General features: G+C 48.0%; 29 protein-coding genes across 29 annotated transcripts; 16 read left to right on the top strand and 13 right to left on the bottom strand.

The window, feature by feature from the left end:
- Positions 1-9,121: 9,121 nt before the first annotated feature.
- Positions 9,122-9,835, bottom strand: N7509_000029 (uncharacterized protein; the record flags this gene model as incomplete). Its single annotated transcript, XM_056624676.1, has 1 exon — positions 9,122-9,835. One exon carries the CDS (start codon positions 9,833-9,835, stop codon positions 9,122-9,124), a length of 714 nt encoding a protein of 237 aa, XP_056494777.1.
- An 807-nt stretch (positions 9,836-10,642) lies between these two features.
- On the bottom strand, positions 10,643-11,134 carry N7509_000028 (uncharacterized protein; the record flags this gene model as incomplete). The annotated part of the gene is made up of 2 exons (XM_056624675.1): positions 10,643-10,877; positions 10,926-11,134. 2 exons carry the CDS (start codon positions 11,132-11,134, stop codon positions 10,643-10,645), a joined length of 444 nt encoding a protein of 147 aa, XP_056494776.1.
- An 8,044-nt stretch (positions 11,135-19,178) lies between these two features.
- On the top strand, positions 19,179-20,540 carry N7509_000027 (uncharacterized protein; the record flags this gene model as incomplete). Its single annotated transcript, XM_056624674.1, has 1 exon — positions 19,179-20,540. The coding sequence occupies one exon, from the start codon at positions 19,179-19,181 to the stop codon at positions 20,538-20,540; it is 1,362 nt and encodes a 453-aa protein (XP_056494775.1).
- A 1,547-nt stretch (positions 20,541-22,087) lies between these two features.
- N7509_000026 (uncharacterized protein) lies at positions 22,088-23,012 on the bottom strand (the record flags this gene model as incomplete). Its single annotated transcript, XM_056624673.1, has 2 exons — positions 22,088-22,745; positions 22,795-23,012. 2 exons carry the CDS (start codon positions 23,010-23,012, stop codon positions 22,088-22,090), a joined length of 876 nt encoding a protein of 291 aa, XP_056494774.1.
- Positions 23,013-44,422: 21,410 nt separating this feature from the next.
- N7509_000025 (uncharacterized protein) lies at positions 44,423-45,478 on the bottom strand (the record flags this gene model as incomplete). The annotated part of the gene is made up of 1 exon (XM_056624672.1): positions 44,423-45,478. One exon carries the CDS (start codon positions 45,476-45,478, stop codon positions 44,423-44,425), a length of 1,056 nt encoding a protein of 351 aa, XP_056494773.1.
- A 1,199-nt stretch (positions 45,479-46,677) lies between these two features.
- Positions 46,678-47,183, bottom strand: N7509_000024 (putative L-PSP endoribonuclease family protein Brt1; the record flags this gene model as incomplete). Its single annotated transcript, XM_056624671.1, has 3 exons — positions 46,678-46,744; positions 46,798-46,958; positions 47,019-47,183. The coding sequence occupies 3 exons, from the start codon at positions 47,181-47,183 to the stop codon at positions 46,678-46,680; spliced, it is 393 nt and encodes a 130-aa protein (XP_056494772.1).
- Positions 47,184-47,759: 576 nt separating this feature from the next.
- N7509_000023 (PhzF family phenazine biosynthesis protein) lies at positions 47,760-48,739 on the top strand (the record flags this gene model as incomplete). The annotated part of the gene is made up of 2 exons (XM_056624670.1): positions 47,760-48,096; positions 48,174-48,739. The coding sequence occupies 2 exons, from the start codon at positions 47,760-47,762 to the stop codon at positions 48,737-48,739; spliced, it is 903 nt and encodes a 300-aa protein (XP_056494771.1).
- A 550-nt stretch (positions 48,740-49,289) lies between these two features.
- On the bottom strand, positions 49,290-50,501 carry N7509_000022 (DUF2841 domain-containing protein; the record flags this gene model as incomplete). The annotated part of the gene is made up of 3 exons (XM_056624669.1): positions 49,290-49,630; positions 49,678-49,863; positions 49,916-50,501. The coding sequence occupies 3 exons, from the start codon at positions 50,499-50,501 to the stop codon at positions 49,290-49,292; spliced, it is 1,113 nt and encodes a 370-aa protein (XP_056494770.1).
- Positions 50,502-54,998: 4,497 nt separating this feature from the next.
- On the top strand, positions 54,999-57,389 carry N7509_000021 (exonuclease/endonuclease/phosphatase family protein; the record flags this gene model as incomplete). Its single annotated transcript, XM_056624668.1, is given in 3 exon segments — positions 54,999-55,268; positions 55,280-57,342; positions 57,383-57,389. 3 exon segments carry the CDS (start codon positions 54,999-55,001, stop codon positions 57,387-57,389), a joined length of 2,340 nt encoding a protein of 779 aa, XP_056494769.1.
- Positions 57,390-60,451: 3,062 nt separating this feature from the next.
- On the top strand, positions 60,452-60,679 carry N7509_000020 (uncharacterized protein; the record flags this gene model as incomplete). The annotated part of the gene is made up of 1 exon (XM_056624667.1): positions 60,452-60,679. One exon carries the CDS (start codon positions 60,452-60,454, stop codon positions 60,677-60,679), a length of 228 nt encoding a protein of 75 aa, XP_056494768.1.
- A 1,834-nt stretch (positions 60,680-62,513) lies between these two features.
- On the top strand, positions 62,514-62,882 carry N7509_000019 (response regulator; the record flags this gene model as incomplete). The annotated part of the gene is made up of 1 exon (XM_056624666.1): positions 62,514-62,882. One exon carries the CDS (start codon positions 62,514-62,516, stop codon positions 62,880-62,882), a length of 369 nt encoding a protein of 122 aa, XP_056494767.1.
- A 2,080-nt stretch (positions 62,883-64,962) lies between these two features.
- N7509_000018 (uncharacterized protein) lies at positions 64,963-65,301 on the top strand (the record flags this gene model as incomplete). Its single annotated transcript, XM_056624665.1, has 3 exons — positions 64,963-65,072; positions 65,130-65,132; positions 65,205-65,301. 3 exons carry the CDS (start codon positions 64,963-64,965, stop codon positions 65,299-65,301), a joined length of 210 nt encoding a protein of 69 aa, XP_056494766.1.
- Positions 65,302-66,321: 1,020 nt separating this feature from the next.
- N7509_000017 (uncharacterized protein) lies at positions 66,322-66,669 on the top strand (the record flags this gene model as incomplete). Its single annotated transcript, XM_056624664.1, has 1 exon — positions 66,322-66,669. The coding sequence occupies one exon, from the start codon at positions 66,322-66,324 to the stop codon at positions 66,667-66,669; it is 348 nt and encodes a 115-aa protein (XP_056494765.1).
- A 38-nt stretch (positions 66,670-66,707) lies between these two features.
- On the top strand, positions 66,708-67,266 carry N7509_000016 (uncharacterized protein; the record flags this gene model as incomplete). The annotated part of the gene is made up of 2 exons (XM_056624663.1): positions 66,708-67,101; positions 67,220-67,266. 2 exons carry the CDS (start codon positions 66,708-66,710, stop codon positions 67,264-67,266), a joined length of 441 nt encoding a protein of 146 aa, XP_056494764.1.
- Positions 67,267-78,299: 11,033 nt separating this feature from the next.
- Positions 78,300-79,177, top strand: N7509_000015 (kinetochore Spc25 family protein; the record flags this gene model as incomplete). Its single annotated transcript, XM_056624662.1, has 2 exons — positions 78,300-78,534; positions 78,612-79,177. 2 exons carry the CDS (start codon positions 78,300-78,302, stop codon positions 79,175-79,177), a joined length of 801 nt encoding a protein of 266 aa, XP_056494763.1.
- A 472-nt stretch (positions 79,178-79,649) lies between these two features.
- Positions 79,650-80,130, bottom strand: N7509_000014 (uncharacterized protein; the record flags this gene model as incomplete). Its single annotated transcript, XM_056624661.1, is given in 2 exon segments — positions 79,650-79,971; positions 79,985-80,130. The coding sequence occupies 2 exon segments, from the start codon at positions 80,128-80,130 to the stop codon at positions 79,650-79,652; spliced, it is 468 nt and encodes a 155-aa protein (XP_056494762.1).
- Positions 80,131-80,175: 45 nt separating this feature from the next.
- On the bottom strand, positions 80,176-80,868 carry N7509_000013 (uncharacterized protein; the record flags this gene model as incomplete). The annotated part of the gene is given in 3 exon segments (XM_056624660.1): positions 80,176-80,211; positions 80,231-80,424; positions 80,469-80,868. 3 exon segments carry the CDS (start codon positions 80,866-80,868, stop codon positions 80,176-80,178), a joined length of 630 nt encoding a protein of 209 aa, XP_056494761.1.
- A 4,803-nt stretch (positions 80,869-85,671) lies between these two features.
- Positions 85,672-87,258, top strand: N7509_000012 (uncharacterized protein; the record flags this gene model as incomplete). The annotated part of the gene is made up of 4 exons (XM_056624659.1): positions 85,672-85,711; positions 85,779-86,293; positions 86,350-86,880; positions 86,932-87,258. The coding sequence occupies 4 exons, from the start codon at positions 85,672-85,674 to the stop codon at positions 87,256-87,258; spliced, it is 1,413 nt and encodes a 470-aa protein (XP_056494760.1).
- Positions 87,259-87,338: 80 nt separating this feature from the next.
- Positions 87,339-87,971, bottom strand: N7509_000011 (uncharacterized protein; the record flags this gene model as incomplete). Its single annotated transcript, XM_056624658.1, has 2 exons — positions 87,339-87,387; positions 87,442-87,971. 2 exons carry the CDS (start codon positions 87,969-87,971, stop codon positions 87,339-87,341), a joined length of 579 nt encoding a protein of 192 aa, XP_056494759.1.
- Positions 87,972-91,578: 3,607 nt separating this feature from the next.
- On the bottom strand, positions 91,579-93,363 carry N7509_000010 (NUDIX hydrolase; the record flags this gene model as incomplete). The annotated part of the gene is made up of 2 exons (XM_056624657.1): positions 91,579-92,234; positions 92,703-93,363. 2 exons carry the CDS (start codon positions 93,361-93,363, stop codon positions 91,579-91,581), a joined length of 1,317 nt encoding a protein of 438 aa, XP_056494758.1.
- Positions 93,364-93,997: 634 nt separating this feature from the next.
- N7509_000009 (uncharacterized protein) lies at positions 93,998-95,056 on the bottom strand (the record flags this gene model as incomplete). The annotated part of the gene is made up of 1 exon (XM_056624656.1): positions 93,998-95,056. One exon carries the CDS (start codon positions 95,054-95,056, stop codon positions 93,998-94,000), a length of 1,059 nt encoding a protein of 352 aa, XP_056494757.1.
- A 3,127-nt stretch (positions 95,057-98,183) lies between these two features.
- Positions 98,184-100,789, top strand: N7509_000008 (uncharacterized protein; the record flags this gene model as incomplete). The annotated part of the gene is made up of 3 exons (XM_056624655.1): positions 98,184-98,955; positions 99,009-99,174; positions 99,433-100,789. 3 exons carry the CDS (start codon positions 98,184-98,186, stop codon positions 100,787-100,789), a joined length of 2,295 nt encoding a protein of 764 aa, XP_056494756.1.
- A 64-nt stretch (positions 100,790-100,853) lies between these two features.
- N7509_000007 (uncharacterized protein) lies at positions 100,854-101,278 on the bottom strand (the record flags this gene model as incomplete). The annotated part of the gene is made up of 2 exons (XM_056624654.1): positions 100,854-101,045; positions 101,129-101,278. Coding segments are annotated over 2 exons (342 nt in total), but the record flags the coding sequence as incomplete, so codon positions are not given.
- A 12,814-nt stretch (positions 101,279-114,092) lies between these two features.
- Positions 114,093-114,537, top strand: N7509_000006 (uncharacterized protein; the record flags this gene model as incomplete). The annotated part of the gene is made up of 2 exons (XM_056624653.1): positions 114,093-114,110; positions 114,214-114,537. The coding sequence occupies 2 exons, from the start codon at positions 114,093-114,095 to the stop codon at positions 114,535-114,537; spliced, it is 342 nt and encodes a 113-aa protein (XP_056494754.1).
- Positions 114,538-116,606: 2,069 nt separating this feature from the next.
- N7509_000005 (ankyrin repeat domain-containing protein) lies at positions 116,607-117,414 on the top strand (the record flags this gene model as incomplete). Its single annotated transcript, XM_056624652.1, has 2 exons — positions 116,607-117,034; positions 117,063-117,414. The coding sequence occupies 2 exons, from the start codon at positions 116,607-116,609 to the stop codon at positions 117,412-117,414; spliced, it is 780 nt and encodes a 259-aa protein (XP_056494753.1).
- Positions 117,415-119,807: 2,393 nt separating this feature from the next.
- N7509_000004 (uncharacterized protein) lies at positions 119,808-120,209 on the top strand (the record flags this gene model as incomplete). Its single annotated transcript, XM_056624651.1, has 1 exon — positions 119,808-120,209. The coding sequence occupies one exon, from the start codon at positions 119,808-119,810 to the stop codon at positions 120,207-120,209; it is 402 nt and encodes a 133-aa protein (XP_056494752.1).
- Positions 120,210-120,260: 51 nt separating this feature from the next.
- On the top strand, positions 120,261-120,715 carry N7509_000003 (uncharacterized protein; the record flags this gene model as incomplete). The annotated part of the gene is made up of 2 exons (XM_056624650.1): positions 120,261-120,484; positions 120,625-120,715. The coding sequence occupies 2 exons, from the start codon at positions 120,261-120,263 to the stop codon at positions 120,713-120,715; spliced, it is 315 nt and encodes a 104-aa protein (XP_056494751.1).
- A 1,173-nt stretch (positions 120,716-121,888) lies between these two features.
- Positions 121,889-122,953, top strand: N7509_000002 (uncharacterized protein; the record flags this gene model as incomplete). The annotated part of the gene is made up of 1 exon (XM_056624649.1): positions 121,889-122,953. One exon carries the CDS (start codon positions 121,889-121,891, stop codon positions 122,951-122,953), a length of 1,065 nt encoding a protein of 354 aa, XP_056494750.1.
- A 13,377-nt stretch (positions 122,954-136,330) lies between these two features.
- N7509_000001 (uncharacterized protein) lies at positions 136,331-136,627 on the bottom strand (the record flags this gene model as incomplete). The annotated part of the gene is made up of 1 exon (XM_056624648.1): positions 136,331-136,627. One exon carries the CDS (start codon positions 136,625-136,627, stop codon positions 136,331-136,333), a length of 297 nt encoding a protein of 98 aa, XP_056494749.1.
- Between the last annotated feature and the right edge of the window lie 636 nt (positions 136,628-137,263).

Below are 137,263 nucleotides of genomic sequence, written 5' to 3'. Positions count from 1 at the left end.
TCTTCATTCTTTATCTATACATATCACGATTTTCTAATTAGGCCTCAGGAAAACGTTCTGAGTCAACCGGTGAAATGGATCTCGAATCCGCTGTAGCCATGCTACATCTCCTCTATAGCCACGCCGGCATGCCGGAAACGGCCCTTTGCGCTTTTCTCCCTCGCGCCGACGACATCAACACACCAGTCGAGGAAGGTATCAAATCCTTGGTCAGGATTACCTTCATAGGACTGCCAATTTCGCCGAATGAAGGCTTTCAACTCAGCAAAGAACTCCTCAATAGGATTCAAGTCCGGTGAATATGGAGGCAAGTACACCAACTTTACCCCGGCTTCCGAGCACATCCCTTCTATTCGGTCTGAGTGATGAAATGATGCATTGTCCATGACTAACACAGACTTCGGCTCTGGCCACTTCCCACAGTGCTGCAGAAGCTGCTCAATAAAGTCCTCAAAGACGACGGCATCGGTTGAGCCCTGGAACACTCGAGACATAACAATACCATCTTGGGCATAGGCGGGTAGTATCTGATATCTCTGATCACGATGGAATTTGGACACTTGAATTGGCGCTATACCCAGTGGGGACCAACCTGTTCGCCTGAAGCCTATCCTCTTATCACATCCAGACTCATCCACATAGACAAGGTGGTAAGACTGAAAGTCTGAGATATAGTGAAAGTATTCGTCACGGAGCTCTAGGTTGCGCTCTCGGGCCATGACGCGGGCAGTCTTTTTTGACCAGCCTTTGGACCTAAGGGCACGACTGATGCTTGCTTTCGTCGCGAGAAGAGCGAATTCGTCCCACAGGAAAACCGCCATCTCGTCGAGGTACAAGGTAGGTTTCTCGAGCAGGTGCTCGCATAACGCGTCGAGCATGACTGGAGTGATGTTACGGGGTCGTCCGCCCTTATTAGGCGGTGCTTTCACGCTGCCAAATACGTATATTAGAAGAGATTCTTCGAATACTACTCTTGTTGCATCCAGCAGCCTCTGCCATCTCCGAAACAGATAGTTCCCCACTGTGGATCATGTCATAAATAAGCTCATGCTTGGAAGCAGCTAGGTTTGGAGCCATCTTTGGTTCGACCACTTGTGATTGATTGTTAAGATGAGGCGTCCCGAGGAAGTCTATGTTGGAGGAGGGGTAATGAGGTACCGGATGTATTGAATTTACAAGCGAATACGTTCCCGTAATTAATGTGTAAATTACGTAAGAAGCAATACAACGTTGAATTGACAGGGGTACTTCGGAGAACTCTTAAAATAGACTAGTGGATCTTGGTGGTGGGTCTAGAGAATCTCTCGAAGTGTGTAGGAAGGTGCACCGGTTTCGAGACGCACTGTACCCAAGAGCGCCCCCAGTGAGCTCGCACTGGGCGACAGTCCTCGCCAGGCTGTTGGGACAATGGATTCATACCTTCTCGTGGTGTCCGGTGTTAATCCCCGTTGGGGAGACCAAAGTGAATCCGACGTGGTTGTGCGGTCCGGCCCGGCGCGGTGGGCGCGGGGCACGACCGCACAACCACACCAAAAATCAGGGGAAAACGGCATATGAAAACCATCCGACTTCTTCTTACCCGACTCGCACTCGGGCCCAGACGCTGGTCTTGCATTACCAGTTGAAGTGGTGTCGCCCTCAGGAAGAAGACAGGACACCCCTGAGCTTGCATACGGTCTGGGATCGCATCGTGCGAGATGCGGCGAGGCGGTAGTGAACCAGCGACGCAGGCAGTCAAGCTAACATCGGACAGACCTCGTTCAAGGCCCAGAGGCCTCGTTAAGACTCGAACTCGTTAAGGCTCGGAGACGTCGATTACTGGAGACCTCGTTAAGGCGAAGCCACGGGCAAGCTCTGGTGCGGCTGTCCTTCAAGACACGGGCACCGCCGAGACACGGGCAACCCTCTTGGGAGACACACGGGCAATCTGGAAGATATTGGTGGTTGACTGATGGCAACTGATGAAGCTCGTTAAGGCTGTGCCACGGGTAAATCATCGGCCCTGTCCAGTCACTGGGGACCAAGCTTGGTTAGTAGAGAGCAACCGACATACACTGCCGGCTGGAGCGTATACGAGGGCTCTCTGCAAGACACGGTCGGCCTAGTGGAGGGAGACCTCCCTAGGTAACGCGAAACGAGAGCAACAGCTCTCGCGGGCGTGGTGTACAATGGCAGCCACTGTGGCAGGGCTGGGTCCTGCCAAGAGACTGTTTGTATAGCCCGAGAGGACGGATGCGCGTGTCGGTGTACAAAGAGACGGGAGTCAACTACCTCACTCGCACTGGGGGCCTGAGACTGACCTAGGTCGGTTGAAGCGGTGTCGTCCTAGTTGGCCTGCCCATGATGTATGCTTAAGGAGCAAACTAAGAGACACCCAGGGTGAGAGGCCTGGTGAACCTCAAGAGTCCAGAAACCTCAATTATCGGGTGAAAAACTGGGGTAGTGGTCTATGCAAGTAGGCCTGTCAAAGCTACTTAATGTCTTTTGGACCACCGCTCACCATTATACCAAGTAGCGGACGCGCTGAAAAACATCGATATGGAATCGCTGGAAACCATCAACCCTTTTACACTGGCACCATGGGAAGCACGCGTGCAGACTGATGAGCCCATCTCAGAGGGGTCAACTGTACCAGGCGGGTCAATACAGATTGCGTTCAGCAGCTCAGCGCGGAACGAGCTGGTCGGATTTGGTGTGGCGATCGAGAAACAACCACCACGCTATCGGAAAGTAAGACTGAAGACCTTGTCCGTCGCGTTGAGTACGAGAACAGAGCAAAATCTATTTTCCGCGGAGTTGGCGGCAATGGCGCATACACTGAAGACACTCGTGGGATTGAACGACTTTAGGATCACGTTGATCACGAGCAACAAAGCGACAGCTCTCACGCTGAAGAATCCGCGACAACAGTCGGGTCAGGAATTTGTCTGTCAAATCTACAAGCTGATGAGAAGACTGCAGAAGCATGGAAATCAGATCAGCGTCCGGTGGATCCCCACTAGCGAAGACAACAAACTACTAGGGCTGGCGAAAGAGCAGGCGAGAGCCGCGACGCAAGAAGATGCCATCCTGCAAGGACAGGTCCCCAAAATGAGATCGACCACTCTAAAGATTGCGCGTGCCCAAGCAGTCCCCAATAGCGAGTTGCCCGAGAATGTAGGGAGACACTCCCGACGAGTGGACACAGCACTCCCAGGAAAACACACGCGACAGCTGTATGACCGATTATCGTGGAAAGAGGCGAGCGTGCTAGCCCAGCTCCGCACGGGCATGGCAAGACTCAATGGATATCTCTTCCGGATCAATGCCGCCGAGACAGATCAATGCACATGTGGACAAGCAAGAGAAACTGTGGACCACTTCCTCTTTCGATGTCGGAAGTGGACTGCACACCGGACAGAAATGCTGCAATGTACCCACACTCACCGAAGTAACATGTCCTTCTACTTGGGAGGGAAGTCATCCTCCGATGATCAAAAGTGGAAGCCAAATTTGGAAGCAGTACGAGCCTCAATACGGTTCGCGATCGCTACGGGCCGGCTTGAAGCCACTTAACCTTGCCGACGAACGCAGATAGAACACCTTCTCCTACTAACCCCAACACCTTGTGACAGACAGTGGACGCGCTTCAACTGCCGAGGATAGGATGTTGAACACTTGAAGAAGCGCCTTCAAGCTAGTCTACTAACCAATACTTACCCACAGGGACCAGCTATGAGATTGGAAGTTAAGATGTCAAATACGGAAGGAAATGATGTATGGGCTCCAAGGAGACACAGCGTATACCCAAACATGCATGTACTGGTAGATTAGTGATAGTTGCCCTTTCGGCTCGGCCGCCGGGCGTTAATGAATTGTGTGTGTGTGTGTATGATGAAATAAAAGAATGAGAAATCAAGGAGTTTTCGATAATGATAAACGGAAAGGCGATATCAGGCTTATAAGAGAAAACATAACAGAGTTATCGTTCATTCAAGCTTCAGATACGGATCTCTCGAGACAATTTTTCTTTAGAATAGAGCACAGAGCACATGAATTAATTACCGGGGCTTTCTTTTTTAGCACAGTTTGGTCTTACCTTGAGTCTTAAAATCAAAATGAAATTCATTTGAAAGGATGAGTAGCCCAGATTACCATCTGTGCTCGTGTACACTCGTTGTATTTCTGATTTATGTATGTATTGTCAGTTCAACTACCATTTCTATCTGAAATTTCCGCAGAGGTTATGGACGAAGAACCCCGGATCAAGGCATGGCAACGTAGGCAGGGTGGAGTACGGCGACATCATGAAGTGCTGGGTGAAAAGAAGGGGTTCCAAGCGGGGCCACATAGACAGTCGGAAGCGGGCTGTCTGCGTCGCAGAGCATACTTGGGAGATGATGCCGAGAATCTGCTTGCGCACCCGAGAAAGATTTCCCATCGCGGTCTCGAATCGTGGCAAGAAAAAAAGGTGCTCACCCATCAACTCCTCACTGAGAGAGTCAAATCTTGAAAGACGAAATTCCACCCAGTAGAGCTTTCTCCGGTAGCAAGAAGGCGGAAAAGTGCACAAAAATATCCTCCGCCTTGGTAGACGGAGACAGAGGATCCGGACCTGTCCACAGAAAGCTTTGTTGGGTTTCATGATTCGGATAAAAAACACAGTCGACCAAAGATAGCCCGTAAATCTCAGAGCTGGAGACCCCTGATAGGTCAAAAGGATTTTGCTTCAATCCGCGGCGGTCGGTAGCAAGGCAGGGGGGTACAGCGGGTACGTTAGAGGACTCCTGCCAGGCTGCGTGGATGTCATCATCGGAAACAAAGTCTGCTTGATGGTAAGTATACGTTTGGGGAGATGTGAAATGGACTTTACCAACCCATTTGGGCCAAATGATTCATTTCCTCGGACGTCGGTAGTTCAAGGAGCTGGAGAGAACAGAACTGGATCATTGGTATTAGATCGACGAACTTGCGAGTTAGAAAGGGAGCGAGCAATAGGCCAATTTAACCTTCTTATCAGAGCCAGACATCGTATTTATCAAAGGTCCATCGATAATTCTATTTGAGCAAGGTATAGATAGTCACAAGCTCAACGGGAATTAGCTCTCGACTGCATCGACGTCTCAACGGTCATCCCCGTTCATCGTAAGAGAAGACTATCCAGCGTCCTCGCTTTCATACATATTCACCAATGTTTGTTGATCACTCAGAGATAATTTTACTAGTCAAAATTCCGGTCGCACGTCCGTAATATCGACACGATTCCATTTTGAACAGCGTGGGTTGCACGCCCACGGTCCCAGAGTACCAGGGCCTGCTCATTACAACGCTGCTGTAGAAGACCATTTTCGGCTTTTAGTTCGTCATTGGACAGCGAAAGTTGGCGTCGTTCGCTCTCGAGTCGGATTTTCTCAGCAGATTTGACAACATAACATTGCCAGAGACATAAAAATAGGTCGAGTAGGTCGAGAGCTGGCCTCGATATGGAAGAGCCCATCCGGAAAATCTGCTTGGCCTCAGTTGGCAAAAGGCTGGCAGCGCCAGTGGTGTTCTATTACATGTCAACTAGGCTCCCATTTTGCTACTGGGAAGATCCTGACCTTGAACTCGCTACTTTCACGGCCCGAAGATTCTCGGAATAAGCTATGCAGGTCGGCGGTAGTGTCATCCACACAGTGTTTGGAGAGCTGCCGCTGTCTTTTAATTGGTCGCTCGGTCGATGAAGAGCGATCTGGTGCGTCCATTTCTTCATGTACGAGCTGCATGGGCTGAGTGAAGAGAATCTTCAGAGGTTTCTTATATGCTATCATGGAAGGAGACACGCGAAGCCCAACATGTTCTCCACGCCCGCAATTATCAGCTTCTTACCCGTAATGGAGCTCTATAACGACGCATGTTTCAATCTAAGCTCGTTTGCCATATCGCATAGATGAGGATCAACAACAGGGTCGCTCATGAATTGAGGCGGAGAAAAAAAGTTCCGTGACAGTATTTCTCCCCGATTACTGTCGAGCTATCAATGCCGCGCCCTATGAAGGTTGGCATTATTCTCAATCCATCAAGTTCCTGGCCTTCCACCATCCCATTCCATACCTCTACCGGCCTTTCAATGCAGTTTGTATCGCCCTGCTGTACAAGTCTTTTGCTGATTTTTGAGAAATCCACCGATTCTCCATTTTAATGATGAGGCTGTACTTGCACCGCGACAGCTGTGGAGATCATTGACCCGCTTCTGGATTGCCTCCCGAATTGGACCCTCCTCGGCAAAATAAAGCGATGCCCCCAAACTGTTACGATCCATTCTCCGGTCCTGCAGCAGCATTTCAACGACCACCAAATGTCCGCCTTTTACTGCAAGCAACAAAGGATCCTCGAACCAGCGATTCTGGTGGTTGAGATCAACTTTGGGATGGCGCAGTAAAATTCGCACCATCTCCGAGTCGCCCGCCCGGGCGGCGATGCACAGGGCGGTGTCTTGGACGGTAACAGTGCTCTGGTTAATTGCCAGAGCCTCGCCCTGCCGGACCAAGAGCTTTACCGCTTCCAAGCGGCGGTTTTCCACCGCTCGACAGAGGGGGGGGATCTGCCAACTCGGTCGCATTGATCTCTACGCCTCCCTTGTTCAAGAGCATCGCCATCGCATGGGTGTTGCCTTTCGCGGCCGCTTCGGAAAAAGGAGAGACGCCTGCCACACAGAAGTTGGGGTCGATGCCAGGTATCTCGAGAAGCCACCGCAGAGCGACTGTGTCACTCCTTGCGACCGCGTGGTGCAGCGAAGTGGAAGGCGTTTGGGTCTGACCACGACCACCCACGAAGTTGATATCAATGCCACCCGCCTTTAACAGCCTCTCGGTCGTGTCATCGCGCGATAAGAACGTCGACAACCAGAGCGGAGTGTTGCCGTCTTTGTCTCGACAATTTACGTCGGCGCACGTGTGGCTCAACAGCAATTCCACCACTGCCAGACGCCGACATCGAACAGCGAGGTGGAGTGGAGTATCTCCGTTGTGATCCTGAGCATCCAGGGCCAGCTCCTTCTGCGTCAGAAGTAGCTTGACAGCGTCTGCGGATCCATGGGCTACTGCTTGGTGGAGCGGCTGCTCGCTGTTATCAGTGGTCTGATACCCGGCGGATGGCCTGTAGAAAGAGAGCAAGTGCCCAGCTTCCTGTGGGCCTACAAAGATCCACTTCATGGATGGCCGGCCGATGCGCCATGCCCATGCGCGGGGTGACTTGCCAAAGTCATCTGTAGTGAAAGGATCGCTGCCGCTGGAGAGGAGCAGATGCGCCAGGCCCGTTTTGCCCCACCAGACCGCGAGATGGAGGGCCGTTCGTCCTCGCCTGTGCGGGAGGTCAACTTGTGCACTTGGGACCTCCAGCAAACTCTGTACCACAGAACAAGTTCCGTATGTGACAGCATACCATAGCGCGCTTTCTTGCGCCTGGTTTTGGAGGTTGATATCCAGCGTGGGGCTTTCCAGCAGGAGCTGCAATACGTCATGGGATGAGTACTTGAGAGCCCTCATCACCGGGGTCTTCCCTCGAAAGAACGCGTTGACATCTGCCTTGCGATATAGAAGTCTTTCGGCGAGGTCAATATCGTTGTTCATGGCAGCGAGGCCGAGCAAATTGCTGTTTTGACATTCGACGTTGATTGCAAGTATGGCCGGCTGTAGCCTGGCTCTGAGATTTCGACATGATCTCGCAAGAGCAAATCTCTCGCTGCTCTCGAGATATGCTGCAACTCTGTATAAGACTGGGTTGGGTAGACCTCGCAGATGGGGCTGCTTCGAGTTTAGTATGTAGTTGCGAACGTCAAGCATGTCCGTTACGAACCATAATGAATGTTGGGATGGCGAGCAAGGATAGGGCAATAAAATCGCGCGTAGAATTATGGCCTCGTGAAAAGAGCGGCCGAGCCAGTTTATATTGTGCGTCGTGCCACTACACGGCAATCATCGTACCTGAACCCACCAGGGTATCTTGTAGTACAAGAATGCGTCGCGAAGAATGAGGTTCCTTAAAGCGTATTGTAAGAGCAGCACTGCTCATGCCCCCAGGATTGCATTCATAGTTCCTAGGAGAGCCAGGTTCCGGGGAGCCCCCCCACGTATTTCCAGGCACTACCTTGAACCCACAATGGGACTGGTGCTTGAAGCAATGCACTCTGGATGCAATGAGACTACAGTGGAGCGTTCAATGTGAATCTTGGTCCTGATTTCTACCCGCAGTCTTATTTGAGTGGGTGTGACAGTTCATCATCATGCCGTTTCGAAGGCAACTATTCGAGGTTCGATCCAGATGGGCTTAGACGACTATACATCCCATTCGTCCGCTATACGAAACACCCTCACCCATATGGGCCCTATCATTTTATCTAACAGCATTTTGTTCCGTTTGACTTTTCTATCCTTCTCTAAGGCCAAGAATCCTTGCATGTGTGACTTCTGTTAGGTGGGCGAAATTCAGTCAATCAGTGTTTTGACTCGTCTGAACGACCGATTCTCTTTGAGCTTGCTAATTTCGTCAAAAGCGCCAGGAGATACCGACAACTTACGTCGGTGAACTTTGTCGCGTTGGCGCGAGGCTGATAAGAGAGAATAGTGGTCAGGATACGGGCCAAATGGGCAATATACGGCCTGTCGTAGACCATACTCCGTGTCAAAGGAAGCCATAGCTCTCATTAATCGTCATGTTGTTCTAGGACAGCGGATGTTACGAGGACAGCGAAACGCGATAGCAATGTGAGGGTGATTTGAGACACGACTTGCTCAGTCCATATACTTCCGTCTTTTGCTTCTCGGCTCTTGGGCAGATGAAGCTGTTTTTCTCTCGATCCGCGGCGGACCCGAATGATCGATTGGCCCGTGCCTGTGTTGGACATCAACGAGAGGCTGATCGCCGACGACAACGGAGGGTCCAATCTCCGCCACTGCTAGGGGATACATAGGCTCCGGTATTAGACCGTACAATGCAGACCTTTCGTTGAGTGAAACCATCGCGTAGTACCTTTTGAATTCATCCAAGTCTGCAAACAGGCATTGTTTGGTCCGCTGCGGAACGAACTGCTGACGGCACCCGCAGACTGCAAGGTCCGACGAGTCCAGAACTATATGGCAAGTATCAGAATTAATTGTCAACCCTAAGCGATGATCGATCGAGGCTTACCTGGGTTCGGATGCAGAAGCTCCTGCTTCATGCTGATACAGCTTTCCTCGTGTAGTATCACATGATACGCCGCCCTATCGAGACCATGCTTCCGAAACAGCTCTGTCTCGTTATCTTCCCAAGCAACCGTCAAGCCGCCCTTCGAGGGCGTCAAAGTGATCTGGTGTGGCATGTACCGGAGTAGACGTCGGATATGGCGCATGTACCTCATCTCAGTGGTCCGAGGGGTCTGAGAGTCTCCAAACACCGACGAGATGGAAAGTGATAGGAGCTCCTCAATGATGTGGCCGCAAAAGAAAGGTTCGCGCTTTCCGCTTTCCCTCTTCGCACTACGAAGAATCCAGTTCCGGCACGATGTTCGCTGATGTGTATCGTCAAAGTCCAGCCATCGGCGGTGGACCTTGAGTGTCCTTTGCTGAGGATTATACACAACATCCGCCCTACTATCGAATCCTTCGACATAAGCCACTTGAATCCCCTGCATCGAATCCAATAAGGCAAAGCATGCTCTCAGTGCCTTCGGCACAGTTCTCGAGAAGGTGGTACTCGGGGGGCTACAGATCTCGGCATTTTGGAAAAGCATTGAAAGTTCTTCCGCAGCACTGCGGATAGGCGTAGTCGACCGCAGTAGGCGCCACAATTCTCGCGACAGCTTCATGGGCCTTTTTCCAATGGTCTCTCGTATCATCTTGACATCCTAGATTTGCGTTAGCCTGTGACAAGGGACACGGATATTGGACTTCCGACAAACCTGGGCTCCGGATGTTTCGCAATAGAAAAAGTCCTTGCCCTTGGACTCCTGTAGCAAATACGTCCAGATGCGAGATATCGTCGAGGGTAAGAGCAAATCAGCAGCCAGACTAACGTCCATCAGCGCTGGTGTCTTTCGGAGGAGGCTCACGTATATCGGAAGAAGGACGTCCTCGTGCGTTTGGAGGGCGGACTCCCAAATCCGGCACACTCGCTCTGCCAGTCCATGCCGGTCCATGAGCCATCGCCGATCGCGATTGAATTTCCCCTCTGTAAAGTTATAACCAAGTTTGAACGGGTAAATCGAGTTTGTTCCAGAGATTAGCACACCGTGGGCATAAATCCTACCAAGGAGATTTTGGTCAAAAAGCAGGTCCCCGTGGCTTGTCTCGACAACCGAGGACGGGTAAGCGAGGCCACGAATATCCAACGATATTTGCAGCCACTCAGGAAATTCTTCAGGTGCCACCGGCCGACCCTGGGTGGTGCGTCCAGGGCCGATGAGCACGGCCACATCTCGTTCGGGGTGGAAGCGCAATCCGGCAATATCTTCGGCCCAGTCCGTCCGGGTGGACCCAGATTGGCGCGATGGGGTGATGGTGCAATGGAGGCGAGACTTGCATGGCTCCCGCAAATAAAAATTCCAGGAACACCGACTGGCCGCCACTTGCAACCTATACCCATCCCGAGACAGAGCCACGGCTGCCAGCTTGAGTCCGTCGCCGTGGGAGCCCGCCAGTTGGTTCTAGTCGCCCTTGGTCGTGAAGCCCAACTCGAGAGCCTCAAAGGGCAATTGCAGGCAGGCGTTCGCCAAAGTGACCCGACTGGACTTTTTGTCATACTTGATGAATCCCAGGGATCGGCGGCCCTCGGGGTCCGCGGGGTCTGGTACCAAGACGGCGTAATGATCGCAGGCGTCGACGAAGTATGGCCGGAAGGCGATTCGATCGATCTGGAACCGTTCCAATATGGCGTCCTTCCTGTTTTATGATTTAGTCTCATGATCCGACAAGACGACAGACACATACCAATTCTGATATAGTTCCCGAAAGGCATCGGCAGAGGTCCAGTGACTCACGTAATGAGGAGAAACGCCGAGCGAGACAATTCGCCGCGAATGCACAGCAGTTGGGGATGATCCTTTCTGGCACTGAAGAAGTTCGCGTTCAAGTTGCTGATTCGCGTCAGTCATCTCGCGACTATCGTCACCGGAGTCAATCTCCATGCGGTCGGCCATCCTTTTGCAGGGGGGTAGGTGTCCCTGAGAAACTAGGCTCTTTGTCGGCTATTTATATTCCGTCCGTCTGTAAGCCTAGCGCATAGCTCTAGTACGGTAATGCATGGCCAACTAGATAACGGTAACCAACGTCATGATATCAAGATAGAGCCAAGCAAAGGATCTTAATGGGAGAACGATGGTCAACCACCACCAATCCTGCGGCTGTTTGCCCCATCCCTTCCACCTAGACATTTGTATCATTCTGGGCCTTGCCATAGATCTGTCTATCGCCGCCTGGCTTCAAGGATGGTATGAGGCTTTTGATCATATATGGAAGTCTTCAGTCATGGCCTTGCGATGATTCTGCATCGTCGACAGTCGGTGCTCAACATTACGCAACAGTTGCACCCAAGTTGTCAACAAGAATCAAGATCTTTACGGAATTCGGGAGTGCCTCAATCAAGTTCAAATCATCTTGTTGAGATGAGTTCACGACACGCTGTTTCTGGCCGACTCTGCAGACTGACTGCGGTGTACTCGTTTCACCCGCGTCACCAACGTTGACGAGCCAAATGATTTGTCACAGGTCATCTGGGCCAACCAGGGGCCTCTGGTGGGTCAGCGCTTTCCGTGATTCAACCATCTTAATGCCCAGTGATGATCCCTGCCAACATATCCCAGAATTACTTTTGCTTATTCTTAGAACTCAAGCATTATGTTCCTCACCCGTCATCACATTTCTTCAACCTTAAGCTACCCAGTACTACCGCACGCCCATAATTCTATAAATTGAGATGATCTCTGCCTTGCTTGAAATATCCAAGTCAATTGTGGCACTTCATATTAAAAATGCCAGAGAAAAGAGAGGAAAGTGACAATGAGATCCTCGAGGTCCTATCCAGTTACGGAGACCTGAATATTGAAGAGACGGATAACGATTCTACCTACAGAAGGTGACATGTCGGAAACCAGCGAGGATCGCAGATTTGTGGCATCAGAGAGCGATGATGCCACATATTCCGACGAAGAGTCGCTAGGATCCAGTCTTCCCTGCATACACCACCTCATGGATGGTCAGGAGACATCGAGCAATGTAAGTGTGCCCATGGGATTTCTTTGGGCTGCCGAGCTAACGGGAGCAACCAGGTCGGCAAAAAGATACCGATTAGCGCCATTGCCTCTCGCTTGATCTCCGAAGATGGAATTTCAGTGGTACAGTATTTGGTCTTGAGGCAATCGTGGGAGCGCGAGATGCCGCATGAGTATGTTGTGAGCGAGGATCTGTCTTCTTCGCCAAGGTCATGTATCTAATACGAGAAAGTTTTGGATGCCGTCTCATTATTCAATATCGAATGCTCACCACCAGCCTTCTATGCAATACCGAGACGAATACTCAGATTGAAGTCAGTTTCATCTCACTGGATGGCAAGTCGGTCTGTCTCGCGTTTTCTTCGGAGCAGGTTACCGATGGATAAAGTGCCTCGCCAAGGGTTCAAAGATCAGGTGTACTTGCTTCGGAGCTCAACTTCTTTTCTTCGAAATTCTATCATCCCTAGCACTGCAGTACTGTAACAACCAGAATAACACTGTAGTTCTGTCCAGAGACTTTAAAACCCATCGAACACATTTGAAATTTTGCGTATGCGGAATTCATACGTGCACGAGTGTTGTGAGTCCCGGAAAAGACATACTAGGGAGAATTCTTTACGTTCGGTCCATGATTATGAACTTGGAAATACGCCTGTCTGGCTCTGTCACACAATTAAGAAATTTTTGAATTAAGGACGTCTGTATCGAAAGTTTTCTAAAATCTTTTCTTTCGGCATCCTTACACAGAAAAAAGTGAATTCTGTTGGACAGGAAATGGCCCTCACTAGACACAGTAGCGTATTGTGTCTTCCTGATCATCTGAGTATCTATATGTGACACAATTCCTTCTGTATAAGATAGAGTGATCATCATTTATACAAGATGACTGATATGAAAGGGTACTGGTACCAACAAGAGAAAACGAGCTACAGGTGCCATTTCTTTCAAGCGAGCCTGAGCAGTTAATTACCAGACTTTGGTCACTATAAGGATTGAAATTGCCAGCCCAGCAATGAAAAAAGCAAGATGTACCCCAGAGTTCCAGCCATAATCGAACCCATTATGGCGTATAAGCCCCATGGGGTCTTGAACCTGAATGTTCCTTGGCTCTCAGCCGCCGGTGTAGCAGCCGTTTCTATGCCTGATGGCAGCTTTATAGGAGACGTGGCCAGAACTTTCTGGGCGGAGATTGAGGAGTTTAGTGTGCCTGGTAAATTTGATATTGTGGTCATAACTGGTATTGCCATCCAGTTGAGGTCTTTTGGGGCTAGTGTGGCGTGAACCGAACTCTTGTTGGTAGCATAGCAGAATGCATACGTTGTTCCAGTAATATGAACACGAGAGGGACGCTGTGCTGCAATGATTCATTAATATCAAAAATTCTTTGAGTGCATACGGGGTACCAACCTATTCTTTTTGTTGACATCCACCAGCTCTACGGAGTCCTTAAGGATAGCCGTCATTCCTGCTTCGGAAACGCCCCAGTCAGATGCAGCGACGATTTGAAGGCAAGTCACAAGGAATGTTGTCGCTTCATCATCCTAGAATTTAGATGAGAAGTCAATTCAGATTCTTGAAGTCTTATATCTCGGAATTTCCTCACATACGGTAGATATGCTCGCTTCCAATTCACGCCCTTGAAATCCGGGCAATAGGAGGCTGACTATTTGTCCGAGAATTATTGTAGCTGCACCTAAAAAGAAAATGCAGTAAGTGAGCAACATGTTCACTCAGAGTTTCCGTCTCAAGCTTCGGAGGATGACTGTTTCAAGTTCGGACACTCAATCTGTCAAATCAAAGGCTTGATATACTGCAAATAGCTTGGAGGACGGATTATTGTATTATGACTGAAAAAATCTTGACTTGTTCAGCAGGAGCCACGCGAAATCCTAAAGTCTTCTCTTGATAGACGAGAAAGCAAGAATTTATCAGTACGGCATTGTGGGAAGCGTTTGTGATGATCTTGAAGATCCTGTTGAGTGACCTCAAACGACTGGTAATCAAAAGCTGTTATAACTGGAACAACCGCTTTTGGGGTCGGAGAGTCCTTTTTTCTTTTAGAGGCTCTTTGATAGGTTTCTAAGGATTCTCGGGGTTCCATCTGGTCACTTGGGCACCCCTTGAGCGGCCACGAAATTGCAAATGGAGCCGTACGACAGTAGTCAAAGGGCGCATACAAATTCTACCGATGATTGTCCCTTTAAGTTGATAGCCAATATTATTGTATCAATTTTATGGGAGCAACAAAAGCTTGCGGCCTGTTAGCGATTGGAAAGTTAATAGATTCCCATTTAATTCCACAACAACTCATCACAAAAAGGCTTTACAGATACGTTCGGTATGAGTTCTTTGGCCAAGTCAAGATTTTGCTGACCATGTTAAACATATTGAGAATGGAGTGTGTCCAAAAATTCCTGTAGCTTAGTTAGAAACGGAATTATAAGTAGCTTCACGCGCGTCGCCAAATGCCTGGTTTAAAGAGCAAGACAGATCCTGTTTTTGACGAAAACCCCCATCTTCAGCTCCGACAGAGACATGCATCGCTTGTTTATTTATTCTACACTCATCTCGGCGGTCTTTGGCGGAACGCTTCAGATCATTGACCATAATAACCAATGTTTTGTGTATTCCACGGGGAACTTCGACTGCACCGGGATCTCGGAGCCGTTTGCGCCTCTTGACGGCATATCATGTTCCCGTAAGTAATACAATCTATTGACGAGAAGAATTTTTTCTGATATCTTTGAGACCTAAACCCAGAGATCAAAGGCACACACTCCAATTCGTCGTCGTTCAAGGCCATGCTATGTGGCTCCGGTCAGAATACCGCATGGGTTGAGGTTCATCGAAGCGGCTTGATCAACTTCCACAATGAAAAAGGGGATGCGACAAGTTGCAAGGTCGCGGAGGCCCTGCTTAAGGGAAGCTTGTGCACTGCCACCGATAAATCAAGGTCTTCGACGAATGGTATTGAATCCCAACTGACTTCGTCGTCTACCACAACCATTCATGTGTCAGTGACAGCACCATCGGCGGCCCCGACTACTTCCTCGGGCCCGAACAGCTCTTCGAATATGACAGGTTGCTAAACAAAAGAATTTGCTTGATTTTTTAAGCTTGTGCTAGGCTATGCTGCTTCTGTTCTATCAATTAAGTCTACCATTTGACTATGGAGCCCCAAGCCCGGCATGGGATGTTCTTCTTTTCTTGCACCTCGCTGCCCAGGTTTCCAATTTACAATTTACAACCAGTCCACCTTTTTAGCACGAAAATAAAATAAGAAAAAAAAATTCTTTGTATGCCTGAAGATTATATGAGAGTCCTGCATCTATTGAAATAACATGAATAATCATCCCAATGGATCTGACAAAAGGGAGCCAGAGTTTCAAAGCAAAAACTGGGTATTTGGTATCTAATCTCATGCTGTTGTCTACTTTTAGTATAATCGCCGGACCATAGATCGGTCGTTTAATCATTGCCGCTAAAATGGGCAACCTCTATTGGGGTTTCTGACTCTAGAAAGTGGTTCTAGAAACCGCTGAATTGATAGCAAAGCTAGTGTATCAATATTATCCGCATGCATCACACGCGAATTACATCAAAATCTGGCTATACATTATTTATTTGCAACCGGCGGCAGGCGAGGAAAATTTTTTTGGAGGCAAAAGCATTTTCATGTCACATCTTGGGGGAAATATTTCATACTTTAAGGCAGCCGAGATCTCAGACGCAAGCCATGAAATGGAAGGGGTGGTCATTGCGGAACATAAACATCATCTTCTAGGTTAAAGATTTGAATTTTCTCGATATTACAAAGCTGGCCAGCCCTCCAATGTCAATCGACCGCGAAATTTAGGGTTGCAGGCAGGACCCGTATTGTCCAGGGTTGCCACATAGCGGTTGCGACCGCCCATTTTCGTATGTGTCAGGTAGTGAGCCTTCAGATTATCCGAGCGTTTGAAGCTGCGATGACACTCTGGCACCCAGCATACGTACGGCCTTTCATCTGAGTGGCATATCAGATGTCTCTCGAGGGCTTTTCGGCGCCTGAATTGGCGGTCACAGCCCGGGTACGTGCATTCGAACTGCCGCTGGGGTATTTTGTGTGGCAATTTCTGGAATCTCCAATCCGGAGGTACCTGAGAGGAAGAAGGAGGCGCGGCGTTCGCAGGCTCTTGAGAAACTGGGCTCGTTGCAAGCGCTTCATTGCTGTCAAGTCGCATAAAATAGGAGTTGCAGGTAGGGGCCACCTTTGCCTCAAGGGCATGAGGCTTGGAGGATGACTCTAATGGGCTGAAAGGATACGAATTGGGCATATTTTTTAGCCAGCAAATGACAGGGATCGGCTCGCAATGGATGAAGCCAGGATCGGAAAAGTGTCCTGGTCGTTGAAAGCCGCAACCGACGACACCATTTCGATGAATCTGTCGCAACGCTTCTTCAGGCTTAAGCACCCCAAACGACTGTTGTGGAAAGGCCGTACAGATGGGACGTGTGATGAAGCAATTTTCAGAAATTAAGGGCCATTGATTGTTCGGCTCGTTCATGATTAATCTTTGACTCAGAGAATGCGAGGTCATTTGGAAACAATCGTTCGGAAATTGCACGCAAGGGATATGGCTCTGTGACAGTTGGCTGCTTTGTACAGAGTAGAAGAAAGCGAAATGCAACATTGGCGATCGCATAATCCAAACACCAATCTGCGACGGGAGAGGTTTGGGCGGCAAGATTCTGAGCGTGCGATAGACCGAGGCCGCCAGTAGCTTGATACAAACGGCGAGCAGATATGTATACAAAAGAAAATGGCGATATAAAAATCGGTGGAAATATGGAAAATTTCCTCAATACTTTCATGGAATACTTTTGACAGCTCCCAGTTGGCGCATTTTACAATTGTAGGAAAAATGCGTTTGAGCGATATCTCATTTATCACTGTTTCAACGGCTGAAGTGACGGTGATGATTCCACGCTGAGACAACCAAAGCTTACTCCGACTGTGCCACTTTTAAACTTTTCTCTTGCACGAATTTCTTCATCTTTTGTCAGCAATTAGCAAGTTAACGTTGCTCCACTTGTTTCAAACTGAGTTATTTGTCGACCACATATTCCTTGCTAATACACGATTGGTTATAACAACATCATCAAGCGTTGAGCATTATGAAGAGCCGAATTTACTGGCTTTATCGGTCTTCGTTGCTATAAATCAAATGAGATAGAGCATAATCTAAGTCTACTACATATACCCAGAGTCTCGAATATATTACTTTCAGAAGAAAAATAGACCCTTTAACTGTGTGCCACGACACACAAGGGGACTGTTGGTATCACCAGCTAGGTCCTGTGTACACAGTTAAGTGAACAGTTTATGCTTCTAAAGCAAAGGTTGATTGATTCGTGTATATATCGTTCTGTCTCCGGTCAAGGCCAAATACCCCTGAATCCATGCGGCGGGAGCCGCAGCTTAGCAAGATTACGTACAACATGTCTTTGCTTATTCTGACGGGAGGATATATCCCGACAGGGACGAAAAGACCGATTTCGATCCAAATTTAGCCCCAAATGAGCGGCTGAGATCGGTATTGACAGCCGAAGAAGCTCATACGCAGGTAGGGATCATTTTAACCTCTAGTTTCGCGCACGATGCTAATCAATGCAACCGGTCTCCCAGCCGCATGCGGACGAAGCGCCCGTAGTGGGCCAAACCCTCGTAATTCCAGTCGGCCCCCGCTGCACTTCCCCCCCCCATATGTCGGATTTTTTACCTGGTACTTGATCCAGGATTTGTGCATGACCAGTGGTCTACGTGTGGAACTATGTCTGACCTGTTTATACACTAACGGTCCGCGTGTGTGGAACTGAATCCGCCCTGTGTAAGAATCTCAATATAAGCAAGGATTCCGTAGGTCCTATTCATCGAGGAAGTGGTGTCCAAGAAAATGACTACTTATTCGAGTCAGTTCATTTCAATCCCTTCCACTTCTGCTCTTGGTCGAGAAGATCATCGTATATTTTGACCTCGGTCCCGCCCAGCTAAGATTCTGACTAGGCCGTCCCTATTCCTATGTTAGATGCGGCGGGAGTCCAAGGGTATACCATATTTCAACTGCCGTCATTCTTGGACTTTGTCACATTCTTATACTGTTATGTTCGGGGTCTTGCCTTTACAATATTCTCACACTAACAATATTGTAATATCTATCCCATGCTACATGCAGCGGGAGTCCAAGGGTATACCATATTTCAACTGCCGTCATTCTTGGACTTTGTCACATTCTTATACTGTTATGTTCGGGGTCTTGCCTTTACAATATTCTCACACTAACAATATTGTAATATCTATCCCATGCTACATGCAGCGGGAGTCCAAGGGTATACCATATTTCAACTGCCGTCATTCTTGGACTTTGTCACATTCTTATACTGTTATGTTCGGGGTCTTGCCTTTACAATATTCTCACACTAACAATATTGTAATCACATCAAGTCACTAGTACCTATCTTCTAGCTGCTAGATTCGCTAGATTCCTCTAGAGCATTCTACAGCTAAACGAGAATTACACAAGAATAAGGGGCAAATGGCAGTAGGGAAGCTATACTTTAGGAGATTCAGTTTGTATGTTGTAAATATACTGCATTATTCTCTCCAATGCAGGCATACTAACAGGAGATGTGGGAGCACGTCCCTTGCGTACTGGAATAGTTTTACTCTATAGCATTCTTGTTGATTGAAAAAGAGGAAAAATGGGGGTGCGTTCGCATAGTCTATGCACTACGGGGGGCCAGGGCCGTCTCAACTATTTTAAATTGGTAGGTGTTGAAAATCGAGGTTGCATTGAAGAAGGTCTTTGGAAATCGTGGCTTGAAGTATTTAAGTAGCAAACGTCTCTGATATACAACACCGCCAACATCCAACACCGTTAACATACAACACTGGTCCGACTTACGGCATTGATTTCGTGGACAACTGAAAATCATGTTCCTCAGCCTCCTCACCTCTGCTCTCCTCTTCTCTAGCATCAGCAATGCGCAGATTAACCTCGGGACTGCTGCGTCCTTTGCTGTTCTTGGTGGCTCAACAGTGACGAACACAGGCCCAACATTTATTACTGGTGATCTTGGCGTCTGGCCTGGGACGTCTATCACGGGTGGGGGTTCAATTACGCTAGTTGGAGCTGTACACCAAACTGATGGGGTCGCTCATGGAGCACAGAATGATCTGACGACTGCATATACTACCGCAATGAATCTGGCATCTTCGACCTTGGCATCAGCGCAACTTTCTGGTCAAGCACCTCCTCCTGGTGTATATGATTCACCTACCTTGGATCTTAGTGTTGGAGGAACTCTCACGCTTAACGGAGGTGCGAATTCAGTTTGGATCTTCAAAGTCGGTTCCACCCTGGTCACTGGATCAGGCTCGGTAATTGCCCTGACTGGAGGTGCCCAAGCTTGCAACGTCTTCTGGCAAGTGGGTAGCTCAGCGACCCTGGGAACAAATAGCGTTTTCGTTGGGACCATCATGGCGTTAACTTCCATCACAGCGCAAACTGGCGCGACCATCAACGGACGCCTTCTTGCACGTAACGGAGCTGTGACTCTGGACACCAATAGAATCATCAATCAAGGTTGTGGAATTACTCCGCCTACGACGACAACAGTAGTTGTGCCCACACCCACGACAACTACTGCCGGATCACCAATCATCAATGTGCCTATTTTAGGGCCCATCGGGCCCATCGGGCCCATTTCGGTGCCCATTGACGCTGGCAGCGGCAACATCGGCGACAACGGCAACGGCAACGGCAACGACAACAACAGCGGCAACGGTAGCGGCAACGGCGGCAACGGCAGCGGCAGCGGCACCAGTGGTAACGGTAGCGGCAACGGCGGCAACAGCAACGGCAACGGCAATAGCGGTGGCGGAAATGGAAACGGCAATGGCAACAACGGCAGCGGTAACGGAAATGGCAATGGCAACAATGGCAGCGGTAACGGCAACGGCAATGGCAACGGCAATGGCAATAGTAATATCGTCACATTGTCCACGTCACACACAACCACGTCACCCACAACCACGTCGTGGAAACCATACTCAACTATCACGTACAATCACCCCGACCACAACCAAGACTACAACCAAGAGCACGATCAAGACTACAACCAAAAGCACAACCAAGACTACAACCAAGACTACAACCAAGACTACAACCAAGACTACAACCAAGACTACAACCAAGACTACAACCAAGACTACAACCAAGACTACAACCAAGAGCACGATCAAGACTACGACCAAGACTACGACCAAGACGACAACCTAGGATGGGACTTTTAATGGAATATTGGGAGGGATTCCCCTTCCCATCAGATTTGGGATGAATTTCTGGAAATTTCATATGGGAATTGTCCACTTGGTGTAACAATCGAGATCAGCCTCTATTTCCTGTTTGGGACTAGCGTGGCTCGCAGCCTATCTGCCAAGCCTCACCTCCCTCTTTGTTTCTTCTTCTTCTTCTCCAGACCTAAGTTAGTATCGCGTATTCAATGCACTTGTTTTTCGACGATCTGGCCATCTTTACACTTGGTGCTAAGCTCGAAATGTGACTATATTCGGGAAATGATATACGAAGTGGGCATTCTCTAAGTTTTTAGGATTACCATAGCAATGGAACCCGGCCCCGGAATAGGAGAGTAATTTCTTAAAACTTTGGGATCGAAATATTGCTGGAACTTGAGTTAGAAACAGTTTTACTACTATAGTTTATTAATTCTACGTGGTTGTCATTTTTTATAGTTAGATTGTCGACATTTCTGTATAAAAATTAACTATTATGTTGATTATTACATTGAATCCTTTCATGTCCCAAAAAACCACATTCAGAACACTTTGGTGGCGCCCGTACGCGTGGCTGAACTACAGATGATGCTAATTCAGTCTGTATAGCTTCCCGGGCCTCCTCTTGTCTTTTATTCTGACTTTGTATAAGATTATGATCATCTCCAATCGATAAGCCCTCTGGATGATTGATTTTCCGCTTAGATCGCTTTCGTTTTGTAGTTGTTTCTCATTTGCAGCCCGTAGATCATGGTTTTCTTTGGTAAGAATAGCAGCACTATTCATAGTCTGGAGGAACCCATGTAAAGCTGACTGACCAATGGAGCCTGAGGTCACCGTCGACAGCCCACATTCCAGACCCCATGGACTTAGGTGTCTGCCCCTTAAATACTTCGAGATTCTATTGTAACGGAGGTCCTTGAATCAAGCATGATTTTCCATATCTACCAATGTAAATAATTGCCGACATTCAAACTCGGCCGAGGTATGGTGCCTTATTTCGACCAAGGAGAATACCACAGGGTAAAATGTGCCCCTTTGCAAGACGCAGGCTTCCTCATTCTCTCATAAAACATCTCATTGAAATACCATTGAATTGATGACCTTCGAAGGTTGTTAACATGAGAATATAGGAAATGGAATGCAAGCCACCAGAATTTGAGAGCACGAGAATATGTCAAAGCCCAAGAATGAAAGCAATAGGAGGCTAATATACAGTAAAATTCGAAAAAAGTATAGCCCTTGGGCACACACACTTTGTTTCTCGGCTCGTAATCAAAACGGGTTTAAGCCTAGTTTGGCTAAATCGTAATAAAATCCGTTTGTGAGTGGCCATTAACTTACTGGAAGACGCGCGCGTCGCACGCATCGGCCCTGAAACGAAAGTCAGGGGAGCTATTAAGATGGTAGAAAAGGATAAGTAATGTTGAATTGTTATATGAAACATAAACGTGGGTGCAGTGCAACCCAACCAATCAAGAAGAACATTCCCGATGACTAATACCCGCAACACGAACTGACATAAGCTTCGGTGTTCTCAGCCGTATTTATTTTGACAGTGCAAGTATATCGGTGTATGAAGTTTTTCTTGGTCTCTGCGAACGCCTCTCGGGAGTCGGTGTACTTGTCTGTCGAGCACTTTCAGTTCCATCCAGATTGTCAGCCCATGTAACCTGAGTGCTTTCCTCATCTTCATCCTCGTCGGCAGTACTGGTGGCCCTAACGTTCTCTGCAAGTTGGGGGTCATAAAACTGAGACGTGGATTTGGACGGTGTAGTCGGACCAGCCCTTTGGGACCAGCGATCAACGCGTTTCCTCTTCCCAATTGTAGAAGAAGGGGTTGGTGGAAGGCTGCTTGTTGATGTTGGGAGAAAATGTATGTCGTCTGTTACGACAGCTAACTGGCGGTCCTCTTTTGTGAGGCCGAAGATACGACCGGTCAAAAACACATGAGTATCCAAATTGAGCGGTGGAAAGTTTGCCCAACGTTGCCCGTTCTTAAAGAAAGCCGTTATTGGAAAGGTATGAGGGGTACGGGTCGATGGATTGTAAACAGTTGTTTGAAGTCGATAGTGAAGTAAGTTCTGTCCGTCATTCAATTGTCCTCTTCGTTCAAGAACGATGCCGAGAAACGTCACGATAGGCTGGGCAGCGCCGGGGCAGTGCATGAAGTATGAATCTGGATCCTCTTGATTACCCGGATGGCTGCACAAATATAAGTAAAAACTCTCAATGATAGGGGATATATACTGACCGGTCTAAGTTATGAGCGTGCAGAATAATGTGGAAATCATCATCTTCAGACGATGTAGTCAAAAAGGCACCGGATGAATACACAAAAGCATTGGGCTGGCAAATCTCAGATCGATTACCCTCGTTAAAAAACCTAATCAGAGTAGGGATTTCACTCGACTCAACATCATCTGACTCGATATCTTTGAATGGAATGTTCAGGGCAACACGTAGTTGCATCGAAAGTGCTTTACCTGGACGCGTTGGGTCTGGTTCAACGTGTTCAACAAAATCACGTACATGGAGAATAGCAGGAAAAGATTTACTGGATGGAATATCGTGAACAGACAACCAAGTTGATGAAAATTAAAGACTGCTATGGAATACGACCGGAAATCCATGCAGAAAGAGAGAGCGGGGCAATAACTTATTTGCATGCTCTAAAAAATCGCTTTAGTCGAGGCACGTGCCTGGTACCACCTACAGTCTGCAGATACGAGCAAAAATGTGACGAATCTGAAAGTATGGGTAGTCTTGTAGAGAAGCGGTCCACGAAGGATGCGAGACTACTGGGTATGGATGTAAGTGGGGTGTGTCCAAGGATGATTGGATGGATTTGCTGTTTATCCAGCATGATTCGCCCGCCACACACGAAGAGTCTCTTCTTGTAGCAAATCTAGCCTTAGCATTTCTTCCCGTAAATTAGGATCAGGCTTCTGCTCGATGTCTGCCATGCCGATGGGCTGCAAGAGATGAAGACCACCAAGTGATCGTAGACGTGATAGCTGTACGTATGTTGAACAGTATTTTCGATGGGAGTCTTGCCGCCGATTCTTGCGGTCGTTTTTCAAATCTAGAATGGCTGAATCGAGGGTAGCACCCTGAATTTTGTAGTCGGTGAGACAAAATGCCGGACAGACGGGGATTTGTTTCCGTCGGACTGAATAGCCTTTCACGTTGATAGACATCTCGAGTGGAAAGACAGGTAAAGATCCGTCTTCAAACGAGGAATACGTCGCTTGCGCTCGATCGGGTTTGAAAAAGAGACAAAATGGTGGCTTAGTGCAGAAAACGTATTGATCGTCCAAAGCTACGAATTCCGCTGATCGCACGTGGCTCGCTTTAGGACGGTTGGATGATATATTTTTGGCAGTGACTTACCTTCGGGATCAACCGCCACACCTGTCGCCCGGCCAGTGGCACCATTCACCAAACCCATTGGCGTGGAAATATTCGTCAGAACCATCGTTGGCATTGAAAGAGTGTACAGAATGAGCCCAGGAAAAGGGATCTTGGCGCCTTGTTCAGGCAGACCAAGTAGGTCATCAGCTCGCAGGCGAAGGGCAGTTGGGCCAGAGGATTTTGTTCGAGTATGAAGGGCTGGAAAGACGAAGATTTTTTGACCTCTGGCTCGAGCAAAACGTTCAATTTGAAGCCGATTTATGACGTGCCGTAGCGAGTTCAATTTGACAATAGCCGGTGATGCTTGCAACTGGGGATCGGCAAGCGAAGAAATGGCTTTTGAATTGAGCGTCGCCAAGTCATCGAAGGTCAGTGTACCGGACCTTGCACGACCTAGCAAGTCTCTATATGATACGTCCTCAGCCTGGCGCATTTGCTCATCGAGGATAATTATCTGTTTAAATTGATTCCATATCAATTTGCCGTCCTGTTCCGTGTCATTCCTTGGAAGTTTCCATAAGGGTTGGCCCTGGACTGGAAGAAATTGATGAAAATCACCCATTAGGATCACCACAGGCAATCCTCCAAAAAGATCGGGTGACGATCTATCCAGGGACCGAGCAACCTTGCAGTGTGTATTGATGATGCTCAATGCGGCCAGATCGATCATGCTGATCTCATCTATGATCATGACGGTTTTTCGAGACCACAACCTCCGAACCCTAGGGCTAACCCCACCCCGTCTATACCGATTCAGTGAGATTCCAAGAGACGTGTGGTACGTGCTACCCCCGATAGAGTCAGCAGCTGCCCCGGTAGGTGCCATGAGAATGACTTCCTCCCTGCGATGTATCAGGCCCATGGCTGCGACAATCGCTTTAATGACCTGGCTTTTCCCTACCCCTCCCTCACCTCCTACGTAAAGCAAGGTTTGGCACCGGGAGGTAGAATCATAGGGGTTGCTACCACAGATCAGAAGATCAGTCATAACTTTCTCCACGACAAGGCTTTGTTTCTCGTTCAGTGGCACGGTGTTACAAACGATCGACGTTAGTGATGCGCCTGTTGGGTCCTGACCTATATCAGATTGACGGTTTTGCAAGTCATCGGAAGAGCCTGCGTGGGTTAGCATAGGGACTAAAACTTCATCGGTCAGCTCAACATTGAAGTCATCAAGATCAGAGGTAAGTGCAATGGTATTGTCGGGTTGATCTGAATCTATGGGTTTGGTGAGATTATCAAGTCTCTCTTTCCATTCCTGTAATGTCAAGGAAGAGATCAGTTGGAGACCAGTCGATTCGTATAGGACGTCATCTGAAATTTGAATTGAGGCAAATGTGCCAAACTGGAGATTGGAGGATGGAAAAACTGTGGAGCAAAGATTGGGGATCCGTTGTTGTGCATTATATGCATCATTCGACCAGGCTCGGCTTATAGTTAAAAAGGCGGCCAAAAGCGTTTCCTTGCAGATAGAGTCACTGGCTTGCAAACCCGAAATTGACTCGTCCTCGGAATCTGATACAGGATACGGTGGAATGGTGAGTTCCTGATCTAGTGGGGATGTATATTGACTAGACAGATTGCGCAAGGTCATGTCAGCTTGGCAATCATCTTTTGACTTCCGTAAAAGCTCGATGTTTTGCGCGAAAGTTCGAATATAGGAAGGAAGTGTTGGTTCAACCGACTTCCAGATACAGTGAAGATCTTCAGAGGAGCTGCCAGCTGTAGTAGGTGTTTCACGACACAGCGAGTGTAGCTTCTGCCAAGGAATGAACAGACCAAGGAGGATCTCGGCTAGGTCATTCTGAATCGCTGCGGTTAGAGGGTGACCACCTGAGACAGCATCTTCCGAGGCCTGATACTCTGTTAGGTCACCCTGCAAGGTGACAGTCGAAATTTGAGAAGTAGACCGGGCCAGCCTTTGGACCTGCGTCCGGTGTCGCGGATGCGTTTCGTGAAATGGTATATCTTCCGTCGTCGCATCCTGAAGTCTCTTCGTGCGAACTAACATGGAATACTCGAAGATACACAAGGACGACAGCAGATCACCTCGAAACTTGAAGTTATCGAATATGTTTGCAGGAGTGGTGGTCCATCGATCATAGTTGCACGGTTCCTCCCCTATGGAATCTGATGGTGTCTGACTTTGAAGCCGCTCAGGGTGAATTATCGACCGAACATATCGTCTCAGCCACCACAGGTTGATCCGGGCAAAGTTGTAATTCGACGTATAGTACGAGGGAAGTTGAAGTATAGTGCTTGCTACCTGCACACCACTCACCTCGCGGTCTTGCGAGAGACTGTTGAAACAGCGGAGCGCGAATTTGTCCATGTCTTTCTCGCGTAGCCGTAAATCCACTTGGCGCGGAGCAGAAGCAGAGTTTGCGCGGTCAATTGCTTGTTTGAGAAGGGCCGCTTTGGTCACTATCTGCGCTGGTGAGACATCATCCTTTGTCGCATAATTCGTGATGTAATAAAGAAGCGACAGTGATTTTGACATAGTTGGAATCCAGGAAATATCGTGGTTTGAGCGGATACAGCTTGCTATCGCAGGGTTCCAGGGATTGACCCAAGCATGATTCCTCGCAAGATGCACAATGCCGTATTCATCTACTCTAGACCTTTCCAAAATATCCCTCGGCATGCCAAAGCGACAGGAACCAGAGGCCGACCCTCGTCGGTGGTATTTAAAACAAGTTGCTGTGTGATGTTGAGAGTGAAGCTGTCTGGATTGGGCAACAGAATTGCTATCCAGAAAAAGCTTATCTGCAAATTCACCGTCCAAATCTGGTGCGCTTGGCGAGGGCGGTATTGCCGAAGCGGTTTCCTGGTCAGTGCTAACAGGCACGTGGAGACTGTGCACGATGATAGACTCCAAGAACCTGATCATCCGACCGGCGAAATCATGGTCTGTAAGAATACGGTCTCGTAGATGGCTGAAACCGAGATTTCCTCGTAGCCAAACCAAAGTGTGCAGATGCAGCATTCCCCGTCCATTACTCTCAACGACACCAAAGTAGTTGGACACGTCCCCAAAGATGCCTGATTCGGCAGATCTACCCCCCCCAGGAGGTCGTCGAGAACTGCTTTGCATGTGTGGTGGAAAAATCGTGCGACAGCTACCGGGTCAGAGGTGGCAGTGGCAGATCTGATTGCCTTGTTCACATCAGAAGGGGACTCCGCCGGAAATTGCAGACCAGCAAGGACGAGTACAAGAGGATTCTGAAGGTCAGCTGGGTTGATTGTCATCCATAGAGCAGGCATTCCCTCCCGCACTATAAGACCCCGGAGCTCGGCGCGCATCTGCAATTTTTGGAAAAAAGACCCCGGAACTTGTACCCCTATGGCGGTGATATTCCTGAGCAGCCCTCGGACAAGTGGGTCCGAAGGAACATTATGGCCAACGATTTCCTCAGCGGCTCTCCTCAGGCGATCATAATTTAAGAAATCTAGATCCCGTGTCACTGAAGCCCATTGGGATCTTTTTATCAATAGCGAGTTGCCGCGACACGAATTGCGCAGCTGGAGGACATCATATAATAAGTACATAAATGTCCTGTGCCGAGCAAATCTGATCCTGTCAGTCTGAAAATTACACAATCACAGAGACGACATACCTCCGACTGTGATGACGCAGTGCCCAGTTAGCAAAAGCTGCAAGTGAGACCACAGTTTCTCTACTCTCTAGATGACCCCCTTCGCCGGTGGGGAAAAGCGTAGGAAATGCAGATGTGAAGTAATGATGATCTTCCCATTGGTTAAGTAGTAAAGCCTGGCCCCGAATACAGTATTCAATCACAGGGCGGTGGTGTGGGTTGTCTGAGGAAGAAAGCTGGCCCATCTGATCCGCAGAAAGAACTTCTGACCGCATATCACTGGATGTGCGATTATTAAGAGCATGTACAGTATTGAGCAGACGCAGGTCATGATTCTGACGATCGCCATTCAAATCAATCGTAACAGAACCAGTAACGGGAATGGAATCTTCGACGAAGTGGCTTGAGCTATCCTCCGCGGCCTGCCAGTCGTTCTCACAATTGTCCTCCTGCAAGTTGACACTATAGCCTGTTCGCTCATCATGGTCGGTCTCGTCCAAGCATATTAGATCCTGGTGTATAGCCGACGGGATGAATTCGTCAGGCCACCCTGCCATGGTCGAATGAGAAATCTGGACATCCTGGTACAGCGGATTGTTCTGAATGAGAAATTGCAAAGCAGCGAGGACCTTCGTTTTGCGGACGACCAAGAAAGGCCTTAGGTCGGTTTCATTTGGGCGATGCTTGCCCATCCAGAAAACCTTGATGAGCTCCGTGAATTGAAGCTCAGGGCTGGGCAATATTTGAAGAAGCGGTTTCGGATTCTGCGGTATGATGATAAAATGGCCGCGCAACGCAAAGTAGCTCGCCGGAGATGATCGACCACCAGGGCGAAGTTTCAATACCACTCCTACAGGATGAGACTTGGCAATCAGATATTCTTCAGTCAGTGTGAGATCTGTCAGAGCTTCGGGGTAATTTTGGCACAGGGTCACGTTGATGTTATTCAGGGCTGAGAATTTCGGAACAGAACCGCGTAGAAGTGCCGCATGGCATCCTGGGCACAGATTCCAGAAGCCATCAGTATAGCCGCACTGATCCAGAAATCCTTCCAATGGCCGTATTATAGGATCCTCTTCAAGAACCTGACGGGCACCGGTAGGAGGAGTTAACAAGCCACATGAACAGCAAGCAATGTCTCGGCTGGCAACTTCCATTTCCAGCTCAAATCGAGCCATAGAGCGTCGTACTAGTGAGACTGATACGTCTGGTGGGAACAAACCCGAGGCACACACGCGAGACTCATGTTCTTGGAGGAGGAATGCAACGGCTTGGTTGAGAACCGAGGGCTGTCTTTCCAATGTGGGAGCTGCAGGTAAAGACCTCCGACGTTTGGATAGAGGGATTTGCATGGGAGCACTTATTGGTCGATATAAATTTAAAGTATTCAAAGTAGGATCAAAGGAAGCACTAGCGGTCTGGCGAAAATCCGAGGGACGTTGCACTACACTTAATCTCCTCATCCTACAGCTACTGCAGCGCATAACACCCGGTCGAACGATAAATGGAGCTCGACAGTCATAACATGGAGTATAGCGAGGTTCGGGATGACGTACAGCTTCACATCGCATGCAGCGAATATTTGGTGATTCCGCGGGTATTGGAACGTGGCAACGCAAGCAAGGGCGCGTTTCCGGTATAGGGGGGGAGTAGAGAAAATCGACAAGCAGGGCATTTTGGTGATTGAATTGCCGTAGAAAGACGTATTTGACGACCACAGCCAGAACAAATCCGATTAGATATTCGATTAGATAACATGCTGAGGGTACGGACACAAAAGTAAGGGGAGGGGCAAATCGGCAGAATGAACGCTCCAAACGCACAAAGAGAGCCCATAGTGGCGATATAAAACACCACGTTGCAATAAAATGGATGGCGACAAGCAGATGATGAAGCAATCAAGGCAGCACAACCTGCATGAATATGCACAAATAACCCTACAACCCTAAGCCAAGACCATCTAATCCAAAAACAGCAAAATAAGGCAGGTACCCGGAGCTGCGAAAGCGAATGAGAATCGTGCGTGGCAGAACAAACCATATATAGTTAAGTTACTTCTTTTTGCAACGTCTCGCACACAAGTACTGGGGACGCGCGCTGTGGCACGCTGTATGCCCTGAAACGACGTGGCAATAGTGGCGTTTGATGTAAAGGACGTGGCAAATATAAACATTAGCGATGTGAATTAAGAGATGTCTAGTCAGTCTATAAAGCCCAAGCTGCCAGTGTTTTGGCTTCTAACCCACGTAACCTTTCCATTTCCACAATGAGATCAGGATCGGGAGAGAAGCGGAGGTCATCGAGCGTAATCTTTTGGAGTAAATGGAGACCTTGAAAAGTTCGCAATCTGGAAAGCTGCACGTAGAGTGAGCAGTATTTTCGATGGGAGTCTTGTCCTCGTCGAGCCGTGTCGTTCCTTAGGTCTAGGATCGCGGCAGAGAGGGTCGAACCTTGCACTTTGTAATCGGTAAGACAAAAAGCGGGGCAGATTGGGATCTGCTTTCTTCTTACGGACAAACCCTTCACTATGATAGATCGTTCGATTGGGAAGATTGGCATGGTTGAAGGTGGGAGTTGGTCAAAATGTGTTGCTAAGGCTCTATCGGGTTTGAATATAACCGAAGCAGGTGGTCTTGTGCAAAAAGTGTAAAGGTCATCTAAATCAAGAAGTTCGGCTGTACAATTATATTAGTGAGGATTGAGGATCCCAAATGTTGAATTGAAACTTTCCAGCTGGGTCCAAAACAATCCCTACCACAGTACCCGTAGCACCGTTGACCTGACCGAGTGGGGTGCAGGCGTTAGTAAGCATTACTGAAGGCATATCTCTGGTATAAAGAAGAAGCCCGGGAAATGGGATCTGGGCACTGTGATCTGGTTGGAGTAGCAAGTCATGTGCCTGAAGGCGAAGGTTCGTAGGACCAGTTGATTTAGTCCGAGTGTGGATCGCGGCAAAAATATAGATTCTCTGAGATTTCCGACGAGCAAAATTCTCGATACGGATCCGGTTAATAGGGTGACGCATAGCGTTTAACTTGACAATGACAGATGCATCCTCCGCGATTGGATCTACAAGCGACGGGATAGATTTGGAATTCAGGCGGTTAACATCGTCCTCGGTCAATGTCGCTTGCCTCGTGCGTGTCAAAAAGTCGCGAAACCAAGGGTCTTCTGATTGTCTCATCTGCTCGTCGAGAATGATGACGTTTTCGAACCTACGCCAGATCAGCCTGCCAGCGGCATCGTCGTCAACTCCATATCTTGGTTTCTTCCAAAGTGGTGGGCCGCGAACAGGCGGGAACTGGAAAAGATCGCCCATAAGAATCACGATGGGAAGGCCGCCAAAGAGGTCGGGAGAGGATCTCGGCAGTGAGCGAGCGACTTTGCATTGATTGTTGATCACGCTTCACATTCTTAAATCCACCATGCTCATTTCGTCAATAACCAAGATAGTCTTTTTCGCCCATAGCCTTCTAACACGAGTGCTGATGGCTGCTTTATGGGAAAGGTTGATGCCAAGAGAAGTATGATAGGTGTTACCGCCCAAATTTTCCGCTGCAGCCCCTGTAGGGGCAGTCAGGATGATCTCGTGCTTTCGACCAAGAACTTCCAGAGCAGCCTCGATAGCCTTAGGTATCTGGGTCTTACCCGTGCCACCTTCCCCCATAATGCAGAGGAGGAGTTGCTTGCGCCTTGATGGATCATATGAATGATCAGGCCATGTCATAATTTCAGACAGTAACCTTCGCACCACAAGCGATTGCTTCACATTCAGGGGTATATGTCTGCCAACCAGCGCCAACAGAGAAGCTGGCGTTGGATCTTCAAGAAGGGCGGGCCGTGCTAGTGTATGATCAGAAATATTTGCGCTGGTCAATACGGGCTGCAGGACGCCGTCTCCATCTGTTAGATCAAAGTCTTGCAGTGACGCGGTCCCGGGTTCGGACGGGTCGCCGTCCCGAAAGGGGTTCGTATGGCTGGAAAGGTGGCTTTCCCAGTCTTGGAGGATTGTGGACGGAATGAATCTCAAATCCAAGGCGTGATCAGATCGGAGAGAATGAGTACTTGATGGAAGTGGGTTCATCGGTGTGGAACCATGTGCTCGGCAGGAAGTGGCCAGGATGGGTGCTTTCTTCGCAGCTATAAAGCAATCTCGACCCCAGGTCTTGCTTACAGTATTGTAGGCGGCAATCAAAGTCTCCGCCGTGAACCTCTCATCTTCAGGAGCTATGAAGCAGTCGTTATCCGGTGGATCCTCTGGATCAATGTCGGCCGGATCTATATGGTCGAAATGGTGATCGAACAGCCCGGCGTGGTGGCTTGTAGACTGTCGTAATTTAGCGTCAACTTGGCAGTCTTCCTTGGATTTCCGAAGAAGCTCAATATTAGCGGCGAACTCTTGGATATACGGCGCAAGTGTGGGTTTGACCATCGACCAAACGGACGAGAAGATATTATCTTCATGGGTTTCGCAAAGTAACCTATCGCGCAGTCTTTCCCATGGCAAGAAAAGGCCGAGAAGGATCTCGGCGATATCATTCGCAATGGCGTCGGTCATCGGGTGGCCTCCACGGACGCAGTCTTCCGCCATCTGATACTGTGTCAGTTGTCCATTGAATGTGACGGTGGCTATCTCAGACCTTGAGCGAGCTACATGTTGGATGCAGGTGCTACGTTTCGGGTGGCATGGGGCAAATTCAAAATGGTTGGAACGATTCCGCCGCTTGCTTCTTGTCTGGACGAGCATGCAATATTCAAAGAGCGAGAGAGCGGAAAGGTCGTCACCGCGCCATCTGTAGTTGTCAAACAGGCTCAGTGGAACTCTCTCTTCGGCTTGGAAGGTACAGGGCTCATCAGCAATCCCAGCAGAAATATTAGCGTCTGTACCCGTCTGATCTCGAAGGCCACGCACGTAATGTCTTAGCCACCAGAGGTTGACACGGATGAATTTTGTGTCTACAATATAGTGGCTTGGAAGATGGAGCAAGGTGCTGGCGACCTGAACACCGCTTACCTCTCGGTCGTGAGCCAAACTATTGAAGCAGCGCAGGGCGAAATTGTCCATGTCCTTCTCCTGAAGTCTCAGATCAGTAACGGTTGGTGGATCAGCCTTTTTGGCCTTCTCAATGGCTTGCTTCAAAAGTGCTCCCTTTGCTACCATCTGCCATGGAGACACGTCGTCTTTAGTGGCGTAGTTGGTGATATAATAGACTAGAGCCAATGATTTCGAGACAGTCGGGACCCAAGAGATATCGTGATTTGAACGGAGACAGCTGGCAATCGCGGGATTCCATGGGTTAATCCAGGGGTGATTCCGAGCCAAGTGAATCACGCCGAGATTATCTATTTTAGAGGAAGGCACGACGTCACGAGGCATGCCAAAACGACAAGCAGATTTCGACCGGTCGGGCGGGCGGTATTTGAAACATGTGGCGAAGTGACTTTTCGAGTGCAGCTGTTTAGCCCGAGCAACAAGGTTGCTATCATCGGCTAGTCTGAGGTGGAAATCATGATCCGATTCCGGGTCGGAAGCAGAGGGGGACGTTGGCGCAAGATTGACTTCCGGGTCAACGAGAGTACTCTCATCTAGGCTCTGGATGATCACACTTTCAAGGTAGTGGAGCACGCGCGTAGCAAAGTCGGCGTCGGCGAGAACGCGGCCCCGGAGATTAGCAAATGCAAGGTTGCCTCTGAGCCAGACCATTGCGTGTAAATGCAACATCCCTCTGCCATTGGTCTCGACCACACCGTAATGATTAGAAACATCTCCGAGGATTCCAGCATGATCGGATCCGCTTGCGAATAACCCATCCAAAACAGCGGTGCAGACGCCATGGAAAAATAAGGCAACGGCGACAGGATTGGATGTGGCGGTCGCAGCTCGGAGAGCCGAATTCGATGCAGATAAAATATCATCGGAATACTCAACACCGGCCAAGGTGATAACAAGTGGGCTTCGCAAATCCGATGGGTTGATGGTAATCCAAAAAGCGGGCATGCCTAATCGGACGATAAGCCCTCGGATCTCCGAGCGCATCCTCAATTTTTGAGCGAAAGAGCCGGGGACCCACATGGCAATGGTTTTCATGACATGAAGAAGACGGGAAATCGCCGGATCTTTGATTTCATGATGGATTTCCAGATCGTGCAGCGCATCACGAAGCCGATCTTCTGTAAGAGAAGAAATATCGTCCATGGCCGATGGCCAATGACGACGCTGAAGAACCACTTTATTCGCCAAAGAAGACCTGCGAATCTGTAGCACGTCGTACATCAGATACATGAAAGTTTTGTGGCGGGCAAACCTGGTTCAGTCAGAGATGGTCGTTCATCAAAAACACTATTGAGCAATCATACCTCCGGCTATGATGTTGTAGTGCCCACTCAGCAAAGGAAGACAAAGAGACATTCAATGAACGTTCCTCCAGATGGCCTCCAATGCCCAGTGGAAACAAAGATGGAAAAGCGGCAACGAAGTATGTTGGATCATCCCAATGATCCAGGAGCGTGGCCTGGCCATGAATTCTGTAGGAAAGTGTCGGAATCCGCTGTTTATCATGCTCAGGCGAACGCTGGGTAGTTGATGGTGAATCGCTCGAAACTACGTTCAAAAGTGCATTGAGAAGACGCCTATCTGGGTTTTGACGTTCACCATTGATATCGGTAGACACTGACCCGGTAATCAAAGGCGCATTGGAATCAGCGTCCAGGTTAGTATCTTGTGCGGCCTGGAAATCATTTTCATGATTACCCGTGTCCAAATGAAGTGAGTAACCCTCACGTTCCTGAACATCGGACAGACTAGTAGAAACCATATTTTCTTGAAGATCGGGTGGAATGAAGTCGTCGTCCCACGTGTCGAGCATAGTATGATTGATCGTCACATTTCGATAAACATGATTATGTCGGGTCAAATATTGAAGAGCTGTCAGCACACTCTGTCTCCGTACCAGTAGGAATGGAGATAGATCCATATGGGTGGGAGGCTGTTTCCCTAACCAGAAAACCCTCATTACATCATGTAGTGATAATGTCGGGCTCGGGAGAATCTCCAGAAGTGGCTCCGGGTCCTGCGGGATGACGATAAAGTGACCGCGCAGAGCACGGTAAGATGCCGGAGATGCATGACCACCGGGCCTTAGCTTCAATATAATCCCTAGAGGGTGACACCTAGCAATAAGGCACTCCTCGACTGGGGTAAGACCTTCGAGAACTGCCGGATAATTCTGACACATCGTCACGTTCATACGGTTCAAAGCAGAAAACTTCGGAAGAGCATTCTGAGACAGATACTTGAGGCAAGTTAGACACACATCCCACTCGTTCTCATGCCTACCGCAATCATCAAGATGGCCGGCCATTGGTTGAAGCAAAGGGTCAGCGTCCTCCATTTCTACCAGCTCCGGAACAGGCACAAATCTCCCACAAGATGAGCATACACCCTGCTGCGAAGCATCGTCTATAAGATGCTGAAATCGGGCAATGGAAGCTCGAATTTGAGTCTTAGATAATACAGGCGGAAAAACCGCCGAGGCACACTTTCTCAATTCAAGGTCATGACGTAACAATTCCAAAGCTCGATTGAGGATGTCAACGGGATCAACATCAGGATCTGTCCTGTGCCTTTTGGGATGTGGAAGGGTTTGAGAGGGTGCCGGCCTCTTCGCTGGGGTAGCGGATTGAACCGAGCCGGAGAATTCGTGACCTGACTGTTGGCCGTGAAGGTCAGCTTCGGATACTCCCGAAACCGTGGGGATACAGGATGTTGCAGCAGTAGTTGAATGCAAGCTGGGTCTTGGAGCAATGGGACGGAGGCACGACGAAACACTTTGCCTAGAGTAATCACTTTAGAGACCCAGGGAGATTTTAAATGGAGTCAAGGAACCGGCTGACGGTGGTTTGACAGAAGGGTTTCTAGATTGCATGACGATGGATTGTACCCTTGGCGGAGTGATGTAGGGAGGTGGAGGGAAATGATGACCCGAAGGGGCCATCCGTGGTGGTAAAGTCGGACTCGATGGAAAACGAGGGCGTTCAGGGGCATCTTCGCGATATCTTGGTGAATCGTACAAGGGTGGAGGGAAAGCACGAGGGCGCGGGGCGGGTGCGGAAGGTGGAAGACATGTATAGTGTAGAGAAGCAGGGTGCACAAGAGCGGGAGGGGTATTATTCGGAGATGATAAAGGTAAATGGAAAGAATTTCGAAAGTGGTCAAACGCCATGCGTGGATTTTCCCCCGAGGAGCCTTATAAAAAGATAAACGAATCACGTAGAGTAGAAATTGCATTATAGAACAGGTAGCCGTCCCATGCCCTGAAACGAACGAAGTGAGAGTAAGGGTTTACTACCGCGCGCAGGGGAGACCCTTGTAGTCAAAAACTTATTTTATGCTTGCTGTTAGGCAAATTCTAACTTCTCATTCGCTACTCTGATCCACTTCTCGCCTCTGATTCGCTCCTTTCTCATTTCTTCTCGTTCCACGCCCTTCTCTGATTGCTTTTCGAGATTTTATCGACTTGGTTTGGTGTTGGCGGTTTTTATTCTACTTAACTGGCTCTTGCCTCCCTAACCCTACCACCTGACTCCTCAACCCTAGTGTCTGTGCTTCAAAGCTGCTGTTTATTTGTTAAAACCTCACTTCCATTACTTGCATTCTTTTGCTACGCACTTCTCTGGGCTCTTCTTCTGATTGGGTATGCGCCTGCTACGTGTCCCAGCACACCGATCTTTCTGTTCAAGTACTTCCAGCCATCTTCATCCTCAAAAAGGCCTTTAGAATGTTCTGTAGCGCACTCCCTTCTCGATGAGACGGCTACCGTTCTATAATGCATTTTTCTCGTCTACGTGATTCGTTTATTTTTCTATAAGGCTCCTCGAGGGAGATTCCTAGCATGGCGTTTGATCACTTTCGAAACTCTTTCAATTTACCTTCATCATATCCTCCAAATAATACCCCTCCCGCTCCTGCGCACCCTACTTCTGTAGCCTATACATGTCTTCCACCATCCGCACCGGCCCCGCGCCCTTGTGCTTTCCCTCCACCCTTGTACGATTCACCAAGACATCAAGAGGATGCCCCTGAAGGCCCTTGTTTTCCATCTAATCTGACTTTATCACCACGGGTGGCCCCTTCGGGTCGTCATTTCCCTCCACCTCCCTACATCACTCCGCCAAGGGCGCAATCCATCGTCATGCAACCTAGCAACCCGTCTGTTAAAACACCGTCAGCCGGTTCCTTGAATCCGTCCAAATCTCCCCCCAGCCTCTAAAATGATTCCTCTAGGCAACGTGTTTCGTCACGCTTCCGTCCCATTGCCCCAAGACCCACCTTTCATTCACCTACCGCTGCAAGATCCTGCATCCCCACAGTCTCAGAAGTATCCGAAACTGACCCTCACGGCCAACAGTCGGCTCCCGAGTTACCTGGCTCGGTTCAATCCACTACCTCAGCGAAAAGGCCGGCACCCTCTCTAACTCTTCCACATTCCAAAAGGCATATGGCAGATACTGAGGTTGATTCCGTTCACATCACCAATCAAGCTTTGAAATTATTGCGTGATGATCTTGAATCGAGAGAGTCGGCCTCTGCGGATTTTCCACCTGTACTATCTAAGGCTCAAATACGAGCCTCCATTACCCGATTTCAGCTTCTTACAGACGATGCCTCGCAGCAGGGTGTGTGCTCATCTTGTGGGAGGTTGGTGCCCGTTCCGGAGCTAGTAGAAATGGAAGACGCTGACCCTTTACTTCAACCAATGACCGGTCATCTTGACTGCTGCGGTAGGCATGAGAACGAGTGGGACGTGTGTTTGACTTGTCTCAAGTCCCTGTCTCAGAATGCCCTTCCGAAGTTTTCTGCTTTGAACCGTGTGAACATGACGATGTGTCAGAATTACCCAGCAGTTCTTGAAAGTCTCACCCCAGTCGAGGAGTGTCTGATTGCTAGGTGTCACCCCCTCGGCATTATCTTAAAACTACGCCCCGGTGGCCATGCATCTCCGGCATCTTACCGTGCTCTGCGCGGCCACTTTATCGTCATCCCGCAGGACCCGGAGCCACTTCTCGAGATTCTCCCGAGCCCGACATTATCACTACATGATGTAATGAGGGTTTTCTGGTTCGGGAAACAGCCTCCCACCTATAAGGATCTATCTCCGTTCCTGCTGGTACGGAGACATATTGTGCTTGCAGCTCTTCAATATTTAACCCGACATAATCATGTTTATTGCAATGTGACCATTAATAATGCTATGCTCGACACGTGGGATGACGACTTCATTCCATCTGATCTTCAGGAAAATATAGTTTCTATTAGTCTGCCCGATGGTCAGGAGCGTGAGGGATACTCGGTTCATTTGGACACGGGTAATCATGAAAATGACTTCCAGGCCGCACAAGATACTGACCTACACGCGGATTCCAATGCGCCTTTGATGACTGGGTCCGTATCTACCGATATCAATGGTGAACGTCAAAACCCCGATAGGCGTCTTTTGAATGCCCTCCTCAACGTGGTTTCGAGCGATCCAGCATCGTGCGCCCAGCGTTCACCCGAGCATGATGAACAGCGGATCCCGACGCTAGCCTACAGAATTCACGGTCAGGCCACCCTCCTGGATCATTGGGATGATCCAACATACTTCACTGCCGCTTTTCCGACTTTGTTTCCGCTGGGTGTTGGAGGCCATCTGGAAGATCGTTCACTAAATATCTCTTTGTCTTCTTTTGCTGATTGGGCTCTGAATCATCATAGCCGGAGGTATTGTTGCTCAACAGTATTTTTGATGAACGACCATCTCTGACTGAACCAGGTTTGCCCGCCACAAAACCTTCATGTATCTGATGTACGATGTGCTACAGATCCGCAAGTCTTCTTTGGCCAATAGATTGGTCCTTCAGCGTCGTCACTGGCCATCGACCATGGACGATATTTCTTCTCTCACAGAAGATCGGCTTCGTGATGCGCTCCACGATCTAGAAATCCATCATGAAATCAAAGATCCAGCGATTTCCCGCCTGCTTAATGTAATGAAAACGATAGCCATGTGGGTTCCCGGCTCTTTCGCTCAAAAATTGAGAATGCGCTCAGAGATCCGAGGGCTTATCGTCCGATTTGGTATGCCCGCTTTTTGGATTACCATCAACCCGTCAGATTTGCGAAGCCCACTTGTTATCACCTTGGCCGGTGTTGAGTATTCAGATGATATTTTATCTGCTTCGAATTCGGCTCTTCGAGCTGCGACCGCCACATCCAATCCTGTCGCTGTTGCCTCATTTTTCCATGGGGTCTGCACTGCTGTTTTGGATGGGTTGTTCGCGAGCGGGTGCGATCGCGCAGGGATCCTCGGAGATGTTTCAAACCATTATGGTGTGGTCGAGACCAACGGTAGAGGGATGTTGCATTTACACGCAATGGTGTGGCTCAAAGGCAACCTCTCATTTGCTAACCTGCGAAGCCGCGTTCTCGCCGACGCCGACTTTGCTACTCGTCTGCTACACTACCTCGAAAGTGTCATTATCCAGAGCGTAGATGAGAGTACTCTCGTTGATCCGGAAGTCAATCTTACGCCAATGTGCCCCTCTGCTTCCGACGCAGAGTCCGATCATGTTTTCCACCTCAGACTAGCCGATGATAGCAATCTCGTTGCTCGGACTAAGCAAATGCACTCGAAAAGTCACTTCGCCACATGCTTCAAATACCGCCGGTCAGACCGGTCCAAATCCATTTGTCGTTTTGGCATGCCTCAGGACATCGTGACCTCGTCTAGAATTGACGATCTTGGTGTGATTCACTTGGCTCGGAATCATCCGTGGGTTAACCCCTGGAATCCCGCAATTGCCAGCTGTCTCCGTTCAAATCACGATATCTCTTGGGTCCCGACTGTCTCGAAATCATTGGCTCTAGTCTATTATATCACCAACTACGCCACTAAAGACGACGTGTCTCCATGGCAGATGGTAGCAAAGGGAGCTCTCTTGAAGCAAGCTATTGAAAAGGCCAAAAGGGCTGATCCACCAACCGCCACTGATCTGAGACTCCAGGAGAAAGACATGGATAATTTCGCCCTGCGTTGCTTCAATAGTTTGGCTCACGACCGAGAAGTGAGTGGTGTTCAGGTCGCCAGCACCTTGCTCCATCTTCCAAGCCACTATACTGTCGACACAAAATTCATCCGTGTCAACCTGTGGTGGCTAAGACATTACGTGCGCGGCCTTCAACATCAGACCGGCACAGACGCCGATAGTTCCGCTAGAATTGCTGATGAACCCTGTACCTTCCAAGCCGGGGAGGCAGTTCCGCTGAGCCTGTTTGACAACTACAAATGGCGCGGGGACGGCCTTGCCGCTTTCTCACTCTTTGAATACTGCATGCTTGTCCAGATACGAAGCAAGCGACGAAACCGATCCGACCACTTTGAATTTGCCCTATGCCACCCAAAACGTAGGACCTGTATCCAGCATATAGCCCGCTCAAGGTCTGAGATAGCCACCGTCACATTCAATGGGCAACTGACACAGTATCAGATGGCGGAAGACTGCGTCCGTGGAGGCCATCCGATGACTGAAGCCATTGCGAATGATCTCGCGGAGATCCTTCTCGGCCTCTTCTTGCCTTGGGAAAGACTGCGCGACAGGTTACTTTGTCAACCTCATGAAGAGAATATCTTCTTGTCCGTTTGGTCGTCGGTCAAACCCACACTTGCCCCGCATATTCAAGAGTTTGCCGCTAATATTGAACTTCTTCGGAAATCCAAAGAAGACTGCCAAATTGACGCCAGGTTACGACAGTCAACAAACCACTACGCCGAGCTGTTTGATCACCATGTTAACCACATAGATCCGGCCGACATTGATCCAGAAGATCCACAAGATAACAACTGTTTCATAACTCCTGAAGATGAGAGATTCACAGCGGAGACTTTGATTGCCGCTTATAATACTATAAATAAGGCCTGGGGCCGAGATTGCTTTATAGCTGCGAAGAAAGCACCTATCCTGGCCACTTCCTGCCGAGCACATGGTTCCACACAGATAAACCCGCTTCCATCAACTACTCATTCTCTCCGATCTGATCATACCTTGGATTTGAAATTCGTTCCATCCACAATCCTTCAAGAGTGGGAAAGCCGCCTTGCCAGTCATAAGAAGCCCTTTCAGGACGGTGACACGTCCGAGCCCGCTACCGTGCCACTGCACGACTTTGATCTAACAGATGGAGACGGCGTGCTGCAACCCGTATTGACCAACGCAGACACTTCTGACGATACACCAGCTCGGCCCGAGCTCCTTGAAGATCCCACGCCGGCTTCTCTGTTGACGCTGGTTGGCAGACAAATTCCCCTGAATGTGAAGCAATCGCTTGTAGTACGAAGGTTACTCTCTGAAATTATGACATGGCCTAACCATTCATGTGATCCATCAAGGCGCAAGCAACTCCTCCTCTGTATTACGGGCGAAGGTGGCACGGGTAAGACCCAGATACCTAAGGCTATCGAGGCCGCTCTGGTGGTTCTTGGTCGAAAACACGAGATCATCCTGACGGCTCCAACAGGGGCTGCAGCAGATAACTTAGGAGGTAACACCTATCATACATCTCTTGGCATCAATATTTCCCATAAAGCAGCCATAAGCACTCGCGTTAGAAGGCTATGGGCAAAAAAGACTATCTTGGTTATTGACGAAATGAGCATGGTCGATTTAAGAATGCTAAGTGTGATCAATGATCAATGCAAAGTCGCTCGCTCACTACCGAGATCCTCTCCCGACCTCTTTGGCGGTCTTCCTATCGTGATTCTTATGGGCGATTTTTTCCAGTTCCCTCCTGTTCGCGGCCCACCACTATGGAAGAAACCAAGATATGGAGTTGAGGACGATGCCGCCGGCAGGCTGATCTGGCGTAGATTCGAAAACGTCATCATTCTTGACGAGCAGATGAGACAATCCGAAGATCCTTGGTTTCGCGAGTTTTTGACACGCGCGAGGCAAGCGGCCTTGACCGAGGATGACGTTACCCGCCTGAATTCCAAATCTATCCCCTCGCTTATAGATCCAATCTCCGAAGATGCCTCTGTCATTGTCAAATTGAACGCCATACGTCACCCAATTAACCGAATCCGTATCGAGAATTTTGCTCGGCGGAAATCTCAGAGAATTTATGTTTTTGCCGCAGTCCACACTCGGACTAGGTCGACTGGTCCAACGAACCTTCGCCTTCAAGCTCATGACTTGCTACTCCAACCAGATCACAGTGCCCAGATCCCATTCCCAGGGCTTCTTTTTTATACCAGAGATATACCTTGCGTAATGCTTACTAACGCCTGCACCCCTCTCGGTCAGGTCAACGGTGCCACGGGTACCGTGGTAGGGATTGTTTTGGACCCAGCTGGGAAGTTTCCATTCGACATTGAGATTCTCGACCCTCACTAATATAATTGTACAGCCGAACTTTTTGATTTGGATGACCTTTACACTTTTTGCACAAGACCACCTGCTTCCGTGCTATTCAAACCTGATAGAGCCTTAGTAACGCGTTTTGACCATCTCCCACCTTCGACCATGCCAGTCTTCCCGATTGAACGTTCTATCACAGTGAAGGGCTTGTCCGTTAGGAGAAAACAGATCCCGATCTGCCCCGCCTTTTGTCTCACCGATTACAAAGTGCAAGGCTCGACCATCTCTGCCGCGATTTTAGACCTAAAGAACGATACGGCTCGACGAGGTCAAGACTCCCATCGAAAATACTGCTCACTCTACGTGCAGCTTTCCAGACTGCGATCTTTCCAAGGTCTCCATTTACTTCAAAAGATTACTCTTGCTGATCTCCGCTTTTCTCCCGATCCTGATCTCATTGTGGAAATGGAAAGGTTACGTGGGTTAGAAGCCAAAACTCTTGCAACTTGGGCTTCACCAGTCTGACTAGGCCTCTCTTAATTCACATCGCTAATATATATACTTGCCACGTCCTTAACATCAAACGCCACTATTGCTACGTCGTTTCAGGGCTTACAGCGTGCGACAGCGCGCGTCCCCAGTAGAGAAGGGAGTGCGCTACAGAACGTTTTAAAAAGCCTTGTTCAAGGAAGAAGACAGCGAGAAGTACTTGAACAGAAAACTCGGTGTCAGAACAAGAGCCCATAGAAGTGCGTAGCAAAAGAATGCAAGTAATGGAAGTGAGGTTTTAACAAATAAACAGCAGCTATGAAGCACAGACACTAGGGTTGAGTAAGTCAGGTGGTAGGGTTATAGAGGCAAGAGCCAGTTAAGTAGGAAAAAAACCGCCAACACTAAACCAAGTCGATAAATTCTCGAAAAGCAATCAGAAGAGGGCGTGGAATGAGAGGAAATGAGAAGGGAGCGAATCATAGGCGAGAAGTGGATCAGAGTAGCGAATGAGAAGGTAGAATCTGCGTAACAGCGAGCATAAATTAAAGTTTTTGACAACAAGGACCTTCCCTGCGCGCGGTAGTAAACCCTTTCTCTCACTTCGTTCGTTTCAGGGCAGTTACTTCTTTTTGCAACGTCTCGCACACAAGTACGTCCCGTGTTTAAGTCCCTTTCTCTCACTTCGTTCGTTTCAGGGCATTACATTGTATCTTGAATCATGTATTCACTTGTAAATGATACATCTGACACCTCCCTACCCCACCTTCAGATCAACCTCCCAAGGGACGGTGTCTCAAGCATCAATCACGAGTGGTCGAGCCGAGATGGCGCCAAACCTAGCCCCTTCTAAACATGAGCTTATCTATGACATGATCCACAGTGGGGAGCTATCTATATCGCAGATGGCACAGGCTGCTGGCTGCAATAGGAGTACCATCCTGAGAATCTCTTCCAATATACGGATGTTCGGCAGCGTTAAATCACCGCCTAACAAAGGCGGACGACCTCGTAGCATCACTCCAGTCATGCTCGAGGCTTTATGTGATTATTTACTCGAAAAACCCACCCTGTACCTTGACGAGATGGCGATTTTTCTGTGGGACGAATTCGCTATTCAAGCAACGAAATCGAGCATCAGCCGCGCACTTACGTCCAAAGGCTGGTCTAAAAAAACTGCCCGAGTCAAGGCCCGAGAGCGCAATTTAGACCTGCGTGACGAATACCTCCACTTTATCTCCGACTTCCAGTCTTACCACCTTGTCTATGTGGATGAGTCTGGATGTGATAAAAGGATAGGCTTTAGGAGAACGGGTTGGTCCCCGCTAGGTATAGCACCAGTCCAAGTATCTAAATTCCATCGTGATAAGCGATATCAGATACTGCCTGCGTATGCCCAAGATGGCATTGTTTTATCTCGAGTGTTCCAAGGCTCAACTGATGCGTCCATCTTTGAGGATTTTATTGCGCAGCTTCTCAAGCATTGTGGGAAATGGCCCGAGCCGAAGTCTGTGTTAGTCATGGACAACGCATCTTTTCATCACTCAGAGCGAATAGAACAGATGTGTTCAGAAGCCGAAGTAAAGCTGGTCTTTTTGCCTCCATATTCTCCAGACTTAAATCCTATTGAGGAGTTCTTTGCGGAGTTGAAAGCCTTCATTCGGCGAAATTGGCAGTCTTACGAAGAGAACCCGGATCAAGGATTCGATACCTTCCTTGAATGGTGCGTTGACATCGTCGGTGCAAGGGGGAAGAGCGCAGAGGGACATTTTCGGCACGCAGGCCTGACCATAGAGGAGACGTAAAGCGGCTACTTCTCATGATACACATTCCACGCGTGGTATGTCCCACACTCAGTCATTTTCACGGGACACCGGCCTCGCCGTCGACCTACGCTACATTAGCTACAGCCACGAATGCCCTGTGCAAATTTCTACACCATACCAAAGAATAGATAAAGTCCCGCTGCTATAACGCAGCATCTAGTCTATATTATTTTGCTTTCCAAATCTGGAAATTCTTATCCCTTCCGTCCTGGTGGCTCTTTGCAAGTACAAGTTGTGTTATAGACTCATTGGCCACGCAATCGATTCCCAACTCGCGGCCACGCCTGACGATCCAGCCGTTGATATACTCAATTTCTGTCTCTCGGCCTTTTCGAATATCTTCGCGCATACTACTCGAGTTTCGTGCTGTTTTATTAATCGTGTCCAATAAAACATTTTCAAGTAATTCAACTGAGAAATGGGCCAGATCGCGCGGCAAGTTCTGGAGCTCGGGAAGTTTCCCATAAACCATCGAAATTTCTTTGAGAAGGCGGCAATGCAGAGGCCAGAGGTCACGGTTATCCTTGATATCACCGTTTCGCACATCGAGTAATGCCGTTAAAGGGTTGAGCACGCAATTCGCAGCCAGCTTCAGCAGCTGCTCTCGAAGAAGATGTGGCCACTCCATCTTTTCACAACGAAGGACGGGAGATTTAAGCAAAACATCCAGTAGGAACTGAGGCTGAGATGGCCTTGAAGAAAATTCTTCATTCCTTACAATGCCCACAGCAGCACAACCATTCGAGCTCGCGAGAACAACCTCGGTCGAAGATCTCAGATAGACCCCATGACGCATGATGCCAAATATGTACGTTGGTCGTGTGGAAATATCCGGAAACATACGCTTGTTGAGATCTTCGACCTGACCTAGTCCATTCTGAAAGAGACAGATTGTCGAATGTGACCCGAGCCGATGTCGAATAGGCTCGAGGGCAGACACCGTAGCGGATGCCTTGACAGCAACTATCAAGTTATAAATCGGGTGAGAGTCGGAGGATTCTCCCAGCATCTCTGCGTCAAACTCCCCTTCTTCTTGTAGATCGCCATTTTCTCCTAGTCGTAGACCTAGCTTCCACCCCTTAGAAGCTAGTTCTTCATAGAGATTTGATCGATGGACAAGTAAAGTGACGGAAGGTGGGTTAGGAAGAGATCGAAGAGAGTGGGCAACAAAGGACCCAATGCTGCCCAGGCCTATAATATGGGTTGTCTGAGCTGAGGTCATGATGACTGTGAGGAAAGGAAAAATTGCTTTAATGATACGAAAGCAACACGGTAACTAATTAACTCTATTGCCGATGACTATAACTCTCGGAGTTCTCGGCGACGCCGCGGAAAGACGCGGTGTCGGAAGGTTCTCCGATGATAAGCCGATAAGCAGCTCGGTCATCTGGCCGAAGTCCGATAATCGCACTGCCCCAAGCGTCTCCACTCATTCTCGGACGGTATACCGGTCAAACTCATCATAGATCAGTTCAACTCGGTAAACAACACATAATCACTGTAATAATTGGATTATAGTCGCCTTGCTAAGAAGAAAAAATTTGATAAATACCCACACCGGCAATGGGTCGAATACCGGCCTATCCAAGCCACTAGTGTCGAAGATCTAGACCTAAGGATTTTCCAGGAGCCCAAATTCGCAGTCCGAGGACAGCCAATCTAAGACGACAATGAAAAATTCTGTGTAATGATTGCCAGGTTGAAGAAAACTTGTTAGGGGGTCTGCGATGCTCGAGTGATTAACATTGAACGAGTTCCAATTTTACTCCAATATCTTTTTATTTTGAGCTGAGCATGCACGAATCGAAATCCAAAGGCCTCGAGAGGTCCGCATCATCCTTGTATGTATATTTTCTGTCTTAATAGAATCAATATGATAATCTATTGCATCTGGAGGTCGTGACAGTGTTGCATAGCTTTTCTTACCCCCACAGGTAGCATCCGAATGTTTCTTCCAAGCTCCTGGGGTTCTTATAGTCCATTTCTGGCTTGGGTGGTCTGCAAGTCCATTTTGTAAGGCCAGCTATGTCAGTTGTTTTCTTCGTATTCGGATACCTGTCGATGAGCATCAGCTGGGTGACCTTACTGCTCCGTTTATATTTAACAGCTATGGCTATGGTCCCGTGAGTCTTCATCAGCAAGGGCGCTTGCTTACGTGCTAACAGCGAGTTAGCATGAAGGGCTCAAGTAATAAAATTCTAGAGGATGACAAAGACACGTAAGGGCAAATTAGATGAGATGATTGAGAAAATGCCGTCGAACTTTTACTAGACTGCACCTAAACCTAAGTACACCTGGGGCCAAATTTTGCTCGAAGTGAGGCACTTTTGTTGTCTCAACAGAACATATAAAACACCATTCTTACAGAAAAAGAAAGGTTTAAGCGTCGCTGATTTCTCGGTCATAGATAGCCCTAGCCGTTTACAGAACTGCAATACATTCCATCTCAACATCGGTGCCAAAAGGCAACGACTTAACAGCCACACAGCTGTTACAACAAGTCAGAGATATTTTCTTCATGTCCCAGTGGGTCGTACATACGTTCTGCAGGGTTTCACTTCATCCACGAAATATTTCTCGTAAACCGAATTCATGGCTGCGAAATCATCCATGTTGGCGAGGTAAACATTAATCTTGACAGCTTGGTTGAGACTAGTGCCGGCAGACTGTAGAGTACTGGAGAGGCTCTGGAGGATACGTTCCTAAAACTTGATAAGCGTCTTGACCACACATTGGAATCAACAAGGTGGGCTTTTTCTTACCGTATGAGCCTTGACATCTCCGTCAATCAACTTCCCTGTTTCAGGGTCAATCGCAACGATTCCAGAGCAGTACACAACTCCATTAGCGATGACTGCTTGCGAATAGAGGCCCCCGTAAGGCTGGGGTGCCTTATCGGTATGAGCTGCCGTTCTTGGAATAGACATTTGATCGAGAGAAGCGAGATTTTAGCGCGAACAGCGAGAGGTGTTGTATTGTTGCATCACAATAAAAAAAAGCCTCGGTCTGCGAGCGACGTCAGGGATTAATGTCACATTTTTTTACACTTCCCAAATATGACGTCTGATAGGTATTTGTCAGCACATGTCTTCCCGCATCATTCATCGCACTGAAGCTTGTTACTACTATATTACAAATACGATATAGTTTGGCAAGCAATATCTTCTATACAAGTGGGTCATTGAATTCTGCCAAGCACCGCCGTCAACCGTTGTCGACCGATATCGGTCGATCGAAGAGATTATTAACAGCGTCAATTAAGTATTAGCACTCTCGTTCCCAATAAAGGTGCCGACGTCTCCAGCTTAACCGTGGACTTCCTTTCCTCGCTGCTCAGGGCACTGCTCTCATTTTGACAGTTATCTTCTGCTCTTTCTCCTCCCTTGACCATTCCATTGAAATTTTCAATTTCACAGTCAATTTCCCCGCGGTTCTAACAAGGGCACTTCATCCCTGCTCGTCTTCAATCACTTATCCCACATATCCTGAACTATATCGCGGTGATGGCGTTGAGTCTTGATTACGTGACACTTGATGTCTTTACATCCAACGTCTTCGGTGGGAATCCATTGGCCGTTGTTTTTCTTCCGGATCATTCCTCAGAACCCGTCACCCGAGACCAGATGCAGGCTATTGCTCGTGAATTCAATTATTCAGAGACTATTTTTGTCTATCCTGTTTCTTTGATGGCTCCTACAAAGCGAAGAATCGATATTTTTATGACAACGAAGGAACTTCCGTTCGCAGGTCATCCGACCATTGGTGCCGCCTCATGGCTTCTTCGTTTATCGCCATGTCGGGAAGATCAGTCTGAATTTGAAGCCCTTACGACTAAGGCTGGTGATATTCCAATTTCACAAGTCGCGGCATCTTCTCTTGTTTCAGCCTGTGTTCCACATGAATTTCACCTTCACAAGGCGCAATTTCCTCTGTCAGAGCTTCTACGACTACATCCTACCTCGGTCCGTTCCTACAATCTAACGACTCCGGAAATATCGGCTTTCCTGTTTTCTCTGTCGTCAGGGGTATGACAGTGATTCTTGTTGAGCTTCCGAGTACCAACGCTTTGGCTGCCGTAGACATGCCCATCGGCGGTGAAATGATAAAACTTTCTTCTGCTCTGAATGGGGGCTATCTCGATGCTGGCTGGGATGGCGAGGGGCTCATCAACCTTTACTTCTATGTTCGTGATGTGCCTGACGGTGGAAGGACAGTTCTTCGTACGCGTATGCTTCTGGGAAATTTTGAAGATCCGGCCACTGGTAGCTCTGCCACTGGCTTAGCAGCATACCTCTCCTTGGTCAGCCAACAGCCTGAAGACAAAATCGTGTTTGACTATGACATTGTGCAAGGAATTGAAATGGGACGCAGGAGCGATATTGGCGTTCATATTGTGCTTTGCGATGACAAAAAGGGGATAGAGAAAGTGAAACTCATCGGGAGCGCCGTCCAAGTATCCTCAGGTCAAATTCGATTGAACTGATGTATGGTCCTCGTAGGAAATCGATGTTGAGGAATGGCGCCCTGGATGCCTGGACGCCCAGGTGCCCCAGGCTACAATATTGCTGGTAGGGCATCTCTCTCATCATATGCCGCGGTGAAATTGAAGGATTAGATGAATGTACTCACACCCTGATCGAAAACCGCCGTCTGTTGAGAACAGTCTTGCAGCCCACCGGCTCCTCTTCTTGTGTCTCGCTGTGTCGGTGGGTACAAAGTGGTGGATGGTTTACGAGGATCATTTTGTAAAGTCTAGTCTGAGGGTAGTGAGAAAGGCTATACGAAACCCCTCACAAAGAACTCACGTAAATTATGGTACCTTGATTATTTCTATCGGAAGTATATAGCATCCTTACAGGCTTCCGTTCCCAATTTTCCGTTTTCCATTGGTAACATTTACTAAAAGTTCCAAAATGCTAAGAGGCTTACACGAGCGGCTACAGTTTGCCTGGTTTGCAAAAGTCCTCTCTCTTAGGTGTATTTACTGTGCATTCCCTAAGCAATCATTACGATAGGAAAAGAGTAGGAGTAGTTCATAGAAGAAAACTTTGTGGGAGGATTGCCATCCTCAGCACACAGAGCTTTCGTTTTAGATCTCGAGGCGATTCAGGCGACGATGAAGATTTCAAACCAGATTGCATGAGAAGATGTTGCTGTGTAGAGGTGTTCACGACAGCATATGGGTCGACAGGTACCTTCAAAGAAATCATCCGCTGGGCAGGTCGGATGCGTATCGACAAGTTCTGACTTGGCAGCTCGCATTTCAGCTTTTGCTCACCCTGAGACCTCTTTTTGCCCGGATAATTTTGTCTGCAGGCGACATCCATGTATTGAGGTAGGTTCGCTCGCGAAATCAAAACTCTTTCATTCCCATCTGCGCCTCATTAGCCCAGACCTTGCAAATTACTGCAAAAAACCTACCGGTCACTGCATCTAGAAAATTTTCCTCCTTCTCTCTCACATAGTATAGCTCGTCCAGTAGTTTTAATCGTTCGATCGGAGAAATGTGTTGTTGAATCGGCTGTCCTGCTTCTTTCAGTTTCTGCGCGGTGATTCCGTGGCTGGTGCGTAATTCGCATAGGATATGGATGAGAAGCGCGATGCGCTCTGATTCAAAGGTCAGCTGAGTCAATACCATGGAAAATGCTGGTCTTCTCACCAGCTTTAGGAAGATGGTCGGGTTCCCGGTGGCTCACACCAAGTGGCCACCACGGCGGTTTGGTCTCTTCAGGACTGAATTGCTGTGTTTTGCCTGCCATTGCCTTCCTTCCATTGTAGGGATATTGAATTTGCTTGCGAGGCTCGACGAGCTTTATATAGGCTTTGGCAATAACTCGGCAATTCGTTTGCTGTAAGTTCTGAAAGACCTTCTCATAGTATTGACGGAGAACCACTTTGTTCTTGACTGAGATTGTGGCTGTCTGAACATCGAAACTATGCTCTTCGGTCCACAATCTTCTTCCACGTTGCAAATCTGTCCCTAGTTTTGCTGCTCCAGGAGCTGTAGGCGCTAGCGATGATGAGGGCGAAATCAGAGAGTGGCTGTCCGGCAGTTTTAGAGCAGGAGTTGGAAAGCCGCCTTCATTCGATTCTGCCACCGCTTTTAGAAACTCCGAAGTCATAATAGCACGGGCGCTATCGGAGATGGAAGGAGACGTCTCATGGCAAATTTTTCCTTCACGGTCAATATAGATGAGGGCAAAATGTCGTTCAACTTTCCTAGCGTTTTGATTTTGTTCCGGCATGCTGGTAGTTTTAATCCAGGCAAACTTCTGGAGCGGTGGCGGAGAATTCCTCAACGGCAGGTTTCGCTGGGAAATAGCGTAGAACCACGGCCTCTTTATTAACTGCCTTGAGCGCAGAGCACAGACGATTCAAGGTTAACCTATCAAAATTAGACGCAGGCTAAAGCCCAGATCTTTGTGATTGATCTATTCAGCCCCTCGAAGCGCACCGAATGGCTGTGATATTGAATCCAAGCAACCCCCAACTCAGGCAGAAATGCAGATTGTCAAGAGATTAACACCGGTAACAAGTATCGCCCTCCACAGACCGCAAGTGCTCTGCCACGCCCCCAAAGGAAACACGGGAGATCCCCCGAAAAAAGAGCTTCCATTACGTTGAGGTGGTACAGATTCGCGCCAAAGCAGCGAGGCTCGATGTTTAGCTCTCGAGCTTGAAATCTATTCAACTAGTATGCCCTACCTGATGCAAGGGGCCTTCCCAAAATTCATGGAAATCCAATCAACATGGACATGGAATGCGGATCACTGCTGATGGCAGAAATACCAGCCCTCAGCAACAACAAGACATGCAGATTTCTCGTGTTTCCATTCCCCTTGGCTCTACTCGGGGTGTTCATCTTCGGGAAGCACCTAATTATCTTGCGTGAGGGCCAATGGCGATGCCGGGAACTGTAATTACGGTAATTCGGGTGATCTACGAGATCTACATCGAGAAATGATGGGGATTTTGACAGGCCATATTCGGTTTAGCGCGATCTGAGCGGGGCGCTACTCCGTAGGCCAGGAATGATTCTCTGCGGAGGAACTTTCTTGATCTGACCAGCTGTTGGGTACGGCGATCTAGGCCAACCCATCAGTGGGTCTTCGGAAGGAAAGCGAGTGTGTGTCTGGGGGTATGTAATCTGTTTTCGAAAAACCCCTGTACACAATCCAACAGGGTATACAGAAAATTCGCTGTTACATTTTTGTAGAGAGTCATCTTTCCAACCCTCGATCAGAGGGAACTTGTGAGATACTGGACACCCAGATCCCTGGAAGACTCCTTCGTATGGCCCCATCCCCAGTTAACGCAATCGTTGACAGTTAACGCAATCGTTGAGTTCATTTTGACCTCAATCCTTCCAGATTCCCCGTGAATATTTACACAATTAGCTAATCCATTGTGGGGTCACCGCTCGATTAAATAGGCAGAAACGTGGTTATAATGAGAATATTGGTTGGTGATGAGAAAACTTGTTTCGGGCTGATACGACGCCACCTACGTCATAGCCCGTACTTCCCCAGGACAGGTAGGTATGTTCTCTGACCCGCTTGGTTTGCCGCAAATTTTTTTGAGTCTTGAGTCTTTCCATCTCAGTCCGGGTACGTCCGTTTGAAGAGATCTTTTATTTCTGGGCACACTATCAAAGTCCGCACCACAAATTAGCTAACATTGGGATTCACAATAGATGTTCTCAGAATTATCGAGATTCACACGACGCAATAACCGCAACAGCCACCAAAGTGGCTCATGTGCTAGTCTTCCTAGCCAAAGCCAGTATGAACACCACTTGCTCAATAAATTGTCGCCGGTGTCTAGAGGATTACAGTCAAGAAATACTCGCACATACTCAGTTCCAGATCTCAGAACTGGTTGGTCTAGATGAGCTGCCCAGAATAGCCAGTAAGGACGCAGACCTTGTATCCTCCGGTGATGTGCCACTCCCTGGCCCTACGAAAACAGATGTGACGGAAGAAGCCAGGAATTAGTAATGATGCAGGGTTTTCCCAGTATTGAGCTTTATAGCTTCTACGAACCCAATGCGGTGCTTAATGTATCAGTGCACCTTGTCAAATGCGAAATTATGTAAATTCTGTTCTTCTAAGATCAGTATTTTATATTGATGCCCTTACTTGATGCCCTTACTTGATGCCCTTACTTGATGCCATAATACCGCATTGCTATACGGCCCCATTGACCTTTTAATATGCTGTTATTAATTGCAATAATGACCATCTTTTGAATATAATTGTCCTTCAATACTTCCCACAATTGGCAGTGATATGTATACCAGGCTGGCCAGGGTATTTCTTCACTTCTTGCATATTAGTAAATAGTCTCGGATTCATGTGGCTAGGTTCGACCACCAGTTCAATGCATTAAATCTGCTCCATCTCTGAGACATTGTTAGTGAATGATTTTGATTCATACTATGGAAGATAGTAACGTTGACGGAGTAGGTAGCTTGTTGTGCATGATTATATTAACTATCGAACTGGTGGTGCTATAAGAAAGTTGATTGCCCTGCCATAAGGGGCTTGATACAGGGTCTTTGCTGTACCAGCATGTTGGGAAACGTCTTTAGAGCGAGCTTTACTTGTTTTTTGGTGGGCAATATGATCGACAAATGAATTAGAGTTCACGAATCCATGCGAAGGTTTAATTGCAGTATGCCAGTGTAGGCTGTTCTCTAATCACAGTATATAAATCTAAGCTAGATGAATATTTTCGTTGCAAGTGACTTCTTTGCGTCGTTTCACCCAAAGTCCGATGTCGCGAACGAAACGCCTGGCGGCACCTACTTTCACGCCGTGCTTAACGAAGAAACCTGGGTCTTGATCCTCATAAATCTGCATGAGGTCGAGACAATTTTCGAGGGTTACATCGCGTGCTTTGTTGATGCTCTCCCTGAAAGCCTCGTTGCTCACCCGCGATTGCTGCCATTCAGTATACTCGTCCACAGCGACATCTAGCAGTCCGTCGATTATGATTGGTTCAATACAGCCGGGCCCGGTGGGCAAAGCATCATTCGAAGGAGGCTGTATCAATTGTTGAGATGATCCAGCCGGGAGGACATTGATATTTATTGGAGGACACACTGAACCTGTTGTAGAGTTGTCCGCAGCTTTCTTTTTTTTGTACAGTCGCTGGTTCTCCTCGGCATAGAGCTGCTCGCGAACACTATCAGGGACATCAGCGTGGGTCTCGAGAACCCCACCTTGCTCCACATATTTAACGAGGGCCTTCAGATGGTGTGTCTTCAATCTATGGTGCTTTTTTCCCTCTGGATCTTGCCAGCAGTATTGTCCTTCGTGACGACATGGAGGCCCGGGGCATCGCATAACACGATACACATCGCGCCAGACGGAACATTGGCCGGAGACCTGCTCGGCGTCAATCTGAGCGTCTCGGTTAGCGAGCATCCGTGTAGTTACCGATGACTTTCCTCGCTTGTCCGTTCTAGAAGGAAGAGGTCCACTGTCGTCTATGTAGTTGATCGATATCTGTAGCCGGATCTTCTTGCCACGACGGAATAGATAGGCCCACGCTAGCAGCTGCTTCTCCACCGCTGTCCAATCAACACTAGTACCTTCAAAGTGTTTGTCAATGTTCCGTTGGGAGTTCACCGATAACACCATGTCAGTATCATCTAGTCTCACTCGTCGGCCACGGGCTGTCTTCCGTCCTAGAATATTACAAGCATCCTCTTTTATCTGTTCCCAGTAGGATCTAGGTGGTTGAATAAGGTCTTGTTTTGTATCCTTGACCACAACTCGATTGTTCAATTTAACCTTCCACTCAATCTGGTAATGGATACCGTCCGGAGATTGTTCATCCCATGCACTTCCATCTGCACGTTCAACCACAGGATCAAAACTATGCTGGCCGGATAGATGTTGATGCAAGGAAGGTGAACATTCACTAACTATGTCCTCGGGATCGGGTGAAGGGCAGATTACTGATGGCGTCCATTCGCGGTCTGGGTGACCAGGGGTGGGGGCATACGAGGGAGTCCGTTCCCATAGAACAGGCAGTTCAGATCGGTAGGCATCATAATCATCGTCATCATCGTTGAAAGGAATGTGAGTCATCCCCCAAAGGCAGTAGATGCCACTGAGGATTCTATTAACATGATTGTGTGTCAGCTTCCAACAATTGTGATCCAGGGCGTGAAGAAGAGAGGGCTGTGGCTGACAGGCTGATTATTATGATAAGCGGTTTCATGGGTAGTCTGTAAGGACAGTAAGCAAGTAATACAAGCCACTATTTGCAGGTCGGGTGCCGAGTAAGCCCCCCCAGACCGACTTGGACATAGGAGGAGAAGGGAAGTGACAGATCGCCAGATTCTCGAGGAACTCCCAAGCTCTAGTGTTTGACTTGTTTGCATTTCCATGGAAAATTATAGTTTCCTTGGATCGCCAGTACAGTTACAAGACGAGGCACCGTATTTTAATGAAAGTAAATCACAGTATCGAGGCTGGTACAGGAATATTGATATTCCGGTCCTATTCCTAGTACGGCTTAGTGTGGCTTGGCAGTGGCGCCAAATAAACAGTCTTTGAGTGTAGGCTGTTGCACCAGTTTCGGGACGTACTGTAGATGAGGTGGACCCCGGTACAGCCGAAGGTACATAGTAGCACAGGATATCACTGTACTACTAGTAGATTGGAAAAGACTGAATCACTGCGGGGAACTACTGTATTACACTGGGGACGCGCGATATAAATCGAGCGAAAATGACGGGACGGGCCGAGACGCGAACCCCTGAACCGCCCGACCGCGACGAACACGAAAAATCACCACCGCGATTGTTGAGGCCGAGACGCACCACCAGGCCACCGAACAATTATGCCCAGGAGCAAGAACTCGATATCGAACATACCAACGCACGTGCCCAGCAGAAAAAGAAGACCCAGTCCAAGCCAGCAGCCCAACGTGAAGCGGTCGCCTCGGAATCATCAACAGAGAGCGAGGAGCCGAACGCGTCGGAACTGTTAAAAGAACTTGTCAAACTCAGGAAGGAAATCAGACAGCGAGACCGATTACACAAGGAGGAGCTTCAAAAGCCAAAGAAGAATTTAGCGCCCTCAAAGAAGAGTTTAGTGCCGCCCTTGCAGAAGTTCGACACGAGCTACAGACCCTGGCAGATAGACCCGCGACACCACAATCCCACCTCGAGCCATACTCTCAGAATGACCAAGATGAGATCCTGCGCGAGATTCAGTCCTTACGCGAGGAAATCAGCGCCCCTGCTCCCATCAGCTCCCCTTCCTATGCAGAGGTCGCGCGCACTCCTCCGACCAGTCACCCAAGCAACATACGGACCCTCTCAACGCTGAATACCACACCATCCACCTTCACCGACACGTTATACTGCACGGTAGACACCTCGAAGATGACCGAAAGTGAAAACGAGAAGAAATCTGCAGGCTCAATCAGGGCCACAATCGAGAAAGAAATCCGAACGATGGATGATCACACTCACTGGCGCTGTCGCGCGGTTACTGTCAGCCCAAGAGATCCCAACCGGATCAGGATCGCGTGTCGCGATGAAGCTGAGCACCAGCTGGTCAAGAAAGTGGCGGAGGAAAAGATCGGAACGGGAGCCCGGGTGCTCCGGGACGAGTTCTATCCGCTGAAGGTCGACAGCGTCAAGAGGTCTGCAGTACTGGATGAAAACCATGAAATCCTGGCAGGAGCAGCTGCAGCCCTGGGGGAGGAAAATGAAACTACAGTCGCCAAGATAACGTGGCTTAGCAGCAAGGAAGCCGCGAAGCCATATGGGTCAATGGTCGTGTACCTCACCAAAGGCACTGACGCGCGGAGGCTCCTGGCCGACGGATACTTTCATGTTGGAGGGGAATCCGGGACAACCAGCATCTTTGAACATCGACCACGACCGTTGCAGTGTTATAACTGCCAGGAGATTGGTCACAAGGCATTTCAATGCAAGAAGATCCAGAAGTGCGCAAAGTGCGCTACGGAGGGTCATCACCACAGTCGCTGCGATCAAGAGGGTACCGTGCATGAAAGCTTGATGAACGATGAACAGACTAAGGACGCAGTGGCGTTAGCGATTCAGGAACCTCAGGCGAGGAGGATTCAGGGCCGGCTCTTGACCACCCCGATGGGACACCACAAATGGACGAAGATGGTTCCCTCCACCTGGAGGGAAGGCAGATGGGCGATCCGAAGCATGCTGTGGGTTAATAAAGACATAGAAGCAGAGCAAGTGGCTGTCGAGTCCCCGGATCTGACAGCGGCGGTCGTTCGGTTACCCGGACGGCTGATCTTTATAGCGTCGGTCTACGTAGAAGGGGGAGATGCCTCCGCGCTGGACCTCGCGTGCGGCCACCTGAGAAAGGCGATCACAGGGGTACGACGAGGCACGGGCGCTGTGGTGGATATTATGATTATGGGAGACTTCAACCGCCATGATCAACTCTGGGGCGGAGACGAGGTGTCCTTGGGAAGACAGGGCGAAGCAGATCCGATCATTGACCTCATGAGTGAATTTGCTCTTAGCAGCTTGCTCAAGCGAGGCACGAAAACATGGCATGGCGAAGGACAGTATGGGGACTGCGAATCCACAATTGACCTCGTCCTGGCCTCCGACAATTTGGCAGACCTGATGACCAGATGTGTAATACACGGGACTGAGCATGGCTCGGATCACCGGACGATTGAGACGGTGTTCGATGTACCGTGGTCAGCCCCGAAACATCAGGAACGGCTTCTTCTGAAGAACGCGCCATGGAAAGAGATTAATGCTAAAATCGCAAGCACCTTGGCCGCTACTCCGTCGGAAGGCACCGTGCAGCAGAAAACAGACCGACTGATGTCTGCAGTCTCAGATGCAGTGCACACTTTAACTCCAAGAGCAAAGCCATCGCCACACGCGAAGCGGTGGTGGACAACCGACCTGACACAACTCCGTTACATATACACGTACTGGCGCAATCGCGCGCGATCAGAACGACGGACTGGGCGAAAAATACCTGAGCTCGAAAAGATGGCCCAAGATGCGGCAAAACAATACCATGATGCCATCCGCAAGCAAAAGAAGAAGCACTGGAATGAGTTTCTCGCAGACAACGACAATATCTGGAAAGCCGCTAAGTACCTGAAGTCTGGGGATGATGCCACATTTGGAAAGATCCCACAGCTCCTCAGAGCAGATGGAACTACTACCAACGATCACAAGGAGCAAGCGGAGGAATTGTTATCCAAGTTCTTCCCGCCGTTGCCAGATAACATTGACGAGGAAGGGACCAGACCACAGAGAGCGCCCGTAGACATGCCAGCCATCACTATGGAAGAGATAGAGCGGCAACTGTCGGCGGCCAAGTCGTGGAAGGCGCCCGGTGAAGACGGCCTACCGGCGATCGTTTGGAAGATGACCTGGCCCACAGTCAAGTACAGGGTCCTTGACCTTTTTCAAGCCTCGCTGCAAGAGGGCACACTGCCAAAACAATGGAGACACGCGAAGATCATACCGCTCAAGAAGCCGAATAAAGATGATTACACCATTGCAAAGGCATGGAGACCCATCTCACTCCTTGCGACACTCGGAAAGATACTCGAATCGGTGGTCGCAGAGAGGATCTCGCACGCGGTGGAGACGCATGGACTGCTTCCGACGAGCCATTTTGGGGCGCGGAAGCAGCGGTCCGCAGAGCAAGCACTAGTGTTCCTGCAGGAGCAAATCTATGCGGCGTGGCGTGGCCGACGAGTGCTGAGCCTGATCAGCTTCGATGTCAAAGGCGCCTACAACGGAGTATGCAAAGAACGACTGGTCCAGAGGATGAAAGCCCGAGGCATACCAGAGGTCTTGCTTCGTTGGGTTGAGGCCTTCTGCTCGGAACGAACGGCGAACATCCTCATCAACGGGCAGTTATCTGAAACTCAAAGCTTGCCACAAGCTGGGCTGCCGCAGGGCTCGCCCCTGTCTCCAATTCTGTTTCTCTTCTTCAACGCAGACCTCGTGCAAAGACAGATCGACAGTCAAGGAGGAGCAGTCGCCTTTGTGGATGATTTTACCGCATGGGTGACCGGGCCGACCGCGCAGAGTAACCGGGAAGGAATTGAGACCATTGTCAACGAGGCGCTCAACTGGGAAAAGAGAAGCGGAGCGACTTTTGAAGCAGACAAGACGGCAATCATACACTTTGCGCCCAAGATGCGCAAATCAGACCATGAGCCATTCACCATCAAGGGACAGACGGTGGTACCAAAGGATCATGTCAAGGTCTTGGGTGTCGTGATGGACACAAGACTCAAGTACAAGGAACACATTGCGAGAGCAGCGTCCAAGGGTCTTGAAGCAGCAATGGAGCTTCGGCGACTTCGTGGGCTATCCACAGAAACTGCGCGGCAGCTGTTCACGTCAACGGTGGCACCGGTTGTAGACTGTGCCTCCAACGTCTGGATGCATGCGTGCAAGGATAAAGCCATGGGGCCGATCAACCGAGTGCAAAGAGTAGGAGCGCAAGCTATTGTGGGGACCTTTCTCACGGTCGCGACTAGTGTCGCAGAGGCGGAAGCTCACATAGCTACTGCGCAGCGTCGACTCTGGAAACGAGCCGTGAAAATGTGGACAGACATCCACACCTTGCCGGAAACCAATCCTCTCCGCCGGTGTACAGATCAGATCAGAAAGTTCAGAAGATACCACCGCTCACCGCTGTATCACGTAGCCGATGCGCTCAAGCACATCAACATGGAAACCCTAGAAACGATCAACCCCTTCACGCTAGCCCCGTGGGTGGAACGCGTACAGACCGATGTTGATGAGCAGCACGAGTCCCTGGCCGAAGAGGGCGGGTGCATGCAGGTCGCGGTTAGCAGCTCGGCACGGAACGAGCTAGTAGGTTTTGGAGTAGCCATCGAGAAGCGACCACCTCGAAATCGAAAGCTTAAACACAAGGCGCTATCCATCACCTTGGCCGCAAGAGCAGAGCAGAATCCATTCTCTGCGGAGCTGGCAGCTATGGCACATATTTTGGGCACGGCGAAAGGACTGAAAGACTACACGATCACACTGCTCACGAGCAACAAAGCGGCGGTTCTCACGCTGAGGAATCCTCGACAACAATCCGGCCAGGAGTTCGTGTGTCGGATATACAAATTGATTGCAAAGCTGCAAAGAAACGGGAATCGTGTCAAATTCCGCTGGATTTCTACCAGTGAAGACAACAAGTTGCTAGATCTGGCTAAAGAACAGGCTAGAGCCGCGACGGAAGAAGATGCCCTCCTACAAGAACGTGCCCCAAGGATGAAATCGACCACATTGAACCTCGCACGGTCTCAAGTAGTCCCTAGAAATACTCTGCCGGCGGATATCAGAAAACATGCCAGACGAGTAGATGCAGCACTTCCAGGAAAACACACGCGACTGCTGTATGATCGCCTGTCGTGGAAAGAAGCGACTGTGCTAGCCCAACTCCGGACTGGCATGGCGAGACTGAATGGATATCTCTATCGAATCAACGCAGCCGACAGTGATCAGTGTGCGTGCGGACAAGCTAAAGAAACTGTGGAGCACTTCCTCTTTCGATGTCGGAAATGGACCGGACATCGAACGGATATGCTACAATGTACCAACACTCACCGAGGAAATCTGTCCTTTTACCTGGGAGGGAAGTCGCCTTCTGACGATCAAAAATGGACGCCAAACTTAGAGGCAGTACGGGCCTCAATACGATTCGCCATAGCCACGGGCCGCCTCGAGGCCACTTAACCCCGCTGACGAACATAAATCACCCCTTTCTTTCTAACCTAACCCACCAACCACCTCGTGCTACCCATGGTGGATGCGCTTCAACTGCCGAAGATAGGATGTTGAACACTTGGAGAAGCGCCTTCAAGCCAGTCTACTAACCAACTTACTAACCCACGAGCATCCGATGCGACACTGCATGCTGAGAATGACAAATACGGCAAGGTCTTTCATATGGGTTGCAATGAGTCACAGAATTGTATATACTATGACTTGTATAGTAGTTTAGCGATAGTTGCCCTTTCGGCTCAGCCGCCGGGCGTCAATGAATTGTTTGTTTGTTTGTTTGTATCAGGTTATCGTAATAGGTATGTTTTCATATATTTCCGGTTCTCTTCTACCGATCCCCAGGTTTGCTCCATTTTCTTTTCGTCAGTTAGGCTGACCATACTAGATATCTCAATGCCCGTAATGGATGGCTTCCAAGCATCACGGGAAATTAGACGTATAGAAAAGGAATTTCGTGCCGGGTTGTCCGAATCAGCCCAAAACGCGCTTTCACCCACAGTAATCGCTGCATTGACCGGGCTTGATAGCGCCGGTGCGCAGAAGGAGGCTTTGGGGTCGGGCATTAACACTTTCCTGGTCAAGCCCCTTAAGCGGAAGGAATTGCAAGCTGTCCTGCGCTGCCAAATTTAGGGAAAGCTCCAGGCCATTTTGTCGATCAATTGCGCATTGGTCACAATTCACGATTCAAAGACCTCGCTTTCAGCGACAGATACACAAATCATCCTCGCGCGCGGTAATGCGTTAAAGGCTCCGGCTTTCTACATAGACAAATGAGATTGTTCGTGTTCTATTCAGGGGGCTAGAGATCTGTTTTCATATGATAATGACAAATGTCTTACGCAGGAAGCTCTTATATCCTCGATGCTGGGAGTCACAGACCTGTATCCTTTTCCATGAAGCCCAGCCGAGTCCTTTACAATCTCTCTCCCTGATTCTCCCCGAAAAGGCACGCGGAGAACACCTGGTCGCGCAGCTTTTAAGCGCCAGGATCACCGGTACTATACCGTAGCTTGAGTAGTAATCGGCATGGAGACCTGTCAGCCAAAGACTACGCCAATGAATCTCCAGAAAATCTTGAATCATCGTTCAGACGAGGGACCTCCGGAAGAGGAAGCAAAGGCACGCTTTGCGACCGCCGTCGGCTCGTTGATGTATCTGATGGTCGGCACGCGTCCGGATATCGCGTTTGCGCTGGGTACCTTGAGTCGCTTCACGTCCTAGCCGCGATCGCATCATCAAGTCGCTCTGCAGCGACTGCTTCGCTACATCAAAGCCAAGCAGACCCATCGCTTTACGTACCGCAGTGGGCAGTTGATCGGATACACCGGCGCGGACTTTGGGGGCTCCGTCGTCACTGACGGGTCATACTCCACGTCTGGCTACGTGTTCCAGCTTGCAAGGTGGAACTTCCCGCATTTACTTTCTAATAACGGCTCGGGTTCGATTCCCGCAGGGTACATCCAGAAGAACTTCCGTCAGAACGAGAGATCTCGCTCATGCAGTTCGCCCTCGTAATCACAACCCGCTTGATTTTTCCGAGTCAATTTCCCGTCTCTCTACGGTTGATTTTGTACTTCTTGGCCACGTCGTGATTAAGACTAGGATAAGGCCAATGAAGGGATGGCAGTCACCTCCAAGTGATGTAATCAAGCGCTCCGCAGGTGATCGTCATTTTTGGATTATACCGCCAACTTGGCTTCTGGCAGTTTATAATTGCGATCGAGAAAGAGCCGAGCAGTGACTCGCAAAAATTCCTCTACGCTTGCTAAACTGTCCTCACTCATACTTTCACATAAAAGCCGTACATTGAAATTGAATTAGCGAACAGAATTGCTAGGGGATTCTTAGGGAAAATAAGCCAAGGACTAGGATAGGACTCAATTCCATTTGTATAAATAGAAACAAACAAAATAAACAATCGAAGAGTTCTCAAGAATATTTCCTGTGGTAGTATGTGATCGGCTCACCCGTGGATTACGTTAGCAGACGAGGACTTTATCAACCCCTTCAGGATACCTATCATTGGGTGGCCCTGTGGCCATCATCTCTAATGTGATCGCATGATTCTCGTCGCCACTCCACGCCAATCCACACCTCCCTGCTTCTCCACATCATCCACCCACTGCCATTCCACTGCCCCTTCACAGCTCTCAACGCTCGGGCTGTTAATCGCCACCGTCTCCTCAACGGCGCCGCGCGGTTAGGGTCCAACGCTGTTGCTCCCATAAATGCCCCTTTCTGGGCAGCAGATACCCCGCTTCCAGGGCAGGGAGCCTCTAGCTGATGGCAGGGGTGGAGAAACGATGCACAGCCGATCGAGTCACATTGCAATATAGCCCCTCTCACAAATCATCGTCTCTGGACTGTTCTTGGCTGGTCGCTACCACTTGTCGAAAGGGCGATTGAAGCAACGCGGCCGACACACGTCCTCGTGGTGGATGACAATCGCATCAATCTCAACCTTATGGTGACCTTCTTGAAGAAGCGTCATTTATCAGAACTGGTCTCGGCAGAGAATGGTAAGCTAGCCGTGGAGGCAGTCGAGCGGATGCCGAATGGCTTTGACGTCATTTTCATGGATATATCGATGCCCGTGATGAACGGGTTAGAAGCAACCCGTGCCATCCGCGCACTAGAGCGAGAGAGCGATGGCCGCCAGCCGGCTATTATTATTGCTCTGACGGGGCTGAGCAGCTCGCGGGATGAGTCGGAGGCTTTGGCTTCTGGGGTGGACTTCTTCCTGACCAAACCAGTATCTTTCCGGGAGGTTTCACGCCTTCTCGATAAATGGGGAAGGGATGGTCTGAAAAAGGAACGGAAGAGTGAAACATGAGACATTCATTTGCTTTGATGGGCTGAGCCTGTTCGTTCGTTCTGAGGACTAGACGTGTTTCGCTCATCGTCGCTCGCTTGCCAGCCCCATTGATTTCCTGGGCCTGTCGCCAATGATTTCTTTCTTCCATCCTCCCCACCACTAATCCCATGGACTCACTTTCTTTTCATTTCGGGGGCCCTCTTTTTCTGAGTTTCCAGCATTGTCATTGGTCTTGTCGGCGATTAGCTTTGATCATGTTGCTATAACGTCGTCAAGATAGTCGTCGCAGACAATGCTAAGGGCCATATCGTCTCTCGAACTTTCCCCCTCACCTGATTTAGTGTCTCACATTTTCATGTTATTTTTTATGATTTGGAGCGTATAATACACGACTGGGCGCATTGCATCGAGGTCGGCAGCTGGGTATACGGAAAGCTGCGACCGGCGTTATGTTGATTTCACATGTTTATTTTCCTGCTGGGTATGTCTTATTATATGGCGCTTGTGACTTACGGTCTGGTTGCCCCTCGAGTCCATTTGGATGGCTTATTCATGACGATATACTGGTTAAAATATATACTAATGCACAGATTGCGAAGGCCCCCAATGTTATCACCGCCAGTAATCGCACGAGGTCTTCATCGGTGTCCTTTGATACAATTCGGCTATTGATCTTGACCCGCTACTCTATGAAATAATGGATACAGGTTGGCGGTTCTTCGTAGGGGTTATGAAAGAACCCGGGGGTTGGGGCGTACAAAACGAATGCCCACGCCCTGATGACTCTCACCTTCCTCACGTTCAGGGGCAACCGGGTAGGCTATGTGGGTCCGTCACACTGTATGTCCTCCGTCCGCATCGTAGTACGTGCTTCATGTATATCCGTGGCAGGAAACGTTTTCGCCCCCGGAATAATACGTAGAAGCCCTCAGAGGCAGGTACTGGATTTCCAGGAGCATCTACGTAGCCTCTAGGATTCTATCCTGGTCACCGCTCCCTAGAGCAATACCAGGTCGGGTGGGTGGGACTGCCTCTAACGCCTCTTCATCCGATTATGCAGAGCTAAAAATGGGTATTCTGTACCGCATGTCGCCTGTACAATTATCACAAAGTTATCCTATAACACGATGTCTTTTAGAATACTTGCTGTCAAAAAATGAACGAATGATCGTCTCGTGTTGGGGACTTAATGAAAGCGCCCGACGCTGAAGAATGGTGTGCATGTTTAGGTACTGAAAGATGGGAAACGCTCGCTGGCGGTCTGCGCAATGCAGACGGGTCGATCGCAGAGAGACGAAACCACCAACACCCAAAGGGTGTAAGTATCGCTCAGTGTGTACTCCGTAGTAGCAAAGCAAATGCCCATGCAGTATGTAGGAGGTCGCTCAATCTTAATAATACTGGCAAAGGTATTGAAGACTCGGTGTAATATAACAGGTTCACGAAATAGAAGGAGTGTCTAGATTCTCAGTTCACAGCGCTCTCTCGAATGTTACACATGGCAAGAAAACGATGCCTAAATTCTAAGGCTTGTATCACCTGACTGTTGTTGAGAACGGTTCTCCCACTACAGTACGTAATATCAACAGGATATTCAAGGTTCCCCTTCGTTAACTTGAGAAGCGGTCTTCCCGGGATTTGATGACTTACATGCCTTCTACATAGTTAACTAGTTAGTTAGGAGACAGTATTTAGTAACGAGCTTTGATGACCGAAACCTGAAGCAACTCAGAAGGCTCGTGGGGTCGCAGTTTCAAACCGCCAAATAACCGTGTCCAATCAACCTTCTGGAGAACCACAAGATCCCCACTAACCTGTGGTCGAGGCCTACTCCCTAAGTTCAAGAATACTTTCAAGTTCGCGGTTCAGAACAAACTCATTCAAAAACTCGGCTCTACATGCCTTTCCATGTGACGCAAGGCTACTTAAAATAGCGGTCCTCTCCCTCTCTAACAGGATCAGGCCAGAATGGCTATCTTGGGAAAAGTGCCTGCCTCGGTGGAGTCGCTGCATAACCAATTTCGGCCATGACCTTTGCATTTTCAAGACCCATAATCAGAGGTTCCCCAGGCCAGAGACAGATAACAGCTTAAGACATATGTACACGGTCAATTTCCTACACTGGGTAGCGGGTATGGAAGGATGGTGTATGTGGCTCCTCTCAAAGTTCGGCGAGCCGCAGCCGCGGACCAAGGAGGAAGTCCATGTGTATGTAGCCCAGCTACGTAAGGAGCTCCAAACCCCCTATCATCATGTTTGGCACAGGGTGTAAGTTCCTAGCTGTTCGCTCTGTCCCGTGTTCGATTCTAGACATGCCTTTGTTGCTGACTAATGCTATAGACGAAGAGTTTGGGCACAAAAGCCCACAGCCATTCTAACAGACTTTGAGTTTGCCGATGCTCTGGCCGAGACTACCATAGAGATACAGGGCCAGTAAGAAAAGGAATCTCGGTAACGAGCTGTTGGTAAGTTTGACTGGCCGTCTCGAGTGTGTCTTGGTGTCTCACAGTATTTACGAGTTTAGTGTAGGATAGAGCTGATCACAGCCAGATGATTCCAACGTCAGCATTCAGGCTGGATCCACTGAACACTCCATTGATGTGATGAAATTCCTTCAATCCTTTGGAAGGTTTCAACAGTCGTCCGGTCAAAATCCGAACAATTGCCTACTCAGAAAGAAGTTTCTTTTCTGGCACGATCAACAACGGATAGAACACTAGGATTCCGACAATTCTTCCAGTGAATGCAAGCAAATATCACCACCTTCGGGATTGAAATTTCTTATGTGCCTCCAAATGCATGAACTAGAAGCTTATCTGAGTGGAAGGGTGACAATGGCGCATTTTCTGAAGGATCGGCATTAGCTGCCTGAAGCGCAGAAAAGGGGCTGTCCCAGAAAAGTTGCCTTGAATGCATCATACATACCGTATAAGTGACATGTTGGAATTCCAAATCAATAGATCGTCATTAAGAGATCCACTCAATCTGGGACTAGTGGCTAGCAGCTGAATTGGTTGGTTTTCGCTGTCCCAAGCGTATGTTACCGGTCCCACCTGAGAGCTAGCCTAGCAGGGATCGTATCACAAGACACCCTTGCAAGGGGCTGAATATGAAAAATCTTCCAGCAGGTGCACAAGCTGGCTTTCCAGCGCCCGATTATAGGAAGCCTTCGGTCGATCTCGGTGGGCAAAAGTCTAAAACGACTAGATCGTCGCAGTGGAGGTCGGACCATTATGGCTAAGATCGACATTGCACGATTGTCATATACATATAGCCGCGCGCAAGTTACATGGTATTTTTCGGGAAAAGGGTTGATATTGAAGGTGAGAAGTGAGCTCCGTTTTCCTACCCAACACGAGTATCCCAGAAAGAGACTATCATCGGGAAAGGCCAAAACGTCCGGTAAGATCGTCAGTGGAACTGGAATTGTGTCTGAAGAAGATTTATCACACGCATTATGAAATTCAGTGGAGATTCGGCTTGGATTCTTCGAATAGCATCCACCCTCATTACTAAAAGCGCCTTCCGAGTTATTATGATCATTGGTATCCAGCCTTGCAATGTCTTTGGCAAATGGAAGCTCTCCAATCCTGGGATAGGAAGCACATCCATTCGGATCATCATGGCACTCACATCTATCTGGGCAACCACAAAAGCGGTAATTCAAGGACGTCTTCTTGCACGCAATGGGCAAGTGAGTCTGGACACTAGTACAATCACTATTCCTTCCGAGTTTCCTCACCACTTCGACATCGATCACTACGACATCGGCTACTACGACTACTACACTGCCGCTGCCAATTAAACCGCCTGAAATTGGACTTGATTGGCAGCAGCAGCGTAATGGTCGTAGTGGTCGATGTCGTAGTGGTCGATGTCGAAGTGGTGAGGAAACTCAGAAGGAATAGCGATTGTACTAGTGTCCAGGCTCACTCGCCCATTGCGTGCAAGAAGACTCTGAATTTGACTCTCGACACGCAGAACGGAAATGCGACCACCGTGTTTGCAACCTGCCCGACGATTATGGTTGATTTTGGTTGTGGCATTCCTGGCAATGGCATGGTAGTTCTTTTGACTCCTGGCCAGATGGGCTGGGGAGATCAGGGTGGGTTCACATACCCCGGCACACATGAGATTAGGGCTCAGCGATTAGTTTGGCAATACAGGAGCCCGTTGGATCTCTTCACTCTATTTCTGTTTCTCTCCGCCAGGATCCGCCAGTACGCCGGTCCTAATAGTAAGCCCTCCGCTGTCATCAAATTTCAGTGAGTAGCTGATTTAGTTCCACTTCAATTAACCTACATTTCTTAAAGCTGCAATAATTTGACTTGGCGGCCTAACTATTCATTATCCAGGAACGCGTGCCTCGTCTTCAGGATCGCGCTATTTCTGGAAGCTATGAGTTCTTCGGGACTTCTACGTGATTTTCTTGAAACTGATAGGGGACTTGAGGATAGGATGATTGTTGAGAAGCCCATTCATGTTCGCGCTTTATATGCCCTTCTTGACGTGGAAAGTTGATAGGTCTCTTTTCTGTTTTCTGCAACGCGATATCGATGATTTTGAACGTAAACAAAATGCAGCCAGAGTCATCGGAAGCTCTGGGTCGTGAGGCAAACGCGTTTTCACGTGCTATTTCTCAGGACTACTTTATGGACGGAGTTTGAAATGGATTGAACCAGAATCAGGAGACTGAACAGATCTATTCAATTAATTGCCCAAGTTGATTCGCAATTGGGCTGTTAGATATATACATATAATCTTCATGGACCTTCGTGGCCGCTGTCAAGTTTCTATGGACAGACACTTGCGGATGAGTATCATATCTCAGAAGATCAAATACGGCACATCAAACTGGTCAAAACCTACATAAGCGGGTTGTAACTTCCAACATATATTCGCAACGAGATTCACAGTCCAGCGTTGCTGATGAAGTGATGGCATTGTAAAATCGACCTCTAAGTGCATTTCGGTAATACGATAACCGCTGTACCGGACAAAGTATTAATGCGGAGAAATTTCACAATATGAATAATGATGCGAATATGAATAAGGCGTTTATTCGCATTCCTTTATTCCTTTCGGAGCCCTAGCTGTGCGGATGTGGGTGTTGACGGCATCGGTGGGGAGGTATCGTCCCAATGTATTTCCGTCGCCGTTGTTGTCTCTTGGGTCGACAAAGGTTCTCTGGGTGCTGTTTCGGACGCAGTTCTGTTCTTGCTCGGGACCCAGGTTACCGCTCCGCACGAATCGAATCGAATCGAACTTTTGTAGCAATAATGGTGTAATGCCTATGATCATTTGGCAGAGAAACGTTTGAAGCTTGCTGCAAACGGTGACATGTCCCGGCTATGGGGGCAACCCTGCGATACTCCGTGCCAGTGTGACAGTGTAACAGTAGCAATGATGGCATGATGTCTGTAATTCTTTGGTGAAGGAAAGTCCGTACGCGTTATTGCTCGAGAGGGTTTGAGCAATAGGACTTCATATTGTTCATCAAGTTACTGAGAATATAAGATCAGTTTCTGAAGTTCATGGAGTTAGTCTCTGATAGAGAAGCTTAGCTGTAATGGCAGGCAAAGGATTTTTTCTGTTTAGATCCCTGAGTGCCCAAAGGTAAAGCCACCCGGGCTCATAACCTGTTGAGATAGGTAGTTGTAATGTTCTTGTTGAGGCTTCCCATCACTTTCTCCGAGCGCACTCTTGGGAGCCTACTGGCGCCTGTCCACTTAAGACCGCTTACGCCGAGCATCGAGGACCACCATCCCAATCACCGCTCCTCGCAACACGATGAAAGATTTCCCAAATGCCCCCAAAGCTCAACCCGCGTGTTCCAGTATCGAGCAAGAGACAAGTCGCTACAGTTGCCCCGTCTCTGGCGCTCTCACCCGGCCAGAAAACAGCATTGAGACTTTGGTCTTGACCCCACCAAGCCCTGCGGGTGGATGTGAGCCATTCATTTCCAATAACAGCAATTCGAGTCGTTACGAACTCCGGCCAAACAGACCTTCAACCTTCCCTCCAAGGAAGCCGCAATATTTAGTTGACCGACACCATTTCCCTCACTTCTTTAGATCGTATAAGTACTCTATCGATCAACACGGGTTCTCAGACAGTGACTATACTCCTCCATCTCGGACGCCTACGCCAAGTTCACCAGATCGAAGCGTTTCCATTGTTTCAAGCCTTCCCAGTGCCGTGTCAAGCCTTGAACTCTTCGGCTTGGAGGTGCGCTCTCTTCAGTCATTAGATCGTGAATCGGTTACCTCTGATCGGCCCAACGACGTATCTAGCCCTGACTTCTTCAGCTCTGAGGAGCATCCATTGCCAACATGACTGAAATCACAAAATTCGAGCAATTTGGAATCAATACGTTTTATAATGGAATCCCGATACTGGATAATGCCAGCGACTGGTTTAGGTGGAATCAGAAGGTCAATGAGTTCATTCAGATATCTGCGGTTGCCGACGATGGAGCGACTCCACCGATAGAAGAAGAGGAAGCACGGCAATGGATCCACCGCCAAAAGTTCTATTCTGCGATGATCACGGCAAAGCTGACACACAATGCGGCGCAAAGGATCAATGCCTTTGAGAATCCTCGAGTTCAAGTACTGCTTAAGGCAGTCAAGGACAACTTCAAACCAGAAGGCTCAGACACGTATGTTAACCTCCAACGACGACACATGGCCCTTACAAGAGACAAGTGTGGGAGCACTCAAGCCCTCGGGGCAGAGATCAGGAAGATCCATGCTGAAAAACTCCTCCTTGACCCTGATTGCGTAACCTCCGAAATTGAGCGAACATTTTTCTTCGTACATGCACTCGGTCCGGAGTACGAGAGCTTCCGCGATCATATCTTCCGGCAAATGGACCTTGTCAATGAAAGAGACGCAAATGGGAACGTCACCAAAGCGGCGCCCACGTTCGACTATATCGAGAATAAGGCAATTGAGGAAGAGCATAGGAAGGGGCAATTGGGTAAACAAGCAATGGAGACGCAAGCACTTCCTGCTCTTGCTCTAGTCCGTGGGCCAGGTGACAAGAAGCTCATCCCGTCGTCGGACGGAACTACTTGTCGAATCGAGATCGATAACGTCCCATATTGCTCCTTCTGCCGCAAACCTTATCACATCGACGCCGAATGTTTCACCAAGAACCCGAGACTGAAGGTCCAAAAGAAAGACGGAGACGGACCGAAGCCAAGACCAGGCAGAATGCACATAGGCGCACACAGACAGTCGAATCCAAATGGCTCAATATCATGGCCCCTCACTGAGAGGCATCGACACCTCAACAGCTCCCTCGGGAGTGGGAACAGTAAATATCCTGTGCAATGTACGCGGCAGAAAGAAATGGCTCGTGCTTGATAACGTCCTATATGTTCCATCTGCGCATGCCAATCTCATATCGGTGCTTCAGCTTCTCCAACGAGGGGCAAAAGTCGAATTCTCAAGCCGGGATGCTATCCTTCGCAACAAGTCAAACGGAAAGAATCTGTTCACTGCCAGTGAATATCATGGAGTCTACGCACTCGATCTGTGGGCAAGTCTGACTTTTCCCTCTTACCATGTTAGTCCACAAATGTCTCTGTGGCACAGCCGGCTTGCCCATATGAGTGATGCAAACCTTCGGCGACTCAAGCAGCAGGCTCACGGCGTGCGGGACATGGAGGCACGTCATCCATGCAATCCCTGTCTGCAGGGGCGAATGATCGAAAACCCCCACCGCAGATCAGGAAGTAGCAGGAGAGGAGAATATGCAGTGGAGCTCCTCCATATTGACGTCGCTGGGCCATTTGACGAGGGCCTTGACGGCAGTCGTTACTGGCTCACCATTGTTGACGACTTCACGAGCTGGATCGAGATTATCCCTATACCACGAAGACAACACTTCGTCATAGAATCACTTCGGTTCTTCCTCGACCACAACGAGCGCCCCGAGCGAAAATGCAGACGAATACGTCTCGACCGCATATCTGAACAAGTGGGAGACGAGATGAAGTTTATGTTGTTCTCGCGCGCGATCCAAGCGGAGGTGACAGGAGTGGATCAACATCAGCAGAATGGGGTTGCCGAAAGAGCCCATAAGACAATTTATGATCGGGTTGGGCCTAACCTAGCACATGCGAGGCTGCCGTCTAAATTCTGGCCGGAAATCGCTCGAACCGCAGCTTTCCTCTCCAACCGATCACCGTCATCGAAGCTCAACATGACTCCGTATCAAGCGTGGTATGGCGACAAACCTGATTTATCATGACTTAGAGTGATCGGATCCAAAGGGGAATACTTGATCCCGCCAAAGCAAAGAAAGAAGCTTACGGATCCGCGAACAAGGCCATGCATTCTGCTAGGCTATGAAGGAAATACCAACTACCGCATCCTTCTGGGAGACGGAAGAATCGTTGGGACTCCAAACGCTGAATTTCACGAAGTCCTGACAGCTCCCTCCACACAGACTATAGAAGATGTGGGAGCCAGACGAGGCGGCTTACCTGAGGCAACGGCTGCTGCCACAGGGGGGAGCGAGACGGTGGGACTAATAAATCAACCGTCGGTAGGTATGCGGCAAGCATCCGTGCCTGCTTCGGGGCACCGATTGTCGATGGATCCCCCAGAGCGGCCCCTACCTAAGCCGAGAAACGATATCTCGCACATAATGCCTCGGAGTGACGATGACTCGCAAACTCAAGCGTCGTCCCAATCGAGTGACGATGACTCGCAGCCAGCTGTTGCTGTACAGGGAGACAGGACCTTGTCGTCCACACGGAGCGACGATACCCTCGGACCTCTATCACCTGCTTATCAGGATTCTGTCCTTGAGATTGACTCACCACCCGGTGGCGGCCAGCAACAAGACGACGCTCAACAAAGGCTCAGTTTAGGAGAATGGCAACGATATCCAGATCTCCAACTTGACAGCCCAGTTCATGAAGTGCAGCAAGGAGCACTAGATCATCACCCTGAACTAAAGATTTGCGGTCCACAAGTCACACTGGACACGTCTGATGAGAGCGAAGAAGAGCTTGCACTAATGAATATACCCGAAGAGAACGTCATCTCAACATTCTTGACGGTAGCTGCAGAGGAAACAGAACCCTTTGAGCCAAAGAACCTGCATCATGCGAAAAACGACACAAGCTGGCTCGAATGGGAAAGAGCAATGCTCGAAGAAGTGGACTCACTCAAGCAAAACAAAACATGGGAGCTTGTTGATCCCCCCAAAGACCGGCGAGTTCTCAGTGGAAAATGGGTGTTCAAACTCAAACGAGGACCTTATGGCGAAGTACTCCGCCATAAGAGCAGGTGGGTGGTGAGAGGCTTCACACAAGAAGAAGGTATTGACTATGATGAAACCTTCGCCTCGGTTGTCAAGCCAATGAGCTACAAGGCCCTCTTCGCAATCGGAGCGGCCCTTGACCTGGAGATCGAGCAAATGGATGTCAAAACCGCATTTTTGTACGGACACATAGACCACGAGATCTACGTCGAACAGCCCTATCACATGACGGACGGCACCCCAAGGGTCTGCAAGCTTCGAAAGGCCCTCTATGGGTTAAAGCAGGCCCCTCGCATCTGGTACCAGACCCTCACAAACTTTCTACGCAATCTTGGCTTCGAGCCAATTACCGCCGACCTTGGTATCTTCGTGCGGAGCAATATGTACATCGCGGTGTATGTTGATGATCTCCTGATCGTGGGTCCGAGTATCGCAGAGATCAAGAAGATCAAGCGGAGCCTCAGAAACCGTTTTCAGATGACAGATCTGGGCCCATGCAGCTACTACCTTGGGATATCCATCCAGCGAGACCGCCAAAACAGGAAACTATCGCTAAGTCAAGAAGCATATATTGACAGGGTTGCTCATCAATTTGGAATTGGCAACTGCGCTTCTATCGGTACGCCGATAGAAACCTCACAACTTCCAGAGAACAGTCCAGACTACACGTGCCTTCCAGATCGGAGGACCTCTTACCAACGCATGGTCGGATCTCTAATGTACATTATGCTTGGAACCAGGGGGGACATCGCGTACGCAGTCTCTGTCGCGAGTAGATCTCTGGCAAATCCTGGGCCCCAGCACGTAAAACTCGCTCAACGCATCCTGCGGTACCTCAAAGGAACAAAGAGCCTCAAACTCGCGTACAAGGGTCAGCCTCAGAAATTGAAAGGCTTCACGGATGCAGATTGGGGAGGATGTCATGACACGAGACGATCAACAGCTGGGTATCTCTTCAACATTGGAAGTGGAGCAATCAGTTGGCAGTCGAAACGCCAGGGCGTCGTTGCCCTCTCAACCTGCGAAGCCGAATTTCTAGGACAGACACAAGCCACCAAAGAAGCAGTCTGGCTGAGAAGGCTTCTCAACGAATTGAATATGAACCAAGGAACAAACGCCACGATCATCTGCGGAGATAACCAAGGAGCCATTGCGCGCTCCTCGAACCCACAATACCACTCCCGCACAAAACATATGGAGATCCAACGCAGGTGGCAGGGAGAGGACCAGGACAACGGAACAGTCAAACTCAAGTATATCCCCACCACAGAACAAATTGCTGATGGGTTCACCAAACCCCTTGCTCGGGAAAGATTTGAGTGGTTTCGAAGAGGGCTTGGCATCGAGTGATTGCGACACCTTATTTGTATTGAACGAGATTAAGGCGCAGGGCATCCTTTCCTTCCTTTCTTCACAAATGAAGTTTTTGAAGGTTTTAATGGAGCCCGTCGCAACCGCGATCATATGGTCGCTGACACCATTGGTAATGGGTTGCCATCGAGTGGGAGTGTTGAGTATCGCGGTGGTCAAAGCTTATGGCGGGACTAGCGATGGACATTTAAATAGATGGGATTCCCACTTTTGATAGTAACCTCAACAAGAATATTATAACTACCTATCTCAACAGGTGAAGTAGCGGCCAGTGGTAAACCATCCCCGTCATAGTGGGGATATTTGTTCCCTCACGAATGCAAAGGTTGGTAAACAGTGTGCAATGATGATTTCTACATATAAGATTCGATATGGTAGTACATATGCCGGTCGGTCTTCAGTACGACTTTCTCTCGGCTCGAGCTTCACCGCGTACTCTCAACCGATATTCTGTATCTGAGGTAATGTCGCTCGCTACATGTGCACTTGATATTGAATATATATATCCGTGGACCAGTTCAAGTATTTACACCATCGGCGGTAAAATCGGGAACGAACCACCAGAATAACAGCGATAGAGAACTTGACTCTTCTGATCATATTTGAGTTATCACTTCATGTCGGCCTGATCAAATGAATCACACTTGTGGAGCAAAAAAACGCTGATCTGGCTGGGTACGTGCCCGGAAGAACTCCTGGTATGATCTTATGGAAAATCGTAGTTTATATTTAGGCAAATTTCCCGCTGCCAGCGTCTCTTCCTGTGTGGCCTAATGGATTTGCTGCATTGGATTTCCAATAACGGCCCGGGTTCGATTCCTGCAGGATTCAATAGATGACCCTTCATCAGAAAGACGGGTCAAAACGGGTCAAAACCCGCTTGATATTTCCGGGTGATTTCGTGTTTTCTACAGTTGATTTTTACAGTACCTCTTGGCTACATCGTGTTTTTAATGAAACCACGTTTTATAGTCGCCTGAGCATGTATGATCAAGGTAGCATCCGCCGGTACTCAGACGTGTGCCACGGGCGACTGAGTGTACTGGCGTGTCGCAGCGTCTCGCACCAGACACACGTGACATTTCCACACTGACAAAAACATGACGGCTCCTTTCGAAGTCAACAAATACGTTAAATCCACGAGCTATCAAAACCCACCTGGCGTCTTTCGAGTAAAAGTTGGGCAATTTGACTACCGCGACAATTGACCGGCCATAATTTACGAGGATGCTTCTGCTGATGAGTTAGTTCATGGGGTGATGACATTGAGAAGGGAGCATTGATCGGCTTGCTGCCGCATTTGGGAGAAAATGCTTATCTGAATATCAGCGATTTGGCAATATGGTCAATTGGTGACCCCAAGCTTGCGGTGATGAGAACGTGTTGCCAGCTTTGTTCGCAAAGGCGGCCATGGCCGTAGCTTGGTATTGTTGTCTGCATTGGGGCACTGCAAAAGCAATTTGCCGAGGGAAATACTCAATCTAGCACACATTGTTAGCTGATGGCGCAAGATAAGTGTTCGCAACTCACCATGCTCGTGGTTTAGATAAGATCCCCTTATACCAGCCCACAGACAATACCCCGATCGGACCGGTGGGAGCGGCCGAATCACGGCTGTTTCTCACTCCCTCTCCATACTAGCATGATTTTAGGCGACGAGGGTGGAACAGACTTGCTGCAGTATAGCCTGGCATCAACATAAGCAGACGAGACTCGATTTAGCAGTCTCGTCTCACTTATACGTCAGAGGGTCTGTCATTGCTCCACACAACAGGGATGAGTGGCCTACATCTGTCAATGCAAATTTCAAGGCAGACTTCCAGCCGTGCCAGTAAAGAATATCACTGGTGAAGAGAGTCATAGTATGTTGCTCTGAGGAGTCTAGAAACTGACCTGAAGACTACTGCTTTCGTGACAAGAGATCCGGGGTAGATCCAGTGCTGTAGACTACAGTGTGGCTTGTTAGGCTGCAGCTAGGGCCTGACAGAGCTGGCCTTCAAATTGCGGCCAAAAACTCCACTCATTCCGTATTGATGCGTTTCTCGGAGAAATCGTGGTAATTCTCGGTGGCCGTTGATTCTCGGCTTTTCTTCGTCTTGGCTGGATGCTCTGAGTCGGTCTAACATGGATCCTGACTGTACCGTCGTTGTGGCTTCGAATCGGACGTGGGACAAGAGATTCCTAGTCATCCGATGGGGGCATCTATAGTGACAGTCAATGTTTGGTCAAGTAGGATGAAACTGGAAGAGATGAAACTATGTGGGAGGCTACCCTTTCCAATTCGAAGGGAACTGAGCCTCCCTGGGTTTTGTTCGCTAACACAAGCGGAAAGGAAGTTTCAAGTATCTGTCTTGGGATAGCGAAGCGGAAGACATTGGGATTTAGTGGCTCGGCCAGTCGTACATCCTTGATTTGAGGACGATGGGGAAGTGCGGCTCGGTCGTGGCGAGTGTCACCTGGGCTTTTGTCCCATGACTAGAAAGACACATCAGCAATCTCGTCTGACGGAATGAGAGCACAACACGATGAAACTCAAGCAAATAATATCCGCGGTGAGATTCCAAATGCAGTCCCGGCCATGGTACTTTGCAGAAACAACGTACCAAGGTAAATTGCAAGATATTGAGCGACTCTTGATTGAAAGCCTGCCTTTCTATAGAGTGAGTCGTCAACACAGGATAAATATACTCAAGATTGCCGCAATGATAAAACTTACGTTATCAGCTGTTACTATGCGCTGTAGCTGGGAGGGCCAAATGGCTGCATAAAGATTTTCCTTGATCTATCATTGGTCGTTAGTAGGTAGCTTATGAAGGCAACTCAAAACTCACCGTGCTTGCAGCTTTGATCATTTTCGAGGCCACTTAAGGTCCGTCACGAGGCTCCTAGAGGAATGGAAGAGAAGGGCTGGTCTCGAGCATATCTTAAGTCAGCATGATTCCGAATGACCGAGCAGTTACACTCACTTGCTATTCGAAGATTTGGTATCGAGCTAGACAAGCTGGGTGTGATGCAAGAAGTCAGTTCAATCATAATTGCATGGCAACATGGTTCAAGTCCATACCAGATGATAGCCGACAGAGCCAAAAGGCTTTCCAGATTTTTTGACCCAGGGTGAAAAAGGGATGATTGAGAAAGATTGTTCTGCTGGCGAGGGACTGGGGTATTTATAGCATCGTAGCCCGCCTTTCCGCTAGCGTCTTTATAACGGAAATTGCGAATTGTGAGCTCACCAACAGAGTTGGCCGTTGAACTGCAAATGGCTCAACATTTCAACAGGATGAAGGGCACGTATCTTTCAGAGGTATCATGATTCTTTTTTGATGGTCTATGGCTGCATATAACGAAAGTTTTCCTGTCGCTGTCACCGTTTCAACACATCCAGCAATATCACAGAAAATGTCAACAACGGGTCTCAACATCCATTGACGTTGATCCTCGGGTTATTTCCACAGGTGATGGCAAAAATCTGACATGTCATTTAATTTCACTTGCCAATAGTCAGGTTCTCCCTCCACTCAAAGGATTTCTCATAAACATCAAACCTTGTTGTGCCCCTGGCTTCCTATTGGTTCAGCCACAGAATAATTCGTGTCCATTAAGCAATGATCGAAGGTTGCAGCATACCAGTCTGTGGGCATTGCTTCATTTTTCCGTGAAGGGTCCAGTTCGGGAGGCAATCCAGAAGCGGGTTAATGATCTCAGCAGCCGTCGCGAGGCAGGTACAGCCTCATCATCAAAATGGAGATTTGGCGGCTTGCTCAAATTTCAACAGAAGAATTGTAGAATAATTCGGCATGATGCTTTGAAGGGCCAACAGATATCTGTACCAGTGATGGTGCGTCGATAATGGACGATACATAAAGATGGGATGATGAAAGGTCAAGAACTTGACGCATTGAAAAAGCCAACCCTCATAAAGCGGCGGCATTGATAGCTTGACGGGAAACGGGGACCAACTGTCGCCATTGGATTTAACGAGTTCCGCAATTTAGTGAAACCACTTACCAGCGCTGGATTGGCAAAGGGGTCATCGCTTTTTTTTGCGTTTTCCAACACCGACCTAGTCAACCAGCCCGTGGATCATCGTGGTTGAGCCGCGGCGCTCATTGAGGAGTACTCTTCGAATCTTGTTTCAGCGAGCCATTTCCTATTTCTGAGTCATTCTTGCGCATGCCGATTTTTGGCATATGCTGGCATTTCTTTCACTGACCCCGATGGATGTGTCATGGGGAAAGGATCCGTCGAGTTTTCTTGTAACTCAGCCGTCACACTCAGAAACAGGTGACTTGTTCTCCAACTCGCCTTGCCCCCGAAGTTTTTATTGCGACTTTGCGAGTTTTGATTCAAAAAATTACGATGTATTGAAAGCTCTTTGTAATTATTTGGTATCTTTACACCCCCAAGAACCTAATTGTGGAGCTTCGATGATCCTTGCGCTAGTGAAGCGAGCCGAAGGACCCTATCGGGAAGTGGACCTACCAATCACCATATCCATGGAAACCGACCCACTACGCTAATCTGCTTGTTTAGACCTGGCAGCTACGAGCACCAGCCTTGACCCAACAGAAATGCCCATGGCATTATACCCTAGGCTGACTGTGTCGATTCAGGGGCTCTACGCCACCCAATTTCGGTCGACAAGTACAGGTGCATAGAGCAGTGACTATGCACACTTCCATAACCCGTGTTATGGTTCAACGTAAAAGTCCTTCCATTTCGATACATGTCAACCTCCTTATTATCTAAGAACAGTTTGACTGCCCAGCATAATTGCTCTATATTATGGTTCCCTCTACTTCTGACTCGTCGAGAGCAAAGAGTGGCATGCGTCCACCCCTCGCTTCAGCAAATGCCCCATCCATGGCCGACTCGCTGCCCAGCATCAACTCTGAATTCGAGGATCTGCGCAATCGTATGGCCCAATTCACAACAAAGTTTGACGAAGCCATCGAGCGTAGACGTAAACAGGTCCGAGAAGATCGTGACCAGTTTCATGTCAAGCTCACTGAACTGCAAGGTACGAAAAAGGAGTCATTTTGTTTTGCCTTTGTTTTACCTCGCTTTGATTCTGACGGTTGGTAAATTGGGCTGTAGAAGATGAACGAATGATACAACGGGATATCGAAATCATCAATCTCAAATCCCAATCTCACAAAGAGACCATACAAAACGAAGCCGCAGAGGCTACTGAAATGCATGCTGCAATCTCGTCTATCACCAGTGAGCGTGACTCCCGACTTGCGAAACGCGACCATCTCAAACAGCAAATTGCGGAGATACGGAATTCTATTGCCCAGAGGGTTGAAGCGCAAAACGCTCATGCGAAATACCTAGAGGTGCAACCCCACCTGAATGATCCCGAGCTGGCTTTTTCGCAAAATAATCTTTCTCTACGCATAGAGGGGGCTGGGAGGGAAGATCGGTTGAAATTCATTTACACTCATATCTTGGCGAAGGATTGGGAGAATGAGGCTTGGTTTGAGCTGGGGATTGCTAGTCGTAACTATGGGATTGCTAGTCGTAACTATGAAATTTTCCAGACCGAGCCAAAATTGGATCGTGATGCTTTGGAGAGAGAGGTGAATCTTGTGAATGAGAATCGGAATTTAGGGGCTTTCCTCAAGCGGGTGCGGAAGCTTTTCGCAGATACAATGAATTAGGGAGATTTTGGGCTTCGGAGGTATTGGTTGCACTTTCAAGCTTTCTTTTTGCAACCGACAATTATATTAGGTGCCTAGATAGCAATTACCATGTTGGTTCAATGTTGGTTTCATGTTTCTTGATAAACCTGTCGCACTAATAGACTGATCATGCGTCCATGACAGAAGAGAAGATTTCACCACCAGTTCGGCAAATGAGGCTTGTTCATCAATCGCACAGCGCGGCCTCACTTTAACGAGGTGCCACACCTTTTCGAAAATTGGTTAGTCTGTAGATCGATACCGGGATGGAGAGGATCGGGCAGCTAACCTAACCTACGTGGACCCTTTCCACAGTTTCAGGGTCTTTTGCGGGTAAGCTTCTGAAGGGACGGTAACGTACACTGTCGTTGCCAACTGGAATTATCCGGTAAACACAACGAAGCACGGGATAAGAGACACGAGAAATTGAGTATATGCGGGGAAGAAGAGTTCAAGGTTTGTTATTAAGGGAGTCATGTAGTATTAGAAAGAAGAATAAAAGAAGAGGACCAATTGAGTAAAGAGATTCGGTAATGGATACGGTTGTTCCAACCGCATTTCGAGTGAAGAATTTAACAAGAACTGCGACGTTGACATCGAATATTTCTTGGTTGTTCACAAGTCGCGTCCTCAACCCGACAGGCTTTGACCCATTTATAATTCGGTTTTTGAAGCCCTGGTCGCCTGGTCCGCACCCGCTTTTGGCTCCTGTAAGCCCTGGCCCTAGCGACCCGCGATCTAAGTAACCGAAGATCATGCTTGGAGCGTTCTCCCTGCAATACATACCTTCCACGGCCAGACACACAGTCTCTGTTATCCGGGGCCTTCTGGTCCGAGATGCTTGGCTTCTGTGCTCCATCGCATGTGCAGTTGTTGTCTTCATCACCATCGGTCTCTTCAGAGTCATCCTCATCTTCACTTTCATTCTCCATGTGGGCCATCGCATTTCTGTTCACAACCTTAAATCAGCAATCATTTCACGGGTCTTTAGCATGGAGTTCCGCACGGAGTTCCTACAACTGAAATACTTACCCTTCGGGCAGAGAGGATCGATTCATCATTCTGGGCTAACGGTCGGAAAGCGCTTTTCGCAGGCAGGCCATGCTGGCTCGCTCCTGCATCGACGATAGCCTGGGCTCTTGGTACACATTGCCCATAGCATAGCTGTGAGGAAGCGTGTGCCTGGCTGGAAAACCAGGCACTGTTGCAACGCTCCCATAGTGCCCCTGGCCATTGAGAAATGAGGATATTCGAAGGTCTACCAAATCACCCATCGGGGTTCTCGGGTAGGCTTTGGGAGTCCATGGCCTTTGCATGAGTATTACTGTCATTGAAACAGCGTCATCGTCACGCTCAAGAGTATCTCGGTCATTGATAAACCTTCTGTGTTCTTTAGCATAGGCACAACTCCACTCGCCAGAGGAGTCTTGGTGCCGTCGATCATGAATCAGCTGATTTACATGGGCACGCCGCTCATCTGACAGAGCCTGATACTGGCTTGCCGCGGAAATCTCGAAAGCTCGATCGTAGATCATACTATAGAGTTCAGGTTGGGTAAAATCCATTTGAGTGCGCTCTACCCGAGCCCATGTCGCACTCTGCTGTGGGAGAGGATCGGCTCTGAAAAACAGATACCCGTCGTAGACGTTGCGAAGTTGGAGTTGATTCATGGCTGTGGTGGGTGAATGCAGAGTAAATTGTAATTCGCAAGGTATGTGAGGGTTAATAGGAAATTTCTCAAAGGACAGAAAAAACTTTCCTCTGTCAACCTTTACTTATACTTTTCTAACCCCAAAGGATGTGGCGTTTTCAGGGGTGCCACCGGATGAAATGACGCTAGCTCTAACATCAGCCAATGATTGGAAGGGATGGAATGATGAGGCTGAGCTGTTGAGACAAGCCAGATAGGCACCAGAGATGATTGAGGGACGCAGCCCATTACCCAGGCGAGGGCCATGGAGCCACTAGTATCAATGCAATGATGTAGGACACCGAAATGAGCAAAAGCCTAGTATAGCTAAAGGAACGGTACGTTGACGAATCATTTGTATACAACTTTGGTGGGTGGGGGCGTACGGGCTGGATTTTATTCATCCAAGCCTCTTCACTAAAGAAGCAGCCTTGTCAACTTCTCAAGCCCGACAAGAATTGTACCATTGATATTATCAATATTGCGGGTGGTACTTCTGAGTTGTGGAATTCAGCTATATCATCAGTGGGTGGGAAGAAGAGTGTAGGTCCACGCAGTTCGTGATAGAGGGGGGGTTCTCCTTGCCGAAGGATTTCTCCTCTCTCTTCCGGGCATTCTCACCCGGGCTATTCATACCGAAACTCAATCAAGTACACTACTTGCCCATTTCAGGTTGGAAGGCCGGCACAGAGTATGACTTGTTTGTTTGATTCTACATATGCTTGCAGGTCGCATCATCTTTACACAGTGGAAGAAGTTCGAACACAGATTCTCATATGATCAAATGGTGGTAGCATTGAAAAGCACTACTATCCGCCAGGACACAGTGCACATTATCTTTATATCCGGTCTAGCTATTAAGGAATGCTACTTGGCTGAAATCAAGCCAACATCTGTATACCTAGGTCGTGGACATCTATCCAGAAGGATCGATTGAGGCTGAGACCTAACAAGGTGGGATGTGAATACGAGGAACTGACGATGTGTGGATAACTGTTAGGATGCAGGAACAGGGCAACGGGAACAGTTCATCTCTGAGGTGGAAAGTTGCTCTGCCTAGCCACTCATTGAGCTTCTTCGGCAGCAGAGATCAGTATCTGTATCTCAGCTTCCGGAAGTTGGGCGCAGCGTTAAGAGCTCGTGCTAGTTGGTTGCAAACAATTTCGGGAAATGTCCATGAGCCTAGAACAGAATGTAATGTCATGGCACCACCAGGCTTGCGGGGATCGTTCAAGGCTCCGCTCACAGAGAAATCAGCGCTGACCCTTGAGCTCCGTCGGACAAGTACCGGAGCTCAAGATTCGAAGCAAATTAGACGGACACCGATCTGTCCCCAGAAGGAATCGGCGAAAGTAGTCGAATTAGTGCCCCAAGTGGCAAATCACCTCGAGCCAAAAGTAGTCTACATACAGTGCCGATAGAAATACGCTCGCCCAGTGGCAAAGCAATGTTCTGTGACCAACCGGAAGAGTAAAAGCACCTCCACCTGGGCGAGACAAATGGGCTGATCAATCCTGTATTGAGGTGAGCTGGGTCTTCGTGCTTAACATTCAGTCCAGCGGCATTGCCATTTCAAGACTATGGATCAGCATCAGGGGGAACCGGGACCCCAGGAATACCTCCACCTGTTCACGGACTCTTGGAAGATTACGAAGCAGCTCTCGGGTAGAAGATCACACTCTCACATGGTTTCCAAACCCTGTGGGCCGTGGTATCCGTGTTCCGGCCTTGTGATAGACTGACCAATGATCACCCCCTCTGACTATAATCCGCCCAATTCCCGTGTACCGGGGCTCTCTGTGTACCAGATGACAGAAACGAATCCGTGTTGACCGAGTATTTTTTTTGGCACAATCGTGCGACTTCCAACTTTGATAATACTCCAGCCTTTGACGATTATTTTCGATAGATACGGACACCTTCCTGTGTAGGATCCGAGGTGAGCAATCAAAATCGATCGGCATGCTACGTCCTAGATTGGCCAGTAAAAACTGCGTATTTCGCGGGGAGTTCATCAGGGACCAATCGGCGTCCTTTCGTTAGAGTAACGGAGCAGGTTCTAATCTACTTGATCGCAAGTTGAATCTATGTCAGTCGGCGGAACTAGTCTTGAAACCAAGAATTTTTCATTTCCGCAATTGAGCTGGTGCTCTAATTTGATAGGCGTTGGTATGGGCCCAGACCTAATGCCAGGTCTCCAGACGAGACTCCTCGAGTAGTAAAAAGACAACTCGTCGAAGATTCCTAGTGCAGCTCCTAGGATCTGGGCTCCAGTCACGGTATTCAACTCGATTTCTGAACCTCGAGAAAAGCTGTTCGGGGGACTCAATACTTGATCGTAAAATTGCCACTGTAAACATGATATTTCAAGCGTATTTGTGATGGTCTATTCTGGTCTAGAGCCACTAAATTGCCCCTATTCCATTGAACGAGGAGTTTTTAAGACGGCAAGAGTTACCCCAAGCCGGCCTTTCAGGGATCAGCGAGCCCACATACACAAAGTCAGAACCCATCCTCCTAGACCTACTGATTACTCGCCGCGATTGTCCGGTTTCCAATTGCTTTTTACCCCGAGAATAAAGCCGCGCGATGAAGGCCCTACGAAGGTAAGTCGCAATGCCTGGTCCCGTTGGAATACCCTACTGAAATTCGCAGTCGTGGTGCTTATGATACAACAGGTGTTAAGAAGCCAGGTGCTCCCCCTCCACCACCAAAATGATATCAGTCTGCCTGTGCTGGGACATAAAAAAATGGGTTGAAAGATGGTTCAAGCATTGAGAGTAATCCAGAAGGGAAGTAGAAGTTGTTTTGATGTTTGTGGTGGATTCTTTGCCCCTTTTTCAAGGGATTCCTGGCTTAAATCTTGTCTTTCCTCATCGCAATTTTTGGCCCAGGCAAGCAAAATTTGTATGTACTATATCACTGCTCCTCTTTCTATTTTTATTGATACATGTCACGATCCTGAGGGCTCGCAATCGTCATAATGTAGCTTCAATTACTACTATTGCCATCTTGTTTCTGTTTTTCTTACTGCGGCTCCTTTCTAGGGCTTTCCATGAGAGATGGTTCGGCACAGACCGGCCCTTATGCTCGACTCATTTTTATCACTCGACCATGTTGTAATAAGAAGTTGCAGGACCTGTAGCCCTCATGTAGATCCCTCTCAGAGGTGGATTCCTCGGATGGATCATGCGAACGGCACCCTCACATTGCTGGTAAATCTTCAACCGCAGGTTGCAAGTATAATTGATTGGTTTCGCTGGTTGGAAACTGAATGGAAGTTGATAATATTTACGAAGATTCTCCGGGTCTGGTTGCATAACTGAAGTGGCATTAGCACAATGGACCTGAAGTGTGAAAGAAAAAAGTACCCCTGCAACGACATCCGAGAACATAGCAACGATTGCAATGACCGGTAGTCCCATAGTAGTCCACGGCAGCCGGCTCCTTTGGGATTGAATACCCCTTCACCAAAAGCTTAGATGTACCCAACACAGCATTATTTCTCCCCAGGCCTTTGGAAACATGCGGTCTGGGAAGGTGGACTTCGTACAGTCAAGGATCGAGAATATGCAAGTGTGTAACAATTCGGAATCGCCGGCCGAGGAACAATTCGGCAAAAATAGAGAAATATGGGACAGACAACTAGCCGCAGCGGGCAGAGAGAAGCGAGGCAAATTTTTCTATCGATAGACAAAATGGAATTAGCTTACTCTTCTTTTCATCATGTTCAAGTTAGTTGTGGAGTTTGATTGAATGTGCTAAATGCACCATGACGCTTTGGGAATTTTCAAAGATTGAACGTCTGTACGAGAACAAGCGGTACATACTGTAGCAGGATGAGGCGCCGTTTTATGACCATTCGAGGTGGCGGAATCCGGCGAGGGCTTGGTGTTCAAGGCCACTCGGTTGGCATGATATTGGGTCTTTCTGAGTATGTTGGTGGGTTGGCTGTCATTTCTGGATAGAGAGTTATGGCTATGGCATAGAGACTGTGACACCGGCCTAACGTGGTACATCAGCAAGGGAAGGAAGGATGAAATGACTGAAGAAATACATGCCACCTTCAGGAGCCGCTAGACGGTACCACGTTCATGTTCATCAATGACGTCTCTGATTTCGGATAAGGAAGGGTTTCCTCAAATACTGGGCGTGCAGGTGTTAATCAAGTTAAAAACGTTCTTCGAATGCTTCTCCCCAAATCATAGGAAAATCGGTGACGAATGTAGCGGTTATTACTTCGATACATTGACATGTTGATCTTTTTAACGATTTTGTGCGGGAGTACTGCTAGCTCAGGAGAATACTTGTAATTCAGCCGTCACACCTAGAAAGAGGTTACCAATTTCCCGCCTCTCCCGGTCCCCGGACTTTTCATTGCGGCTTTAAAGTAGGTTTGATTCAAATAATTACGATGTATTGAAAGCCATCCGTAATCACCTGGTATCTTTACATTCCCAGAAACCGCATTGTGGAGCCCGATGATCCTTGCGCAATTTGAATTCAGGCGAATAAACCCATCAAACCAATCCCGGCTAACCTACAGATCTAGACCTCCGACGATGAGCGCCATCCTCATACCGACAGAAGTAACTACAGTATTCCTGGGGCTGCACTGGAGGATCAGGGGCTCAGACGACTAGTGATTGGCCCACCACTCCGGTCGCACAGGGCCAGCGATCATGCAAATGATGGACAGCGTCTGCAGATTGGTATATCTATGACTCCGTCGCCTAGCACTGGCTACTGGCTTATGATGGATTCCCAATTTCCTTTGATCAAGATGGACGGCATATCGCAGGCTAGCGATGGCAGCCAGAAAGGTTTATTCCATCCCCATCACCACACTCACAAGCTGTTATGCCTTTACTAACTGAGATGACACTACAGCCATGCACAAAGCACCTTCTTCGTCCTTTAGCACTGCGTCTACAGAGCACGAGGTCTCCATGGATAATCCAAGCGATGAAGCCGACCGAGAGATAGAAAAATTTCAAGCCAAAAAGAGAGATTGGCGCAAGAACGAATTCCAACAACTTCTCAATCACAAGACTGACAAACCTCGATTGCACTGTTTTGATCTCGCTACTAGTGGTAGCACTGCGTCCGGAGTACCGAGCACTTCTCCCAGCGCGGAAACTCCCATTCCACGTGAAAAGCTTTGGGAAACAGGCTTGGATGAAATCTTGAACAAGGGCCCTTCCAAGGTTGCTTGTGACCTCTCCCAAAGAAGCCTCGAGAAATTAAAGCGGAACTCTTACGGTAACTTCGTTCGAAAAGCTTTGGGTCTACCCTGTGACCAGATCAAGACATTCCTCTGGACATATGAAGTTCTTGATGCCAAGCTTTATTTTGATTTGATCAAGTCACCGCAGCATCTGAACCAATTGCATGATCTCAAACAGGTAACTCACGTTTACAGTCTGCACCGCCTATCAATGAATTTTCTAACCATGAATAGAGCCTGGCAAAGCTTAAAAGCGACCCTCTAATCTATGCCACCATTGAGTACACTTGGCAAGAGGCCAGCCGAGCAGTACTCCAATGCCCGGCATATGAGGGCCTGAGCGGAACCGGAGAAGGCGGATTAGCCTTCAGGTTAGAAGCAACTCTTGACAAATTTATAACCCGACCCCTCCAGGAGGTTCTTGAGAGAGCAGACTCGGCGGAAAGGGTATTGCAGGACTTGCAGGTTTTGGGCATCCGTTTGCACAATTCTTTGAGGCCACTTGAGGCAGACTGGAGCACGCCACTCAACAACAGAAACGATTTTCTGGAGCAATTGCGATGGAACGACATTCCAGCTCTTGCGAGCCTCATAACACGCAAAGACATGGCTCTCTTCAGAGATTATGTGCCGATCGCCTTCACCAAAGATGGAGCCCAAGCGCGTTCCATCTTGAGCTCCCGGTGGAATCAGCTGATGGTGGAGGTGAAAGAGTGCATGGCTGCTGGGATTGGGCTGGAATCTAAAATTGATGGTCTTGCTCAGGTATGCTGGAACCGTCTCAACTTCAATATCAATTCTGACAGACCTTTTCAGGCCCTCCACACTACTTGCAACTACTATTCCTTGACAGCTGTAGTGCAAGGTATACAAGCGAGCGGCTTACAAACAGAATGCTCGCGCAAGTACGGCAAGCTTATCGACCCCACTGGTGGCTATCAAGCTTATCGCAGCGGCATGGGCGGGAGCCATGCGTTGCATTTTCTTTTACCTGCATTGTCCGCATTTGCGCGGAAAGATTTGACTTACGCAGAAGTGGTTACAAGGGATCTTTCACTTTACATCGAAACTCATCGCTGTCCAGAGGATTCGCCCGTTAGATTTAGTTTCTTGGCTATTTTTACTGCCTGCTTCAGATGCTAGAATAGCGCAATCACACATCCATGCATTCGCAGGCATAACTGCGTTTGTTTCACTGACACACAAATAACGACCCATCTCGATTAAATAATAGCCTGCTCCTCGGCAGCTGTAATTTCCGGCGCAACAAACCTAGGTCGCGTGTGATTAGTGCTGAGCTTGCATCTTTCTTCCTTGTGGTAATACCTTTTCTTTGTTTTGAACACATAGTCAGTCTTCAAATATCGTCTATTGGTCCAGCGTCCCGGTTTACCGCTTCCAGGGGGCAACTCTTCGATCTGGGGGAGCCCCATTGCTTTGAGGTAGGCAGAAACGAAGTCTGCCCGGGTCTTTGATGATAGGCCCATGTGTGTTTGATCGTTCATTTCCCAACAATGGATATCGAAATCGGCCATCTTATTGAAATACCCCAAATCATGGTCAACACATTCGGGACACACGTGCGCCATTCCGGAGGACAGAGCAATTCGCAGATATATCTGGATCTTAGATTGCAAAATGTCTTTTGTCTGTGAGGCGATTTTCTCAACGATGACGTCTCTTGTAAAAGCAGCGAATCGTTCGCGTGGCAGCTCGAGTTCTAGCTCCTTATCTGTTGGCTTCCACCCAATGATTCTACCGTAGCTGCGTCGGAATTCAGATTCCTCTCTCTCCGAAAGACCTTTATGATCTTCGGTGCCCTTTAATTGTTTGAGGTGGTTGCTCAAGTCGCTCATTCGGGAGTATGACTTGAAACATGCGGGGCAGACGTAGCTTTTGTCCGCCTTTTTCAACATGCCTTCCAATATGTAAGCCCTTTTTTCGTTGTTCGACATGGGGAAGACAAGAAAAGAATGACTAGGCAATCTTAGCATAAACATTTAGTTGATGCAGAAGGTATTTATTGGAGATCTAGGGACATATCGCCAAGTTCAAGAACAGGTCCTCTATCGGGCTTGTAACAATACATGGCCTCCATTTAGCCGTTTGATACAATACGTTTACATCGAGTTTTCGTGTTCCTGACAAGGGCACTGAAAAAAGGTCTCAAATTGTCACAGCCAATTTGTGCCGATTTTAGAGAATCTCACGGCTGGTGCTGCATCATGTTTCGCGATTTAAGAGGAGAGGTGCAGCGAAATGCATGTCGGGTAGAATAATCCAAAGTTTCTGTTGCTAGAGGATTTCGGCGACTTGTCTGTCAATGCTGAGTACTATATTCCTCTTTTATGGGGAATCTTGAGTTGTTCACTTGGCCGTCAACCGGCACTTTCTGCGTGGCTAACATACATCTTTCTCCCGCTGGCCAAGGAGCAAGGAATGGGACGCAGAAAATGAGTTTCGAAATGTGCGACACGACTGGCTCACAAGTCTCATACAGAATCTGTAATTCTAGCCATTGGAAGTGTAGCCAGACTCAGAGCTGCGATTCGGAAGCCTCCAACCACGAGTACCATTACACCATTGTCATTCTCCTCTGAGCCCGACCATTTCATCTCCATCACCCTTCACTCGGCTAACGTCCTCTCCGCCAGGACTGCGTAATACTTTCCAAAGCCTCGGAAAAACCACCCAAAAGCCTTGCAGTGTTGACCATTAGTCCAAGAGCGACATATTCTCTGGATGGCTTCTGCACTTTCAACGCATCTGGCTGCGTAACACCGAATATGTGGCGCGGTGTCTCCATGAAGATACTTCTCAAGGAATGATATATAAACACAGAGAAGGAGATAGTGGAGCGTATATTGCAGGATGTCCAGTTGCACAACCCGAACTTCAAATTGTGGATCAGAAGCATTGAGCTCACTAGAGAACTCGGCGAAAGATGATTCGATGTAAGACAGCTGACCAACAAGGCCGAGTAGGCTCCATACTGAGGAGAGGCCGTACCGTGTATTGTACATAATGTTGTCTGACACTTCGAGTAGCTTGAAATGAAACATGGTAAATTGATCTTGCAATGGCGAAGGTTTCTAGTGCATGGTCAGCCTAGAAATTCCAATAGAATTATGGCAGTGGGCACTGACCAAATGCCCTTTACTTCGAAAGAACTCTTGCTCGAAGGTATCTCCATGCACCTGCTGGTTCATGAAGGACAGCATTTTGAGCCTAACCCAGATATTCCAATGTTCCTCGCAAGTTTGGGACCGTTCGCAGCACGGCTCACGGTCTATGGCGTGCGCCATAATACAAGCCCTCTCAAGATCCACTGATACGTCCTTACCGCGATGAAGTCGACCGTAAATGATGAGTATCATCGCTTTCAGGGCGGTCTTAGATGGTTGGAAAGGAGGGTTGTCTACCAATAGCGAATCCCAAGCAGCGTTTTCATACCGCTTTGATAAGACGCTAGAAGGGGAAATTCTGTCTGGGTGTTCCTCTGCTTGGCACGCGAGTGCCAGGACGGCGAAAAGTAGGGATAGCCAGGAGAGAGGTGCGACATCGGGATGTTGATGAAAAATCAGATATTCCTTCTCAAAATCTGCATGAGACAAAATGCAAAATACCTGGTTATCTGTTAGCAGAAGAAGCCATCGTCGGTCAGGAATACGAAACTGGAGAAACCAATGCAAAATATCGCCTTTTCAAGTTCTCGGTCATTTCCCAGCAGGGCAAAGCCTTGAGCGGCTGCGCGAATATGACATCTTCGCGGTCTAGACTTGTATCGAAATCATCGTCGGTGTCGCTGAAGTCTAAACTGGGAGTCGAGCTCAGGTTCGAGAGGGTGTTCGTGTTATCTCCGGGCGAAAGCCGGTCAGTTGCATCACACGGTTCCTCTTCGGCAGGCGACTGTCCAGTGCTTTCCCAATTGTCTTCAGCTACTGGTGACACCACCTCCACGAAACTCTCTGCTTCTTGACATGGATATTCACATTCGTCTCCAATCTTGCGAGATGTACATGTTCCACAAGGAGGGCCTTTACCCCGGCAACGAATTTTCCGTCGTCGACACGGCAGGCACGCAACTTTCCTCGCTCTGGAAAACAGAGGCCTGGATCTTTTGCCAGATTGGCGCTGTGTGTCGCCGTGCATTTCTTCCAGTCACGAGTAGAAGCGAATAAACAGTCACCCGGGAATAATCTTTCAATTCTGGACCTGGGCCACCGGAGCTTTATATTAAAGCGAATTTAGCGTACCTCTAGTCTTGTTGCCGAGATCGAAATAGAGTAAAGAACCTTGTCTTCAATAGATCCGATTCTTCCATATATTTTTATTTTCTATTTTCAGGGGCGGGGGCCCGAGTATCGGTGATTGCTGGTTTAGCCTGAAAAACTCCAGCTAGCTCAGCTAGGCTTCCCTGTTTAGTCACACAACCAAGGGCAAACAGCCGCAACGCCGTGACCCTCCAGATCCCTGGAAACACTAGCTGAATCTCTTTCAGCCGCACCTCAACCCGGGACATGACTGGTGAAGCCTCATACTTATCATCCGCGCGTGACACCATGTGATAATTCTCTCCAAAGCCAATAGCAAGCTGAATGAAATATCCTTCATCGGTACCACTGACTTCGGGTCTGCTCAGCCTTATATGCATGATATCTAAGAGGTAGCTCAGGTCCTCCCCACAATGGACATCATGGTTTGGCATTTTCATGATCACGAGAAAAACCTGTGCCGGTGAGAAGTCGGTCCGCTGGATACCCAACGTACGTTGACATTGGGTATGAAAGCCCGATTTAGGCCAGACAGAGAACCTACCACAGGTTTCAATCACATCAAAACAAAAACTTCTTCATTATCAGCTGCATTGGAGAGTCGACGCAGAATGGGCATACCTGCTATATGTACATCGTGCAGGTGGATCGACTTTAACTTCCGACGCGCGTTGCATGGCTTTAATGACTGGGCAAAAGAGATGATCTGTACTCGAATGATTCCTGCAGATGAGGAATTGTTTGCTTTATAGTGCAGAAACTCCTATACAGAGGTTCAATCTTCGCGGGCTGCTGGGCAATGATCAGCCACGACGAGAGAATGTGTCTACCGAAGTAGCACAAATTATCTCTCCCTCAAATTCTACGATGTGTGACGGACTATAATCTGTCCATACCAAAGATTTTTTGAGAAAGGATTATCATTCCCAGGATTTGTGTAACCTATTGCTATGCTGAGATCTACCAGAAGGTCAACGAAAGTATTGGTGGCGCGTATCCAGCAGGAAATCGCGGTCCGCAAATTTAATTCTTCATGAAGATGCCTCTGCTCCTCATATCCCCCAAGAAGACCTCCGTAGTTAATTGACGCTAAAGCGGTCACAACCCATGAGTATAACCCGAGCTCAAAATCGTCGCCCATAATTTAAACAGTTGCCAATTGTAACCAGCGGGTATTTCGAATCAGATGCTATTTTCCATCGCCCTGCAGTGGCAGCTCGGGCAGAGGGTACTCGATGCAAGGGTCATCTTTCTTCAGCCACGAGAAAAAGTCCAGGAGAACATCTTTGTTGCTTTGGATCATGGTAAGCCCTACTTTTCTTGTATCGCTTGGGTCGTAAATCACCGAGTTTCGAACTTGCTGTTCTGTGGCCCAAACGTAGTCGAGGTGTTCGTCGTCCCTCAGCCGGATTGGTTTTTCATCCGAGCCACGAGGTCCGTCGTGTTCATCGGACCACAAACGTCGACAGTTGGCTTTCTTGCTAGTCTCTACAATGACCAAATATTTTGCCATCAAAACATCTTTATGAGGGAATGTAACACAGTAGACCCGATTGGAAGCCGCCCAGAGCACCAATCCAGTTTCCTCGGCAGTCTCGCGTACCGTGGTTCCCAAAATGCTCCTGTCCTCCGGCAGTGCACCACCGCCAGGGCCCTCCCATGTACCAGGGAAAGAATTCATTGTCGGCTCTCCATCGTCATCTCTCCCGTTGGGAGAGCGTTGGCAAAGTAGGACGTGTGGAGAAGATAGATCATCCGGACGGAAGCTAAGTATTATGGCTCCACCACTGACCCTCTCGATGTTGTTGCTTTTGGCAAGGAGCGCGGAAAGGGAAACATCCGCTTCTTCGATAGATAGGATTGTATATGATATGATGGGTGAAAGTTCTTTTGAACAAATTTTGGAACCACCCAAGCGATATATATATTCTGGAATCGTTCGGAATAAAGTGTGATCCGACAGCGGAGGGCTTCTCGGTCTGCAAAGGTGATGTTTAAAGACCTTTAGGGCCTCTGGATCAAGCGACTGATGATCACAAGGATAAAAATTTTATTTGGAGTGCAAAATGACAATACAAAAACATTAATTACGCCGCATTGCGGGGGCTGACTGGCGAACCCCAGCTCCTGCAAGCATCAGCCCCTGCATCACTAGTCACTGACGATCGCCGTGCCTAGGCTTTGTGATTATGGGACTCAAGAGATCGTAGCTAGACGCCCAAAGCTAAAATTGGTCATACTCCAAGGTCTTTGGTCGAATCCACTGTCATATAGTCAGGACCAATCACTGGCTCGCCTCTTGAGTTCACTCACCTTGTTTCCATCTCATGACGAACTTCCGCCGGAAACACTCATGGAACGAGTATGCACCCTGTCGACCCCTACCCAAAGGCAATTCTTTCTCCGGTACTGTTGCCTTGAGGGCAGTAAAGTAATGAGGAAGAAACAGTTGGCAATCTGGGCCCTTGTACGCGAGGCCCGTGTGGACTTCATCCTCCATTTGGTCACAATGATAATAAAACGCTTTGGTGGTGCTGCAGAGTACCAAACAGAGAGGACATAGATAATCCTTTTGGGCATTGCTGACAATTTTCCCCACAATCGCAAGACTCTTCTCCAGGGTGTTGAATTTGACCTCGCCCTTTTTTTCCAGGACAAAATCGATTTCGAAGAAGGTGTAGAATGGCCGACGTCCAGGTCGTCGTCCCGTTTGATTGAATTCGATTGGAAAATCACCATCTGAGATGGTTTCCCAGCCCATAGCTATCCTATAGCTATTCAAAAATAGGGGGAAATCTCCCTCTCTCTTGGACAATCCGTTGTGGACGTTGTCTTGGCCCTTCATAGTATCGAAATGCTTGTATAGCACATCCTGATCGCGAAACCCCAGATCACATGCAACGCAGACGAGCTCCAGCCCTGAGCTCTTCGCTACTTCATTTAGGACACAGTACTCTCTCAGAGCATCGTACATCTTGGAGTCGTAGCAATGGCTAGCGAGGATGGGAACGAGATAGGACTGGGTATATTCTTCTTAGGCGTTGAGAGATGCCTATCGAGCTGATTGTATTGTACCCAGATCTAGGAGAAATAGGACGAGATCCTTTTTATGTACGAGATCTAACCCGCATGTTTACTGTAGATATCGCGCCAAAAGCGTATAGAATCGAACTTCGTTCGTTCGTGCTGTGCAAGAACAATCCGATTGAGATTGTACACCTGGTCAATTATCCAATAAAATCATTCTCTAAAGCTTTTTGATTGGTTTTCTTATGAGGAATTTTACTACACAGTGGATTTCGCTCGAGCCTAGAGGCTATCGGTGAGCTTTTGTTGTCTTGAAATAGTATCCAGGATGGGAACGTGGCCTATTGAGATGAATGGCCAAGCAAATCTGATGCAACGGACTACCGAACATGTAGTTCAATTATTTAAAGCTGTGGATTCTGCGAGAAAACACCGCTAAAATGCTGTAGTTGTGGATTCCTTCAAAGCAATGTTCTGGCCGGAGAAAAAATATCCAGTTTATCACCGAGTTCTGCGGGAAAAGTTTCATAGAACAGATACGCGACACCTCTTTCTCCGGATTATTTGCTTAACGGCTTATTCTAGTACATCTTATGCTCCAAAATTGCATGCTGTTTTCCGGCTGGTGACTCAAAAATTGTCTCACGATTCGCTAGTTGGCTAGGCGCTACCCTATCGAAGGACAACCAATGGGCCGCATCTAACCTGCCACAACGGATTGCAAATTTCCAAAGAAACTCTTGACCACGTCCAGCATATGGAAGTGGAAAATTGTTTGCCAAAAGCCAGTCCAAAGCGGAATCGGGATCCGGATGAAAGAGAAGAAAGTCTTGCGGAGGTAGGCAATTGTTCATCCAAAGCCAGTCAAAAAGAGATGTTGGTTCTGAATGATAACGAATCATCTCAAGCCAAAGAGAAGAGTCTTTCTTCACCACATCAGCAAGATTTATACCTCTCTGATACAAACGAGAGGCTAGGCCCATGCGTGCAAATCGGCAAATGCTGCGGATTTCACCTTCCTGGAGAGTCTCTCTCAAGTCCAGTTGCATTTGGTCGACCTTTTCCCAACAGATACAAAACACAACCGCGTTCGTCGCCGCTAGTTGAAGAATTGACCTCCCATCCCACATTTCTGCCACCGATGCAGGAGCAATAAGATGGATCGGACTCATCGTGGATATCATGTATTTCATCGTTTCGATAGCGTTTTCCTGAAAGGCAAGAAGGAAGAGGCTGTGTCCAAAGCTGTTGTAGTAACATGGCCGAATAATGCCTTGTCGGATCAGAAATTGGAAGGCACCTGGGGACTCATATGCACAGCACGAGGCAACATCTGGATGCTCTTGCTCGCTTTGCAGGCACTTCTGGTTATCCACAACTTGATCGAAGTCGGGAAAAAGGTTCCAACGAGCAACAGCAGACCTGCGAGCCCAGTCACTTTGTAAAAAGACGTCCAAATCAAAGAGAATATCGGGGTCGGCCTGCTCATAGTATCCCAAGATATGATGCAGCGCTTGCTTCGATTTGATTGTGTCAGAGCAGAAAAGGCAATCAATTTGTGACTCAAGCCACCCGTAGCTGCGAATTCCATTTCCAATTTGAGGCCTTTTTTCATTGAAGAATCGGTCGGCAACCTCCATGGAGTGATAGCAATTACGGAGAAAAGAGGGTGATGCAGATGGATAGACGTCTCCCCTTTCCAGAAGGCATCATTTCATTTAAGCTAATTATCTAGCTCATATCTCCTGACTCAGACGCTGAGCTATGTCTTGGCTGCAGCTTCACCACCGGCAGGATGAGCGGACGAAGCGTCTCGCACATTCGATCCAACTAGCTGCTTTGATTCTTCAAAATGAATGTAGCTTTGGGTGCCGCAAGTCAAGTCTGATGAACACACAGGACTATTCACAGTCACAACCCTTTTATCGACTTGAATTTCCCCACTAAACATCTTTGCTGTCTCCGATACTCTGATTTCGTGCGTTGCATGTCCATTTCGTATGTGAAGCGACTCTTGGGCTTTCTGGTATATCGTGTCACTTTTGAAGTGAATGGCCCAGTCTGATTCGTTGTTCGTCTTGGTATTTTAGTCAAAGGAGATCACTTCAAGGACTTTTCATACCATACCAGAAGAAGATTCAATTTCGCCAGAGCAAAATTTGCTGAAATGGCAAGAGTAGAGTTGATCATCGTTCTGCTTGTGAATTGATTTGGATTGTTAATCACAGTGGTAGGGAACCGGTGGATGGAACTGTTTATTTATGATGGAGTGCTCTATGAGATCTTCAGACTTTGATGTATTGGAAACTGGATTCTAATCGGAAGTATACCAAGCCATAGATTGCTTTCTGACTAGGTAGGAAAGAAGAGAAGGGGTCCGAGCAACCCACCGTTGCAAATGAGGCAAGCCTCGGGTATAGAAAGGTGGTCCGCGACTATAATCCCAAACATACATCCTATTTTGCGCTTACTGGAACTGAACTCACACTTTCAGGTCCCAGGCGTAATCTATGAGTTGGTATAACACTCAATCTTGATGCAAACGGAATGGAAAGAACCTTGATAGGCTTTGAAATTTTACTGCCATGACTCGTCAGACTAGCGTTGTGGCCAAAATGACACTTGTGGAAATCGCCAATCATCAATGGGTTATCTGATTTATTGATCAAACACTGGGATTTAATCCGCAACAAAAATTACTGAGATTCCAATGTAACGTCTCTTTCTCAAGGGCACTAAGACGATGATCTAGTTCTGGGACCACGATTCATTGCTTCCAATTCCCTTTTCTGTCACTCAAGGTCCTGGATACGTCAATACTTTTCCACTAGAAGACCGTGGAGGGAGTCTGCCTCCATTTGTAGAATATTCTCACGAGAAAGGAATGTAGCTGGGTAGCGACCGTCGTGGGGTCTAAGAGAAGCGTTTTCGGGGGTGGTGGGCTCGTTTGATACGTTTTCCAATGATTCGGTCTTACTCGTATCCTTTTATTTTTGAATCCGCCGAAAAATGGTCTCGCCAATTCTCGGCTCTCAAGAAAGGCTTAGAAGAACTGCGAGTGTAGTCTTTGTATGAACAAAATGAAAGGTTTCTGAGCTTGCTGCCTTTGTCATGTAATTCTTTTTGATGGCGCAGGAAGTCACCACTCGAGGCGAAGCCTTGCCTTTCTTCACTACCGGACTCGGAACATTTGTAAGGTCGCTGGCCTGTCCATGTGTTTGTTGATTCGAAGGTCAGTTTCGAGGTCTGACGTTCTTTGGGTGCAATAGAAAACACACTTCCATTGAGATGGAAAGCGGAGGGTCGGCGGATCATTTTGGCAGTCAACGTGCTCACAGATAATGTCTCCGTTGCCATTTCGTGGAGGTTCTCGCTTTCGCCGAGCAGAGATGCTACGGCGATGGCAATTTTCCTCTTGGGGTATTGGATCTTTCATTTGGAGCGCCAGCAAAAGGAGAACTAATTTTGAGATGCGAGGATGGTTTTTTCGGTCAAATCGCATCCGTAATATCTTTGCTGTAGAGGGGGTCTTTGGTCTTATTACTCGATAATTCTCGGGTCTGTGAAGACGAGACTCCAACGCATTGGCTTTTTAAAACTCAAAGACTGGGTTAGTGTATATAACTACAGAAGAAAAAAGCAAAGCTTTCTTGCGAGCTCAGCTAATATTTCTGCTTTGCAACAATCCGATTTTATCTTTTCTGGCGTTCTCATCTCCCAATTCCCAGGAATCATTGACCGAATGGAGCAACTGTTCTCGGAACCAGGACCTTCCAGTTACAGGCCGATAATCGGTCTAATTTTTCCAAGGTTCTTTTTTTGCCAAAGCAGCTCCCTGCAATGGATCACATTACCTAATAATGGGGCTGGCATCTATGCCACTGTTGTTTGTGAACAGGGTCAATATTCACACTGGAGAGCCCAGGCAAACCCAATTGGGTGAATTGAAACCTGGTCTTTGGAGGAGGTGACACATGGTATCTCGGAGGAAATATCCAAGTTTATCATGTTAGGTGTAGTAATAAGACCGTGACATCAAAGTTGCATAGGCATAGCCAGTTGCTATAGGCCCTGGTGGCAGAAAAGGATATTTCTTAATACACGTTGCATTGAGATAGGGCGGGAGGTGCAAGTTATTAGCACCATCGTCTTCTAAATCAACAACTAGAGGTCATCTTACTTACCGGCATTCCATCTAGTCATCGTACTTACGTATACGGACTCCTGAAGTCTCTGTGGTATGCGGACGTGGCAGTCTATCCGGTTCTAGACTGGCATAGATGCAGTGTGGCATGTGATCATGCAGGAAGGAAGAACGCTAACCAGATTCGTCAGCCCGGAGCCCGGGTCTACAAATCTAGTTAGCGTAGAATATAGAATCAGCAGTGGCGTAAAAACAAACACTGGAGCCAATGCTCTTTTCTTGTTCAAAGGTCTTGTAGGAACACCATTTTCGGAAGGAAGAATTGGCATGAACAAGTTGTTTTCACTTATGGAATAGCGCGTTGGTGGTGGGGCGATAGAGGAAAGATGGAGGGAAGATGGCTGGTGAATACATCAAGACAAAGGAAAGCCGGAGAAAATAAGCAAGGGATAAAACCAGAACATGGAAAGGTGAACGAAGGCATTTTAGCGCCATGTGATGAAAACGCACCTCAGTGGCACACCGCCACCGGCGATCGCGCCTGTCCCCGCCCCTCTTCAAGGTTATGTGTGGATTTTGCCTCCCCAGTGCAAAGCCTTCTTGAATTTACTGTCCACTGCACCATGGCCTGCGATCGCCTGATAGAATGCAAAGGTGATAAATCGTCTTATATCAAGCACCTAGAATTACGCATTATTGAATTAGATAATGCCTATTCGCCGTCTTCTCCTGAAGCCCAGAGGCCTTGTACAGTCTGCCAGAATCCTTCTCACTACATACAGGGCGTTGAAACACAGGTTTCTGCTGATGATTTTGATCATCAACAGAGAATCCCTGAGAGTTCACTCCAAATATTCTTCTACGAACCACGAAACAAGTGTGAGTTGCCAGTCACAGCAGGGACTCCTTTGCCGACGAAAGCCACAACACGTGAATTGCATCGTTTGTCCTCATTCGCATCTTTTATCAGTATTCTCCCTGAATCAGATGACTGGAAAAGATGGACAGCCATTAGTGAATTAAATCGAAAGGAGATTGTTCATCAGTTGGTATCCGGGCCAACCCTACCAGACCATACGTTCTTATCGACATCAGCCCTTACGACTCCAGAGTTGTCGATCCTCCTTGATTACAGCAAGTGCATACCGAGAGAAGAGATGGATACTACGGCTTTGGCATGCTTTCAAGAACTCATATTCTGTTCAATGTGCGCAGTGGCTCTGGAGGTCGCCCCTAAAGAACATGTCTTTCAAGCTATGCGGTCGATTTTCCGGTCTCATGCTACAGAAAAAAGCCTAAGGGGCCGGATTCGTGGTGCGAAATGGGCAAATAGGGTCATTGACATCTTGTCTGGCACTACATGGGGCTTGTGTAGTTGGGATATCATCTATAATGGTATGTGCGCGCTTCAACTTTTATGATAGGATCTAATTTCTTGGCAATGTCAGTCAAACATCGGGTCAACTTTTTTAGTCAATTTAATGACTACTCTATCGATCCCTATGACTTGAAGGCAAAGCTGAAAAAAAGATTCTATCCAAAGGATCAACAAGTGATAACAATTCCTTTCGCAATTCCTTCTATTATACGAACTATCTATAGAAATCGTATATCGTACGTCAGCGTCCAGGGCATCTTGCACATTCCCTATTTAATTGACAATTCCATAGGTTGGAGAAAATCTGCGAGTGCCTGGGTATGACTTTTCGAAGTATAAGATTCAAGATCTCTCGGGGCTTGAAAGGTTTCTTGTTGACATAACCAACACCGAATCGATCATCCAGCCAAGCAACAAACGGAAAAATGAGCCGTCCGGCACATGTCCAAAAAGGTCCCGTCGAAATGCGTCACCTGACTCACCAGAAAGTATAGCACCACCAGCAAGCTTTTCATATTTCCCCAGCTAATCTTCAAAGTCGACCATCTTGAAACACCCAATGAATCAATTCGTACGGTCTCTAATTCGCCACTAAGCTTAACAATCGATGGTGCTTCTCAAGAGCACTCTCCATCCAGCCCCATGGAATGTTCTCCCGGCACAACAAACAACGAAGAAACAATGGATTGTATGGTCAGCGACAAGACCTGTCCCCTGGAAAGTAATGTTTGTCAGCAAAATGTGATTTGCGATTCTGAGCAATTTCTTGATCGCGAATTATCTTACGTGCCGACGTCTGGTCATCACTCCAGCCCTGTCAGTCAGCACCAAGACAGAGAACTCGAGTCGTATAATTTCACCCCAACCACACTGCAATCTTTACCAGGAAACCAACATGATGGTAGTGATCATATCCTGCCACCAACTGACCCCGACCGGTGGACCACCCCGAGTTTAGTTTGGGACGTCCCAGGCAATTTGAACCCGCTGCAACACGAACCATTACCCTCGAGTCTCTGGGATCAAGTTTGGTCTTGGAGAGACGATGGGAACGACAGCATGCAACTGGGAAATTACTCTGATCCACCACAGCTGACCACATCGGCTCAGTTTATCCCACCGCAAGGCAATTTGAACCCGCTGCAACACGAACCATTACCCTCGAGTCTCTGGGATCAAGTTTGGTCTTGGAGAGACGATGGGAACGACAGCATGCAACTGGGAAACTACTCTGATCCACCACAGCTGACCACATCGGCTCGGTTTATCCCACCGCAAGGCAATTTGAACCCGCTGCAACACGAACCATCACCCTCGAATCTCTGGGATCAAGTTTTTGGTTTCACAAATGATAGAAATGATGGCATACGACAACATGGAAGCCCCAGTATAGATCCAATCTTCAGCTTCAGTCTTGACGTATTACAAAGCAGCCCTCGCCTGCCACGATCAACTGACTCGGGTGAACTCTGGAACATGCAATCACAAAGCCACCCCAACCTGCGGCAACGCGGAACCCCATCGTCGAGCCTCTGGGGCCAGGTTTGGCGTTGGACAAATGGCGAAAGTGACAGTATAGGGCAACATGAAAACTATAACCAACCACTTTTGGCCACCTCAAGTCAAGCTGACGGTCATATGCTACAAGGGAATTTTGACCCAATACCACCGACCGACCATAGGCAAGTACACCATCAGGGCAACCCTATGCTGCAGCAAGGTCTCTTAGGTAATCACTCGTCACCATCCACTTTTCCCAAAGACTTGTATAATCGCCAAGCTGCAGGATATTCGGACGCAGCCTACCAGAATCCCTTTTGGGCTGCGAAGAGTCCGATTTTAGTAATATGATATACAACAAATTTCATTCATAATGACAGCAGTTTACTTCACCGATCATTTGCAGCTTAAAAAATCAACGAGGCGTGATAACCAAAGTAGTTGCGCCTGCGCCGACAACTGGGTTATTATTAACTTGTACGAACCACCCGTCCTTCAGGAACCACCCGTTCACTTCAATCTCATTTGGGATTGGTATAAGGTATGCCGTATCTCGAAGGTCTAGTTTTGTGCGCTTCGACCAGTATCTTAAACGTCCTTCCCAGTTCTAATAGAGTTAGCGATGCGCAAAAAATAGCTGGACGTTCATGCCTACCCATCGATTTGAAGAGCAGATTTCATTCGAGATACGAGCTCCGAAAGTGTATCCCCACTGTACTTCTTATTTCCACTCTCATCTTCTTCCACTGTCTTAAGTTGTGGTATTAATACCTGAATTTCCTTTCGGATATCTTCGGCTGGGCCAGGTAGTTTTCGGGGTTCCATCGAATGCGAACGCGACTGCGAGAGGGGAAAAAAAGAAAATGAGGATGGGTGGATGATTGAGGATTGAGGCTCCGCTCCTTGGGCCTAGATAAATATCAGCCAGATTCCATCAATGGACCGAAGAAATGTGAATACTTGTAAGAGACAAAATAATTTGAAATGCGATCAAGAGGGGTAAAAAGAAGTTTAAGCGGGGCGTGTCAACACCGTTGGGCACATAAAGTCACATGATATATCACATGATATATCACATGCTCACGGGTCTTAATAAGACGTCACAGCTAGACCTCGCCAAGCGCGGGTTTGGGTTGGGTTTTCAATTTCCTTACCCGCCCACAAGCAGCCCACCGCGGGTTCTGGCTGTTGGAATACCCCGGTTGCTGAGATAAGGAGGCTGGGATCACGTGCATACGTGTATCTCCGTCTCTTGGTCTACTTGTATATCTTAGACAACACTTAACACAACACACAATCAACTCCCCTCAAATAACATGAACATTGAAGCATCACTTAATAAAACAGCAGGCGGGTTTGGGCAGTGGGCGGGTTTTGGCGAGGCCTAGGACTCACAGCCAAATATTTAGCGCCTTTAGTCACCTGACGAAGGAGCTGGGACCATGCCCCGCACTCGGTTGAGGAACAAGCATGTCTTGTAGATGCAACTCCTGCAGCACAGTTTACCGCACCTTATGTGGCCTGTAATCATGACATCGGCTGCATCCATCGTGAAACTCGGATTGGAACCAACGCATTGAAGTGCTTTCGGAAGAAGACCACAAATTCTGTCCCGGTGACTTATTTCTTCTGCCAAAATGCTGGTAATGAGCTTACTACAGTGTATGCATCAGGGTTTATCGATGTGATAGTAAGGTAGATCAATGATTTGCAAGGCTGACATGCCGCTGCCATGAAATGTGTTCAGTGCCCGTTTCCGATCCTCCAACTCCAGTGCCTGTCGGTTGCAACACTGCAGGAGTTTATCATTCTCGTCTTCCAGAGATTCGTTAAACTCGCATATCTGGCGCCGCTCATCTTCAAGCCGGGATATGGTACGCAGATTTAACAACATAAATTTCCCATAGACATAGATACAAAACTAATAGTCTTAGGGCAGATAGGGCGAGGTTAACATTGCAATCTAGGATTTGCTTGATTTGCATCGTGGGGAGGTTGCTCGCTGCGGTAGAGATCTGTATCACACCGTTGAGTTTTGTTTGCGGGGTGTTTGGAGAACACTTACCTTTGGTCTAATGGCGGTAGAGCATGAGGCTGGTGCAGTCTCGTCTGCATCCGAGTCATTGCCAGCGTCGTTGGAGAGTCTTCGCTGGTGAACGGGATGCAACGGGTGGGCTCATTTGTTAAAGGAGGGGAAGGAGTGCGCGTGCACTACATAGGGGATCCCTCCTAAGCCTTAAATACAGAACATCCCTCCGGATGTGCGAAGTGCCGATCAACCAGGGCAGGAATTTCAATCTCCACCCGTCAATGCTGTTTCATTACCCAGAGCTTTCCAGATCCACGATTCTTTCGTCGATAGTGTAGAGCCTGAGGAGCACCCAAGCTCCGCTAGCACCCCCGTCTGAAGCAACCATACTTCAATATGACACTTCCGGTGTGCGATCCTACTGCCCACTATTGTATTTCTCCCCGCTGACAGCAGCCAGGTTTCCTTGCCACCTCGAGTTCCCACACAAGCCCCAACGAATGGTACTCTTTCAGCCGAGAGCCCCCACACTTTTCATCAGCTCTTACTGGCACTTCACTACTTGTTCGTTATTGCAATGCTCCCTGGTGATAAGGGTGTCTTGTGGTCTATCATATACCGTAATGATCATGACTGGGAGAAGAGTTTTCGTCTTGCAGTATTGTCAGCAGCAGTCCTGGCTTAGTGATATTCGTGAAGCTTTGAGCGAATCTCAGGGTTTGCATATTATGTCATGTGAAGATTTGGAAATGTAGATCCGATATGTTCTGTTCCTTCTCGGACAATATTGATCGCAAGAGTCTAGCTTTGTCCGAACGTGCTTTCAACAACCCTGGTTTCCTTACAGACCATTTGGTGTGGAGCCAGTATCGCTCTGATATGCTACGCTTTCATGGGTATTGATGCTCTGCATATACGGGGCTACGAGTCGAAAGAGATCTGGTTACGTGACGAGCTATTCTGTTCTGCCATGCTGGAGCATCTCAGATTGCCACCAATATTCTCCTCTCATCTCTCGACGAGGCAGCTACAGTCCATTCTCACAAGCCTTCAAACGGCGTTCCAGAACGAAGAAGTCAGGGTTGCTGCGATAATTCCTCAGAGAATCCGTGTCAACAACAGAGCAGAGGTGATCAAATATTACACCCATGCATTCTTATCATTAGATCCGCTCCTTCTTCCCAGAATCTCTCTGGTTTTGGAAATCAAGCCATCTGCCAACAGCACCATTCGTGATTTGGCCATTACCTTTGCAAATGTGTTTTACAGCAGACATCCGATTCAAGGTATAGAAGAAGATATCAAAATGGTCTCTGAAATCATGCAATCAAAGCCCGATCGCATCCTGGTCACGGAAATGTTTCATGTCAAAGCGTGGCAGGAGATTTGTCGGGTGGCGGCCGAGAAGAATTGTATATCAATGTATTTTATTGGTGACCTCTCGCAGTCAAGATGGGAACAGGAACGTGTATAGTTTGGCCGTAACGGGTCACCTGTCGCTGCGGTCTTATGCGTAAACGCATTAGACTGTAGCGTCAGAGAAGGCCCGTCCGCGCTCCCTTGTAGGGAGGCAATGTGTCTGTATATTGCAATACTGGTTTCTATATACAGAGGGGGGTGGGAGGGACAAATCAAGACTTGACTGCGTGAGAGATGACGAGCTACCACCAGAGGCAAGCAACTGACTCTTGCGAGGCAGTCGTAGGAAGAAGGAGCCCTCCGTAATGTCGGTGTAGATATCACGTGAGGCAGTGTGGCAGCTTGAGGCAACCCCAATAAAACTCTTCCCTTTATGTTTCTGTCGGACCTATGGCACAACGGATGACCTATAAGGGGTTGATATATTGACTTGATGATAAGATACGAAAAGAATCTAGTCTCTTAATTCGAATAGGAAGGACCACTTCAAAGATCTTTTCTCGCATCATGACCTAGATAGTAGGCTGCGGTAAAACTATCGGAAAGAATGATGCATGCTCTGCCGTAGTAAAAAAAAACTGGAGTTACCGAAATCGGTTTGATGGTATAGCTAGCCCTATGGCTATTCTGAGTCCTATGCAGCGTATACAGTACTGTACCCAAAAAGCCTTGTCTGTGGCGAGACTGAGAACCTCTTTCCACAATCACAACGTTTCAAACTTTGGCCTCCCTGCGGGGGCTGAGAGGGGCCGAGATGTGTGTTTGTGTATCATTAGTTGCTGCACTGGTGAAATCAGTTCAAGTCTCAACGACATAGTGCTAGGTGAATCATCACTGAATGATTTAAATTATGATCCATCACCATCCCATTTCAAAATCTGTTTTAGACAACTGCATAGCTGCAAAGCTCGGCGTGATTGCTTTTCTCTCGACATCATCTTGCATAGAAGTGTCTTGGTTGATTTTTTTACACTACATCACCCCCCTATACAAGACTTTGGATGGCCAACTTGTCCATCCCAGCTTCGCCGCATTGCTTTCAGGCCCGTTCTGTATTCACGACTACGAAAAAAATGGATCTCGATGGCAAACCATTGTACAGACACTCAAAGCTCGACTTCAATCGCTTCCGTAAAAAGCCCGTCGGTATGTGATATCTGATTCCGGCTATGGCAAACATCAATGCTAATCCTTATCAAGACAAGCCTCCATCTCCGATGCATCGCTCCTCTGAAGCCTTTGTGAACCAGCTCCCTTTTCTATATTCGAAAACCGAGGAGATTGTCTGGAAATGGAGCAGTCCAAGCTCTGTGGCCAGAGCATCAACACTACCTTGCAATCCACCATCATGCCACAGGATCACCCTTCCAACAGACCTGACAGGGCAGACAGATTCGTTTCTATGCTGAATGGAAGTGTCGTCGTGAAGCCTCCGGCCTACCTGACAAATCTGAAGCCGGAGGATTATCAGGTGGGATTTCTGCATACAGAAAACCTGACAGATATGAAGATCATTCTCCTTGGGCTACCCGAATGGAAAAGACCTTCCAAAGTCCGGGAAAGTATGCTTCGTTTTGAGAATTTGCTGGCCGGGAAAAGTTTTTCACTCTTCTACAATTGGTCAACCGAGTACTGGATCTCAGATTCGGTCATTCTCGATCCACGGTCAACCGATGAGATTGAGATGATCAGTAAGGGAAAACGGACGGCAAGTAGTCAAGATTTGACGTACCTTTGCGCTGGCCTTCCATCAACCACGATAGGACCTCTTTTCAACACGCTTGTGACCTCGGGGAATGCAGACCCAGCCTGCTTTGAGTATTCGATGGGGTTCATTTGGATTCATGCGTCGATCAATGGGAGGAACTTCAAGATAGAGCTTGACACTTCTATCGATCCGTCTTGCGATCGCGTTGATTACATGCTACAACAGATGAGAGAGAGGTCGTGGTTGGTTCAGGCAAAGCTAGCGATCAAGCTCGAGAGGTCCAGCAGGGTGAAAGCCGCTATCTCGGTTCAGGTTTTGGGCGTTTCTCAAATTCGCGTCACTTCTACTCATAAACCAATTACTCATCAGTAGGATGTGTTTCGCTTTCAGAGCCAGATGCCATACCTTTCGCCTGGGCCATGCATTTGTGTCAAATATCTCCTCAAATTCCACCGTCTTCTAATACTTACGTCATTCACGTCCCGTTGCGCCGTACCGGAAAGGCTCACCGAAGGGATGAATTGGTATTTAGACTCGGCCACTGAGCAAAGATTCACCGCCGTGTAATACGTAACATCGACGGACTTGGTGGGTAGGTAAATTCATGAAAGGTACATTTGAAAAGCCTTTGCTGTATTCGCAGAAGACAGATGTAGTGTATACCACGTAGAGAAAGCACCAGAGTGGTCCTAGTCCAAAAATTCAACAGCTGCTAATCGTAAGAAAGGCAAGAGTGTAGTCAGCGTGAGAGAGCCCATATGACGAATTCTTGATGAATCTATGCATAGATAATGTCCTCAGAGGCCCCCGAGCCCGTCGAATTTCATCCCCGCTGCGACCGCCGGGTCCGCTCCGTCTTCTGCTCCGGCCCAACTGGCGCATCAGTCATATCACTTTTGATCCGCTCCTCTGCTTCCGCCTCGACAGCCTCCAGCCGGTGGAGAAGGTCTGCCAGGTCCCTGCGGAGATCCTCGATACACTTATTTTGGTCCGTCAATTTACAATCTAGGGATCTGGCCTTAGGTTAGCCCTTTGTGCATTGCTTGGAGGGAATGTAAAACTCACTTCACCCGCACGTCTAGTCTTCAAGTATCATCTGTTAGTGAAGACTTTGCTTTCACGGTAAGGGTGACTCGGACTAACTCTGCGAGGCATGTGAGGGTAAGCACGTTGCTATCTCTGGGCTGAGATAAGTGTCCGCCGTATTGAGGACTCGGAAGCACCCCGTGATCGTGGGTACTGGGAGGATCGCCCAGTTCCGGAACAGCTTTGTCGTTCTTGTTCGAGGACATCGATGGCTCTTCCTCGGTAGTGTCTCCAGACAGAGATCGGGATGGGCTTGGGCTGTATTCGGACTCCGAGGATGACAAGGACAGTGCGCGCTGCAATCGACGTCGGAAGTCTGGCATCTGCCGGGTGCGTGGAATTTTTCGAATGGCTCCCATAGTCGCGTATCGAATCAAGCGGGGTGTTGCCGACAAATAGACCTGTTCGAAAATTATGACGGGAGTGGCTCTTATATGATTCGTGACGGGTGGCACTCTATATATGTGAAAATAGATCCGGCGAGCAAATGGCCGCAGTGGAAGAGGCCATCGGCCTGAGCCCCGGCCAGCCATATCTGGCCTCACATCGTGAAATTCAAAGCGGGGCCCAATAAGCATTTGGCCACACTTCAACGGAGTTTCAACGGGACAAACGTTGACTAACAAGCTCTCGGCACGAAGTGGACGTCCCAATCTGCGGCTCGCAGAAAGTTGGCTTCACGGTTGGAATTTCAAGTCAGCGCCCAGCGACCCGGTGCCGCTAAGCTGTCACTTTCAATGTGTCCTGCTAGAAAAGATTCATCTCCGTACACATTGGGCAGGCTCAGCTCGGACCATTCTGGCAAGGGTCAATTAAGCTGATGATTTAATTGAGAATCTGTTCATTCAGTGCCTACATCAGATAAATTTAGTGAGGAAGGCTAGATGCGTCCAAAATTGGGAGCATGCATCGAGGCAGCTACGATGGCAAAGTCTACAAACACAAGTTCGAGGCTATGAGCAGTCGATTTTCCAGAGCTAGCCCATTTTCGAAATTAACAGCGAAGTTGAAAGTCGTTTGACCTTTGTCAACAACGTTGAGGCATTTTATTTGTCAGGCCTAGACCCAGGGAGCGAAGGATCCAGGTGGGGCGTGCCACTCCACCCGCTCTCTCCGCCCGAACTCTTGAAATTTCTTATTTCAACGTTGATAAACCGCCTCAACACCCACGAAATTAGGGTCGCCCAGTGCGAATTTGAAGTCAAAATCTCTGGACTCGGCAAAATGTACGCAAGTGGTCGCTGCCGAAACCCCTACTCAGAATAGCATAAAAGACGCTCTTTTCCCGTCGAAGAGAAAAAACAGGACTTTCCTCCTCACACTCCCAAGCCACTCGGGCGTTCTTCGCAGGATAAGCTCTGCGTTACCAAGTGTTCTTCGCAGGATAAGATCTGCGATATCAAGTGTTCTTCGCAGGATAAGCTCTGCGTTACCAAGTGTTCTTCGCAGGATAAGATCTGCGTCACCAAGTGTTCTTCGCAGATAAGATCTGCGATATCAAGTGTTCTTCGCAGGATAAGCTCTGCGTTACCAAGTGTTCTTCGCAGGATAAGATCTGCGATATCAAGTGTTCTTCGCAGGATAAGCTCTGCGTCACCAAGTGTTCTTCGCAGGACGGGCTCTGCGTGATCAAATGTGCCTCGCGGGGCGGGCTCCGCGTCAACAAGTTTGCCTCGCAGGACAGGCTCTGTGTGATCAAGTGTGCCTCGCAGGAGAGTGCTGTGTCAACAAGTTCTCCCTCGCAGTGATGAGCCCTGCGATTGTAAGAGTGCGCTCCCTCACAGCCAATGAGCCCTGTGTTGTATAAGTGTGCTCCCTCACAGCCAATGAGCCCTGTGTTGTACAAATGTGCTCCCTCACAGCCAATGAGCCCTGTGTTGTATAAGTGTGCTCCCTCACAGCCAATGAGCCCTGTGTTGTATAAGTGTGCTCCCTCACAGCCAATGAGCCCTGTGTTGTATAAGTGTGCTCCCTCACAGCCAATGAGCCCTGTGTTGTATAAGTGTGCTCCCTCACAGCCAATGAGCCCTGTGTTGTATAAATGTGCTCCGCAGGACATCTGCGACATCAAGAGCCTCCGCAGGAGACCGCTGCGTCAACAAGTTCTCCGCAGGAGACCGCTGCGTCACCAAGTTCTCCGCAGGAGAGTGCTGCGTCAAAAAGTTCTCCCTCACAGCCCATGAGCCCTGTGACTGTAAAAATGTGCTCCCTCGCAGCAATGAGCCCTGCGTTGTAAACATGTGCTCCGCAGGGACGCCTGCGTTACAAAGAACCTCCGCAGGAGACCGCTGCGACACCAAGTTCTCCCTCACAGCCCTGAGCCCTGTGATTGTATAATCTTGAGCTTCCATGCAGCCTTGAGCCCTGCGTTATCAAATTTGTGCTTGTTAGGCGACCCGTGGCGCCGCGGTCCTCGTCCTGATCCTCTGGCGATTGCAGGCACCTCTTCGTGGTGTCAGAGACTAGTATTGGGGGGAGTCCTCGAAGAAGCCAAGACCTGCTCCAAAATCAATAGAATCAAGAATCATCCAGTATACTTTGTGTCCTGCCTTTCAGCCTGTTTGTAGATTTCAATAGCCATGTTACTGGTTCGCGTCAAGTTGTTCTGGAGCCTTGAATCACGCCCTGTCTTTCGACAATGGGCCTTTCTTCAACGTAGTGCGAAGTAAGAGCACTGAGTCATCGGGCCAGTGGGGATCTCAGTGTATGATAGCTTAGTGGCCGATCTGGGCGACGCACGCAATCCAAAGTAGTCTCCATTTGTGCGAATGCTTGTCTTTGCTGGCTACCAGTGGTAGCAAAGGTTGTCTCGACGTGGTGAGATGCGGGTTGTCGACACTGAGTGGGAAGTGTTGGCGTGCTGATGAAGGCGTGCTGATGAAGGCGTGTTGATGTTGAGGACACATTGATGGTGAGGACGCGTTGATGGCGAGGGCTGGAGATGAGGGCCGGAGATGAGTGACGGTTGAGGATTGGTAATGATCATGATCGATGGGAACCAGTGAGTCAACATGTTGATTTGCGGCGCGGCGTAACTGCCGAGCGGTGAGGTGGCTGCCAACGGTGACTACCCATCGCCCTTACAGTTGGATCTTCGTTGGCTCACCAATGATGTACATAATAGATGATAGACGGTGAAACATGATGCAGTTCATTAACTGGAATCTGTCATTACACCAGATCGCAATGTAATTATCTGCGGATAGCTTTTCAGAAAAACTCGACTATGGGCTTGGAGGCGCGTGGTGCAATCAACATTGGTGACCACTTCAAAAATATGTTAAAGGGTACATTATGTACATCTATTGACGATAGACTGAATCATTATTTCACTCGGGTCGCTCTTCTACGTGGCTTGAGCTTCGTCGCATACTCTTTGGCGATACACTAATATTCGAAAACAAGTTCCCCTGCGGCGACTCGGGCTTTCTCTCACAGAAAGTAATTAAAACGATTTTTACAATGGAATGATCTAGCCATAAACTATCCTAGCAATGATTGGCTATCATCTCGAAGGTATATCCTATTCCGGTTTAGCTTAGTAACAGGTAAAACCCGAGAAACAACATGTGTGTGTCCAGAGGGGAAACTGTTTTTCGAATTTCTCTGTACACAGCTCTTGGGTAATGTCGATAAATGGTCATCCAATATTGCGCAATATATATCCTCAGCCGCGCACGTACATGGTAGCAGTAGAATTGGAAAAACCATCAGACTGTCAGCGATTCAGGGGTGTTCTGGCCCTCTTTTCGAATATCATATTCCATTATATGGCCAAATGAGAGACTGCTGTGGAGCTCGAAGGGGTAATGTAGCTGAGTACTGGTCGAGACTAATGGTGGCTATGATATTCTAAGAAGTTGCTGGATATAGTGAGGCAAACCTCGCGACGCCAGCGCATCTGCTCGCGTGGTCTAGTCGAATATGCCACGTTAGCTTCCTTAACGAACCGGGTTCGATTCCCGCAGGGCGCATCTGGATGACAATTCATCAGAAAGACGATTCTCGCTCATGCATCGTGTATACAACCCGCTGGTTTCCGGTTCGTCTCGCGTGTTTTTTTCTTTTTTCTCTTGGGACTCGTGATATGAAACGCTCTCTGGAATACCGACCTAAGGCAGCACCCGGCGGTGGCGACAAGGCCGTGCACTGACGCGTCGCAGCGTCTCGCGTCGGGCACAAGTGACAGACCCACAATGGCAGAACATCACAGCTACGTCAGCTACGTCCGAGGTCAATAAGTACGACTTTTCTACCAGTTATCTCAAACCCACCTGGCATCCTTCGAGTAATAATTGAGCAATTGCATCCGCTGCGGCAATCGAACGGCCGTAATTCACGACCGTAATTCACGACGCTCGTCCGCTGGTGAATTCGTGCCGTTCGGGATGACATCATGGGGAGAGCATTCGACTGGCTTGCAGCCACCTTTGGGAGGGAAAAATTGTCTTCATATCAGCGGTTTGGCAAAAAGGTCAGTTATCCCCAACCTCCAGTCTTGAAAACGTACTCTTTCCCTTATTCAAGATATAGGCCACGGGGGATGCTTTGAATACCATCTGCATTGACCACAGACAAACAGATTGCCGTTGGTGATACTCGATCTAGCACCAATTGTCAGCAACTGGCGCAAGATGGGTGTTCGCAACTGGCCGCCACTGACCGTGCTCGTGGCCTAGAGAGAATCCCAATACTAGCCGCAATACACTATCTCGATCGGACTTGTAGGAACAGCCGAAGCAGTGCTACGTTTCACTACTTCTCCATATCAGCAAGTCTTCTGGTGGCTAAGGGTGGTACAGACTTGCCGTTGATGTAGTTTGGGATCAGCGAAAGCCAACCAGAGATGTAGCGGGCTCAGTTCGATTACATCTGGAGGGCCCAGGATCACTCCGTATCGCTGCAAATGAATGTTGGCAAGTTCTGCCAATGCATAGCTGTTTCGTCTTTGGTTTTCGTGTGGGAGGTAAATCTTCAGACCTGTCAGGACAATGTTCCACTGAAGGAGAGGATCATGGGTTTTGGGTTGAATGAAGTAGTAGCTGACCTGAAAGCGTCTGTTCTCATGGGGAGAGACATGGGATAGATCCACTGCCGCGACCTGGCTTGTCGGTTGCTGAGCTGCAATCAGGGCTTGGTAGAGCCGGCCCTCAGCCTGTGGCCTAAAGCCCGATTCATTGCTGGATTATGTTATACCTGGAGAGACCATGATCTTTTTCGGTGGCCGTCGATGCTGGACTTCTCTTCGATGTCGTCGATTGCTGCGATGGCTCACTCAGCCTAGCATGGAACCGGGCTATGGCTGCCGACGAGGCTCCGAATCGGAGGTCGGCAAGAGATTAAAAGCTGTCGGAATATGAAAAAGTTCTTAATAAACTGATAAATGGCCCTCAATCGGAAAGGGTAATGTCGACGAGACGAAAACACCTTGGAGACTTACCGTATGACTAAGCAGATGCGCCAGGCGAGTTGGCCTTTTAACCACGACTTCAGAAACAACAAAGCCGCAGGCGTAGTATAACTGATGGCTTGGCCCATCAGTTGTTCAAGCTGGTCTAGTTTGAAGACGAGGGAGGGGGATATATCTCTGTCAGGTCGGCCGTAGTATTGACATGCGTCCTATGAAGAAGAAGAACAATCAGTTAATTTCTGAAGAACAAAGAGCCACCAACGGATAGCATTCGTACGGAGATGAAAAGTAGTACTGACTGTTGGGAATGGGCAGGGGCAAAGCAATAGCATGACTTACAAGACATCAAGTGACCCGCGATAGAAAGTTTGCCAACCTATATAGAGGGTTGTCAGCACATGACATCTGCTTTGAAATTTGCTGCAAAGTTCGAAACTTACGTTCTCGGATAATGTTGTCCGTTGCAGGAGACTGTATAAAAGATGGCATCTATTTATCATCAATCATCAGTAGGTAGCTCAGGAAGGCAACTTGTAACTCACTGTGCTCGCAGCTTGGGCTATTCGGGATCCAGAAATGTTCGCTCAATGGGTTATTTGAGGAGTAGCGGAAACGGGGCTGATATCGAGCGTCTTCCGATTTAGCAACGCTCTAAATGACTGGGAAATGACACTCACTTGCTGTCTGAAGACTTCGTTATTGAGAAAGGCCAGGCCATTGCGATAAAAAAGGTCAGTTTATTTCATTGTATGATTTGGAGGTCAATCCATACCAAAGAGTAGCCGCGGAGACGAATCATGATCGACTTTCTTTGATCCAAATCACAAAGGAATGCTTGCGAACGGCGGTTCTGCTGGTGACGAGTCTGGTATTTATAGCATTTCGGCCAGGCATTCAGTCTGCGTGAATGAGATCATCATCATCAATTGTGAGGGCTTAAACACAAACTACTCTTAAATTGCAGCCAGTTAAACACATGGTTATTTATCTGACACACCATTTGAACACAACATTTCGAAGACATCGCATTTTTCCTGGCGACTCGATATATGCAATTCCTTTTATCACTGTTGGCACCGTTTAAACAGTGGTGAGCATGCCGCAGAAAAGCATCGATGACCCGTTTCAACATTTACCACCATGGGCTCGTACATTATTGCAACAGGTGAGGCGGCGACATATCACACCATTTCATTTCACCCACCAATATGAGCACGACACCCTACCCAATGAATACCTCATCAAAGACAGGCAAATACCATGCCATATTGCGGCCCTGGATCTCTACCAGCCAAACTGCAGGGTTATTCACTGCCTACCTCGTATATCGGAGAAAAGGGAAGCACACCTACACAATACCAAGCAGATGCAAGCTATAGTACAGCGCGGGACTGATTCACACAACCCCATTACAACAGAGTCCCTTGTATAGTGGGTCAGATATTAGGTCGATTACGTTTTCGTAGAACAAACCTCTGCGATCAGCCCCGTCTTTGCAAAGGCATTATCCACATCAATCTCCTGGGAACGAAGCGCATGGGGGGAAGTGGGTACTACAACAAGGAAATATAAGCCAATTAGTGCCATCAATGGCTCACATGCGTGCAAGTCGACTATGAAATGATTGGTGGATATTTGGCCATGGCTCCCAGGAGCCTGTGGGTCGTTTATATTGATGCGATCATTGGATACCGATAATAGATCGGAGGAAGAATGAGCCAATCGGTGCTATGAATGATCCACGTCTGCCACAAAGCCCCCGTAGAAATAATTGGCATAAATTTGGCTGTGAGCTCCTGGGAGCCTGAGCCTACCATAACACCTACCATAATTGGATAGGGCTGATACAATTATGTCCACAACGTACCCATGTCTCCTCTCCTTGAACCCGAGATAGGAACGGCATTACGCACTGGCCACTGCGATTTAGGTGTAGCCTTTGCGGGCATATTCAAAACACAAGAATTCTGAGTAGACTAGGCCAAAGTATACCATAATATTCATGGAAGAATCAATCGGAGTAAGACAAACAGCCGAAAAGGGTTTCTAACGAGGCCCCGGCTAGAACTGGTGGTTTAAAAAAAAGTACTGTATTTATTAAGAATGAAGTTGAAATGAGGTAGTACCTGGAATTCCTTTTCGCGCGCTCGGCAATCGCTACTGCAGCACGCGCAGCCAACCTCCCCTCGACAATCGATCTCGTCTGCACAACATACAAGTCTGAGAAAAGAGATGGGTCGCCGCCGGCTGTGCTGCAGGAGGAGTGTCTTCATGGACACCGACTTGGATTCAATGGCAAGCAGTGTATTCACCCGTCGCAGGTGAGTGTTGCGAACGATACATTTGGTCCACAGGAGGAGGAGACGACGTGGGCGGTGCGGTGTGCGATTGCTGATGATAAAGCTGCTGCCGCGGGCGCGGAGCTTGGACTCTGGATGGTAAGATGATTGATGTGCCTGTTGCGCAGAAGGCAAGGGCTATTGTTAGAAAGGCTGAGGCCGTCGGTGTCGATATTCAGGCATTCAATGGAAATAGTATTTACTGTCAATACACAAGGATATCTCACATGAGTGAGGGTAGTTTCAAGGTTCAATTGAGGCTATGTGAATTGTTCCTTGATACTATTCAATACTATCATTGCCTGATATAATATGTAACTTCTCGTTTTCCTTCTTATACCTCCAGGGCTTGAGTAATATCAAGGACGTGCTCGTTGAGAAACACAATATTCTATCAGGGTATATGACCAGGAGAGAAGAAACTGATTGGGGGAAAGTTGTCCAAGTAACCGATATCTTCAAAAGAATAGACATTGCTGGTTGGGAGCATAGCCATATGAAGAGTGTCTTCAGAATGACTGGCTGATCTTGGTTCGGTAAAGACATGGATGTTGCCACGATTGGTTCCCACCTGGAGGTAGTGGTTATTCGAAGTAAATTCGATTGACATCTCCGAATAAAATCACCGACGCTTGAATCTTGATGACAAAGATAAGATCACTCAGTTTTAGAGATGGCTCGGTTGATTTTCCACGTATAGAACATGATAAATCAGGACGAGGCGCATGTATTTATATGTTCTTCGCCCATGACCTCGCTTCGGGCCGGGTGTCGTCCATAACGTGCAATGGTATGGTAACGAGCTCTGTCATTCCCAGGACTCAATAAGTTCACAGCCAGGCCAGCGCCAATCATGTTTACCAAGGCTATATAGTGGGGCATGCATGGACCCGGTTGGCCCATTTTCATTGGCAAACCTGATCTAGCATTAATAGCATCCAATGATGCTATGATTTGGACGACCCACATGCTCCTGGGAACCATTGCCTGATATCGGCCAATAATTTAACTGAAGACTCGTGTATGTGTGTGTATTGTAATCCGTGGCACTATTTGAGTCATATCTGCTTATTGTAGTACTCCCTTTCTCGCATCCACTTCGTTCCCAGGAGATTGGTGTGGATATTGCATTGACAAGACGAGGATGACGGCAGACAATTGTGTCGAGTTCCGAAAGAGGAAGTTGACCACATTTTTTAACTCTGGTTAATGGTTCAGCGCGTGCTTAGATTCCATAATATTGTTTTCGCATGTAAAGTGGGCGTAAACACCCATACAAGCTACTAACACCGTGACAGGTATCGACTAGGCATGACTCAAATCATGCTGTCGTAATAATTTGGTCGTATTTTCCTAGTCACTGAAACAACCTGATCTTGCAATAATAGGGGCGGTAGAGCTGCTTGGGCCTCCGAGGGGACTTACGGCCTTCCCAGGATTGGAACAGATTGCTCTAGGATCTGGGATTGAGATCCTTGAAGCTTCAATGCTTGTTGCTGGTACTAGAACGCAAGCGGTACTAGAACGCAAGCGGTATCCCGTTGAGGGCGCAGGAATTGAATGCGGTTCCATACGACGATATAAATTTTGTAAGGTTAGTCCTTGCCAACGGGATGTGGTATAAATATAGCTGCGGCCTGCTCTTTTCTCACCATTTATCCTCAACCGCTCTTCTCACTCGACTCTGATTACTTCCACATCTCAGATAGCCTCACAAAACCTCTCAATGGTAAGTTACATTACATAGAATGGGATCAAGGGATTGCAGCACTGACTTTTCACTCAGTCCAGCATCATAAAATTACGTACTCGCTTTTTGAAAGCCCTCTCTCAAGAGAATGTCGAGAGCTTTTTGGATGTATTGAAATGCATGAATGCACATGTCGATATATCGGATTCTCAGGGTCGAACAATGCTGTGGTACTATGTAAAGACGCGGGACTATCAGAAAGCCGAATTCCTTATTAGGTGTGGCGCAGACCCTACTGTGGCGGACTATGAAAGGGTGGCGCCCATTCATGTTGCTTTAATGCAGGGTGACGCCATCGACAGAATCATAGCCAGGATGTTACTGCATTCTCGACCGACTGTGCCCGTATCTGAGATGCTTCAGAACGGCCCGAGTCTCGATGAACTTTTTTTCAAACCACGCCAATACTCCTGACAGCGCCAATACCATGAAGCTTCTTCTGGAGCTGGGTGCAGATGTCAATATTATCCTTAACGTGGACAACGAAACACCATTGATACAAGCAGTGCGCTACGGTGACCTCAAAGTCATCAACGTACTGCTAGAACACAGGAACATCAATCTCTACGCGAAAAATCGGTATGGGTACACGGCATTGCATGTTGCTACTTGTTACAATCAGCTAGGTGCAGTCAATTTGCTCCTATCCAGCGAACGCCTTGATGTAAATTGCAGGGACCACCAAGGCAACTCTGCCTTCTGGCTGTCTGTACACCTCGGGCGGGACGATATCAGCGAGCGTTTTCTCAATGACAGCAGAGTGGATATCAATTTCAGGGGTGGCACCAATCCGCGAAGGCAAACCACAGCTCTCTACATCGCCTGTTTTCGCACTGAGTGTCCGGATGGTTTCCTGTATTCTTTCATCGACACATTTACACAGAGTGAATCCAAATATCCAAGGAGATGGCAGACAAAGTCCTCTTGGAGCTGCTGCTTATCAAGGCGCCTATGAGGTAGTGGATATGCTGCTCAAGGCAGATGGTATTCGGCTCAACGCAAGTGACGAAAGGGAAGACGATCCTCTGTGGTTGGCAATCCAAACGCGTTCAATGTCGGTAGTTCCACTTTTCTTGAACGACAGCCGACTTGACATTAATTGCCAGAACAACCAAAAGGGAGATACTTATCTCATTGCCGCAGTTCGCAATGGCAATCTTCCCTTTGTGAACAGGCTATCGGATTTAAAGGCATTGAGCTTACGAGAAGGAATAAGGAGGCTAAAAGTGCGCTAGACGTCGCCCATCAATTGAATCACTCCCACATCATCCAAATGATGGCCGGTAGAGGGACTGAGTGTTGATAGGCCTCTCAATGAATGGAACTTGAGCAAATTTTGACCAGGGCTTCTCAACAAAGTCAGTACTGTAGGAATCATCAATGACCAAGCACTCTTTAAATCACCTATATAGCCATTTAATCAAGATCGTCTTGTCTTTCATTCCACCCATCCAGCCCTTTTCCAGGCCTCTTGAAAGTGTCGAAATCAAGCGCGTAAAAGTAGAGAAAGGGATGGATGGGATTTCAAATTATATCGATGTTTGTCACTAGGATAAAACAGAGAGCAGCAGCTACCTGATATAAACTTACGGTTTCGTCGGCAAGGGATATCCTAAGGCTCCAGTAGTCAAAAGCCTGGGAAACCAGACCAGAGCGTTTTCATTCCTCCGGAATAAAGGACCACACCAACACCAGATAATTACATGGACGGTCATTACACGGAGCCTCTCTAGAAGATGTTTAAGCTCTCTGCGTACAACATAGAAGGGGTCAATGCCTAGGAGTTCGGTAAAACACAGCAAGCTGTTGAGGGTCTCACGTATCTTTAGATGAAGATCGTGTCTTTCAAAAGAATAATTACTATTCAGAAGGCTCTAGCCGACTCTCAGATATAAGACGTAGCGCGAGAAAGCAAAAAAGAAGGATGCCTTCTCGCATTCAGGGAACTAGATGCGCCATGTGGGTCCCCGTTCTGCGTCAGCGTGTATGCCTTTTGTATATCCCTGACAGGGATTTCCAGGGTATCACGTTTCTCTCATAACGAGCTTTTCTTTCTTAGAAGCAATCAATACAAATATTGCCATGACTGGTTCAAGATATAAGGCCACGCGAGGTATCAAAGTATCGTCTTGCATTCAGAGGATCCCAGGTATGTTCCCTCTGGATCAAAGCCCATTGTCAGTCATGTGCATAATCTATATTCAAGATATCTCTGCTGAGCTCGGTAGTATGCTTCGATTCATCCAATGAAAGTAATTTTATTCAATTATAAACAAATTTAAACAAATTCCTCTGCACAATCAAATATATAGCCCGACCGCTGTCTTTGAAGGTCGTTTGAAAACATAAGTGCTTCTCAATCACGTTTAGAGTAGGAAGTCCGGTTGCTACCACATAAAAATTATCAGCATTGAAAACACTATGCTAGCCGAGACCAAATCTCGCATGGGCAGTATCAGATTCATTGTGGCGTAGTCGTATCTGAAAAACTTCATTGCTGCTGAAATCCTCGGTTCAGCTTCCAGTCACATAGTCTGATCGGTGACCTCAAGGCCTTTCTGACAACTCTAGTGGAAAAGGAGAAAGAGAAGGTCTTTCTATCTTGACCATCGCTTTCCAGGTATATTTTGTGACGCTCTTCCTGCTTATCCCAAACCTCTTTTATCCTCAGCATCAATAAGTTTCTGCCGCCCCAGGAGCTTATTGATGCTGGGCGTTGTGGAGAAACAACAGTCGCAATTGAACGATGGAAAAGAACTTGGAGAATCGCACTCCTTGGTACAGAGGATAGGTACCAAAAAGTGATTCATGAGGAGGGTCTCGATATTGAAGTACTATTCAAGGAATTCGGTCCAAGATTGGTAGAATTGGGCAAAAGTCCCTGGGATATTCAGGCGAACGCTTTGGCGAGGGCTCCTTTTTGAGGGATGGTGAGGGGATGTTGTGTTTGTTTAGTCTTGATGATTTCCTAGCCAAAAAGCGCTCGCGCATAGGTGGTGATACAGAGCACCTTCTAAATCTGCACTGAGTAAACCGCTGTATCCGCACCACACATACCTTTTTTCCATGGATTTCAAAGCAATTTAAACAAGCTAGTGACTTAGCTCAATACGCATCACGGTTTGGGGCATATATGGATTGAGATTTGATACCTTTTGTCAACTGATATGCTCTTTCTGAAGCGTGAGTCGTCTGCAATATTCGTGACATCAATAAAAAGTTTCTTGAGCTACTAAATTCCTGGCGCTACTTTCTAAGCGCATCAATGGGATCTGTCTTTCAGTGGTCAACACAATAAGCATCTTTTCTCACAGAGCCTTTTTTTTATACATCTAGCCGCTGATGATGCCATTTTTTCCGCTATATTGAATCAACGTGGCGGAATCAGATTGAGCTTCAGTACAGGCTTTCCACTCCCACTTCGAGGTACATTTTTACTCAAACCTTTCTAGATTTTCTCGATAAGTTCCAATACTACTGTACATAGCAGTCGGACTACACATCAAAAGGACTTCTTTCTGTCAAGTTCAGTCTTTTCTTCAAACCAGCCGCTTTCTCGGTCTCAAAATGGCGATTTGGTCCCCCTTTCTGACAATCCTAAGCCTCCAATTGATTGCTGAAGCGTCTAATGCTTCTTCCAATCTATCTAGTCTCGTGGGCAAGGCCGAAAATCCCCTTTCGTGAGCGCAACGCTGGTCTTTATGCCGCGGTATTGGGTGGTAATGGTATGATTTCCAATGGCTGGCCCAGCATTGACCAATGGCTTGGGTCCTTTGAATCTATGTTCGAGAATAATCAAGGTGTGATATCCGTCAGCTGCTCCCAATGGAGTCTCCCCAATAACTCGCAAGACGAGACCGATTCCATCAAGGATGCCATTCACCAAGTGGCGAAGTCGAGCGGCGTCGACGCCCGCTTCATTTTGTCAATCGTCATGCAAGAGAGTCAAGGGTGCGTTCGTGTTCAGACGACTGACAACGGTGTAATCAATCCGGGACTAATGCAAAGCCACGAGGGCTCTGGTTCATGAAATAAGGATGGAATCATTCAAAACCCTTGTCCCAAAAGCGAAATTCATCAAATGATCCTAGATGGTGTTGAGGGAACCCCAGCCGGGCCCGGCCTGAAGGCATTGATAGCTCAGGAGGGCGGTTCGACAGACGTGGCTTCATTTTACAAGGCCGCCCGGGCGTACAATTCTGGTACTGTTGCCTCTAGCGGTAACTTGGGTCAGGGGATTGCCACTCACTGCTACGCCTCGGACATTGCCAATCGCCTTTTGGGCTGGACCAATGGTCCTAGCCGGTGCGCTCCCAATATTATTGGCATGTTATCTGCTGCACATTGGGAGGGTAAGAGCGCCAGTGCGTGCGACGGGACGTCAACTACCACACCTTCTCGATTAGTTTCCCTGCCTCATGTATTCCCTTTTTCATCTCACCCAGAAGCAAGCTCGCTTCATTCACCGTATACTTCAGCTTTTGCCACCACAACTTCTGCGCTGATCTCTCTCAGCACGGCCCAATGTGCTTGTAGTAGGAGGCGACTTCAAGTGTAGGGACGTTAGCAGTATTTCATGCTATCCTTTACCTTTTTTCTTGTTGCGTCTGGTTTTAGATCTGTAGGCCAGTGGTCTCACTCAGAATTCAGTCTTTAAATACAGCATTGGATCTTTTAAATACAAGGATAATCCCATGAGCGCCTCGGGAATTGATATCTTGATTTTGTACAATAACTAAAGATGAGGACTCGACTATTCTCGATTCAGACTAAAGCTCGCCGACCCAAAAAGACGGAGCAGCCACACTCATTTGCTGTCTGAAGACTTAAGCATAAAAAATAGCACGCTAGTGCGACGAGAACGGTTACTTTGATCTTAAGCTAAGTGCAAGGCTTTGACGTCAGTCAATACCGAAGAGTAGCTATGAGAGATGAGAAGCGTCCAACATGGCTTAAATCGAAATGATGAAGGACGCTTGGGAACTATTGCTCCGCTGATAAGGAATTAAGAATTTTTACGAGTTAGCAGTCCTTTAGACAGCGCCTGTGTAATGGCTATCACGTCTCAACGTGCCCCCCCTCATTTTACGAGAGGCGGCATAAATGAGGCCATCTGATCTTCTTCTAATCACTAATCATTACTGACATTTTTTGGCTGATCAAAGTTGAAGGTGATTCACATGCTGCATTTGGTTCCGTCGTACATTGAGGCCAGGGTTTGTACGTTCAAGCAAGTGCTTGCGGATCTGCTTTTCTGATTGACAAACTTATGAATTAACTTCACCGAACAGCTTTTGATTGCAATACAGTGCAAACGATGTAGCTATTAATTGAAAATAGAGCACAATAGTGCTATTTCTGGTATCTGCGTTAGGTCGTTCGGAGCTGATATAAATAGCATTGAGAGTCTATCCAGATGCTGATCACCTCACCCCATTGCTCTTTCATTGTTCTGTTTGCCGACAATGCTCACTCCGGAAAAAAAAACGTGCATGTGGTGATATCGGCAAAGAAGGCAGCTTCGAACACCTAATCGATGAATACTCGGCCCTGCAACTTGGGGAACGGGCAGCAACTGAAGGCTCATTAGCCCCCGACAACGCTGATAGCGGCGAAGCCCAGCCATGGATAAGTTACGTCAGTGATCAGCAGCAGCAAGACATCGAAGAGGTTGACGATGTAGGAATTGAAGAATATGCGGAAGCGTGCATGGATACGTACCGAGCATTGATGAAGAAAGGGAAGCTCTCGTTTTCGGAAAATCAAATGCTTGGAGAGCTTCATAGTGTTCTGAGCGATTACTACCTAAGCGATCCCCAAAAGTTCGATGCACAGTTTAACACAGTCGACGGCCAGCTCCAGTCAGAAGATCAAGAAAAGACTGCGAGTACCCCAGCCATGCACTCTTGTCATAGTAGTCATTCTGGCCAAAGAGTCAGTGAGGACCCATGGCGTCAAGGTAGCCCTGAAGCTACCGGAGATCTTCAGACTTCGCCATTTCTTTCAGATGATATAGGCCGCGAGAGGCTTGTGGGGATGAGCGACTCCGAATTAGAAAGGGATGCCACGGAGAAGAATCATTCTGCCGATCCGTCTTCGATGGGAAAAGAGCTTGGTGCGGCGGGCTCATCTCGCCAACGTAGCAACCATTTAGAAGGTCGCACCGATAATGCTACTCCTGACAATGGGTCTCTAGTCAGCCTATGTCCAGTCAGCCATAGCGCATCAGAGTCGGCATCCAACCGAGCCACCACTAACAATGATCTAGTAGATGGGTGGGGAAGCTTACGCCGATCGACGTTCGTGATCATCCAATGTGGACCGCATCACGCAGCCAAGTATCGATTCGAGTACCGGTTGAATTATAAAAACGACTCTCTGGCTAGCATCTCGGATCGCACCAAGCGAATCTCTGCCCTGGAAGATATAGACAGCTCTGGTAATCCGATGTGGCGGTATACGTCCGAGAACGTAAAGGACGTGGTTGGGGTGGTTGCAGAAGCACGCAATCCATGTAAAGATTACGAGACCAACCCATGCATGTGGTTGAAAGTTTATTGGGAGAATCTGAAGCTCGATGATCAGGAAAATCTAATTGGTGGTTACTTTTGGGTTCCAAGATGGGAATTTCCCCGTTTCTGGGGCGGCAGCCGCTTATCGATGCTAAGGATACGAGAGCTTTGGGACCAGCAAGAAAAGCGGCACCAAAAGCATCTAGAAAGCAGTGGTCAAATCGCAAAGGGCCACCCTCTTGCTCCTTTCCCGCTGGATTGATCAAATGGGCTTCTGACTCTGCGATCAGCCTCTGAAACAGCAAGACTAGTAAGGAAATTTAGTATAGTATCATGAAAATCGTTCCGATATCATCGTACCTCAATGACTCTAGTATTGCTCTTGCAACTGAAACATGGGCTGGTATCGACGACTGCTAAAGTTTCAGTGGGGATGACCTTGCCTCAACAGGAACCAGTTTTTGAAGTAGAATTTAATCTTAAATGTGAAGCCCGGTATTGAATTCGGGCAGGTCATCTTTGTACAAAGGAAGTTTTCTTACTTTGCTGCCTCACGCTACTTCTTGAATCTAGAGTCACTTGGAAGCTTTCGTTGATATCAATTACCCATCCGAAAAGCAAGTTTATCATCAGCAGATGTGCGAGACTCTCACGAAGCTAAAGCAAAGTAAATCTGGGAAGATGGACCCTTGTTATTACAAGGGAAGAGTCAGTTAGTTTCCTGTATAATCCTCATGTGCACGATCCTCAGTGAAGTAATTGATCAATCTTGAACGTAGCTCTCAGGAGCCTGCATATTGCGCATCGTGTTCCAGTACTATTATGCACACGACGGATAGAGTGATGCCTGCCAAGTAATTTTCAACCAATCGGTGCCACCAGTGGCCCACATCCGTAGCATAGCCCCGTTAGACACGGGCTAGGACCTGCTAAGATATCGACACCTGAAATGACAACTACTGGAAGAAACTCTGTATGGTGCCAAATAGACGCAGCATTAGCTTGGACGTGTACTTTTCCAACAGTGATAATCGCCCTTTTGCAGAAAACGAAACTTAAGGCGGATCACAAAATTGTCCGAGTTCCACCAGAACAGTCCCTCGCCCACTAAGGGCCAAATTTAGGATTCGGACATTTAAGGGGGATTCATTTTGGCCGAATAAAAAGCAGAGATCTCAAGGTAGGCCACAAAACTGACAGCAACAAAGAATTGGGAGCTTAGCGATGGCGAATGAGTAGTATTTTTGTTCTGGGGAAACTAAGGAGGAGCAATTTGCATACAATATGTAGCGCGAGGAAACAAAACAAAGTACCAGCACTTACTAGAAGCATATGTACTAATATGTATCCGGAGCGAATGAACTCAAGCAAAACCAATTCAAGATAAAAACTGATTCATTCAGAGTTAGACATGCACTGATAGGCAAATTGAAACCACCCCTTTAGATGCATATGCTTGATTTTCAATACACGGGCTGTACCAATTTATCATGCGAAGCACAAAAAATGCGGGTTTCCTGTCTAACTAACCGATCATTAGTGGGAGTTGATTTATCCCAGCATACGGTGACCTCGGGGTAGGCGAGGTGTAGTTAATATAGTATTCATCTATCGCCTTGAGACCGTCACGGGAGTAAAACAGAGCATCAAAAGTGTCAAAATCTCAATCAATTTCTTGATTCCATGAGTCCCTTGAACGGCAGAAGAAGATTATGGAATATATCAAGGCTGTAAGCAATGAGGCAAATTATCAAGTTGCATAACCTAGCTGTCTAAACAAGTTTATACATCCCGTTAACGGCATCATTTCAGGAACGCCAAATTCTGAAGTACCAGACGTCTTTAAAGTAGAGGAATGAAAAGAACTTTAGTAAACACACTCCAGATCTGTATTATCTGAGCCATAGGGTGTCTAAAAGTGCCTTCGGGCACCGTGTCTATGATCCTTGAGATGATCGTTTTTTTGGGACTTGGAAGACGCAGTCTTGATGATAAAGTTTTGGCTTAGGCCGGAAGTACACTCAGTGCCGTCAGGCATTGGCTGTTTAGATGTCCAGATGCCTCCAGCACAGCGCTGCCAAAAAGTGCCTCCTATGCAGTTCCAGATCCCTTCTTCAAAACATGACCCTGCGAGCGTACTAGAGCTGGAGCTGGAGCTGGAGCTGGAGGCGGAAATAGAGCTATTGGAACTGTCGACAGTAGAATTGACCACGGAAATGGCGGAGGCCAGGGTTATTGGAGCGCTCTTGATAGAGCCCGCACATTTGGTGATGTAGTTCGCCACATTCGCGGAAAGTGACCCGCTGGCTGGAGACTCTGCAGTACTACCAGCCGTAGTGGAAGGTTTATCATCGGCAGTTATGGCGGAAAACTTGGTCGAACTGGAGACTTTAGCCGAAAGGACAGAGTCCCCAGTAGCACTATAGCCTTCCGTTCCCCAGGCAGCAGAACCGGTGAAGCAAACGTTGTCGTCAAGTCCAATAAGCCTTTCGTCAGGTCCAAGATACTCAATAGTATTGCCTGGATTGGGAAAACGAATATCGTACAGCTCCCTAGTCAAGCAACCATTGATGCTGGCAATGAATAGGGGAGGAAGGTCTTCTAGGGAGGTTTCCTCCATTTCAGCGGATCCAAATCCCTTCGAGGAAGAGCTACTCTCGGTGATGGTTATGGGGGCACAGTTCATGTACATCTCGTGATTACCAAGACGGTTAAACCAGGTTCAGGCAATTGTATATTCGCCCGCTTGAACACTGGCAGGGATGGTGTAGTTGAGTGAGAAAGGAGTGACCATCGTTGGACTGTTCCCCATGCTGACTTCACTCTCGGTCGCATCCATACACCCACCCTCAATTGACTTAATGACGCTCCATGTAGTATCTTTGCTAGGGGCACGGTCCGAAGTAATACTGATTTGACAAGAGCCACCACCGTGAGTAGTACCCCCGTGGAAGACCATGGACTGGCTCTCACCCTTTACCATATGGTTCTCCTCAATGACAGAATAATCGCTCGTGATCTTGCAGGGGAAGTTGCTTCCAGATGCGTCAAGAGGAGAATTATTTGAAGGGTCTGAATTGTAGGGACAGGGTCGACCATGACTAGGTGAGCTCCCACAATGGAAGCCTCCATCATTGCAGCTACCGCAGTAGCCGATTTGAAGAACATCGTTCAAGCGGCTTCAAATTTGGCTGAAGTTCTTTCTCAAAACAACTTTACTCTGACCATCTCGGAGGAATCAAAATTTATATAAATAGTTTGAAAATCAAAAATCAAAAGGATTTGTAGGAGGAATAGCAGTGTACGTTAGAAGTACAAATTCATAGCAAGAAATGTATGATGGATCAAAGTTTCGAAGTCCCAGTCTCGAGACCTCGAAAAGCGCTGGGGAAAGAAACAAAATCGGGTAACAAGATACCGTTCTTTTTGAGGTGGAGCTTGATTAAAAGAGGAAATGTTTGTTTGTGTCAAAAATAAGTCTTGAGTCGCCCGAAAAGGACGGATGAGGGTTTCTTAAAATACTGACAGGAATCTTGGTGTTGTTTCACAGAAAAAACAGCAACTGTTTGAAAAGTGAATGCGAAGGGCGTAAAAAGACAGCAACTAGCCTTAGCCTGTAACTTGGTGCCTGCGAGGCATACCATAAATGCGCTCAACTTCGGAAGATTATTAATGCGCCAGGCGATCACGTTACAGTACTTTCCAGCACCTGGTCCAACCGAAGCCGGCCACCTTTCTTTGCTCATGGACCCACTATGATCCAACCCTTCGACAAATATCAACGAGGTACAGATCCCCTGTAGCCTCACATTTTCAGTTGTCTGATAAATCTTCCATCTCCCTCCCTGAGCACTTCACTTCCATCTCCCTCCCTGAGCATTTCACTTGCATGCTCTTGAACTGAAAGTTGCATAACCAGTGGGGCTCTGGGCACCAAATGAGTCAACTTGGTTACCCTATGAAGCTCGGTAACAGCCTATCTGTTTGACTTCTCTTCAGTTATCGAAGATTTCTGCTATGGTTCGAGGAGGCCGCCGAAAAGAGGATGGGACTCGACATTCGCCCGAGCGGACAAGAAGACCTACCAGCGATGAAAACGGTAATCCTGTACCTTTTGAAGGCTGCGAATAAGACCCTAATTGCGAAATAGGATTCCAAACTGCATCAAGAGACGAGTCAAATTTTCAAGGCGAGTCCCATGATAGCGGTTGCAACTTAGCCCAAAGGCCAAATCGTTGTTCAAGTGACGGCAAACATTTGCTTCTCAGTGGAACAAGAAGAAAATCACGGATTGTCAAGCTCGCGATACCTTCACCTAAGTCTCAGCCAAAGATGTCTTCGAGAAATAAAACCGATGCTAGCATGCAATCGTCGAGGGAGTTCACTGGGTCAGTGATATCATTCTCATCTCAGGACGCCTTTGGTGAGCAGATACCTAAGCGGAATAGGACGGCCTCAGAGACTTGCCGGACCACCCGGCAAGCAGTACGAAGGACTACAGAGGCTTCGAACACAACTGAATACTTAGCTGACCTACACGAACGGAGTTTCCACGATTCTTAGCGACCGCAAATTGGAACTTTATTTTATCCAATAAATTCGGGCACATCAAACGATCTGTCAAAGAAAAACCAGACTACTAATAAGGTGGAATACAGTAACTCTTGTGCAGGGATGTGGGAGGGGATCCGGAAGAAAAAATTTCAGGAGAATCGCGGCCTACAACGCATTTTCTTCGCCCTCCATCGGGGCACAAGTTGACCGAAGCAAATTCTAAACTCCGGATATCCGAGTCCTCGCCTCTGAGAAAACTGGCTTTGGAAAACCGGCATCGAAAAAACAATGCTCAGCTCAGTGGTGTCCGTTGCTCGTCTGGCTTCGATAATTTTGGTGAGAAAGACTCATATCTTGGAGCCAAGTGCGCCCCAGCCGATTTTCTAACCATGAATTTAGCGGTTACCATATATCAGAATCCAGGATCAGGCAACTTCAGTCATGAAGCCTGGAAAATTCATGATCAAAAAGGAGGCTCTTACGGAAGCAATAATCGAAATTTTGATCGATTCGCCACATCTCAAATGCCGCCTAATGGTGAACTGCGGCAGGACTCCTACACGCTTGGTCGTGAATTTCAAACTTGGGCAAACTTTGTCAAAAAAGTCAAGTTAACAATAACCCCATTGATTAAACTAAATGAAGTTAATCAAAGGGAGATATAACAATTTGTTCGTTTTGTACCCTATAGACCTATAGAAAGTTGCTCTGCTGCGCGGAAAGGAGATACCACGCACGTCAACATCGAATTAAGCGCAAATTCGCATGTATTGGTTAACGTAATTCATCGGCGGTCTGCCACTCTAACACCATTATGTAGCCTTGGATGAGGGAATTTCAACTACTTTCGTTAATTAGTTGATAAATGACGATTTTTGCATGAATTGACCCTGTGCCCAATCTCCCCGCATCAATACACCTTGGCGGAGATCTTCTCATCAGCAAATCTTGCTGAATAGGCATACCACCTTGCGCATGCGATAAGGACTCGTAAAACTCGACTGGTCTATTTAATTACTAAGCCGGCTCAAGGTCCTGTTTAACAGGTAGGCTGCCTTCATCTTCTGCCAGATATACACGAGATTTAACACTGCCAATCTATGTGATCAGCCAGCGGAAGCGATGTACAGAGACACTGATCAAATGGTAGAAAAACTGCGGACCCCATCAAGCGTTTGAAAAATTTCTCAATATCAAGCTTTGGCCACTTGAATAAGATAGGTGGAATCAAACAGACTGTTTCCTCGTATACCGGTAAGATCCTTCACCCGTGGAATGCGTCGCATGAAAATATTTATGCAAAGGCCATGAACTCTACCATGTGAGCTTGCACAACCTTTTTCCGGACCAATATTGTTGTGCAGCCACAGCCGGTGGCCGATATTCCATTTTGCTGATATCTGCGCACCAAAAGAGCCAGCTCGTGGTTGATGGAAGACTTGGCGGGGAGAGGCAGCTGATTTCAACGGTTTCCCGAGAAGTTTATGGGATAGAGAGATGATGTGTAAAGAAGCGAGCACGCTGGCCCAACTCCGGAACGGAATGGCTAAGTTCAATGGTTTCTCCACCGAAGCAACTTCGCAGAGACGGATTAATGTGCATGTAGACAAACAAGAGAGACCGTGCAGCACTTCCTCTTTCGATACCAGAAGTGGACCCCACACTGGAGCGACATATAGTTCTTCTGGGCACAAAATCGCCGTCAGATGATCAAAATTTGACGCCCAACTTAGAAACAGTGCGAGCCTCAATACTGTTTGCAATCGCCACGGGCCGACTAGACGCCGCCTAGCTATGTCAACCAACACAGATGAGGCACTCCCCTCAAATAGCCGCACCTATTTCCTCGCGCCATAATGGGAAGATGCGCTTCAACTGCCGAAAATAGGGATGTGAACACTCGAAGAGGCACTGTCAAGCCAGCCAGCTAGAAATTACTAACCCACAAGAACCATCCCAAAATTGGTAGCTGAGATGACATCTACGAAAAGCATGTATTTATGGGCTCTAAGCAGACACGGCATTTGCTACGAACATATACTGTATGTATTTATTTATTAGTGCCACTTGCCCTTTCAGCTGCACCGCCTGGTGTTAATAAATTGTATGTGTGTGTAGACCACTTCTGGGCTACATTTAGAAATAAAAGGCTATGATAGGTTTGACGGTGGCTTCGCTCCAGAGAATGGCGTGACTACCGATATTCTCCGACGCAATAAGGTCTTGCGTTTTCCAAAGCAGCTGGGCTGGTGATGCATTCAAGTGGAGGGTCGTAGGTGTGCTTGTAAACGAGCTTATAATTTTCGAATACCGGACGAAAGGAGAGGTGTCGGTAGAGCTTCAGTTGCATCTCGTCAAGGTGGAGGTCTGGGTCATCTGGGCTCGTGAAAATCCAACAAGGGTTCCCAACAAAGTCACGGCCTCTTTGACGTCTCCATTCTGGCCTAGGCTGCCAGTTGGGGTAAAAGATCTTCTTGTCAAGAGACGACTGAGGCGTGCACAGTGGTACTTGATTGAGTTCGAACTTTTTGGTGCCATGATTTCTGCGAAATCTTGTAAACTGATTCAGAACTCTTCCCATGATATCGGTCTGGTTGTTGAGAAGAACAATCCCACAAAAGCAGGATATGTTTTTCTTCAAAGTCACAGTGCTTTTTGAAGACGAAATGTGGGAGCTAGCGTAACCTATTTAAGTCTTTTGGGCCAGGACTATAAAAGCACGCCCTTGTTAATTTGCAATTGGATTCTGGTTCAGTTTATTGCGCGCTCAAATTACGCAAGACACCATACTTATAATTATCCTCATTCATTTTGGAGGTTAGTGTAAATAGAAAAGAGGTAAGGATAAACGAGATTCCATGCCTCATGAAAAATGAAGCAGCCTGCTAATTATGCGGCCACACTCAGCTTCGGAGATTTTTGAAATTCATGGCACTGATTGGCTTATACCTCTTTGCAGCGGTACCCAGTTTCACATATCCACCTAGTTCCCGGGAATTCGATGTGGGTATTTCTGACGGGCTATCCAATTATGTTAGGTGTAATGGTAGGCTCAGGCTCCCGGAACTCATAGCCGAATTTGGACCTATCATTTCTAGGCTGGCTTTATGGCACATATGGGTTATTCATGGCACCGGTTGATTCATTATTCCTTCGCTCTATTAGTGGTATTCCAATGATCGCATCAATATTTATTTATGACCCACAGTCTCCTGGGAGCCAAGACCAACTATCAACCAATCATTTCATTGCAGGCTTGTGCGCATGTGGACCTTTCGTGGCACTAATTGGCTTATATTTCTGAGTAGTAGTACCCACCCGCATCCGTTCCCAGGAGATTGATGTGGGTAATGCGTTTGCAAGACGCGGCTGACCGCAGAGGATTGATCTTCAAAAACGTAATCGAACTAATGACTGGCTCGCTGTACAAGAAACCCTGTTATGAGATGGGGCTGCGCAGATCAGTCCCGTGCCGTCCCATAGCTTGTATTATCTTGCTATTGTGCAGGTGTGATGGATTTTCTCGATATGCGAGGTAGGCAACGAAGAACCCTGTGGTCTGCCTGCCTTTGGTGAGTTGCTGTTGCGTGGGCTAACGGGCTCATCGCTGGTGAGTGAAAAGAAATGAGATGAACTCGTCACCTCACCCGTCGCAATAAAGGGCGCACTCACGGTTTTGAATGTTGATAAACGTTCTCGGTTCTTTACTGCGACATCGTCACGACTGTTTCAACGATATCTATAGCCGGAAAACGTTTTTCATGTTCTTGATCACCAGGCGCAAAACGCAATGTCTCTGAGAGCTGCTTTGAACTAATGATGAAATGTTGAGCCAGTGATTATCTGAAGAATATTTCATATTTGAGCCCTCACAATTCATTGTGATGATCTCATTGACGAGGACTGAATGCCTGGCTAAATCTTTATAAATACCCGGTCCCCTCGCTAACAGAACAGTCGTTCACGATCATCCCTTTGTGATTCTGGATCAAAGAATTTCGGACGTAATTTGTCTCTGCGGCTACTTTTTGGTATGGAGATTGACCTCCAAATCATACAATGAAATGAGCTGAGCTCTTTTATTGTAATAGCCTAGACTTTCTCAATAATCAAGTCTTCAAACAGTGAGTGTAGCAACCCAGTCTTTTGGAATCATGCTAATGCAGAAGATACTGAACATCAGCCCCGCCTCCACTATTCCTCCGAGAACCCATTGAGCAAACCTTCACGATCCTGAATGATCCAAGCTGTGAGCACAGTGAGTTGAAAGTTTCCTTTCTAAGCTGCCTACTGATGATTGATGACAAATATATTTCATCCACAGTTCCCTTGGCCCTTTCAGAAGCAGTGGACAGCAATAAGCAACAATGTAAGTCCATAAACTACGGCAAAATTACGAGCAGATTTTATGTGCTGACGGCTCCTTCATAGGAGCAGTCTTCTTATCTAAAGTCGCTCGATATCTTGTAAGTCGCTATAGTGCTTTGCCCTGCCTACTCCCCAACACCCGGTACCGCATTTCGATTTTCGTACGATAGCTATCAGTTGTTAGCTCTCTGTTCCCGATAAATATTGCTGATGATTCTTTTTCTTCATAGGCGAGCTTCAATATAACCTCGACTTGACCGAGCTATCCCCATAGTCCTCTAAACTCACCAGCCGCATTGGCCTGATCGGCCAAGCCACTGAATCTCACTACGCTTGCGCCTTTGTTGTTCTGAAGACGTGGTTGACACAGTCACTTCACCTGGCTTATTAGCGGGCCCAATTCAAAGGCTTGATGACCTCTGCTTAGCCATGCAGTAAAATTCCAATGTGTTTTCATTCGTCTCTCCGGCATTACCCTGTCCGAACAAATGTTGACAGTCAATGTATTAGCAACTCGCAGTCTTCTCACGGCTATGAGCCTCCTGCCGATGTCCGATCCGAAGGCTTGTCAGTGGCCATGAGCCGGCCTCACTGTTGACCGAGCGAGCCATCGGAGCATCCGCGAACAAAGAGAGGCCAAGAATCGATGACCACCGAAGAAGGTAACGATTTTCCCGGGAATAGCATCGGCCAGCATATTGAACCGACTTTTTGGCCTTCATCTGAGGCCAGATCTTCAAGCCCTGGTTTCAGCTGGACAAGCTATCAGACAGCTGCGGCTTAGATCCACCCCCGATTCCTCGCGCGAGAGCAATTCTTCTCAGGTCAGTTCCTGGTTTTTCCTTAAACAAATACCATGAGTCTGTCCGCCAATGATGCCTTGCCCTGATATGATTAGGGGATTCACCTGGCGCTCGTATATCGAATACGAAACACCTATGCATTGGAAAATGTGGCCCTTATCCTTTCCCCGGGTACGAAGTGATTTCAGCCTCAGTCCAAGTATGACCGAGTGAAGCTTGCCATTTCATCCCTGTTCTGCCTATGCCGATGCCAGACTGCACTGACGGCAAGTCTACGCCACTCCCAGTCACCAGTGTTGTAACATGAGGCTGGTGCATATCACGAACCAAGCCGAACCATCGAAACCAATCTCGAGGAAGCTCTATATAGTCTCTGTCATTCCTTATGCACAATCAACAATAATATTCCTCTGAACAACAACAACAACAACATCAACAACAACAACAACAACCAGAAATCATGCTGACAGGGAGAGGTGGTGAAACAGCCCTGGTTCGGCTGTTCCCGCGAGTACGACCGGGAGAATGTGTTATGGCTGATATAAGGGGTCTCATCCAGGCCACGAGCATGGCGAGAGGCGAGCACCTACTTTGTCACTACGTCGTTATGCTCAGAATGCCTGCTCGGCGTCACCACCAAATGGCATGGACTTGCCGGCAGAAGCAGACTCATGATGCTCATGCTCGGCCAATTGCCGTGAAGATCAAGGTGTGTCTTGCTAACCTCAAATATGTAAGGCCTTTCCTGATATCAGAATGAGAAGACGTGTTTATTGACTTCGAACGTAGCCGCAGATGCGTTCCACGCGACTCAGGGAACGACGCGTTACGCCACGTAAATTCTCTGCCTTGTCCTTCCCGCGGTCCCGCGGAACGCGTTCGCGGTTGGCCCCACGATGGCCCCCCCCCCCCATTTCAAGATCCGCTGATGCTCACTTCGCTTGGCATGTTCCCATGTTCCCTTCTCCCTAATTTCTCACCTGACTTACTCGTTCACAAATGGACCACGTTTGCTGGATATTAAGTTTCCCACCCACCGCATTTTGAAGAGTAAGAGGCCTTGATTAGCTTGATTTCTACTCTTTGGGCTTCGCGGGTTTCGCCCAACCTCATTGCTCATCTGAACTTCTGCAGAGGCTTTCTGTCAGCATAGTTTTTTTTGGCGCCATGACAAAAAGAAAAAAAATTCAGCTATTCTAATAACGCGCAGACCTCGGTGAATTCCGCCTCTGTCGTGGAAACTGGACAAGCCGCGCCTATCCAGACAATTGCAATCTCGATGCCCTCGACGGCGGTCCGTACCAGACCCATTACTATGGCTGTCAATGGCACGTCCACAGATAACTTTCATGATTGCTCTGCCAATGGATTGGATGCAGCGAAACTTTTTTCACTGCGGAGGCCTTATATGTAAGCTCTTCGGCTGATAATTTGTCTCCAAAAGGTCTAACTGTTGTTGCGACACAGGAGGACCTCTGCGGGTGGCATGTTGGCCGCAATATCACCAAAACCCCCAGCTTAGCATGCCAATGGGGCAATTGCAATGCTGTTGCTACCAAGCGTTACCATATGACATCCCATGTCCGGGCCCATGTGCCCTTTAAGCCTCACAAATGTCATGTCTGTGATGATTCTTACAAGCGCCCCCAGGATTTGAAGAATCATGTCAAGACGCATGTGAATGACTCGGAAATTCAATCTCCTGAAATGGACCTGAAGCATCCGAATATGATATTCCCTAGCAATCGGAAAGTTTAATCTCCTGTTTCCGCCTATCTCTGGAAGCTTTAGTCTTGTGGCGTTGCGATTGCTCCCTTGGGGTTGGAGACTGGGCAACAAGTATTGGATCTTATGAAGCATTGTACTTCTCGCATGATTGGGTCACTATAAACTCCGTTGTTGACTGGATTGAAGGTTCAGGCTATGCTGCCTCAGCTGATTACTTCCAGAGTTCGTTGGTGTTGTTGTTGTGATATGAGGCTTGCGCAGGCCAGGAACAAAACCGGAACGTCGGAAATAATCCCGGGTTGCATATACGAAGAATCAAGTTGATTGCAAATCAACTTGACCTTCTCGTGTTGTATATATAGCCTCCTGTATTCCCTCTGAATAAATAACACAATTAAAACCTCTGAACTACAACAGTTGTTAGTGGCAGCTTTAAGCATAGAGCGCCTCAGAACTACGAACCACACCCTCTCCGTCAGCCAGCAAATCCGCCCCCTATGGCAATGTGTACTATTTTGTGAACCAGAATCAAGATGGGACTCACGCATATGATCATAATCCTGGCTGCAATGCGCTGAGCGGCTTCTCCGGCGACTGAATGTGATATCCATTTAATCTCAACTCTTATATCACGGTCGGGTAGCGTCCACTGTGTCGCTATTGCGGTGCAACCTGCCCTTGCGCGTTTGATCCTCCTTACAAATCTCCGACTAAGCGAAAGTTTTCTCTTCGTCGCTACCTCATCAATTCTCAGCACCTGTGCAGCTTACCGCAACGTCCAAAGCTCACAAAAATTACGGAATTTTTTGCCTTACACTGCTAGAGTGCACACATATAACAATTTGTCGTCGGTCAAAGCCATGTTATGTGGCTCTAGTCAGAATTCCGCGTGGGTTGAGGTACAACGAAGCGGCTTGCTCAATTTCCATAATGAAAAAGGGGACGAGGCGAATTGCAAGGTCGCGGAGGCCCTAGTAAAGGGGAGCTTGTGCACCGCCAGCAATAATACAAGGTCTTCGACGCAAGGCATTAAATCCCAACCAACTTCTTTGTCTACCACAACAATCCATGTGTCTGCTGACAGGCCCATCGGCGGCCCCGACGACTTCTTCGGACTCAAGCAGCTCTTCGAATATAACAGATTGCTGAACACGAAGAATTGCCTGGCTTTGTTTGTTTGTGCCAAGCTATGATGTTTCTGTTTTATGGATCAAGTCTACCCTTTGCCTATGGAGCCCCAGAGCCCAGCGTCGGATGTTCTTCTTTTCTTGCATCTCGTTACCCAGGTTGTCAACTCAACATTACGTCTCAGAGTCGATTTTCTCTATATCTGATCCCGCCCGGAAAGCAGATTAGACGATTAAAGGGCTAACTCGATTTATTGCAAGCAGGGAGTCAGGATTATAGGTGGCGCCAGGGCACTCACATATCTCTTTTACAACATCCTGGCGAACCAGACGGTGTTAAAGGTCCCAGTGCTTCAAGCTTGGCATCGCCCGGAGATGAGCCTTTTCCCGCGGCGAAGCGAAAGAAAGTGAAAATAAACATTGCCTTCTATATTTGCAGGTCAGTCTCATTGTCATCTTACTATTAGCTTGTCACTCAATCTTGGTATGCACACTCGGCCAAGTGGAGGACAGGATCTTGAACATTCCGGTACCATGGTGTCTGCTACCACTAAGGAGGATCTCAACATAACAATCAACGCACATTTTTGGGCTCTATGCATGAAAGAAGAACCCTATTCTTCATTTGGTCCCAGCGAGTGATGTTGCTCGTCAACTGGCGATGCCGAGCTGGGTTAGATGAGCTTAGACAGTCCCCAGCTTTCACGAACAGTGAAGAAATACCCCTGGAGGAATGCGGTGGCCACTTGATGAGAATCTCTGCGAGAGTATTCAAGCCGAGGCAAATGAAGCAGGATCACTGATGCTGAGATTGAGCTTCCACACAAAGAAATTGAAATCCTGTCGACATCATGTGAGCCTAATCGAATCAGCTCATCAGGGCGTTGTTCCATCTCCATGTCACCTACATCACAGCGTGGTGAAGATCAGTCAAAATGCAACCAAAGCGATAAAGATGCAAATTTGCCTTCATCTTCGAATTTATTTGTCGTCATCACCATTTCACGTTCGGGAGCGGCACATGAGGGAACCTGACGATGACTCTTGAACTGTTTGGTTTCATAAAAAGAAAGCGAGCCTGATCAGCGTCATCATGAGGAGCTGAGCGCTGGCTTTACGCGCGACGTGAAATGATGCGTTATCACGCGGAATCGATTCCATCAGCGTCAGAAACTGGCGGCGCATATAGAAAACTTCTTCGTCGAGACGCATATAAGAAATCGTCACACTTCCTTTGACGTTGCCATTACTTTTTGGCTTAATGCGTGCTTCCATTAACGCTGAGCGATTGTTATCCTCATTGAGAGACTTATTCAGTACATACATTTCATTTAGGTTTCCTGATATGGTAAACATTTTAGAGGTTTATCCATGTTTGAGAGCGACAGCAGAACTGCTGGCAACTGCCGATGAAAACTTCACCATTGCCAGTGAGAACTTATGAAGGAAAAGTTATCGGCAGAACGATCATGTTGGAACCAATCAGGCCAGCTTCAGTTCCGTCAAAGACGAATGACTTTGCATTCATTGAAGCAAGAAAACATTCAGCGGAAAAATCGATATCTTCCCGAGCAGATCACGGGTCATTACAGCTGGGATCTTAGACGCTTAAGAGCCGGTGTGGAGAAGCGAGATGTCTTTGCGGACCAATCAGAGGAAGGCTATCAATCGCTACCAGCAAGACATGAGAGAGTGTCTGCTCGACCAGGCGAAATATCGCTCGTTGCCATCTTTATTTGGAGCCATAAGAGCCCTCAATGTTGGTTGACTACGATCATTGACATAGACAGTCGATCATCACAAACTGACCTTTATAAAGCTCATGCTGAATAATCTCAGGACTAGTAACTGGTGCCTTTCCATGCAGACTTTATACATTAAAAGAAAATATTTTGATTTTATTTGCTATATGACTGATATCATCAGCTAATGGCGATCTATCCAGGATGAGTATGTTAACCTTGCCACTTCAAGTGAAAGCAAGGAAAAAAG

This window comes from Penicillium cosmopolitanum, assembly GCF_028827165.1.
Source record: "Penicillium cosmopolitanum strain IBT 29677 chromosome Unknown utg000001l:1.0-706529.0:1.0-706990.0, whole genome shotgun sequence".
Classification (NCBI taxonomy): Eukaryota; Fungi; Ascomycota; class Eurotiomycetes; order Eurotiales; family Aspergillaceae; genus Penicillium; species Penicillium cosmopolitanum.
Note: the sequence above shows the minus strand (reverse complement) of the source record. Positions and strands in the feature narration are given on the sequence as shown.